A 142258-nucleotide genomic window follows, 5' to 3' on the forward strand; every position below is an offset into this window, starting at 1 on the left:
TTAGTGATAATATTTTTTAATAAGCAAATTAATTTTACAAAATGGATGTCAATAAAGGCATTCTTAAAAAATGAGTAATTTAGGTAGACTAGGGTCTACTTGGTATCGTATTAAAAAAATTTCAGAATTTTTCAAAACATTTCTTAAAAACATCTTTTAAGAACGGTTTTCTTTAAGATTTAAAAACTTATTTGGTATGAGACTCAAAATTGTTTTTAAATTTTAATAATTTAAGAGAAAAGAAAAAAAAAAACCAATAGCAGCTCCTCGTGAATTCGAATATTACTATTAAATTTAACTGGATAGACAAATAAATTCATAGAGAGAGTCGGAGTAGAGAGAGATTCAGAAGGAAGGGGGAGTAGAGGATAGAGAAAGAAATGAGAGGAGAGAAAAAAATAGGATAGAGATAAAGTGTGACAACCCGTCCTAAATTTTACATTTTTATTTATTTTAGAAGCGTGAATTTACGAAAATGCCCTAGAGATAAGGACTTTGACTTCCGTTGATCACCGGTTAGAGTAACGTATGACTTATTCTTTTAGCATATCCTCGTAGTACTTGCCACTACGAACGCATAGGCGAAAGCCGTTTGCGAGTCCGAATTATAACGGTATAATTACGGACATTTGAAGTTGGTTATTTAAAGGTAGTTAAATTATTTGAACTCCCACCTTGTGGGAAGGCTAACTAATTAGCCTTAAGTAAAGAGAAAAAAGGACCAATCACATTGGGTTTTTCCACTCGCGACCACTCATTTTCCAAGGCCGATTCCGGCCAACTCCGGTGCAGTTTTTCGATGCCACCACCACCATCTTGAAACTCTCATTCCCCTCTACAAAACCCACCCAAGAACCACCTTGATTAACCACGGTATGTGGCGGTTTGAGGCCACGAAAGTTGACGGTTCTCACGATGCTCCGCCCACCCTATTTGATTTTTCGGCAAATCGGCAAAGCGATGGCCGATGCCACCACCTGGGCTTTGTAGCCCATCCTCCCAGGAGCAAAACCCAACCAACCTTAACCCCGTTGGACCACCGTAGACGACGAATCGACACCGGGAAACTTTAGGCACCAGCCAACTTCGTGGGCAAAATTGACAATTTTTCGTCCACTTTTGGACTTTGTGGCAGGCATGAAAGTTGTTCCTCTCTTTGAGATCTTCATTCTTGTAAATTTTGGTAATTTTTGGAAATAGTTGGATTTTCCGGCGAGTCAGGGCGGTCGATCGCAACCTACGGCGGCGCGTGGCCAGTGGGCCGCCAATACTTTTTTTTAGGCTATGTTAAATGTCTTGAATTTAGTCTTGATATTTGAATGACGTAGGTTGATCGTTGGAACCTAAATTCTCTACGATACGTTAATAGGTATTTATGTGAATCGACGATCCAACCATTGGATCGTCACCAAACTTTGTTACATTGTAGTACATAATATTTGAAGAATGTAGGAACTTACAGATTGGGAATCTGACGTACAGATCTTTCTGAATTGGATTTGTAAGTTCATAAAATAAAACGTTAACCGTTAATCAGTTTTGGGAATTGGCGAGGATGCAACCGTTGGATCGTAATAAAATCTTAGTCTGTTATTCTAGAAGCATAATGTGGATCTTTGGAAGTTATGGATTGGAAATCTGATATGCAGATCTTCCGAATCGAGTTATACAGGGTTGTAGACCCTACCGTCGATCAAAGATCGACGGTTGATTTTTGGTCAATGGGTCTCAAATTATTCTTGAAGGTCCTTGAGGATATGTTTTATGTAAATTATGTATTCTATCGGTAAGAACTTTGAGATGTGATTTGATAATTGGTCACAGGCGACGATAGATCGTGATGTCTCAAAGTGCGTGCAAGATAATCATAGCGTGGACTCCAGGTGAGTGGGTTTTTTTCTTTCATAGGCATATAATTGATAGTTCCACAAACACTTCTAAAGTGATATATACTTGTTACCTACAATTAATCATTGCGAACTACAAATGACTTGATCTCTGTTTAGGGTACGTAGGCAGTCTAACAAGACGTTAGATGCAGTCATATAATAAATGAGATTAAATAATTGAGACAATAGCCTTGTTTAGTGAATTGAGCAATGTGAGGGACATTGGTGGGAAGCGTGAGATTTAGCTTTATGATTTGGTGATTAAATGTTGATCATAAATCAATGCGTGAAGAATCAAGAAATTGAAGTAAGGAAAGGTAAGTGATGATAGTTAATTTAACTAGTGTCTAATCACTGATGATTACTCTCAAAAGTAAATTGTTTGGGAGTAGGGTGTTATTGATTGTACATGTTACGTTGTATTATATATTTTGAGAATATCATGAAATGTTTGGGTTTAGATTGCATCATGGCATATTCATATGGATATTACCTGAACCTAACTATTGTGAATGCTTTGAAGTGCTAAACGACGCCGCAGAAGCCCAGGTAAGCTTCAGGTAAGTACATGTTGATGATAGTGATGGTAGTGAATATGATTGTTTTGAGATATATTATAGCTCATAAACCTGCACCCCAGTGTTAGTGCTCCCACCCATGGCCAGGGCACAGTTCTTCACGTGATGTTCACCTCCCACACCTTACGCTCACCTTGGATCCAAGGTAGATGCACAGTCCTGTCGTACAAACCATTTTAGGTGGTTCCGACTCGTAGATGATCCACGATTATTCGCACAGTCTTTATGTGATCATAGCACTTAAGCGTATTTATTTACACCCAGTCTTGTCATACAAAGCACTTTAGGTGGTTCCGACTCATGTGCAGGTATACTTATTGAGCTATTGGCTAGCATGTTATTGAGTTATTGGCTAGCATGATTGATGAGACATGTGATGAGATATGGATAAGTCGTACAGGTCACTAGAGGTGACTCCGACTTATGTGCTAGCATTGATTGATGAGATATGAGTGCAGTCATACATGTCACATTAGGTGACTCCGACTTATATGCTAACATTGATTGATGAGATATGGATAAGTCGTACAGGTCATTAGAGGTAACTCTGACTTATGTGCTAGCATTGATTGATGAGATATGGGTGTAGTCGTACAGGTCACATTAGATGACTCCGACTGATATATCATTTTGTATCGATTAAGTTCATTTGGTCTACTTATTAATGCATGGTGGAGTTAATGGACATGGCAAACCGTGGTTTTGGCCCTTTTTTAGTATGGTTTGGATATATGTATATATGTTGTATTATCTTATGGAAAACGATACGGGTTTTACATTGAGGGGCATTACTTTTAGAGAGGTAATAATTTTGGGAAGCTTGGTTTTATTGCTCACTCACAATCTCTGTTTGGTGCCCTCCAGGTTTTAGCTACTGAGTTTGTATCGACAAGGATATGTAGGCGAATCTTAGTATTGATGGATACTTCTGAGGGTATGATTCTTACCCACACTTCTGTACCTTACTTATGCTCTGACGTCGTGTGTGAAATGGGTTCGCTCCCTTTCACAATACACTCTGGTATTTAAAATTTTTTTAGTTCAAATTATTCACATTTTTCTACACTCTATCACATTTTATGGTTTCGTCACCTTTCAAGTGTCGGCCAGCACAGCTCGATTCGGGGTCCAAGTGGATTTTTTGGGTCGGGGGTGTGTCATAGAGAGCTTGCAAACAAAGTTTGAGAGTGAGAGGAGAAAATAGAGAAAGTAGTGCGTTTGGAGTTTAAAATTTTTAAAAACTCATTTTTTGTGTTTTCCATAAGTAGGCTAATTTTTAAGTTCATTTGAGTGGAGTTTATGAAAACAGTCCAACCAAAATAAGGCGTAAAAGTTAAAAAGTATTTTTGTGTTCATAAAATTGGATTCAAGTAGAATACCAAACATTCATTTAATACTTTAAACTAAATTTATAAACTATATGATATGTCACTAATAGAAAATAAACAATTTAACCAACATTTAATTAATAATTCAATCACCAGCATTTATATTATATCATTTATAAAATTTTAGTCAAGCGTGTTGTTTTACGCATACTATAAAATATGATAATAATAATTGAATCATTATACACAGTGCCATATCATACCGTCTCTTCACCTTTTGGTTGTCCTTCATGATATGTAGCTCACCACATGATCCCTACATTGGCCATTTTGCCCTAATTTACCCCTGTGCCATACATTTATCTATCGGATAATAGTTCCTTATCTATCGGATAATAGTTCTGATCCTCCATGAACATCTCAAACGATTGCACATGCACATGGAATGTATATATACACACTTGAATGTCCATTGGAGAACACTTGAATGTCTTTTAATTCTATTTGCAATATTTGACATCTCCTTTGGAGATGGTCTAAACCTTCATTGGCTCTACCCTTGCGTGAAGAGGTATTGAAAATATTAATTCAAAGTCGAGGAAAGAAATGACTTTGCATGTCCTTATACATAATTGAGCTACTCCTTATATTGCTAATCGATTTTATAATGGAACCTCAATTTTCTTCGTGGGTGTATTGAGCTCAATTCACAAAGTTTCATGGAGATGTTGAAAAACTTTAATGGCCGATGGGGATTTTGAATCACAAGTGTTATGAACTTTTTCATATGATTTGGCTTCACATTCGAAGAGAAATTTCACAAGTTGAAAGTGAAGGAAGATTTGTGAAAAACAAGTTCATTTGAGCAACATCAACAACATGCAATTAACAATTAAAAGGCGGAATCATGTTTATATGCACTCAAAAACAAAACTTAACCCATGAACTTCAAAGCCTAGTAGATAGGTGAACCAAGACTCAACTCAAAACAAAGTGAGTTGAGAAATCAATACCTTTGTAGATTCCTCTTTGCATAAGCAAAGGCTAATCTCCCAAAGAGAGGGCCTTCATTCCTTGCATCTTAGATCCATGGATTTGGATGGATGAAAAGGTTTCTCCAAGTTCCCAAAATTGAAAACCTCTAAGTCTCCACACCAAGGCATATTGTAGAATAAATGAGTGACCTTGGAGGAGTTTGATTGCTAGATGATCCCTCCAAGGTGGCTGAAATTTTAGAGAGAAAAGAGAGCTTGTGTTCTCATCCTTTCCCCCAAAAATTACCCTTAATGAATTTTGGCTATAAAGTCATACTTATTCCTTAATTCATTTGAGTGGCAAACTTGTAAATAAGTCCAAAACCACTCCTTCTTTAACATGGGATTTATTGGGCTATTTGGGCCTTTGTGAATCATTATTCATTAAGTTGTCACACAACTTAAGTCAATGGACTTGACGTTCGAAGCCCATTGGGCCTTAAGGTCCAAAACTATCCCGAGGTCTTTTAACGAACTTATTCGTTTGATTAATAATCATATTAATTAATCCTTGCCATAAATAATTAAACCATTTAATTATTCTTACTCATCTCCGTTGAATCTTCAATCTCTACCTTACACGGTGTACGATCCATTAGGTTCCTTTTAGCGAGGTAGTGGGCGATTCAAACTCTTTCAAATCGATTGTGAATTGAAACTTACTTTCAATTCTCTCGTTAGTGATAATACACTTTTAGGGCTTCCACAAACCATGGTTGACGCCTAGCAGCATGTCATGGTTACCCAAGCTAATCAGAAGAGGTGGAGAACCTATTCAGTTTTAGGATTACAAATGCAATACGGTCTTTCTCTAATACAATACTCTTGACCACATTGTTTGGTTTGATAGTTTATTCATGTCTACTATCCAATGTGAGTCTTGTGCTTATAGGATTACCTTGAATGTGATTTGGAACACATTCCTAAATCTCATTCATACTTTGGCCAAAGATTCTTAATCATATCATAGAGTATTCTCCCTCAAACAGTTTGAAGGTTAGAGATCCCTTGTTGTGCATTCACTTGCCTCCATGGCTAAGTGGCTTAACCCCAACGATGCCGTGGACACCCTCCTGATGGAGTGACTTTGACATAATCAAAGATTAAGGACCTAACCACAAGACAACTGTGATGCCTCAGGTCAAAAGACTAATTTGCATTATCCCAACCATGAGTTCTCATGTGACATGAATATGAGAACTCTTCGTTGATCGTGTTCAGTGAACTCATTCTCTATTGAGCACCTACGTACTTGTCTTGATGTCACACACACCAATGACTCGAGACTAGTCACTCTCCCTGAGAGAAGACATAGCACGTACTGATCTTAACGGACTGTCAATGCCCAATTGACAATCCTGTGATCAGGAACGTTTAGGATGTGTCAACGAAAGAATGGTCTCATGAATCTAACTTCTTTAGATCGCATTCTTCCAATCACATATTCCTTGGACTTATCGTTTAAGCATATAACATTTATATGAGACGGCTCAAACAATAATCTTTGCCCTTTACATTTAAACTACATTAGTTTAACTTTGTGAAATGTCCGTAAAGTATCATCATATGATTGGTTTTAGGGCACATTTCCAACAGAAAGCTTGGGATTTGGGTTGGGCGATGGATATTTGAATCAGTGGAGTCGTCGCTGGCGAGGAATGGTGAGCTAGAAGCTAGAGTAAATGGGTTGAGGAAAGACAGTGAGTGCGCTGGTTAAAATTATTCTTGGTTGTGTGCTCTAAAATAAGGGCAAATTAGAATCCTTAGTGATATTATTTTTTTAATAAGCAAATTAAGTTTACAAAATGAATGTCAACAAAGGCATCCTTAAAAAATGAGTAATTTAGGTAGATTAGGGTTTGCTTGGTATCGTATTAAAAAAAATTTAGAAATTTTCAAGACATTTCTTAAAAACATCTTTTAAGAACGGTTTTCTTTAAGATTTAAAAACTTATTTGGTATAAGACTCAAAGTTGTTTTTAAATTTTAATAATTTAAGAGAAAAGAAAAAAAAAACCCAACATAAGCTCCTTGTAAATTCGAATATTACTATTAAATTTAATTGGACAGACAAAGAAATTCAAAGAGAGATAAAAAAGAGAGAGGAGAAAAAAAGCAAAGAGATGAGAGAACCATAAGGTAGAGATTCAGAAGGAAGGGAGAGTGGAGGAGAGAGAGAGAAATGAGGGGAGAGAAAAATAGGATTGAGATAGAGAGCTTGCAGCCGAAGTTTGAGAGTGAGAGGAGAAAATAAAGAAAGTAGTGGGTCTGGAGTTTAAAATTTTTAAAAACTTATTTTTTGTGTTTTCTATAAGTAGGTTAATTTTTAAGTTAGTTTGAGTAGAGTTTATGAAAACAGTCCAACCAAAATAAGATGTAAAACTTAAAAAATATTTTTGAGTTTATAAAATTGGATTCAAGTAGAGTACTAAAGATACCTTTAATATTTTAGACTAAGTTTGTAAATTATATAACATGTCACTAATAAAAAGTAAACAATTTAATTAACATTTAACTAATAATCTAATTACCAACCTCTATACTATGACCTGATTTGATACTGAGGTGATTCTGAAAAAAGCTGCTATAAAAAAAAGTTGGGAGCTGTTTTTGTGTTTGGTAAACACTCAGCTTCAACCTTTTTTCACAGTTTTGGATGAAAAAAGCCAAAAACAAGAAGCCGTAAAACCCAGCTTTGAAAAACCGGTTTTTTTTCACATCTGTTTTACATAAAAGTTTACCAAACACTCTAATACTGTTTTTTTTTTTTTCAAAAGCACTTTTACAAAGAAGTTTACCAAACACTCTGCTGCTTTATTTCACAGCTGCTTATTCTCACAGCACAAAAGAAGCAGTTTTTTTTCAAAGCACAGCAATATCAAACCAGCCCTATATCATTTATAAAATTTTATCTAAAAAAAGGATCAAACTTTGAAAAATACGTCTCACCTTTCCAAGGAAGGGGGCCCGAGAGGCGATTATTAATTTTCTTTATCGCCACGCGTCAACGTCATAGCTGACTAGTATTGTAGGTAAGAAAACGCAGGATCACAACTTCTAGGTCTTCGTCCTCGCCACGCAACCCTCCCATCTGCATTTACATGTCAAAGTAGCGCCTGCCTTGTCAAACCCTTGGCCAATCCGAAACCCTAGCACCGTCGTAGTAATCACCACGACTCCGTCTCACAATTTTCAAGCGAAGCCATGGAAGCAACTGAAGCCATCAGCAAGCCGATCTGTGAGTGTTGAGGGAAAACCTGATTTTTATTTTTAATTTACAAATTATACTTTTCGTTTTAAAATTCATTTATGTTTTGGTTTGATGCTAATATCTAATCAATTGTTTTTTTTGGGTCAGCCTTGATTGCACCGGGTTTACCGGGTTGTTGATTTGAGGATTGAGGTAACTGTTGCTTTCTTTTGGTTGTTCTGTTGGCGGATCGATGCCCATACTGTTTAGATGATTAAGTATTTTTGATTAGCTGTTGTATTCTGCTTATGTGTTTGAACTGTTTAATTTTTGATTGCAAGTTATCTGAATATCTGTTTGGTAGTTATGCTGGGCTGATGTTTATGTTGATTCGATGTTGAAATTGCTTTGATCTGGTTGAAATTGATCTATATGTGTATGGGCTGATTACAATTCTGGATATTTTTCGAAATTAGATTTCGGAGTTTGTACGTTAATTTTGTGCTGGAGAGATCCTTTCTCTGATTCCAAAGAACAATCACGACAACCACTTTTGTTGATCTTGATTCTTCCCTAGCTGAAACATCGTTGGTTACAGCTCATCTAACCCCCTACTCGTAGAAAGAAAAGAGAAACAAACATATCTGAGGCGTGGGATCATTTCCCTGAAGAAGATCCCCGTATTGACCCCCACAGACCCTAGGGCCAGAGGTAATTCTTTGAGGCAACGTTGCATGCTCTTCTAAGAAGTATGACCTGACCTTAACAATCCATTTAAGAAGCCTGCTGATTGGCATTTTTATGGGTTTTTAATGCATTTCTCTCTCTTTGGTTGTTATAAAGTTTGACTTCGCCAAGTAGCTTTTAACTGTGGAATTTCACCAAGTGCTATGATCTTAAATTTTAATGCCTTTATGCTATCATATTTATAAGTCGCCATGCCATCATGTGTACAATTGGTTTTGTTTTATTTGAAATATTTAGAATTTGTTATCAAATAATTGTTTTTTTTTTTTTTTGATAAAAATTGGGTTGTCAATGAATTGATTGATGCTCCTAGGTTGTATCTCTTTCAGGAAAAGACCAATTCGCTTCAAATGCTTCTTCCTCCCATCACCATTGAATTATAGTTAATGTGATCTCCTGCATCCGGATTTTGAAAGTTCGTCAATTCAAGAATTCTTGTCTACTTAGTTAGCTGAAAATGACCGAAATTCTCTAGTTATATGAAAGTTGTGTAGTGTTGAATGAATTGGTTGCACAATAATGCAAGCTTTGGATTGCAGCCATTTAAGTTTGCTCATCTATTTGTCTGATTTTTCTCTATAACCTTGATTACGTTCGTGTTCTCATATATGATTCATATTTTTCCCCACCCAGGAAGGATTTGAAAAATATCTTCGATGGCTCATCTTCTGAGAATGATGGGAGCTAGAGTTCTATCTTAATTTTGAATTCGAACTTTTGGATTCATACTTGCTGATAGATATCGGTCTAGCAGACGGAAATGGAGACAAAGATCGCAAAGGTATTGGATAGTGGTCCAAGTGTTAAGCTCGATTCAAAGAGAAAGCGGGCAACGCGGTATGCTGCAAATTTTCCTGGAGCTACCCACAGAGTATCTCAGAGGCCGAGCTTGAATAAGCTTGCCAAGCGAAGGAAATTACATGGAAGCAAAAGCAAGCTTATGAGCCCTGGATCTCGACGATCCTTACTTGCATCTTATTCAAATTTTTCAAGAAGCGGTGTGCCACAGCGCCTAATGTTTTATCAGAGTGGTGGATGGACTGATTTTCCTCAAGATCTTGTTGACTTGGTTATGAAAGATCTACAGGTCAAGAAGGAAACTGTGAACATCAAATCACATGGTGAACATTATTTGCTAGATTTTTTGCATATGTTCCGATTGAACTTGAAAACTGGTCTAAAGCAACATATTGCTTGGATTGATGAAGCTGGTAGTTGTTTCTTTCCAGAAATTTACGATGAGGATGACGATGAACCAAATTGGTACTGCTCACCTCAAGGTGGCAAAGATTTGGAACCCTGGGCTGAAGAGCATTGCGGGTCACGTGAAATAAGACTGCACCTGGAAATTGAAATAAATGGTATGGGTCAATCTGGGTTGAATGAATGTAGTGGGGAGTCCAATGGCTTTGTAAAGAAAATTCAGGTTGATCAAATTCCTGCCAGCCATGGTGATGGTGCGGAAGTTGAGAATAGTTGCAACAGGAAACATGGTCTAAAAGTTGATGAGTATTCTGAAGACAATGAAGCAATGACAAAGAATTTAGCTAGAGCAACTGAGATTGAAAAGGAGAAGTTGGATCGGGATACTGTTCATAAGATATTCCTTAAAGGAATGAGCAGCTTTGATGTTGTAGAAGTACTTGATATATACCAGTGCTCAAGTACTCTGATGCAAGCTCGTTTGGAACTTTTTCAGAAGCAGGTAGAAATTACAAAAACGTTTCGCGGTGATGCAAATATACGATATGCTTGGCTTGCTTCTTCTAAAGGAGAGCTTTCAAGTATAATGATGTATGGGCTTGGTCATTCTGGACTAGCCATGAACAAGTCCATATATGGCACTGGTGTTCATCTCACAGAAGCGAGCTTCTCTAACACCTGGTTAGTGTTTGTTTGTTTAATATTTATGTTTTCTGTGTGAGAATTATGTTCATACTGTTCATATGAATGATCAGATGTTTGAAAAGAGTTAGTATTCCTGGGTTGGGTTGCTACTTCCGCCATTGATAAAAATGGTTTCTTGCATGGGGAAAGGATGAAGTAATGGTTTAGGGTTTCCTAAATAACATTGTCGGCACAGTTGACGGATAGTATTAAGGGCTAGACATGATTACTGTGAAGTATGGAGGTGGTATGTTATTGTCCTGCACCTAGTGTCTTGTTAGGCCTAGTTATTCCATATGGCACGTCCTCTGTGACCTGCAGCTGTTTATTACCCGCTAGCTTGGAAAGTGGCTATTTTGAGTGACAATGCTATAGCAGGCATTTATTAATTTGTTTTTGTTCACTACCTTCATTGGTAAAAATGTACTAAGGTAATTGTTGGTTGCTTCTATTTTATTATGGTTATATGTTACTGCTGGCTTCCTTTGCCATGAGAAGGTATTGGTATTGGTTATTAAGGGTATCTTTTCTGATAATTTGACTTATGCTCTTGCAGTTGTTTTACATATGGTTACTTTTTGTTAGTATGCTCATTAGAGGTGGAATAAACTTTTCATTTGTTCACAGTGCAAATTCTTGTGATGTTGACGAAAATGGGATACGACACATGTTATTCTGTCGTGTCATAATGGGAAATATGGAGTTACTTCACCCTGGAAGTACACAATTCCATCCCAGTAGCAAAGACTTTGATAGTGGAGTGGATGGTCTTGAGGATCCAAAACATTATATTGTCTGGAATATGAACATGAATACACACATATATCCAGAATTTGTTGTTAGTTTCAAGATCATATCCAATGCTGAAGGTGATGCTCTAATCCTTAAATCTTCCAGTTTGTTTCAATTATTTTCTTTTGCTAACCTGTAATAAGAACCTATGTGTCCATACTTACTGTATTTTAATAGTTCTATGGCTCTGAAATACACTGTTCAGTAGCTGTTACAATTTGGATGGAAAATGTTTGGAAGTTATTTTAAGCAAATAGGCTTCATCCATTGGCCATAGACATCAATGGTTGGGATGTTTCACCAAATCCAAGAGATGAATGATGAATTACCTCTCCAACTTCTGATTCACTGAGACAGCTGGATGTATCTTCAGAAAATGCTGTATCAGTAACGTGTTTTCATTATTTGGGACTTTTTTTTTTGAGTACTTGAGAACTGGCGCTTGACGTTTTTTACAGGGCATCTGATTGGAACTGAGAATAAACTTGGTGCATCCGGGGTTGCAACATCCTGCCAAGGACCACAGGGCTCGTCTGCAGTTGATACAGTGCGTGCCAAACTTTCATATATTTTTTATGGTTGTTCTTGGCTGTAACATGGGATGCTTGTAACTTTACCTGATTACTTGCTTTATTACTAAATCTTACATCTATTCCTCATAGTAGAATGCTTGACGTGAGTTACATGTTCATCCAATCCAAGTGGCTGCCTCCTGAAAATTTTATTTTGATGAGCTTAGTTTGACATATAAGTCCTCATCCATATTGAGGCTTAGATCTTATTTTCGAGCTGTTTGATTTATTGAACTGAAGTCCCGGAGAAGTTTGGTAGGCTTTCTATGTCTTGCACCGAGTAAAATTCCCCTTCAGTGGAGAGTACAGCTTGCATTATTTTGGGACTTAGTGTCACATTTTTACTTCGAGAATATTTTGTATTGCAACAGAAGTTTTCTTGCTATTTTTTTGCCTTTCCTTTATTGACTGTGGAGTACTAGTAGACCATGGTGATCAGCGATTAGCATTTTTTTTTTTTTTTTTTTATTCCTAATAGGGGAGCGAGACTCAGCCACTTTCTGATTCTGGGAAATCTCATGGAAACAATATTCAAATGGTTTCAAAGCCTGGGGGATTTCAGGGGGAAAGCACTACTACTGGTTCTGCTCCTCAAAGAGCCCCTAAATCGCCTTGGATGCCTTTCCCCATGTTATTTTCTGCTATTGAAAATAAAGTTCCTCCTGAAGTTATGAAACAAGTTAATGTTCATTATGACTTATTCAGGGTATGATTAATATTGTTATTTTCCCTTCTCCCTTTTTTTGTTTGAACTTTTTAGCCTCGAAATATCTAGACACTTCTGTGTCTGACTATGATAATATCTTTTCAGGTAAAAAAGATAACTCGTGATGAATTTGTGAAGAAGTTGAGGTTGGTTGTTGGAGATACTTTGTTGAGGTCTACGATTACAGAACTTCAATGTAAGGTACAATTTTACTTTTTTTGGAGTAATTGGGTCACATTGACCTTCATCAGTTTCAACATGGATTTATTTAGTACATTAAAAGGATGAAATTAACTTACTAAAGAACGATAATGCAATCGAATAATTTAGCTTGTAGTTTGTTCTTTAGCCATTCTATTCTTTATCCAAAATTGTGGGTTGGAAACAAGTCTATATACAGTTTTACAGGTGTTCCTTTTGTATTAAATTGTATTATAAAATATGATTATGAAAATACATGATATTGAATACATATCATATACAAACTTAACTTGTATGATTATTGAACTATATTTTGACTTTTTAATTTTAAATGAAGCATAGATTACCAATCGAGATTCGGTACAAACTTAGGCTCTGGACATTGTTATGCACATTTTATATTAGTTTGTTATAAGGACATGGTATTGAGCACAGAGCTCAGGTGCAAAGGGTGAATTGTCACGTCCCGGATCCGAAGTTGGTGAATGAATAACCCGCGACCGGTGCGTGAGTAAAAAAATTTTAAAAATAAAAACAAAGACAAAACTTCTCTTATTCAAAAAAAATCCGAAAAACCTTACAAGGTGTACAAAATAATAACAAAAAAACTCTTAAATTCCTTGTCTAACACAACCTCAGCATGTCTAGCACCTTGTCTTGCCAAATAACTCATCTGTAAATATAAAAGGGTGACGGGTGAGCAACAACCACCGTTGCCGAGTGAGTAGGATATGTAATATGCAGTCAAGCGTGCTGTTTTACCCACACTAAAATATATGATAATAATTATACATAGTGCCATATCATACCGTCCCTTCACATTTTGGTTATCCTTCATGATATGTAGCTCACCACATGACCCCTACATTGGCCATTTGCCCTAATTTACCCGGGTGCCATACATTTATCTATCGAATAACCAAACAATACAGTTCTCATGCTTCATGAACATCTCAAACGATTGCACATGGAATGTATATATACACACGTCGAAATCGATTACACGAAATCAAACATGCTTGACACGATTGCACATGGAATGTATATACACACACGTCAAAATCGATTACATGAAATCAAACATGCTTGACATGAAAATAGATCGAGATTTAGAAATAGAATAAATCCCATGACAACTCATGGTTTTCATGTTATTTGAAAAATAAGAATATTTGGAACACATTACTTAAACCACTCACCCTGATCGATAGCTAGACCACAAACAATCTCCACACATCGAACCCTCTAACCCACTAACCTAAACTCTTTCTTTCTTTCGTTTTCCCTCACTCTCTTTTCTGTATATATAAACATATACATTTACATACATTCATATACATAACCTGGAAGATGCATGCATTGCAGCAGCCAACCGACGTTTCTAGTGGAGTTGAATAAATGAATGAATGCAAGTCCTTTTATAGTGGAAATGGGCGGTTAAAAGACTTAAGGGCTACTAAGCAAGTATAAATGAATGGATAGATAAAAATATGGTCTGATCTTGAAGTAATGAGTCAACGAAGTAGAAGTTGACACCTACAAAAGCAAGTTGCTGCGTGTTTTAAACTAAAACGAAACTATCCCATTAACTGACACCACTAAGATTTCAATTGCAGTCTACAGCATTCAAAATGCATGCTTGAAAACCTAGTGATTATAAATTGTAAACAAACCACAACAACAAACTAATAATATACTTAAAATAGATTGAAGAAACCATGTACAATAATATCTTTTTACAGAAAGTACACATTTAAAAATACGGGATCTCACATGAATACTGCTAACCACTTGAGTTACAAGCTCTCGGCATATTTTATTATCTAAGAAGTTAAGAAAGAGGTCAGAATACCACAAATATGGACTGGAGGGTGAAGTCCTTTTTATTAGTGAAAACATGAAATAAAGAGGTCAGAATACCACAAATATGGATTGTGGAAAATGATGTAGATTATAACCGTTTCCGATTGACCAATTTAGGCGAAATGCAGTGCTTCTTCAGTTCCAGTCTATTACAGTCTACGGATTTTAATTTTTAAGTCCCAGTGGATTGAGACCAAGTTATTAAGAAATAAACCACAAAATGTTAGATAGAGGTGATTATGAATGCCCTCCATGAGCATTACAAAGACGTGAGAGGGCATTCATAATCACCTCTATCGGGTTCATTTCTTGAAAACTTGGTGTCACTCAAGTCCCAAGCTCGAAATTCCCTTGGGACTTGGAAATTCCTTACCTTTGACCAAAAAAAAGAAAAAGGAAAGTCCTTAACCCAAACCGAGCCGAAGATTAAACCAGACTCGATGGTTGATTGGTTCCAAGTGAACCCAGTCGCATTGGCTCATCCAGTTTTTAGATCATATCCTGTGCGGTATAAGTTTATTCATTATTTTGTTTTTGTTGCAGATGCCTTATAAAAGCAATGAGTAAATTCGAAGTTCCAAAGACAGGTTTACGCGGCCTCTAGTAGCGTGGTCCTGCCTCTCGGAGCCTGTCCATAAAAGTTTCAGATATCTGAAGACAAAGATCGTTTGAAGCTTGCCTGGTACTAATGTGTCGACATGAAGTAAATGTTATCATGGACCTATTTAAGGTTTGTTATTCAGGAATATGGGAATTCTTAGCTTGTTTTTTTTTGGCGAAATTTTATCTAAACATTTTACAATTACGTTGGTGTAGTGCTTAAAGTTTATGCTTTGTGTAGAACCCTAGATTTGATGGTTTTAAAGTGGATTTCTGCTGTCTACCATTCTTGTGTATATTTTGGAACTCATAGCATGGAGAACGCCTTCATCTTGTGTGAAGCCTTTGCACTTTTCATTAACTTCGGTCCAAATCTATCTTGAATGGCTTCTGACTTTCATACTCTTGACAACCTCTTTCACGATCTTTTCTTCGAAAATTGATACGTATCTATCCAGCATTGTTGCTACTTATTTGAAACACCGATAATCAGGAATCGTAGTTGTATTTTGTGTGTGTTTTTTTTCCCCTTATTTTTTTGTCATAGGTAGACCTGTAAACGGATGGGATCCATCGGATTTGGATTTTATCATCAAATTGAAAGTTTCGATCAATATTCTATTAATTACATTGTATTTGGATCAAAAAGATCCGATCCATTGACAGGTCTGGGTATGGTTATTGTTTTGAAACTCCAAATTTGCTTGCTTGAGTTTTTCCTCCCAGAACTCCCGAAGTTTTTAATGACATAGGGATCCATCAATTTGCTTCTCTATATGCTTCTTACGTGCCTCTCATTCTTTCTGAACCCTAATCTGTACTCAGAACACAAGGTTGACATGTCACACTGTAGGGAATATTCGTAATGTTCTTCCGCTTGTATTATGATACATAGTATGCCATCATGTGTTTTAGGTACATTGAAACACCTATCATTAACTAGGGCTGTGACGTACAAGGATTGTTATGTGCATGTAATTCTTCTCTACGTCAAGTTTGTACTATGGTTATGTGCATTTAAGATTTCGAGCATGGTAATGTAAGCAAAAATAACAAAAGAATGAACAAATTAAACAATGAAAATCGATTTGTTAAGACCATATTAGAGAGTAAAAATCAAGTCTCGTAGGAGTTTGGAAATATTTAGAGACCGTTTGATAACCATTTCGTCTTTAGTTTTTATTTTCACCTTTTTTTTTCCTGAACTTTTGCCCCTATAAGGAAAATGAATGAGATCCTCAAAATCAAAGATGAGAGTGAAGGATTTTGTGCAGGATTTTAAACTGCGTTTCTCTTCCTCCCATCCTTGTGCCATGCAACTATTAATAAAGTCATTAATGTAATTCAAATAGTATTACATGCATAAACCTCATTTTTGCTAAAGCGGCTGGAAGATCTATCGTTGAGGTGCTGAATGACTTTGCAAGTGCTTCTGGTCAAAAGGTAAATTTCCACACATCCTCACTTTTTTTCTCAAATAATACTTTTAATCAGACTACGAGTGACATTGTAAACATCCTACCGATACAGCATAAAACTACTAGGTAAATATTTGGGCATCCATAATATTGTGTTCTGGAAGGATCCTACAGATGGGAAAGAAATAATGCAACCTTCAAAAATGCAAAGCCTCGCCCTGCTAAAGTTCATGCTTTAGCTACTGCTATTGTGATGGATTTTTCAAGAATAACTGCAGAACAAGAAAGAAAAAAAGGAAAGGATCTGTGGCACCCGCCTGATTCGACGTTTGTAAAAATTAACTTTGATGGCTCGGTTGCGGGAAGCAGTTATGCTCTCGGTTTTGTGATTCGAAGTGAAATGGTTGCCCTATCACTGCTGGAGCCAGACCATTAGGTGTACGTACTATAACGGTGGCTGAAGCGTTGGTGCTCAAAGATGCACTTAAGATTGCAAAACAGAATGGTTTTTCTCCTTTCATTGTGTGAGTTGGAAGCATATTTATCGTGGAGGGAGACTCTAAGCTAGTTATAGACGCTGTGGAAGGAAGGTGTGTTGTCCCTTGGAGAATTCGAGAAACGGTTGATGACATTCGTTGGTTGACTTTCTCCTTTTATTGTGTGACTTGGAAGCATATTTATCGTGAAACAAACTTTGTAGCTGATGCAATGACTAATGTCTCTCTAATATGCATATTTGGGATAGGACCCTTCCTTTACGGGCTACTTCTGCTTTTATGATTGATTGTATTGGTAATGGTTGTTTGCAAGGTTTCTCGTCTTAATTAATTTAATTTTTTAGCAAATCGTGCAATGCATCATAAAATAACATAAACAAGCATAGATAAGGTCAAGAAAAACTCCCTTTAAGTAACTAGGACTATTTCGAAAGAACTGCGCACACCGTCATTGTCATAGTAACCATGGGTTGCATTCCAAGAAGTGCTAATTATCAAACAAGGGACAATTGCTTCTGTGACGTAGGAACTCTCCAAGTGGGCTCAGTTAGATTACCATTCTCATTGAGTGTAACTTCGATTTTCGAATCTTTGATCTCCACACCTCGAAGAGGAATGACTTAAACATCTCATAGAGTTCAATATGATTCTCATTCTAACCCGATAATCGTGAATAATCGTTGTTTACTATCTAATATTCCCACAAAAGCATCATTCAGCCTAAAGTACTAATCCTTGTGATTAGGTTGAACAATTTTGTCGACAGTGTGCTTGATTTACATAGTCGATATCTTATTGGCCTACTTAATTGTCTATCCGTTGGGATAGTTTATCAACCAAAGAAAAAAGTTAGTCCAATTACCACCCAGTCTTTAGGTTCTCTAGTCATGAGGCTAAATGTGCTACGTTTTAGTCTTCAAAGAATTATTTTTTAAGGATAATGATAGAGAGATCCAACTACGTTTTTTTGTTTTGTTTTGGAGTGCAGTAAAGGTAAGAATATTTCCATCTTAAGTAGGATGGATATTTTATGTTTTTATTTTTTTTGTTTCGGATTTCCACTGCATTTTTGTAATTTCACAACTTCAAGAAATAAAATACAACAAAATTAAAAACGAGTTATAACAACGCAATAAATACCCTTATTTTACATATATCTTAAGTGAAGTCATTTACCGTATACTCGACAAAAAAAGAAAATCACTTATTCACCGAACACTTGTCTAATGAACCTTAAATTCATATTGTCGTGGAAGATGGTTGTTGGATTGGATTAGATGCTTGATAGATTGGATTAGATGGTTGTCTAATAGCACCAGCTTATTAAAAACAATTATATTAAGGTATCAAACTAGGAAGGTTAAATTGCATCTTCGTCTAAGACTTCCGTTTGCACCTGGACGGCCCTACACACCACCACCATCACATCCCACCCAACCCTACACCACCGCCAGAATTCACCAAAACCGACGCCACTTCGGCCATCTCCATATCGTCCCCATACAAGAGTGCGTGTGAGAGAGATGGAGACGAAAGAGGAGAGAGAGCGAGATAATTCATTTTTAATTTATGTTTTTTTTACTAAATTTAAAAATAACCAGATGAGAAACTACAATAAATATGTTATCCATCGTGTAGTTTAGCCAAATTCTCGTTCCTCTAAATGTAAAAATATCAATGTAGTGAAAAAAAAAAAAAAAAAAAAAACCTCAGGACAAAAAAGAAAGTAAAAGAAGCAGAAAATAGGCGCGTACATTTGTCACTCGATTTTACAAAACGACATGAAACAAATAGTAAAATAAAAACCAAAATAATAGAAAAAACGTGTTGATTTAGAAGTCTGAGCTGGCAGCACCAAAATTATTATTAAAAAAATAATAAAATAAAAACCTCTCTCCGTCGGTCCGTCCTCTATAAAACCCACAAACTCTCCAAATCTCCCACCAAACCCAAATTACGCGAAATATCCAAGAAACCAAGACAAAACAGAACTCAACCCAAACCCGCAAATGTTTCAAGAAACGGCGCCGTGTTGGTCGAGCGTGGTTCAGTCGGCGGCGTCGACTCCGTGGACTCGGCTTGAGGACAAGGTGTTTGAGCAGGCGCTGGTCAGGTTCCCGGAGGACTTGCCCGATCGGTGGGAGAGGATCGCGGGAGAGTTGCCGGGCAAGACTCCCAAGGAGGTGTTGGAGCACTACGAGGACTTGGTGCACGATGTCTTGGAAATTGATTCCGGCCGGGTCAATTTGCCGAGTTATGCTGATGAGTCTATGGTCGGCTGGGAGGACACGGCCAGTCAGATCACTTTTGGGTCCAACCGCGAGACTGAGAGGAAGAAGGGAACGCCTTGGACTGAAGAAGAACACAAGTAATTTCTTTCTCTCTCCGTATCATTTTTTCGTATTTCTTTAATTTTTCAAACTTTGTTTTTAACTGGTGAGAAATTTATTGAGAGAAAAATTAAACCAAACTGAGATAATTAATTGGTTATTTGATTCTAGAAAACAACCGAAGAAAATGATGTAGGTGATTTGCGTTGTTTTTGTTTCTGATTTCATTATCCACACCCTTTTTGTTTTCGGGGAAATTGGCTGAAATGATCACTTTTTGGTATTTGGCCAAATATGTCATTCATATTTGATCAAATATTGATCAAATACTGAGCATTTCGCCAGTTGGAATTTGTAAGTTCATCGTTTCAGCCAGCCAATTTCCGTCCTTTTGCTATTTGATTGGATACATTGGGTTGTAATTTACTTTTTATAGTTACATGTGTCTATTTATTTTAAGTGCTCCCAATAATTAATGTTTTAATGTTCAAAATGTTCAAAATGTTGGTTCATCACTTTGTCCTCCATTTTGTTTTGCTACCAACTGGAGCTAGTTGGAATGTGTTAGATTCTATATTTATGTTCACCATTAAGTGTTTGATGATGTCATGAAAACTTTCTTGCCAGCTGAACCGGGAATTTCACCTTTTTTTTTTCGATTTAGGAGTTTGGATGTTGCATATGTTCTAAATTAGAATGTTATTTTGTTGCTAAATTTGGAATAAAGGGTTAAATAGATGTTCTGTATTGTGTCTAAAAACATATCATGGACATCCCATTTTCATTAAAGAGAGTTGGTGGTTTTCCGAAGGCCGTTAATTTCATAACTTGGGGCTTTTAAGCAATTGAAATTCTTATTTTTTACAAGCTATTGAATGTCTAAGCTATGTTCTACTTTTCCAGAATATATTGCATAGTTACATAATTAACGCTTGAATTGTTTTAAGACACAAATAAGTTTCAATTTAATTTTCATCTCAAAGTGACAATTGAGTAGAAATTGTTAAGCTGTTGTTCAAGTTTTCTAATATTTTTATTTAGTTCATTGATACGGCAGGCATACTGACAATCGTGGTTGTGTTATCATGAAATCTATTCATTTATTGTTTTTACGACCCTACATCAGATTTAAATACGATGTGGTTGTGTTAGGAAATATTAATACTAATACCAACCTGATAGCTCGATTCTACTGTTCAAGAGCCTGATTTTCTTTATGTACTCTGAACAGGTTATTTCTAATTGGACTAAAAAAGTTTGGTAAGGGCGACTGGAGGAGCATTTCAAGGAATGTGGTTGTGACAAGAACACCAACCCAAGTAGCAAGCCACGCCCAGAAGTATTTCCTTCGTCAAACCTCAATGAAAAAGGAAAGGAAAAGATCAAGCATTCACGACATAACCACTGTAGAGAGCAACTCAGTATCTGTGCCTGCTGATCGCAACTGGATTCCTCCACCTGCAGTTCCGGCTCATCAGTCTCCATTGCAACATTTGACCCAACAGAGTCATTTGCCTGATCAGGGGGATTTGTCGGGGTACCAAGATTTTGGCTATCCGATGTAAAGATGATTACAATCTCGTGCTGCATACTCTGTGTATAGAGAAATTGCCTTCTATGAACAGTCCAATTTGTAAAGTTCTAAATATTTTTTAGTTCTTTGTAGCCGGTAGGCGGTTAGGAGATCTGTGAAGTGAATATGACAGTTTAGGTTCTGTTTTCTTATGTGAAGGGAGAAAGAATTAGTGGAGAATAGCTGTGGATTATGTAGGATACTGTTATTAGTTGATAACCTCTTTCTTGCCCAGTAAATTTAGTGTACAAATTTCTTTGGTTTACTGGTTCTGGAGAGCCAAGTGCAATGACGTTTTAAGATTCATATAGCCGACTTCATTTAGTGGGAAAATGTTTTGTTGTTGTTGTTGTACTGGTTCTGCAGGGCACTTTGAGTTGGATTCTGCTAGTGCAGTGTTGCTGGTCCAAAAGCCTTGGTTTGGGCTAGGGGCGATTTTCGGACGGATCAAATCGGAAACAAGGTTTGCAATTTTCCTTGTTTCCAATTTTTGTTCCCAAAATTCCGGATCGGATTAGAGTTTTCAGAGGAGGAAGAGATGTTGTAAGACGGATTCAACCTTTGAATCTGCCTCCGCTGTCGACCGAGCATCGAGACCGAGTGAAGAGAGGCTGGCAGTATAATTTAAATTGAACTTTACGTTAGTACTACAATGCAATCCATCCAAGTATAACAATTTTACCTTATAATATGACGTTCACACCGTAAAGAGTAATTTGGTTATAGTAATACCAACGTCATTTATGCATCTTAACAGTGTAATATGACATTCACACTGTAAGGGGCAACCTTGTTATCGTAATACCATGGTCATCTACGTAATTATATATAACGTAGACTTAAAAACTCACCGCCTGCCAATTCCATAGCTCGTTGAAAGGCTTTGTTCTACTTTTCAGACGAGTGATCAAGATCTATCCAATCCAAAGTCAACTTGCGGACCCTTGAAGATAAGTGTGTTATTCACATATCATGGAGGCTGATCCGCATCGTGTCGATTGATCCCATTGTTGACAGCATGAATTGCCTGTTACAAGTAATTGATAATGTCAAAATTACTGTAGGACTAACAAGAATCCAAGTCAAAGAAAATCTTTAGGATCTCATACAGGGCAGCAGAAAACGTGTGAGACTCTCTCTCTCTGATTTCTCAACCTTGCAAACTCCTTTGCCGCCAGCCCCAGATTTTGGCTTGGGTGCCGGTGGCTATCCTTGTCCAAGTTCCTTGTTCTCCTCTTTCCCTCTTTCTCCTAATCCTTTTCTCTCTTTTTCAATTTTCCCTTGAGATTTTTCTCAGTTTCCTTGAGCTTTGTCTCAAATTTTCCCGTGAGTTTGTCTCACTTTTGGATTTCATGTCCCTCCTCTCCACCCCTCCTCCCTCTCCTCTGGCCGTTCTTTTCCAAACCCAAAATTCCATCTCCCCTCACTTTTCCCCTTTGCCTCCCTTCCCCATAAACCATCCCCACCCCATCCTTTGCTCTGATATGCAGACTCTGGGCCTAATATGGTTGCCAGCTTTATTTCCCTCCCTCACTGTCCTCCCCCCCAAAACGGCCTGCCGAATTTCCATCGAGGTCAAGTGTACTATGGCTTCGGGCAAAGTAAGGGTATTTTACATACCCCTTAGCCTCACCTTATATCCATGTGTTACTGTATTTGTATATATTTGCTGGGATTCGTGAATGGGATTTGGATCTGGTGACTATCTTTTGATTATATGTTGGTGAAGCAATCTGGATGCGGTGTGCTACTTGTTGCGGGTTTGGTACTTTTGTGTTGCGATGTCTTGTTCGTTTTCTCTAGTGTTGTCGCTTCGGTAGCTATTGGTGAGACTGTCGTGGCAGTGATAGCGGCGGACACTACTTTCTGCGGTCGAAAATTAGGGATTTGGGTTCTCGTTTTAGTTTATTTAATTGGGTTGAGTTTTTATGTATCTGGTTTCCCCCAATGTATTTGGGTTATTTTGCCTTCCTTTGAGTTGACATGTAACCTACTATCGGATTAATGCATTTATCTTTTCAGACCAAAAAAAGAAAAGAAAATCTTCTGAATAGTGAAGAAGATGAAAAGACCAACTTATATGACGGCGTGGGTTTGAATCCGTTAGTGGCTAATCAAACATCTAATCTAACAAAATCTATTGTTTGACAAAAAAAACAAAAAAAGCCTATGCTATTGGGCAATCCAATCCCCCCTCCCCAAAACCACTCTAGCCTGTCCCACTTAATTGGGCTCCGAGGCAGTTCGACATACAATCTAGGCTTGAATTGCCTAGCCCATTGAACGGTGGATTTGATGATAGCCTGACGTTGACCACTTTTTTTATTTTTATTATCTGCCAGGCGAGGGAAGAGTCAGTTGGCGAGGGTTTTGCGATTTCTCTGAAAACTAGACAAATCAAAACATTTGCAAGATGGGCATCCAATAATAAGCATTCACAGATGGTTTTGAGTGAAGAAGATTTGAACTACAAGGAAAAAGACTTACCACAATATTTACATGTATTAAATACAATATCATATTCACGGTAAGATTATGACTGTATTAAGTACATACATTTAGTTTCCTAACATTACTCTTAGATGAATTATATTAACCATTTGATGATGATTATATTAAATATATATAAATATTGTAGGTTTTGAGCAAAAAAAAAAAAAAATGTTGGCAATCTCAATTTAAATTTTTTAGCATTATTGTTTTATCATGACTAGGATTATGACAAAGGGAATGAAATTTTGATTTTGATGCCTATGGGGTTTAGGGTCTAAGAGTGATTTTGATGCCTATAGGGTTTACCAAATGCAGATCTCAAGGCCAGATGTAGGTTACAAATTTCAAATTACTGATGTTGATTGTAGATTTTTGGATGGCAAAGCGATGTAGATTATGAATGCAGACAGATTCAGATGTTGATGTTATGATGTATGAAAAGAAAGCATATGAACGTATACCGAATTTAGAATTACATATTTCAATGGTGCCATTGCAAGATTCACATTAAGAAAGAAAGAAAAAAAAAAATTCAATTTATCATCATGTACAATTGTCACTCAAGTGGTTACTAATCCAAGCATTCGAACGATCGTTATACAATAAAAACAAATTTTATATATTATAGGATCTGTATGCTTATTATTTTTCTCTATTTTATGATTAGTTACCTCTTCTCTATATCTAATCATTTATTATATAAAAATCACTCATGAATTAAATTTGTAAATACATTGAAACACAAAAATGAGAACCCTCAAATTCTAATTAGGGCTGGTGAAGAGGAAATTATAGGGCATGATGAGAATAAAAGAGCCGCGCGTGGGCCTTTCCATGTAGTATTGGGCTTTTCCAGAAGACGACAACACTAACACAAGAAGAGAGAGAGAGGGAGAGAGCTTATTCCTTCCTTCTTCAGGAGAGAGAGAGAGGAGGAGTGAAGGCGCTCAAGTTTGTATTTCAATTTTTTCAAACGAATTTCTTTCAATTTCTCCTCCTCTCGTTGCTGGTTGCGCATCAAAACGCAGCATTTTGCAGAGTTTCTCTCTAAGAAGTAACTCTGTAACTACATAGCGATGAACGCTGCAATTATCGGTAAACCCCTCTCCCTCTCTCCCTCACTCTCTTGATAGTTCACTTTTAATTGAAGAATTGAAGATTTTGTTATCGTTTTCATTGAGTTTGATGGTTTTTGGCAACAAAATCCAAAATTTAGATGTATGATTAGTCAATTAATTAATTAATTAATTACTTAATTGTGTGAAGACCCATTGCAAGGGGATTTCCCAGAAGTGATAGAGGAGTATTTGGAGTATGGCGTTATGAAATGCATCGCCTTCAATCGCCGCGGCACCCTTCTTGCTGGTAATTTTTCCACCCTTCTCTGCCCCATTACTTTTTTCTGAATAAATTTACAAAAAAAAAAAAAAAAAAAAAAAAAAAGGAAAAACAAAAGGAAAGTTGTAAATTTGGTGCGCATTAAGTTGTCCTTTTGATATACAATGTGTAACATTGTAGACTGGCTAGTTATCCGATTTAAAGTTCAAGCATTTGGCATGAATTACTTTCAGTGCACACCTGTTTCAACAGTGAATGTTGCCACGTAAGCTCAAGGCGCGTATTTATGCTCAACGTAGCATTTCTTAATTGCCTTGTCCGGGTTTATATTTTCTGAAAGTTGAAAATTGCCTTAAATTTATGCCCGAAAGGGCTAACAGGACAGTGTTGGCATTGCAACATTTTGGAAGGTATCGTTTTATGTTGTTTTGTCAGATTGGAGACCTTCAGTTTTATAATTGGTCGGAATTCTGTTATTGTCTTCATGCTTTGCCCTATGACAGAGGTGTTGCTGAGGATTTTACGTTTTTGCTTTTTTAGAATTGGGCTCCTTGTTCACATATATGGTAGTTTACCAATGCGCTGATTGTCGAGTTGCATCTGCAAAGAATTAAGTGAGGTTGTTTATAGCAAGCTGTAACGATAATCATGTCATATTGATTGTTTAGGTGAAATTTGATTTTTGCGTTCATTTGTACTATCATTGACATTTGATGTGTCCTTATGTTACTGGAGATATTCTGAAGAGTCTTCTTCTTACGAGCGATACTTGTTTGATATTCTTGATCAGCTGGGTGCTCTGACGGAAATTGCATCGTATGGGATTTTGAGACCAGGGGAATTGCCAAGGAGCTTCGTGACAGAGATTGTGTTGCTGCGATAACTAGTGTATGCTGGTCAAAGTATGGGCATCGCATTCTTGTGTCTGCTGCGGACAAGTCATTGACACTATGGGATGTTGTCAGTGGTGAGAAGATAATGCGAACGATACTGCAACAAACCCCTTTACAAGCTCGGCTTCATCCTGGTTCGTCTTCTCCATCTCTCTGCCTGGCATGCCCCCTCTCATCTGCTCCCATCATTGTTGACTTGAATACTGGAAGCACAGTTGTTCTTCCAGTTTCCATTCCTGACTCTAACCCAGGAACTGTCCCTCCACCACGGAACAAAATCTCTGAGGGAAGTCCACCTTTCTCTCCTACCGCTGCTTGCTTTAATAAGTATGGTGATCTGGTTTATGCGGGGAACTCCAAAGGTGAAATACTTGTAATAGATTATAAAAGTATTCAAGTGCGTGCCATGGTTCCCACTTCTGGAGTTTCTGTGATTAAGAACATAGTATTCAGCAGGAATGGACAGTATTTGCTTACAAATTCAAATGATAGAACAATCAGGATCTACGAGAACCTTCTGCCCTTGAAAGATGGACTTAAAACCCTGGATGACATAAATGAGACCCTTGATGGACTTGATGGTGTTGAGAAGTTGAAAGCTGTTGGATCAAAATGCTTAACACTTTTCCGTGAGTTTCAAGATGCCATCACAAAGATGCACTGGAAAGCACCTTGTTTCAGTGGTGATGGTGAGTGGGTGATTGGTGGTTCTGCAAGCAAAGGAGAACACAAGATTTACATATGGGATAGGGCTGGACATCTTGTGAAAATTCTTGAAGGGCCAAAGGAAGCCTTGATCGATTTGGTGTGGCATCCTGTTCACCCTATTGTTGTCTCTGTTTCACTGACTGGTTTGGTTTATATCTGGGCCAAAGATTACACTGAGAACTGGAGTGCATTTGCTCCTGATTTCAAAGAGCTTGAGGAAAACGAAGAATACGTAGAACGAGAAGATGAGTTTGATCTAATACCTGAAACTGAAAAGGTAGGAAGAGAGTGAAATCTGGGCTATTTTTTTGTCCATTTTCTGGTGTCTAAATTAAAAAGTAATTTATGCAGGTAAAAGACTCTGATATTAATGAAGATGATGAAGTTGATATTGTGACAGTGGAGAAGGACTCAGCTTTCAGTGATTCAGATATATCACAGGAGGAGCTATGTTTTTTACCTGCAATTCCTTCTCCTGATATTCCGGACCCGCAAGATAAGTGCATAGAAAGTTCATCAAAGCTGGTGGATAGTAATTCTGGCTCCCCTATTTCAGAAGAGGGCACACCAAATGGACGTGCAATTAATCATGCGTCAAGTCCACTTGAAGGTAAGATTACTACTTTGATGCGTATTTGTGTGCCCTTGAATGGGTTTTATGACTTAAATTTCAATTTCACAAGGAATAGCCCTAGAACTCTCATTCTCATTTTCTATTTTGATAGAAAAAAGAGCAAATTCGTTTTTTGAAAATTTAAAAAGAGCAGTTTATCAGGCATAAAATTAATATGCCAATGCCATAACAAACATTAAGCCTTTTCCTCTGCATAGATGGTCAATATTCTTCTGTCCTTTTGGTGCACAACACACCAATGGGGGGTAATAACAAAACATTACGCCTTTTCCTTTGCATAATATCATATTAACAGCTCCAGTAGTAAGCTTAATCTGTGAGGTTTGGTTTTCTTGCTCAATCTGTGAGGTTTGGTTTTCTTGTCCGAGTTTTGATCTTCAGTTCGAAACCCTTGATTACTAATCTTATTCTGGCACCCAACATAGACTGATATAGTGATGATTTCATAAGACATTGACCTTGTACTCAGATTGTAAATAACATTTTTCTCGCACCTGTTTTGTCGGACCAATTGGCTCATATCCAAACTTATATATGTCTATTGCAGAGGATGCTGGAGCAACACGCTTGAAAAGAAAACGGAAACCTTCCGAGAAGGGGTTGGAGTTTCAGGCTTAGAATGTTACGAAACCCTTCAAATCTATTAGTAGATCATTGTAACTTAAACATAAATGTGTAGTCAATTAGGATTTTGCTTCACATGTGATGTATCACTTTTTACATTCACAGCAGTGTTGCTCCACTTATCACTTTTTCTATCCTTTAAGAAGTATGAAATTTATTCCCTTGCTTGCTGTATGGATCTATCATCTGTGTTAATTTTCTTGTGAGTTATTTGAATGGTAATTGGTTATGTCTTTGTTTATTCTTCACGTGTACGCTTGTAACTGTAAAGCCTTTGAGGTTCTATAAGATTGTTCTGGATTGCTTTGGGGAGGTTTTCCTATTAGAGATAAATGATGGCCTTGTGGGATAAATTCCTGTACAGCTGGCACTTACTCTTTCTTTACCTCCCTAAAGAAACCTTTGATCTATTGATGTGTCACTTTTTTTAATGTTCTGCAGTTTCAAATACACCAGAGATGACAATGGTTGATGCTGCTAGGGATGACCATTCTCTTGCATCTTGACACTTGGGTGCCCATGGCAACAACAAAATATTTGCAGTGACTAACAACCGAAGAAGTATTACATGTATCAATGGCACTGCGATTAATTTACCCGAAGCTTATGATCACTGTTCTTCCAGAGATGTCATAAATGCCTATATCTTCACCTGCATAGCACCCCGTGGGCAAAATCCTGTTTGGAATTGGATTACTTGATTGAGGTTTTGAGCTACGTTGACACTTTAAGGGGAGCTTTGGATGATTTTTAGGTATGTTGTATGATTAAATCATGTGTAATGTTGGACAAAGCAGTGTATAATCTTAGTTTAGTCAAAATGACCAATTTGATCCCCATCTTTGGATGCCTTTTCAGCTGGGTCCGTGTAATTATAACCGTCTCTATCATGTCTGCGTAGATTTTTGTTTACAACTGATGACAAATCAAAGAATTCGTCGGTTAATTTGAAATTTATGAATCAAGTCTCTGTATATATGTTCTGTTTCCCATCAGGTCTGTCATTAAATTTTAACTGATCGATGAACTCTTGAAGTTTCTAGTGTAGAATTTCAAGATTTCTTTGATGGCATATTTCAAGAATTTCAAGATTTCTTTGATTTTCAGTGGTACTAATTTTGGGTTCCTATGGAGATCAACAACTTGATGGTTTGTTTGGTATGGATTGATTCCGAGATGATATACCCAGACTGAACTGGTCATTTGTAGCTTACTATAAGTTATCATCAGCGACAATGTATTGCTTTCATGTTCCAAGGATGGATATATATATATATATATATATATATATTTACACTGGGTTGTAAGGTATATTTACGTGTCGAAGGTTAATTCCTATACAAATTGATGTAAAAGCTGCAATACTTGTGCATATGTTTGTATACTTTGTAATAACAGATTTGTAATGGAATGTGAAAGGATGCTGGGCTTAGTTTTTGCCTGTTGCAGAGGACCAGATATTGTAGGATGCAGAAGCCCCTAGTGCCAGAAGAACTAGAACTGCCGCGCCCATATTGATCAACATCTGCTTCTCTTCATCGCTCATCCCGTTCCCGAGGTTTTTCATATGCTGCTTTGCACCACCCATCACATTTGCGACCACGGAGTCCTCTTTAGGCTTACTGAGACCCCTTGCTTCTTTGCTTCTCTCACCGGTTTCCTTATGTAGAGTAATTTTGTTAAGTTTCTCAGCATTCTTCGGTTCTGCATCAGGCTTCCCATCTGCTTCTCTCTGATCCCTGTTTTCAACCCGCTTTCGAGACACACTCTCGACAGAAGCCTTTCCCCTCTCTCCATCATGACCATGCTCTTGAGACTTGGGCATGCCGATGCCTGTTTCCGGACTAGTCAAAGGTAACAGCCTCTTCTCATCCCTTTGTTTGAAATTCTGGGTCGATGAAACTGGTATTGGCAGCGCCGCGTCCTTATCCTTTTGTGCTTTTGTCTCGGCTGCAGTGCCTTTCGGAGGGCCTAATGGACGACCACCATTCTTGTCATCCTTTTCTTTTTCATCTCTGGCAGTGAAAGTAGCCTTTTCTGCCTTTGACGCAGCAGCGGCTGGTGTTGTCAAACTCGGCTTTGAAGGAATTGGGTCCTCTTGAACTTTCTGTGGCATCGGCTTGGGAGCGGTTGCAGCAGTTTTCGGTGGTGGCTCTTGGACTGGTTTGGTTGCTGCTGTCTGTGTGATGACTGGCTTTGGTATTGTGATGGTAAGAATCCCATCGTTAAATTTGGCATCAATTTTACTTACGTCGCAATTTTCTTGAATCGGAAATGTTTGGTTGAAACGGCTCGATTTGTTGTTGCCCAGAGGTCTTTGTCCATGAACCCTAATCACATTAGGGTTATGCTCAATAGTAATCCTCACCTGCTCCTTCACAAAACCTGAAAACAAACCATATATTTTGTGACACGTGGGTTAGGTCAATTCAGTTGTATCCCTCGTTCTCTGTAGATTTTTGATATAATTGCAACGCAATTTAGAACATTAACTAATTTTAACGCAAGGAGTTTGAGTTTGTTTGAAAGTACTTTTAAAATAACTAAAAAGTGTTTTCAAATCACCAAAAGCTCATATGATCATGTTTGGCAGAAAAGTAGAAAAGTGTTTTTGGATCCAAAAAAGCACTTGCAGTTTTAGTAAAAGTTGTGATGTGCTTTTAATAGAAGCGCTTTTGCTTCCATTGAGAGTGCAAAATGAAGTAGAGTTGGGTAAAGAAGAAAGGTATAAAGAAGAGGAAGAGACCAGGCAGATGAACAAGTACTATGTGAGCTTCCTGCTCTTCCTTCAATTCAAAGCGGGGCTGGTAATCTTCATAAGTGGGACGATTGGTTTGTCTTGGTCGGGTATTAGTACCAGAGCTTCCACCAATTGGACCACGTCGCATAACCATCTCTCTCTCTCTCTCTCTCTCTCTCTCTCTCTCTCTCGCTTTTGGGTTTCTGTAGAAAATGTTGGTTGGCCTGCCTGACAATTTTATATATAAATGGGGGATTGAGGAGTTAGTTTTCCTATGGTGTTGTATGAGGTATAACGTCTCGTGCAAACTAAACTAAAGTTGGTTGGTTGCCCTTCCCTTCCCTTTCCCACCAATTAGGGTTTTATCATCCTTAATTTCCTTCATTTGTGTTTGTTCCAAACTTCCAATGGAGAATATTTCTAGGGTAAAGATTAGTATATTCGAGTGCTAATACTAGGCCGAAAAAAAATGAGTGTGATATTAATATATTAGACTCTTATACGAATCATACTTGTACAGTGTGTAGAAAAATTTGAATATTAAGTGTGTCGAATTTGAGTATGATACCAATATATTGAACCCGTGAGTTAAAAATATATACAATTCATGAGTATGATATCAATATACTAAACTCAAACTAGCGTAGTAATAACGTTAAATGTGTCAAACTCAGATTGACGAATTTAAGGGTGAGTAAATCTGGTTTGTTTGCATGAGTGATTTACGAAAAGGCACGTTATGGAGATTCTCTACACGTTCCCATCGCAAAGGCAAAGTGACAACTGCACGAACCAACCAAATCAAAAGCCACCTTCTTTTCTTTCCTTTATATTAATAAATAAAATAACACATTTTCAATTCCAAAAGAGTCAGGACTCTTCCTTCCTTCCTCTTTCTTTCCCAATAATTATATTCTAATTAGTAATTAATAAGCATAACTTATAACCTAATCTCCTTCTTCTTCCTCCTTTTGTTCTAGTTTCTACTTGCTACTTGCTTCCTGCCTATAAAAAAGGTACAAGAAATCATTGCATTTTCAGCTTCATTTCATTCATCTTCATTTCATTCATTCATTCATCTTCATTTCATTCATTCATTCATCCAAGCTTGGACTCAGTCGCATTAACACTACTCAACTGTAACATCTCTCTCTCTCCCTCCCTCTCTCTACATCACAATGCTGCTCTTCTTCTTCTTCTTCATTGACTATATATAATTAATTTTTGATGCTGGATTATTATTTTTCTACTTTAGCTTCTGAGAATATTATGAAACTTTAAGGATGGTGGTTATTTATTTATTATTTTGTGTTGGACATCATTGGATTTATGTGGGTGCTGTATCTTGCTGGTTCACATGATATAGATGGTGTTCCACATGATCTCCTAGAAGGGAATATATAATAAGCTATTGGAAATCTGCAACTTGGATTTTAAATTTGGAAAATAATTGTTTTTGAGGGCCATTCAGCTTATTGTTATACAAAATATATATAATTTAATGGGTTTTCAAAATATAATCTTCCTACGCAACCAGGACAATGACTTTGAACAAAAACTCTCTGTATGCTTTTTTCTGTTTCTTGCATTTTCTCAGCCACCAAACGGATGGTTAGAGCAAATGATGGACAGTGTGTAATTCGGGTCTTTCGTGTTTGGTTTACCAGAGTGAAAAAGGATCCATTTACAATGGCTTGGGTTTCGTTACCAGTGGTGGGTTTGTTTTTGGTTTGGTGGTGGATGGGTTTGGCTACGGTCAAGGCTGATTACATCATGTACAAAGATCCAACCCAACCAGCAGCTGCTCGAGTTGGGGACCTTCTTAGCAGGATGACTCTTGAAGAGAAGATTGGTCAGATGGTGCAGATTGATAGGAGTGTTGCCTCTATCGATGCTATGAAAACTTACTTCATTGGTATGTAATGTATCTATTTCAATACAACCTTCAACTTTGTTTGATGTACACCAACATAAATTGTTTGATTTCTAGTGTTTGTCTCATACTGTCCGCATTTCATTCCTGTTATATCTTCAAATCAACCCGTTAAGTGACTTTTTATGATGGCACAACACAATTCTTGTATATCTTTCTTGTGGGTTTTATCTTATTAAGAAAGGAGTTTACGCACGAGTTGGGGTGTTCTCTAGTGATTTAATTTATATATACGGATAAAATGGTTGAAGTAGCAAAACAAAGGGGTGCAGTTGGTTAAAAAACCCTGGAATTGGGGTTATTCTGCAGCGATAATGTCTGTGCATAGGGTGTTTGAGATGTCAATATTAGGATTTTATTCTTATTGTGCAATTTTCCCTAAACATATGTCTAGAATCCTGCCTTGGTGTCACCAAAAACCACACATTACTTCTTTTTGTTGCATTTCTATATTTGTACAAACTAAACAGGAAGTATCACTTTGACTCTGGAGGCAGCAAGAACATATCCTGTTATGAGATTGGTTCTTCTGTATTCGATTAACAAGGCTTCAGATTGTTCTCCTTTTCCCCCATTCTTTGTTGCCTTGGAGGGAGTAAGACTTTCGGTAAAGAGAAAAATATTGAATACACTGAGATGATACGACAATGGAGTGAGGATGTGTTCTGATTTGGGCAGGTAGTGTATTGAGCGGTGGTGGCAGTGCACCACTTCCAGAAGCTAGTGCTGAAGACTGGGTTAACATGATTAATGGATTTCAGAAGGGAGCTCTATCTAGTCGTTTGGGCATTCCGATGATCTATGGCATTGATGCTGTTCATGGACACAATAATGTCTACAATGCTACAATATTTCCGCATAATGTTGGGCTTGGAGCTACCAGGCAAGTAAAAGTTTCAGATTCTATTTGCTTCATTTGAAAACATGATAGTGCACTGTTCTATTTTTACACAAAGGATGAGATCTATCACCGTCATTTAAAAGCAGCACTCTGAAACTCTATAACTACAGCAAGGTCCCATTAGGGTCAAATCCTTCCAAGTAAATCTCTATTATACTTCAGCAAGTATTAAAATAACTAACCATGCATTTCAAAATCCTTTTAGATGTTTTTCATTTTATAGTTCATTGAATGTGTCTTCTTTCTATTAAATATTTCCAATACACAGGGACCCTGAACTGGTACGAAGAATTGGTTCTGCAACTGCTCTTGAAGCCCGAGCTACAGGGATTCCTTATGTATTTGCTCCTTGCATTGCGGTAAATAATACATTGCAAAAGGATTTATGCGTTCAGCATTTTCTTCTTTTACATGCTTAACAATGTCCTTTGAGTGCATTCATATTTTCTCCATCTGATGACTTCTGTGCATTGCCTGGAACATCCTATATAGGTATGTAGAGATCCAAGATGGGGCCGGTGTTACGAAAGCTACAGCGAAGATCACAAAATTGTGCAAGAAATGACGGAGATTATTCCAGGTTTACAGGGAGATATCCCTGCAAATTCTCAGAAAGGAGCGCCATATGTTGGTGGAAAGTACGAATTTTATGAAAATAAGCATACTTCTATCTTTCCTTTTTTATTTTTCTCTGTTCATTCCATTTTCATTTTTCCTTCTTTTGATTTAAAAGATACAATCCTTTGTATTGTAACCATTGCTCATGATCTCAATTTACTGGATTTTGTGAGTTTAGGGAAGATAATTTGGATAACACGCGTCGTGTTTTTCTAGTTATGGATTCAATTAATAAATCAAATGAATTTAGTGGTTCTTTTTATCTTTTATTTCCTTTACTAATGTTAAAATACTCAAGCTTTAAGTGATTCCTGATATATATTTTAGTAAAAAGGTTGCAGCTTGTGCAAAGCACTTCGTTGGTGATGGTGGCACGAGCAAGGGCATTAATGAGTACGACACTGTGATTGACCAACAGGAATTGCTTAGCATCCACATGCCTGCCTATTCTGACTCCATCATCAAGGGTGTCTCAACCGTGATGATTTCCTACTCCAGTTGGAATGGGGAAAAGATGCATGCAAACCGTGATCTAATTACGGACTTCCTCAAGGGCACCCTTAAATTTAAGGTACCATTTTATTCATTTTTGTTTAATATCCAAGCTTGTTGCAGTTTTCTGGAGTTATCAACAATCACATGCACAGAAAGGTATAAAGTGGAATCATGTCTCATCTATGTACTGAGATTTGATGTAAGCACGAAACCAGCATGCCTAGTGTTAAAATCTTTCCATGAATTCAAAGAAAGGTTTCTGGCACCAAAACCTTTGCATATTGCATTTATCAGTACTTTTATTTGCGTGGTTTTCTCTTCCTTGACATCTCATAGCTTAAATTACAGATTTTCAAAATATATGCTCTTAATCGTGACTAGTTGACTGCTTTATAACTGTTCTTTCCCTCAATCTCTTCTTATTCTTTAAATGCTGTCAGCCTTATCTGTTTTCATTGCCTTTCTCAACATTGTGTATTTCCCACATGTTGGGTTTTAATACCTCCAATATTATCTAATCAAATTCAAATTACTTCCACATTACACATTAATGTGGTCAGGTTTTCTTGGACATTGCTTAGTGATTAGCATGATTCTTCACTTTCCCATGTTTCCACTTTTAGTGTCTATAGATGGGTCCGCTGCATTTACTTACTTTCTCGTTTTCCCCTCTAACGTCATCTCCATTTCATACAGTCAACCCCACTTTGTGGGATAAGGCTTAGTTGTTGTGTTGTGGTTTCTTGACTGCCCATAATGTTGCCATTACAGATTATTGTCTTTGTAGCAATCATAATACATTCAAACAAACTTCTGATGCAGATTAGTGCCTAGCATACATCGGTACCGCATCAGTTATATGATTTATCCTGTTTTGCATCAGTTCCCACATTTTAGCGTCTTTAAGCTTCATCTGTGTTAATGAGTTGAAATTTCAGATTCCATATGAAATTAAGGTATTTGTGATAAGTTGATAACTCAATAATATTACTGATCTCGAGTTCTGGTTGTTATCGGTCTCACAAGAGGTGCTTCATTTTGGTGACTCTATTGTACCTTTATCTGTGTTCTGCACTGTTTCATGCTAACAGCAGATGGTGTTTTTGGTTGAACATTCAGGGTTTTGTTATATCAGACTGGGAGGGTATTGACAGGATTACCTCGCCGCCACATTCAAACTACACATACTCTGTCCAAGCTGCAGTTCTAGCTGGAATTGACATGGTTCGTGGCTTATTTTATACAAAACCTCTTACAGAAATGAAAGAAGATAATAGCGTCTGTGTTGCCCTATATAAAACTCCTTTTCTATTCTGGTTCGAAATTATATAACTCTGAAAATGGTTCTCTTTGTTTTGAAGGTCATGGTCCCTATCAACTATAAAGAATTCATTAATGATCTCATTAACCTGGTCGAGAATAACGTTGTCCCAATGGATCGTATTGATGATGCTGTGGGAAGGATTCTGCTTGTCAAGTTCACCATGGGTCTTTTTGAGAACCCATTGGCTGATTTCAGCCTAGTCAACGAGCTTGGAAGCCAGGTCAGTTTATCCGAGATAATCAAATATCAGGATTTGCAACCCTCCTATTGGTCATTTGATTGATGTATGTAGTTCGTTAAAATTAGAATGGACATTCCTTTGAAATTGGTGTTACATTCAATGGCCAAAAGACTGCTTAGTAAGCTTTGTATTTATTGATTTACTGACATGAATCAATCATTTTTGTATTTTAATTTAACATTACCAGGATCATAGAGATTTGGCAAGGGAGGCTGTCAGAAAATCCGTTGTGCTTTTGAAGAATGGGAAAAGCGGGAATATTACAGATCCAGTCATACCTCTTCCCAAGAAGGTGTCTAAAATTCTAGTCACCGGCAGTCATGCTGATAATCTGGGCTACCAATGTGGTGGATGGACAATTGCATGGCAAGGATTCAGTGGCAACAATTATACAACCGGTATAGTCTGCTTTCATCGCTGTATTAAATACATAATATTCTGTCTATGTGCACTACTTTTGTGCTCTACAATAAAATGATAGAATTGAATATCCACAAAATTGAACATTAAGCACTTAATAAGAAGATTACACAGGTGCTGGTTAGTTGCAACAAGAAAATCGTCTTCACAGTTATTAGAATGTATGGAAATATATACCCGTGCGTATAGGATGTTAGTACATAAATGTATCTAATCCTGGCTGTATTTTTCATAAAACTTCCTTTTCATGATTAGGGACTACGATCCTTGGTGCTATAAAATCAGCAGTCGACTCAAGCACAGAAGTTATCTACAGTGAGAATCCTGATGGTAATTTTGTAAAGTCCAACAACTTTGCATATGCCATCGTTGTGGTTGGCGAGCATCCTTATGCTGAGACTGCAGGAGACAGCCCAAACCTAACGATGGTGGAACCTGGCCCAAGTGTCATCAGCAATGTGTGTGATAGTGTCAAGTGCATTGTTATCTTAATAACTGGCAGACCTATTGTAATAGAACCATATATTTCCTCGATTGATGCTCTGGTGGCAGCATGGTTGCCAGGCTCTGAAGGCCAAGGCATTACTGATGTCCTTTTTGGGGATCATGGATTTAGTGGAAAGCTTCCAAGAACATGGTTCAAAACTGTCGATCAACTCCCAATGAATGTTGGTGATTCACACTATGATCCTCTTTTCCCGTTTGGGTTCGGACTGGAAACTGAGTCAGTAAAGGAGCTTGTAACAAGGTAACTCATCATACATGTATATCTCTTTATAGGACCAACTTCATAGCAGGTATCCCGTTTTACTGGACGCTTGTTCATATAATAAAACTTGATGGGAAAGAGAAAGAAATGAAATTTACAAGGGAGTTGGGACCGGTGGTGGCTTCTAGGTTTCAATCTATCATTACTACATATTGTTTTAAATCATTCATATGTTACGGTGTAATATAAATTAAAGAACTTGGTTACTTGTATCGATACTGATTACAGCTTCGTGATGCCTGCAGGTCGACCTCAGCTGGTGTTGTTGCAAGGCCATGCATACTTATCGTTGTGGTTGCTCTGATTCTTAGCCTATAGGTTAGAGGTATAGTTTTGGGTCTAGGATTTTTGGGTTCTCGGCTTTTCCTAATCGCGTAGGTTTCTGCTTACGCATTGCCTTTTTCATCAAAAAATTTCAGGAAGCTTTTACTAATGGTAGATTCCTACAGCAATTGGATTTGTTGACTGACACAGTTTACGGCAGAAGGAAGGGAAAAGCCTTGAGTTGATTAGATTATGGCTGCCACACATTCTGGTTAACAAGCAAAATATAAGCATTCATTGTCGAGCCGTTTTAACGATTACAATTTACATGTAGCAAATTTGGATAATAAATTAAGTTGATTTTTGTTTTGAAATTCTTGAGTGAAAAAAAAAAAAATGTTAGGAGGATCATCATCAATGGGCCCTTCTGTTGGTCTATTAATATTTTTTTTTTAAGCAATCTTTTGCAATTTTGCTTCAATACTTCGTAGTAAATGATATGGAAAATGTATGTATGAGATAATATGGGTTTTTTTTTTATTTTTTTATTTTTTATTTTATTACAAATGATCATTGAAAGTGACGTTGTTCGTCAATTTAGTCTTTGAAGTTGAAAATTAATCAACATCATCCCTAAAATTTATTAGAAACATCAAGGAGCTGGCTATCACAACTTTTTTTTTTGGGTCTCACACCCCTTAGTCCCCTCTAATTGCCCAGATCACCGCCCATTGCAGCCCCCTGACCTGGAACAAGAGGACGCAAGCTCTGAGTGAATACAAGAAGAAACTGTCACAAACTTCACACGCATCACATGCTTCTCATACTCGCGTGTCTTGCACGAGTATATCTAAGACAAAGTCAGCTACTATGACAGCTGGCACAATCCTAGCTTATGAGCTAGTTTAATCTCAGCCTTCCAATTCAAACAAATAAGAACAAGACTAAGTACGGAACTTGAACTCTCAAGAAATCAGCGTCAAGGCTTAATCACTAACAATGCATACTTGATCGAAGAGAAAGAAAAAACATCTTTACAATACATACAGATAAGTAAATACTGACCACGTACCACCGCAGGTGAACAAGAAATACGCGAAAAACAAAAATCTAAATAGAAGAGCTCAAACACTGATCCAAATATACCCCGAAGTGCTGAAAAAATTGTCGTTTTCGGATCCATGATTGCTGTCTTGATGTATACTAGTTCCCCCAAGCGTGCTCTCTAATAGCATCCCTAATAAGGAGCTCTATATAAGGCTGAAAAAGTGGTGGATAGAGTCCATTTTAACGCTTCGAGGAATCTTTGAGGCTTTATAAAAGAATCTCTCCCAACGAGGGGCTATATCTTTTGAGTTCTATATATTTATTTATGTAGTAATTTGATTAAGCGATGATTTTTGTTTTGTGTTAGCTTTTCTTAAATTGATTTTTGGACGTGTTATCTTAAATTAATTTTTTTTTAATGAACCCTTCAATCTAAAAAGTTCAAATTGTGACAAAGTTAAATTTTATCACTTATGAATTGTTCGTTGAATTAGATTCTCTTATCTCAAACTCATCTGTTGAAAGAAACAAACCCCCACTTCATCATTTGAAATAATTTGATTTTCACGTATAATACAACAATTTACCTAACACCAATTGGTAAATTAGTATCATACAATTTTGAAAAAAATTTATTTGAAAAATTCACCCATCAATGCCCATAAATGTTAAATTAATTTGAAATTTTAATTTTTATGGAATTTAAAACAATCATTAATTAGCCAAATTGCAAGAAACATAATTAAGAAAAATAATTAAAAATAATTAAAAGAGAGTATAAGTGTATTCGGAAGTGGAGGGAGAGTGATAGAATTTAGCTTACATGGGTTGCTACTTTGTTTGTGGGACCCATTGTTTTTTGGGGCTAGATGTAGTCCGATTTTATGCTACTCAAGAAAGGAAGTTGTTAGCCCCAGTGACAGATCTAGCCCTATTTTTCGGCTCGTTGGGGATGAAATTTTTTGTTAAGACTTGGGGATGAAATTTCTTGCTAAGGCTTGAAATGTGGTAGCCTTATGGATGATAAAGCCCCATTGGAGATGCCCTAACTCAAGGAACTAAAAATGTCGCGGCCTCATCTCTTGCAAACGTCGACGTAGCCTCATTGGTTCCAAATGTTGCTGCCTCATCTCTTCCAAACGTCGACGTCGTTGCCTCATCTCTTCCAAATGTCGCTGCCTCATCCCTTCCACATAGCTTGACTCCTCAGGAACAGTCAAAATTCTACGGGGGAGGAGGGATTCCTCATCAGCCACCGCCTCATTTTGCTCATTGTTTGGTAACATGGCATTAATCATAGGTGCAGTGCTTCGAAACTGTGCCAAATCAACTCAACTCAACAAGTTTAGAGAGTTTCTAGTCACAGCTAACATTTATAAAAATTTCATCCTCAAAATTTGCAATAATTTGCCATATAATCAAAATGCTCAAAGTATAGAAAAGAAATATAAAGAAGATATTAAGTTAGAGCAGTTACATATAGAGAATGTCATTCCGTCGCATGACGAGATTGCAATGATTTCTCTATCATGCCTCTAAACCCACTTCTAAACACCAAAGTGAAATGTAAAATGACCAAATCGTCCATCAAATCACTTTTCTCAAGGCTGTAAAATAAATAAATAAAAATCAAATACACCTAGAAATTCAAAATACTAAAAACAAATAATAAATTTGGAGTGGCATATCACAAATATAGACGGATGACTTTTAAATCAGATCAATCTTTTTAGAGAAGACTTGATTAGAAAAAAAAAAAAACAATTTATATAAACCCAGTAATTTTAACTTCAGCCATTAATTTTTGTATAAACTTTATATTCCATTTCCAGTTACACCTTAAAACAGATGTGGGTGTAGAGGTAAATTACTCAATTATATAAACTGGTAAATGGGTTGGTGTGGCGTCACTCATGGGAGCCACCATTTGTGACTGGTCACAGGTCTGATGTCCCTGTTTTTTTTTTGGTCTCTATTGTGTCTTCTTTTTGCTAATAATTTGTCAAATGTCCTATGATTTAACTAAGAGATAGCTTTGTTAACTCTTTTATTTGACATTCAAAATAAATAAAACAACTCCAAATACAATGAAATACGCGCATGCGAGCGTATTGTTAAATATGGCGTATCTTCTTCTCAGACTATCATGTCTCAAACCCTATGAAAACCCAACTATCTGAACCTCTATCCTCATAATCTGCAAGAAAAACACCATTGATCTCATATCTTTTTTCTTATGCTTTCTCACAGCCCATTTTATCTTCACTTTTTTTTTCCACCCATATACAATGATTGATAAAAAAAAACTCTCTTCTACTACCTGCCCCAAACACCAATCCACTACTTGTTCTTATGGTTTTAAATCATAATAAATAAGCAAAACACACAGTTTCTATATCTCCGTGTGAACTCCAAATTCCATATCCATAAGCAACCCCTCATTTTACAGTTTCAAGTTTCAGTCGCCACCCCTTGCTCTTACTCGGGGTAGGCAGCAGCCCGCTACTCCTTTTCTTCCTCCTTCCTTCCTCTCTTCTTTGCCCTTTCCTTCTTTTTCTCCCTTCTCATCTCCTCTGTCCATTCCCCCTCCTGCATCCACCTCCTCTTCCTTTTTCTTTCTTAGTTTCCTTGGGATTTTTATCTTAGTTTTCCTGAGCCAGATCTGAACTATCCCCTGAGTTTGTCTCAGATTTGGACTTCATGGTCCTTATCTGGCGTTTTTCGCTTGCTGCTTTATGTCTTTTATTTTTCCTTCTTCTCTCATCCCTAGCTGTGATACTTCATCCCATCCCACTATGTGCTTAGGTCAGCAGGCTCCGTTCAGAAAATTGGATATTAGATCCGCTTCCCTCCCTCACTTCCCCTACCCCAACTGGCATGCCGAATCCTCATCAAGGCCAAGTGTGGGGTATTTTACAAACCCCTTAGCCTCACTCTTTACCCATATGATACTTTGTTTGTATATATTTGTGGGGGTTCGTGAAGGGGACCTGGATCTGGTGGCTACTTTCTCAATTCAGAGTTTGGCTTCCTCTGAGGATGTGACGGCGGTGGCGGTGTGGTCTTTGCTTTTGCAACATTCAAGCCTAAGCTTGTGTAGGCTTCCCGTTATATCTTGGATTGTCGTTATCATTTTGCTTGGACTTTACTTTATTTGTTGTTGTTTACCCGGTTCATTTTGGGTCTTGTTAATGTAATGAAAGATATATTACTTGACCAAAAAAATAATCACAATAAATTACTTTCCATGTGGAACAACCTAATTAGACTTTTAGGATCCACATATGCACCACATTAGGACAATAAAACATATATAATAGAATTATATCAAAAGGAGACATTGGTTGGTTTTCACCTTTAAGACGAGAGCATTTTTGTTCATCACCATAACTTTAGTGTATGCTCACCATACACCTCATCTTCTGACACGTGTTATTTCAACTAATTTTGGTTAACTTTAATATTAAATATACATTTTCTAAACCAAAAAAAAAAAAAAAAAAACAAAGGTTAAGTGAAAGGACATATCATGATGAGGAGTATGGTGATCATACACCATAATTTATGGTGTTGAGCAAAAATGCACCACCGTTAAAACAAAAATGATGGGGGGTGCCCATTTGTGACCAAAACTAGATCCGGCAGTTTCTGACACGGCACGAAAATAAAGGGTTTCGAGTCAACACGATAACTAATCGGGTCATTATTGGGTGACCCGTTAAGAACCCGTTAATAACGGGTATACATGCAAGTAATAAGTGGGTAACCCGTTTCGACCCGTTAAGAAAAAAAATTATTTTGATAATTTTAAAGTTTAATTACTAAAAGGTTTATTATAAAATACAATAGCCATATTAAAAAAATACAATATATTCTATATTAAATATATAGTTTTGTATTATTATTCTATATAAGTTAAAAAATAAAAAGTTTTAGTCATTATTTATTTTTATTATGAGAGTTCCTTATCATCATTACTAGGATAAATTTTACTTAACATGTTGTTGTCCAAAATTAAAATAAACTAGTAAAGTATTTGTATAGGCAAAAACTAAGAAGAAATACATACAAGTATGAAAAATGTGAAAGAATATATGAACACTTGTGATTCATCATTATTCCTCCAGGAGTAGATAATGGTTACACTTACATTATTGTTTAGATTTTTAAAATCCTCCAAACCCTCATGAATAATGTTTTTTATTTGAGGGCAAAATTAATAAAATTAATAATAATTATTGTAGAAGTGTAAAAAAAATGTAAAAAAATATATACAATCTCTCATAGTGACAAGCTTTACAACTTTAACGAAGGGGCCAGCTTCAAAATCCAACACTATGATCCATAAACCTTAAATTTATATTTAACCATCGATTGTCATTTACGCTTTATTCTTCTTACTGAATTTCATTTTTAAAGTTTTCTTTTTTGAAAACATGATCATCTGGTGGATGTAAGAAGATGAATGGTTCAGATCTTTGATATCACGTTTCGATATTTACGGTTAACTGAAAGATGAGTCGATGTCATATAGTTTGTAGAAACTTTATAAACATCAAGCAATATTTTTCACTAATCGTAAAACTCTGAATATAATATCAACGATCCAAACCGTTTATCTTCCTGCATCCTCTAATAGATCATGTTTTCAAAAAAGAAAATCTGAAGAAAAAAAAAATTTGATGAGAACAATAAAGCGTAAATGTAAACAACAATCAACGGTTAAATTTTGATCTATGATTTATATGATTATAGTGGCAAATTTCGAAGTTAAGCTCTTCATGAATGTGAAATCATGTTCCCGGATTTCACTGTTATAATCTACATATTTGTATTGTTGAGATTTTTATCTTTCAGGAATTTATATTAATTTATTTGAATTTAGATTTTAATTAAACTAGTTACGAAGAGTGAAGTTTGACGCGTAGGCGTAAATCGTTCGTGAAATGGAGTTATAACGAGAGAGTTATTAACGTTTAAAGTTAGGGATATTTTTGTAATTTTGCCCTCATTTAGAAGGCTCCAGAAAATCTGAAGCAAAAGATGTGCCACGTGTGTGGCTAGAATGAAAGCAAAAGAAGAGATGGATGGCTGGGATAGAAAGGAAAGAAAAGAAAGGAGGGAAATGAGAGAAAATGAGGGGGAAGAAGGACCAATCGAAAAGAGAAGCAAGGAGGGGAAAGGAGAGGGGGGGAAGGAGGGGAACCGGACCCCTATTCGACCCGGTTCCACTTCTTGACCTGACCCGGTTTTTTCATCTTCTCCAATGGTTTTTCATCGGTTTTTCCAGCAAACCACGTTATCTAACCCCTTGAAAAATGTTCCACGACCTTCCCTCTACCCATTAAAACCCAAAATTGTAGAAATTTAGCCATGAAATTATGAAAACCGCATCGGTGGGTGCGGGAACCCCTTGCCATCTATTCTCCCATTATTGAAACGATTTTCACCAATTATCACCACCATTAGAATCTCCTTGAACCCAGGAACAAAGCCCAAACAACCTTGGAGGCGGCGGAGCACCGGAGGTGACGTATTGAAGTCACCTAAATCAAGGGTTTCTGGCAGTTCGTGGGCCATTTGAGGTGTTTACTGTAAAAATTGGCCTTGGTCACAGGTATGAAACTTACTCTACTCATTGAGATATTCATTCTGGTAAAACTTGAGAATTTTTGGAAATAGTTGAATTTTCCAGTGAGTCGGGATGGCCGACCGCCACCTGCAACGACGCGTGGCTAGTGGGCCAACGATGTCTTTTTAAGTACTATTAGATGCCCTGGGTTCATGTTTCATATCCATATGACGTAAATTGATTGTTTGAACTTAGTTTCATTACGATACATTACTTGATCAAAATATGAATTGCTAATCCGATCGTTGGATCGTCACCAAACCTTAATGTGTTATAGAACATAATATTTGAGGATAACTAAAACTGATTGATTGGGAATCCGACATACGGATCTTCCCGAATTAGATTTCTAAGTTAATAAAATTAATTGTTAACCGCCACTTAATTCTAGCAATTGGCGGAGATCCGACCGTCGGATCGCGGTGAGATTTTAGTATGTTGTTCTTTGAGCATAATGTGGACCTTAGGAAGTTACAGATCTAGATTATGATATGCGGATCTTCCGGATTAAATTACTAGGGTGTGGACCCCACCGTTGACGTTTGGTCAACAGGCCTTGAACCATTTGAATTACTAAAATTAGTATTACTAGAGACTCAGTGAAGCTTTACGGACTTGTCTTGGTGAGTAACCTTAATATATGTGATATGGTGATTACCCGATTCTTTATATTAATATCCTTTGTGGATATGACATGGTTTTATAAATGTGTTTTTCTGTTAAAATGTGATTCTTTTATAATTGGTCATCAATCTATTTTTATTAAACGTGATTTGATTCATGGATTCGTAATATTTGTGAAAAAAGTGATTTGAATTGCATATTGAAATGTTTTGTAAATTGAGGGCTAGGAGGGGACTATGACCCTACTTGGTTAGTCTGTATTAGGGGTCACTAGTGGTCCTGCTTGGTTAATCTGCATTAGGGGACCATACTCAATATGGATCGCGCTTGGTTAATCCACGTTGGGCGATCCTTATGACCATTTATACATAAGGGGTGATCATGCTTGATTAATCCGCCTTGGGTGATCACTGCTTAACAGTTATGTAGGTGTGACTCTGCTTGGTTAATTCGCGTTGGGGGGTCATTACCTACCTGATTATCTTGACCCTACTTGGTTAATCCGCATTGGGGGGTCACTAGTGGTCCTGCTTGGTTAATCCGCATTGGGGGACCATATTATATATCGATCGCGCTTGGTTAATCTGCGTTGGGCGATCCTTATGACCATGTTTGCTTAGGAGTGATCATGCTTGGTTAATCCGTATTGGGTGATCACTTCCTAACAGTTGTAGGAGTGACTCTGCTTGGTTAATCTGCATTAGGGAGTCACTGCCTACTTGGTTATTTTCTCAGGGATGGCTCTGCTTGGTTAATCCACTTTGGGGGGCCACTTCCTATTTGGTTGCTTATGTAGGCTTCGGCTAAAATGCGTCCCTCTAGCCCTAGTTTTTAATGTACATATTAAAATTGGTTTTTTAAAATCTTGTGGTTTGAATTAGAAAAACCTGTTAGATGTCTGGGTGACTCATACGGAGTTTTCAGCGACTTGATTATGATTCCATAAAACATGATTCTATACTTGATGTTTATAGATTGTGATCGATTGTCTGTTTTAATTGAATATCACATACTTGTATTCTTGTCACTCACCCGAGCTACGTAGCTTATCCAAGTTCTGTTTGGCGGGTGCACCATTTCCATGATGTAGGCACTGATTTTACATATGACAATTCTGGGTAGATTATGAGAAACCGCTTGATATTTTGGTTCCGTTGAGTGGTCCAAAACCCGTTGTTGTTGGATTCTGTTGAGTGGTCCGGAATCCTTGCTTTCGCTCGTTCCCATAAGATTAGTCTAGAACCCTAGATTCGAGTGAATGGGAATTACCCACAATAGACCTTGTGAATATAAAATAGATTTACCATGTTATTGCTCATAATCCAAGTAGGAAATTATATAGAGTTCATTGGTTAAATTTGTGAAATGATATGTTATTGCATTCATTGATTAACATAATTAAATGCTAAGATCATGTATCTTTGATTTATGAATTGATGGATTGATGGGATTGTGGAATGACCTCGGTTATGAATGTCATTATTATTGTGATATCCCGGCCCCAAAAATTATTATTTTATTTTATTCTTGACGTATTTCGATGATTTGATTGGAACTAGTTCGTTAATTCTCCAAATTTGAGAAAAAAAAAGCGAGGGGTACTTTAGTCATTTCTAATTTTTTCAACCTTTTCGATCAACTCTTGAATTGGTTAGGTAGAGTTCGATTCCATGAGCGCATAAGCGTAAACATATCTTATTTCCGAGTCAAAACGGAAAAATTAGAGTCGTTTGAAGTCGGTGGCATTTTGATAATTTTACCAAAATGCTATAAATAGGAGTGAGACCTCCAGAAAAGGGGGAGGTTTCTGAAAAATGGGCAAGGGAGCTGCTACTAACCCGTTTTAGGGGAGACTTGGACCCGAAAACCCACAAAACATGACCCGCTTGTATCTTCTTCATCCAAGCTCCGTTTTGGGTGATCTTGGTGTCCATGGAAAGCTCTTGACGAACCCTACATCTCTGTGGTGTTAGATTTCCCAATTTCTCTTCCATCTTTGCAGTTCGACGCTGCAAAGCCCACGAGTTTTCCGGCAGTTTTATCATTTTTCCGATGATTCCGGCAACCCCTTTCCTTCGAGTGAGGTATGAAACTTCATCTACTCTTCATAATCTTCAAGTTGGTATGCTTAGTTTGTGCTTTCGTATTCATTTTAGAGTTGGGTGTTTAGAACTCTAGAAATCCGGTTTTCTCCGGTGAATTTGGATGGTTTTCGGTTAGAAATTATCGTCAGCCTAGTTGTGAAAAGTGTTTCCCTTGTTGAGCTCTAGCTACCACGTAAATTTGAGCTCATCTAGTTAATGTTGAAAATTCGGGGTTTCTAAACCATCCATCTTGACTACCACTGCGTGTGGCAGTGCGTGGGATTGTTCACGAGTGTTGTCTAGGTTTCAAAAACCTTCTGGTGATCCTGTGAACCTATGTCTAGCTCGGTTTCCAAAAAATTAAATTGTTTGGTGTGGTGATCAAATTGGACCACCACTTGTTTGTGTGATTGACGACAATCTGACCGTTGGATCATAATGAAATTTTAATATGTTATTGTAGAAGCATAATGTGGACTTTGGGAAGTTATGGATCATAAATCCAATGTGCGGATCTTTAAGATCGAATTACGTAGAGTGGTGGACCCTATTGTTGACCGAGAGTTGAATTGTGGTTAACATGTCTCGATATGTTCTAAATAATAAAATTAGTACTATGGGAGACTTAAGTGAAGTCTAGTGGGCCTACATTGGTTAGAGAGTGACTTGAACATATGTGATATGGTTATTACCTTGATTTCTTATATTGGTATCATCTGTGAATATGACTTGGTTTTATAATGTGATTTCTATTGAAATGTGATTATATATATATATATATATATATATATATATATATTTAGCCATAGACCTACGTTTATCAAACATGATTTGGCTTGTGTACTGATGATGATCGTGATATGTGATTTGACGTGCATATTTGAAAGGTGGTTGATTGGCATAGATGGTATGATATGATGAAATGTGAGTGACTTTAATTTATGTGAATATGGAATGGTTTTATAATTATGTTTCCTATAAATTGTTAATTTTTATATTTGGCCATCGATCTCTATTTATTAAATGTGATTTGATTCATGGATCGGTAATATTTGGGGAAAGGTGATTCGAATTGCATATTGAAATGTTTTGTAAATTGAGGGCTAGTAGTGGACTATGACCCTGCTTGGTTAATCCGCATTGGGGGGTCACTAGTGGTCCTGCTTGGTTAATCCACATTGGGGGACCATACTATATACATGGGTCGCGCTTGGGTAATCAGCATTGGGCGATCCTTATGGCCATGTATGCTTAGGAGTGATCATGCTTGGTTAATCCGCATTGGGTGATCACTTCCTAATAGCTATAGGAGTGACTCTGATTGGTTAATCCGCTTTGGGGGGTCACTGCCTGCTCGGTTACTTTCTTAGGGGTGGCTCTGCTTGGTTAATCCGCTTTAGGGGGCCACTTCCTGTTTGGTTACTTATGTAGGCTTCTGCCGAATTGCATCCCTCTAGCCCTACTTTTCATTGTGTTGTGTGAAATTATGGTTGTGAAATATTATGATTTGTTTTAGACGAACCGTTGGATGTCTAGGTGACTCATTCAGAGTTTTTAAAAGTTTGGTATTGATTTCTTATGAATGATTTATATTCAAGGTTTATAAATTGTGATTGATGGCTGGTTTTATTATTGTATCACATGCTTATATTATTGTCGCTCACCTGAGCCTCGCAGCTTATCTGAATGCTTGATTTGGCAGGGCACCAATCCCATAATGTAGGCATTGACATTACATATGACAGGTCTGGGTAGATTACGAGATACTGCTTGATATTTTGGTTTCGTTGAGTGTCCGGAACCCGATGTTGTTGGATTCCGTTGAGTGGTCCGGAATCCTTGCTCTTATTCATTCCGTAAGGTGATCTTAGAATCCTAAATTTGAGTAGATGGGAACTACCCACAATAGATATTGTGAAAATAAATCAGAATTACCATGTTTATTACTCATAATCCAATTGGGGAATTATATAGCTATTCTTGGTTAATTCGTGAAATGTTTTGTTATCGCATTGCTTGATGAACGTAATTAAATGCTAAGATCGTACATCTTGATTCACTAATTGCTTAATTGACGGGATTGTGGAGTGACGTTGGATATGAGTGTTGTTATTATGATTATTTTAGTTGATTAATATTTCTGGAGATTAATGTTGTGCTTTGTTAATTCTTTAATATGTTACACGCTATGAAATGTGATTTTATGTGGGAACGTGATGATTTATGGGATGGATGAAGTGGAAATGTTATTCGTCTTGTGGGATTATTATGTTGGATAACATTGTTATTGTTATGATTGATTTGTTGATAAATATGGCGAGAGAATATAATTGTGCTTCGTCGTTTGTTCTTTAAAAGACTACATGATTTTCATGGTGATACTTTGTTGGGACATATCGACTTATGTGATGAATGTTCGAGTGTACTGAAGTAATGAACTACGAATGACTTGGTCCTTATTTAGGGTACATAGGCAGTCTAACGAGGATGTTAGATGCAGCCATAAAGTCTACGAAGAATATTTGTTCAGTCAGATCTTAAGTTATGTTTTACCTTTTTCCAAAGGCAGGGTATGTTAGAGATGAGTATTTGGTGACATCACGTGTCGATCCTGGACGTATATCGGGATCGGGGCGTGACAATTATAATTATTTTAGTTGATCAGTGTGGCTTGATAATAATATGTGCTTTGTTGGTTAATTGATGTGTTACATGCTGTGGATGGAAGTATCGTCCTGAAAACATGGAAGTTATACGATGGATGGAATGAGAATCTTGAACGACATGTTGGTTTGTTATGTAGCCCGAGTCTAGGAATTTCATGCTGTCAGGTTATAATAAATGATTATTGAGGAATGCTATGCTTTTCTGCTTGAACTTAGTGGGATAAACGTCTGATTTTGTGAATGTCGAACTACGAATGGTTTGATCCCTATTGAGGGTACGTAGGCAGTCTAACGAGAAGGTTAGATGCATCCATAAAGTGTACAAAAAATTACTATGTAGTTGGATTGTGAGTTGTGTTTGCACATATCCCGGAGGGGGTATATGTTAGAGATACAAATTCTTGGTGACATCACGTGTCAATCCTGGACGTATGTCGGGATTGGGGCGTGTCATGAAAGTTGTAAATCTTGTCATTACAAGTGTTTATATATTTTTCTATATTTTTTACACTTGTACATTAATTAAAAAACTATTAAAGACTTTACTTAATTATTTAAGCTATTAATTAATTTATACTCATTTTGTTTCAGAAGCAATGGATGCTAGAGATTCATATTCAGTAAACCTTAGTGATGAGGAGTTCGTGGAGATTATAATGGGAACAGAACGATATCTTAAAAGTGAAAGTATAGACAATACAAATATGAGTCTTGCAAAGAAAAAGGCTAGAACAATCAATTTAGGTAAGCGAAAATATACTTAAAAGAAAAATGCGTTTTTATGTTTTGGATGTGACAATATAGAATGTATATACTTATTAAGTATTATGTTTTTTATTTGATTATTTATTGGTTTAAAATATATTTTCCTTAACGGGTAATGGGTTGGATCATTACCTGTTAATATTATCAGGTTGATTTCGGGTCGGGTCATTTTACCTATTTATTTTAACGGGTTTTACACGATATGACCCGTTAAGATATCGGGTATGATACGAAAACGACACGAACACGAAAAACATGACACAAATACCATGTCTAACCAAAACTCTCTTTTTCGGGTGGAAGGGAGGATTTTCTTCATTCGGAATACGGGAGCAAACTACATGTTAGGAATAATACAATCAGCCCCGCATAGGGGTTTTGCCATATAAATATTGAAACCCGGTACAACAGACAAAACTCATTAGAGCTGACAACAAATTAGCAATAGGATCTGCTTCACATTAAACACTAGTGTCGCAGCAACACTCAACAAAGATGCACCTCAAAGGGGAAATTGCCATTCCGCTCAATTTTCCCCCACCGCCCCGTTGGAGGGCCAAAGTACTTGCTCGTCATCAAAGACGGCATGAATTTGCTGATCCACTAGTGAAATATCGGCCACTCCTCTTTATATATCGATGCAAACTCAAAACTTTATTTCTCCACCAGCTAAAGGAAAGATCCACACACCAGATCCGAAATAGATCTTCAGCCTTCGCCCAAAGCAAAAAAGAACGCTTGCATTGGATGTCTTGGAAGAAAGATCCAGCTATAAAACTGGAGAACAGCCCTGAACAAGCCAGGGGATGATCAAAACCTTGCAAAAACGTAAGGACTATTTCCATTGACATCATCAAGATTCAAACTAAGAAATTACATCAATACGAAGAGACATTTGATCTTGCAATAACAAAAATCACGCGTCCGCATAAACAAAAAGGGTCAGAACTAAACCTGCAAGAAAGCATGAGGTAAACCTCAGACATTCTTTAACTTGTTCATATTTGATGGAGGCCATCTGCCTTTCTTTCTCAGTTTTCGCTTGCGAACAAGTCGCTTCCTGCGAAGCCTTATTTTCTTCGCCAGTTGCATCTTCTTCTTCTGCTCTAGCTGCTCTTGCAGCTTTGACTCCAAAGGAAGCTTGTCGACAGGTACCACCGTCTTTTCCTTGCTATCTGGAAGGGGCTCACTGCCCTCATTTGCGGCAGCAGTTCCATCAATGTCAGAGGAGGCCTTAACAACTACTGAAGCTGACCTTTTCACAACGGGCAAATGAAGTCGAACTCCACTGAAAGATTTCGGATGCAGATTATTGGGTTTCATGTGCATCCTTGAAACTGGAAGCCAGAGACACAAAATAAAATTACCGAAAAATATACGAAAAAAAGCTGATATACAAACCAAATTAACTATTACTTTAGTCTAAAGAAGGAGGCGAAATTGCACTGTAGAAATGAACAGTGTTTTGGACCACATTTCAGTTTATTTACAGGATTGCCACTCAGTTGCTTTTAACACACTTTCGTTTTATTTACACAATTGCCACTCAGGCTTAAGAACTGATTTTCTACCGTTCGCTGCATTTCAGCTTTTGACTCGGGGAGAGAGGGGAGGGGGATATCACGGCTGACAGATTGGAGAGAGACGATGACTCCCATTTTTGACTCGGAGACAGCTGGGTGTCGCTGTGTCGAGCGGAGAGAGGGGGACAGAGCGACTACAGAGCAGGGAGACACAGGGCCTGCATTTCAGCTTTGACTTGGGGAGATAGAGGGGAAGGGGACATCATGGCTGACGAATTTGAGAGAGATAATGGCTCCCATTTTTGACTCGGAGACAGCTGGGTGTCGCTGTGGCGAGCGGAGAGAGGGGGACAGAGAGCCTACAGAGGAGGGAGACACAGGGCCTGACAGATTGGAGACGGATGGGAGCTACGGATTTGGACTGAGTGAGAGAAAGATTTTGCTAGCTCCTCTGCCAGGATCTTTGGGATTTTCTCCCATTTTAGAGAGAGAGATACAGAGCGGAAAGCATGGGTGTGTGTATTCTTTAGGGTTGACAGGTTACGAACAGAGTCGGTGATGAGGGGATGCCTCAGGGACGAATGGCAGTGTCTGGCCTTCATTTCTGTAGCTCGAGAGCTTCGGTGAGATGAAGGAGAGGAGCAGGGAGATGGGCTCGAGTCGGCGAACGGCCGAAAAGATCTTCAGGGATTACAGTGATCGGAGAACCGACGCCGTCCACGATTTAACTAACGGTACTCCGATCTCTCTCTCTCTCTCACTCTCCTCCGTTTCTCTCTCTTAATTTCCTTTTGGTTTTGGAAATCTCTGACCTTTTGGGTGATGTTGTTTTCTCATGTGGACAGAGAGAGAGGTCGAGCAAGGTTTCGTCCATTTCGGTCAACTTGGGCTACCCCCAACGTTTGGTAAGGTATCAATCTCTTCCTGGTTTTCACTTTGATTTTTTTTATGGAAGGTTTGAGATTTCTGAAAATTTTTCTCACTCTGTAATTTCCCTCAGATCCCTCGCCGATCTCTTCTCTCGCCTATGTCGTCTTACTCCACTGTTCACGTCAGGAAGGCCCGTGCGTGGTTTTTTGGGTGGGGATTTCAGATTTCAAGGGGGAGAGAGGCTGTGCTTCGTTTCAATTGGGCCAAGCCTCTATTTGCAAATCGAGGCCCCGGTGAAGCATAAGCATTACAGGCCTGCAGTAAATTCTAGGTCACCTCCTCCATCTCCGATAAGCTCTCCTATATACATAAGTATTAAAAGAACAATTTCCAATATTTAATTTCACCATTTTCTCACACTTCCAGTTGATTGTCCCTCGAATTTGCAGGGAAAGAAGAAGGAAGGAAATGCCGCGAGGTACGTCACCAGGTCACAAGCTGTCAAGCAGCTTCAAGTCAGTCTTCCCCTCTTCAGGTCTGTCTTTGGTATTCAAGTTGTAATTTCTGTATTTTCACATGATTTATGCAATTTATGTTAATCTAGGGTTTAGGGTTTGTGCATTATTCGGATTTATCGGTTGAATTATTGTATGATTGCTTAATATATGTGCATGTTGTTGGAAATTATAGAAAATTGTGTATTCTAAAGGGCGTGTTCCCTTGGGAGCTGAAGAAAAAGGTGAAAGGAAATCACCATACCTATTATTACTTGAAGGATGTTTCTTTCATTCAGCATGAACCGCTACTCGAGTAGTTGAGAGAGATAAAAGCATACGAAAGAAAAGTAAAGAGAGCCGATGCGAAGAAGAACAAGGAATGAGCTGCTCTCCTGAAAGAAAGAAGACCCACTTACAAATTAGATAGAATTATTTTGCAGAGGTTTGTTGGGTTTTTCTTACTGTTAAAAAATTAGTTGCATGTCTGTTATTGTATGTAGGGCCTCTGACAGTTGTTGTTTGGTATGTTTGGAATTGCAGATATCCAAAATTCGTTGATGCACTTAGAGATATAGACGACTGCCTCAGCTATTGAGGACAGAATTGATGTCAAACACATTCATAACTGTCGAAAGGTATATTTGAATTTTTCTAAAAAAAGGAGTTCTGAAGTATGAAATGATGCTTAGTTACTTCTAGGAGTTAATCGTTTCGTGGAATCTTCCCTTAATATTGGTGTTGCTTTCGTACCAGGTTGAGTCATGAATGACAAGCTTACATATCTTGGACTCATAAATTGCGTAAAGTCTTTGTATCTGTTAAAGGCATATATTATCAGGTTTGGTTATGTACTGTACACTGCTTATCAAATCTTCAACTGTGCATTTTATGTTATTGTGTTATTTGGGTATGAATTCTTCCGTTGTTTGTCCATGCAAGCAGAGGTTAAGGGGAAAAAAGTCATATGGTTGACCCCTCACCCTTTGCACCAAGTTTCGACTGATGATATTGATTATATTTTGTACTTTGTATTTCTTTTTGTCCGTTATCAACCTCTGTTCGATTCCGGAGTGGGAGTTTGATAAAGAATGTGACTTTGAGATGACAGAGTTTTTGAAATTGTGTTGTAGCCATGTGTGAAGCTAAATGATGCAACCTTTGATCTCTCCCATCTGAATAAAGCTAAATTTTTGTATTAAAATGTTATAATATTCAAATGTATACTAAGTTTCTCGGTAGCCAAAACAGACCCTTTACATGATTTTGTCTAGAATTCATTTAAAGATTTAAAATTTCTCTTCACTCTGTTAATGGGTTTGATTTTTCCCCATCTGTTTTGCAGTTTGAGTCTACTGAGTTCTGCGGATTCACTCAATTGCAATCATCTCTTCTGCAAGTAATCTCTACCTTCATTATTATTCGCATATGAATGTTAGGTTTTATTTAGATGTATTAATACTTGGAATGTGCTTGATCATATTGCCAGTGTTTGCTTATTTTTTACAGCATTTGCACCGTGAAGTCAATGAAATCGGGTTCCATTTGTCCAGTTTATAAAATTCCATATCGACGCAGAGGTATGAATCATGATAATTTTATGTGTGCAATGATCAATTGGCGATGATACATCAATCTTTTGTGTTTCAGTTTCTTTTGTGTTTGTGTAACTGATCCTAGGATGTTTGTTGCAGGCACTGGGAAGACGACTCTGTCTACGGATCATAATCGGTATCTAATTGGATTTGATGAGCACTGCTGGAGCAACAATGGTGTGTCAAACATTGAAGGTGGTTGCTATGCCAAGTGCATTGATTTGTCAAAGAACTGGGAACCAGATATTTGGAATGCTATCAAATTTGGGACTGGTACTTAACATCATGATTTAATTGAACATTCTACTTTAAAAATGACAGTTAGCACGAAATGTTTATGTTCTGTGTCATGATTGGAGTGATATTTCAAATTCTTATCAAATATGGTTGCAAGTGTTTGGCAGTTTTGGAGAATTTTGTGTTCGATGACCATAATCGAGAAGTTGATTACTCAGAGAAATCTGTTACTGGTAAGTAATTTAAATTTTGGGGTATTTAGTTGAAAGTTTTAATTTATAGTTTAGTTTAGTTTTTTATTTATTTATAATTTTGGTATTTTGTTTGTGTTTGATTATATTGAATTCGGATTTTAGTGAACTTATGTTTGGGCTTGATATTTTCCTACAGGTTGTGATTGAGGGAGCTTGAAATAGTAGTTGGATTTCATCGTCGTTGGTAAGGAAGACCTTCTCCCTCTCTCATTTCCATGCTAATCATTCCAATTTTCATTTTTGTGTCCAATTCTAAATTTTAGAATCAGGGTTTAGATTAGAACCATGTGTTACGCATTTGGGATTTTGAGTACAGTTAGTATTTCATATTTTCCCTCTTGTTTTTTTTTTAGAGATAATCAACTGTTATTAAGCTGTTTTGGTAGTGATTATAACTTCCTTTAGAAATAATGAATCAAGTGATAGAGAGATAAGCTAATCGAAACAGTTCAAATATGAAGGAAAAAATGTTTTGCTTTTTTAAGGTTTCAATTTTTTTGAAGTTTGGAGGCTTATATCAATCTATAACAATTGTTTGAATGGTTGTATCTAAGTATGCATTATACATTCAATTGAGCCGATGATGCATGTGTGCCAATGAATTTTGAAGAGTTCGGCTTGGTTTTCTCTCTTTGGTCTTTAACATGAAAGGTGAGGCACCTGTTCGTTGACTAATTGAGTCCCTTCTCCAAGTTTTTAGTATAGATTGGGTCGCTGTAATTTGCTTTTATGAGCACATCTGTGACTAAAGAAAATTTAAGCTGTCAAGTTCCCAAAATGTCTAAGGATATATCAAGTTTAACAAGTCACGAACTGTGATCAATCGAAATGCAGTGAAATTAGGGATTTTACACTAAAAAACTCAGTTAACTTTAGACCATAGGATTAGCATTTTGTTGCACATGTGAGTATCATTAACCTGCTCATTTTATTTTTCTGGATAAGAAACAAACTGTCATTGAAGGGAGAAGACACTGTACAAAAACAAAGTTTATGTAAGATTTATATACGTGAGATCTTTGCTGCCATAGATTTTACTTGCTATATATATTTTGGGTCATAGTGGATAGCTGGGATAACCTCACAATAAGTATGTATTTTTCTTCTATATAATCAATTCTATAGCTGTTGTTTTTCCTGATCCATATTTGCATTCTACATGTTATCTTTGACTGGCTTATCAAGTCACTAAGCAGCAAGCGGATGTGCTGTTTTTAATTTTAGTCAAATGGAACAAACTAATGGTCTAAGAGATTGCCTAAATGGATCCTAGAATAGTAAAAAATGCATAAAAGTTTGAAATAAATTGAGATCCAATATTATGAGTTGATTATCAGTACCATACATAAAACAAGGGAGTTCTTGATTCAAAGGTGAACCATTCCATGAAATTATGATATTCTGAACAATGAATTTGTGTTTTCCGTTAAACAAGAAGCTAAAGCGTAATCAAAGGATTTGTTGACCTATTGTGGAAGGTGAGATGCCAACTTTGTTTCCCAATGCTTATCTTTTATGGAAATTTTAATATTTTATATTTTGAAACTCTAAACTGATTGTCCTTCACGTGTTTTATGTAAATAGTGACATATCTATGCACAAATGATTACAATCAGTTCATCGAAATCTTGGTTATTTAAATTCTTAAGAGATGCCTATGTTGATTTGTGATTTTGTTGCCCTGTGTTTTACTTTGTTGGTTGGCAAGAAGCATGTTCAGTTGATTCAATTTATTCTTTTACTTTCTATGACAAAGCAATCCTTTGCAGTCCTTTGGTATCAAGGTTTTTTTTTTTTTTTTTTTCCGTATAAATCTGGTGCCCTACATGCAATTACACACGTGTGAGAGACTTTTTAAATTAGACGCACTACACACTTCTTACGAATTTTATAACATCAGATTTTCATTCAGTTGCTGTTTTAAATTTGGGCTTCCGTTTGGTTGAGCAATCTTTTCTCCAAAAGGTAACATTGTTTCTAATGCCTAATCAAATTTTGATTTCTTGGGTCATTACAATTTATGTAGTTTTGTAAAGAGAAATTTTTTTACAAGTGCAAACAACTGCCAGATTTTATTTTGAATTCTGAATATGCCAATAGAACCATATAATTATAATAGTTTGGCAGTTACCGTAAATCTTTTTGTGACGTTTTTTAATGGATATATTAGGGGATGGACAGAAGTCCCCGGCAGCAATCTCTTTGTGATCATTGCTGGGATAATATCTTGGTCATTTTGAGTTCAGATTCAGCTAGCATGTGGTAAGCGTTTCTTTTCCGATTACTTTCATTTGTTTATTTGTGAATCAATAACTTTTTTAGGAATAATGAATGTCACAATTGCTGATAAATTGATACTTTGTTCGGAGCTTGAATTGTAGATTTGTGCAAGCTATCCATATATGGATCAATGCTATGGACTCTTCTCAACTTATGGACCTCAAATTTCAGTGCGTCTTCCATCATTTATCCTACCTGACTATGTATGGAGCTATTACATTTGCAATCATATTAATTCCTTGAAAACAATATTTATATTTCTCTGTAAACTGCTAATTTTGTATTATACTATCGTTTCCTTGCTGGTACATTAAAATGAAAATATGAAAAGTAGTCTCAATCTTCTGAGGGAGAGAGGTGTTGGGTGCCTGAGACGAGGGGTTTCAGGTTAGGGAACCAAAACGTTCAGTTTCATCCTATTCATTGTACAATGTATTTTCATGTCAGCTCAGTTGAATGTATATAAAAACGAAGCTGCATATCTTACTAACTTCATTCACTCATCTATCCCTCTTTTCATTTATGATTGTGTTAAATTTATTCAGGTAAAATGTATAATATTCATGCAATTCAAGGTGATGCATTCAAGTCCCGCAGCAACGCGCGGACACATTTTCTAGTAAAAACTAAAATAGTTGCTGAACAAGTTTTCAGTTTTCAAAAAAGCAAAAACAAAACCTGGAAGACTGAAAACGAAATGGAATAACTTGAGAATTAATTTACGGCAGCCGAATGTAGTACTTATTGCATCACATTGTGTAAACTAACATATCAGATTGTGTACTTCGTAGCAGTAGGATTCTGCAATTGGCCTACACATCAATCAAACTTTAGTCACCATGTAGTTTGACCTGGTCCTGGTAACTTATATGTACAAGGATGCCTTATTGTGACCAGTAAACCTGGAATTAACCACCGGATTCTGAACACAGCATTCAAGATAGATGTGTAAACAATATGGAATCAGATCCTCTGATCCCGACCCTAAGAAAGTGTGTCAAAATGTGTCTCCCGATCTTGACCCAAGAAAATAGATGCAGACCTGGTTAGGAAGCAAAACTAACCATCTTTCTTGTTCTTTAATTTCCGAACTGTCCAGCCATGTCTGATGCATGTGCAACCAAGTGAAAGCAGCTGGCACCTCAGCCTGGTAAAGCCATAACAAATCATGAGTAATATAACTACCAGATTAAAATCTCTCCCAAGTTATTACATTCTAGGCCAACAGGGGACATGAACTTAAAAGGTTATACCTTCGACCTCATCAAAACTGTAGTCAGACAGCATTGCCGCTCGTTCTCTACACCAATAAATCCAACAATCTGTCATCAATAACAATCCATTTCTATCAGAAAACTAAATCAAGTTCGGCACGATAATTAGCACTCACAAAAACCATTCTGCATGATAACTTTTCTGGAAAGCTAAAAGCAGCTTCCTAAATTTTTCCACTTACATTTTACATGACCCTTTCAGCTTTAATGTCTATACTTGGAGAGTCTCAGATATTTAACTAACGACTAGCTACCAGTTTTGATACAAATGTTAGATATTCTACTAGATTAAGTCAACAAAGATATTCTTCAATTCTTATTCTATTCTTGTATAAATGCTAGAAAGGAAGCCTCATCTCACCTTCAACACGCAGATTGATAGGAGTGTTGCCTCTGTTGATACCATGAAAACTTACTTCATTGGTATGTAATGTATCTATTTCAATACAACCTTCAACTGTGTTTGATGCACACCAACATAAATTGTTTGATTTCTAGTGTTTGTCTCATACTGTCCGCATTTCATTCCTGTTATATCTTCAAATCAAGCTGTTAAGTGACTTTTTATGATGGCACAACACAATTCTTGTATATCTTTCTTGTGGATTTTATCTTATTAAGAAAGGAGTTTACGCACGAGTTGGGGTGTTCTCTAGTGATTTAATTTATATATACGGATAAAATGGTTGAAGTAGCAAAATGAATAGCAAAACGAAGGGGTGCAGTTGGTAAAAAAACCCTGCAATTGAGGTTATTCTGCAGAGATAATGTCTCTGCATAGGGTGTTTGAGATGTCAATATTAGGATTTTGTACTTACTGTGCAATTTTCCCTAAACATATGTCTAGAATCCTGCCTTGGTGTCACCAAAAACCACACATTACCTCTTTTTGTTGCATTTCTAACTTTGTACAAGCTAAACAGGAAGTATCACTTTGAATCTGGAGGCAGCAAGAACATATCCTGTTATGAGATTGGTTCTTCTTTATTCAATTAACAAGCCTTCAGATTGTTCTCCTTTTGCCCCATTCTTTTTTGCCTTGGAGGGAGTAAGACTTTCGGTAAAGAGAAAAATATTGAACACACAGATGTTATGACAATGGAGTGAGGATGTGTTCTGATTTGTGCAGGTAGTGTATTGAGCGGTGGTGGCAGTGCACCACTTCCAGAAGCGAGTGCTGAAGACTGGGTTAACATGATTAACGGATTTCAGAAGGGAGCTCTATCTAGTCGTTTGGGCATTCCTATGATCTATCACATTGATGCTGTTCATGGACACAATAATGTCTACAATGCTACAATATTTCCACATAATGTTGGGCTTGGAGCTACCAGGCAGGTAAAAGTTTCAGATTCTATTTGCTTCATTTCAAAACATGATAGGGCTTTGTTCTATTTTTACACAAAGGATGAGATCTGTCACCGTCGTTTAAAAGCAGCACTCTGTAACTCTATAACTACAACAAGGTCCCATTAGGGTCAAATCCTTACAAGTAAATCTCTATTATACTTCAGCAAGTATTAAAATAACTAACCATGCATTTCAAAATCCTTTTAGATGTTTTTCGTTTTATAGTTCATTGAATGTGTCTTCTTTCTATTAAATATTTCCAGTACACAGGGACCCTGAACTGGTACGAAGCATTGGTTCTGCAACTGCTCTTGAAGCCCGAGCTACAGGGATTCCTTATGTATTTGCTCCTTGCATTGTGGTAAATAATACATTGCAAAAGGATTTACGCGTTCAGCATTTTCTTCTTTTATATGCTTAACAATGTCCTTTGAGTGCATTCATATTTTCTCCATCTGATGACTTCTGTGCATTGCCTGGAACATCCTATATAGGAATGTAGAGATCCAAGATGGGGCCGGTGTTACGAAAGCTACAGAGAAGACCACAAAATTGTGCAAGAAATGACGGAGATTATTCCAGGTTTACGGGAGATATCCCTGCAAATTCTCAGAAAGGAGCGCCATACGTTGGTGGAAAGTACGAATTTTATGAAAATAAGCATACTTCTATCTTTCCTTTTTTATTTTTCTCTGTTCATTCCATTTTCATTTTTCCTTCTTTTGATTTAAAAGATACAATCCTTTGTATTGTAACTATTGTTCATGATCTCAATTTACTGGATTTTGTGAGCTTAGGGAAGATAATTTGGCTGAAATATAATTTGGAGAACACGCGTCGTGTTTTTCTAGTTATGGATTCAATTAATAAATCAAATGAATTTAGTGGTTCTTTTTATCTTTTATTTCCTTTACTAATGTTAAACTACTCAAGCTTTCAGTGATTCCTGATATATGTATTTATTTATTTATTTATTATATTTTAGTAAAAAGGATGCAGCTTGTGCAAAGCACTTCGTTGGTGATGGTGGCACAAGCAAGGGCATTAATGAGTACGACACTGTGATTGACCAACAGGAATTGCTTAGCATCCACATGCCTGCGTATTCTGACTCCATCATCAAGGGTGTCTCAACCGTGATGATTTCCTACTCCAGTTGGAATGGGAAAAAGATGCATGCAAACCGTGATCTAATTACGGACTTCCTTAAATTTAAGGTATCATTTTATTCACTTTTATTTAATATCCAAGCTTGTTGTAGTTTTTCTGGAGTTAACAATCACATGCACAGAAAGATATAAAGTGCAATCATGTCTCATCCATGTACCGAGATTTGATTTAAGCACGAAACTAGCATGCGCAGTGTTAAATCTTACCATGAATTCAAAGAAAGGTTTTTGGCACCAAAACCTTTGCATATTGCAATTATCAGTACTTTTATTTGTGTGGTTTTCTCTTCCTTGGCATCTCATAGCTTAAATTACAGATTTTCAAAATATATGCTCTTTATCGTGGCTAGTTGACTGCTTTATAACTGTTCTTTCCCTCAATCTCTTCTTATTCTTCAAATGCTGTCAGCCTTATCTGTTTTTATTGCCTTTCTCAACCTTGTGCATTTCCTACATGTTGGGTTTTAATACCTCCAATATTATCTAATCAAATTCAAATTACTTCCACATTACACATTAATGCGGTCAGGTTTTCTTGGACATTGCTTAGTGATTAGCATGATTCTTCACTTTCCCATGTTACCACTTTTGGTGTCTATAGATGGGTTCGCTGCATTTACATACTTTCTTGTATTTCCCCTCTAACGTCATCTTTATTTCATACAGCCAAAACCCACTTAGTAGGATAAGGCTTAGATGTTGTTGTTGTAGCCATTACAGATTAGTGTCTTTGTAGCCATCATAATACATTCAAACAAACTTCTGATGCAGTTTTTGCGCATTTCTCTTGATACAATTGAAGTGCCTAGCATACATCAGTACCGCATCAGTTATATGATTTATCCTGTTTTGCATCAGTTCCCACTTTTTAGCGTCTTTAAGCTTCATCTGTGTTAATGAGTTGAAATTTCAGATTCAATATGAAATTAAGGTATTTGTGATAAGTTTATAACTCAAAAATATCACTGATCTCGAGTTCTGGTTGTTATCGGTCACACAATAGGTGCTTCATTTTGGTGACTGTATTGTACCTTTATCTGTGTTATGCATTGTTTCATGCTAACAGCACATGATGTTTTTGGTTGAACATTCAGGGTTTTGTTATATCAGACTGGGAGGGTATTGACAGGATTACCTCGCCGCCACATTCAGACTACACATACTCTGTCCAAGCTTCAGTTCTAGCTGGAATTGACATGGTTCGTGGCTTATTTTATATAAAAACCTCTTACAGAAATGAAAGAAGACAATAGCATCTCTTTTACACTATATAAAACTCTTTTTCTATTCTGGTTCGAAATTATAAAACTCTGAAAATGGTTCTCTTTGTTTTGAAGGTCATGCTCCCTATCAACTATAAAGAATTCATTAATGATCTCATTAACCTGGTCAAGAATAACGTTGTCCCAATGGATCGTATTGATGATGCTGTGGGAAGGATTCTGCTTGTCAAGTTCACCATGGGTCTTTTTGAGAACCCGTTGGCTGATTTCAGCCTAGTCAATGAGCTTGGAAGCCAGGTCAGTTTATCCGAGATAATCAATTATCAGGATTTGCAACCCTCCTATTGGTCATTTGATTGATGTATATAGTTCGATAAAATTAGAATGGACATTCCTTTGAAATTGGTGTTACATTCAATGTGGCCAAAAGACTGCTTAGTAAGTTTTGTATTTATTGATTTACTGACATGAATCAATCATTTTTGTATTTTAATTTAACATTACCAGGATCATAGAGATTTGGCAAGGAGGCTGTCAGAAAATCCGTCGTGCTTTTGAAGAATGGGAAAAGCAGGAACATTACAGATCCAGTCATACCTCTTCCCAAGAAGGTGTCTAAAATTCTAGTCGCCGGCAGTCATGCTGATAATCTGGGCTGCCAATGTGGTGGATGGACAATTGCATGGTAAGGTGTCTAAAATACATAATATTCTGTATTGAAATATATTCACAAAATGATAGAATTGAATATTCACAAAATAGAACATTAAGCACTTAATAAAAAGATTTCATAGGTGCTGGTTAGTTGCAACAAGAAAATCGTCTTCACAGTTATTAGAATGTATGGAAATATATTCCCGTGCGTATAGGATGTTCGTACATAAATGTATCTAATCTTGGCTGTATTTTTCATAAAACTTCCTTTTCATGATTAGGGACTACGATCCTTGGTGCTATAAAATCAGCAGTCGACTCAAGCACAGAAGTTATCTACAGTGAGAATCCTGATTGTAATTTTGTAAAGTCCAACAACTTTGCATATGCCATCGTTGTGGTTGGCGAGCATCCTTATTCTGAGACTGCAGGAGACAGCCCAAACCTAACGATGGCGGAACCTGGCCCAAGTGTCATTAGCAATGTGTGTGAAAGTGTCAAGTGCATTGTTATCATAATAACTGGCAGACCTATTGTAATAGAACCATATGTTTCCTCGATTGGTGGTCTGGTGGCAGCATGGTTGCCGGGCTCTGAAGGCCAAGGCATTACTGATGTCCTTTTTGGGGATCATGGATTCAGTGGAAAGCTTCCAAGAACATGGTTCAAAAATGTCGATCAACTCCCAATGAATGTTGGTGATTCACACTGATCCACTTTTCCCGTTTGGGTTCGGACTGGAAACTGAGTCAGTAAAGGAGCTTGTAACAAGGTAAACCCTTCATACATGTATATCTATATAGGACCAGCTACGTAGTAGGTATCCTGTTTTCCTGCAAGCTTGTTCATATAACAAAACTTGATGAGAAAAAGAAAGAAATGAAATTTACAAGGGATTTGGGACCGGTGGTGGCTTCTAGGTTTCAATCTATCAATACTACATATTGTTTTAAAGCATTCATGTGTTCCGGTGTAATATAAACCGAAGAACTTGGTTATCTGTATCGATACTGACTTCAGCTTCGTGATTCCTGCAGGTCAACCTCAGCTGGTGTTGTTGCAAGGCCATGCATACTTATCGTCATAGTTGCTCTGGTTCTCGGCTTATAGTTTAGAGGTATAGTTTTGGGTCTAGGATTATTGAGTTCTCGGCTTTTCCGAATTGCGTAGGTTTCTGCTTACACGGTGCCTTTTTCCTCTAAAACTTTCAGGGAGCTTTTACTAATGGTAGATTCCTACAGCAATTGGATTTGTTGACTGACACAGTTTATGGCAGAAGGAAGGGAAAAGCTTTGAGTTGATTAGATTGTGGCGGCTACAAATTCTGGTTAACAAACAAATTATAAGCATTCATTGTCGAGCCATTTTAACGATTACAATTTACATGTAGCAAATTTGAATAATAAATTAAATTGATTTTTGTTTTGAAATTCTTCAGTGAAAAGAATGTTAGGAGGATCACCTTCTATTGGTCTATTATTATTTGTTTTTTTTTTAAGCAATTTTTTGCAATTTTGCCTCAATACTACGTAGTAATGAATTATGTGAAAAATGCATGTTTGAAATAGTTTGGATTTTTATCATAAATGATCCTTGAAAGTGACGTTGTTCGTCACCTTAGTCTTTGAAGTTGAAAATTAATCAACGTCGTTCCTAAAATTTACTAGAAACATCGAGGAGCTGATTATCACAACTTTTTTTTGGGTATCACACCCCTTAGTCCCTTCTAATTGCCCAGATCACCGCCCATTGCAGCTCCATGACCCGGAACAAAAGGACGCAAGCTGAGAGAGAATACAAGAAGAAACCGTCACAAATTTCACATGCATCACATGCTTCTCATACTCATGTGTCTTGCACGAGTATATCTAAAACAAAGTCAACTACTATGACAGCCGGCACAATCATAGCTTATGAGCTAGTTTAATCTCAGCCATCCATTTCCAATTCAAGGCTTAATCACTAACAATACATTACCTGATCGAAGAGAAAGAAAAAACAACTTTACAACACATACGGATAAGTAAATACTTACCACGTACCAACCGCAGGTGAAGCAAGAAATACCCCAAAAAGCCAAAAACTAAATAAAAGAGCTCTCAGAAGCAGAAACCAACTCAAAACACGAAGGAGTCGCAAACTCTTACCACACAAAATCACCATTTCTTCCCTCTCGCAGGTCCCTTAGTCTTGCTACTATATCAGTGATCATGCGCTAAATACCTCAATCCCCATCACCCCGTGACCCACAGATACAACCCCATATCCCCCCACCTCTCCTTGAGGCTGCCACCGCCTTCTCCTCCTTCTCTTCCTCATGTCTCGACTGCTTGAGATCACTCAAAATTGCCTTAAAAGCCATCGCCTCCTTTTCCCCGTAGCTTAAGTCCACCATATCACTCATACGTGCAGTGCTCTGACACTGATCCAAATACCCTTAAGTGCTGAGAAATTATCGTTTTTAAAGAGAGAGATGCTACAGTTCCCTCTACCTCAAGGAACTCTAGACATTGCTGCCTCCTCTTCCAAACATTAACGTCGCTGCATCATCTCTTCCAAATAGCTTGACTCCTCAGGATCAGTCAAAATGTGATGAAAAATTTGTTGGCAGTCCCACATCAGTGGGTGAAATGAAAACAAATGAGTTTAAATAGGATTACCCCTTAGAAACAGGTACCCAGGCATTTTAGGGTAAAACCCAGCCCTAAACGTCAACGTTTGATCTCTTCCAAAGGTCAAAGTCGCTGCCACTTCTCTTCCAAATGTCGCTGCTGCCGCTTCTCTACATAGATGCGCCGCATCTCTTCCGCATCTCATCCGCAAAGAGCCGCCGCATCTATGCCGCTTCTTCCGCACAGAGCCGTTGCATCTCTTCCGCTTCTTCCACAAAGAGCTGCTGCATCTCTTCCGCTTCTTTCGCAAAGAGCCGCCGCATCTCTTCCGCTTCTTTCGCAAAGCGCCGCCGCATCTCTTCCGCTTATTTCGCAGAGCACCGCCACATCTCTTCCACTTCTTTCGTAGAGCGCCACCGCCGCCGCATCTCTTCCGCTTCTTTCGCAGAGCGTCACCACATCTCTTCCGCTTCTTTCGTAGAGCGCCACCACATCTCTTCCGCTTCTTTCGCAGAGCGCCGCCGCATCTCTTCCGCTTCTTTCGCAAAGCGCCGCCGCATCTCTTCCGCTTCTTTCGCAAAGCGCCGCCGCATCTCTTCCGCTTCTTTCGCAGAGCACCGCCACATCTCTTCCACTTCTTTCGTAGAGCGCCACCGCCGCCGCATCTCTTCCGCTTCTTTCGCAGAGTGCCACCACATCTCTTCCGCTTCTTTCGCAGAGCGCCGCCGCATCTCTTCCGCTTCTTTCGCAAAGCGCCGCCGCATCTCTTCCGCTTCTTTCGCAAAGCGCCGCCGCATCTCTTTTGCTTCTTGCCGCATCTTTTCCGTTATCGTATAGCGCCGCCGCATCTCTTCCACTTCTTCCGCATAGCGCCGCCGCATCTCTTCCGCTTCTTTCGCATAACAGCGCCGCATCTCTTCCGCTTCTTTCGCATAGCGCCGCCGTATCTCTTCCGCTTCTTTCGCATAGCGCCGCCGTATCTCTTCCGCTGCCGCCGCTGCCGCAGAGCGCGACCGCATCTCTTCCGCTTCTTTCGCAGAGTGCCTTTCCGCTGCCGCTTCTTCCGCATAACGCCGCATTTCTTCCACATAGCTTGATTCCGCAATATCCTGCTGCCTCTCTTCCACATAGCGCCCCTTCCCTTCCACATATCTCTTCCACATAGCTTGACTTCCGCATAGATCCTGCCTCTCTTCCACATGGCGCCACATCCAGGGGAGGCGGGATTCAACATCAGCCACCGCCTCATTTTGCTCAATGTTTGGGACCATGGCATTAATCTTAGGTGCAGTGCTTCGAAACTGAGCCAAACCCCCCAAATTGATGAATTGCTGTTCTGGGCAGTAACCATGTATACCAGTTCCCTTTATGTCAAGGCGCTTCAAATACCATAAATCTTCAGGCAACTTCGAAAGTTTTGAGCACCCATTGAGAGTGAGCCATTCGAGACTTAACAAATTGCAGATACTGTTCGGAAGATAGACCAGGCTTTTGCAGTTTTTCAGATTTAACGACACTAGTCCCTGAAGCCGTTCAATTGATGCAGGAAGCTCTCTGATAGATGTGTTATCCAAATCAAGGCTGGCTAATCTTTCCATATTTTCTAATATGTCTGGAAACACCTTAAACTTTGTACAACCGGAAAGAGAGAGATAATTTAGGGACTTGAGCTGACAAATGCTGCTTGTAAGACTCTCAAAGTCTTTGCTATACCGTAGCGTCAAGGTAGCAAGTCCAGTAAGACTATAAATTATGGATGGCAATTCTTCAATTGCAATCCCTGAAAACTTAAAATTTTCTTGGCCGAGAAAAACTTCTGCAACTAAAGTCCAATCTAAATGAAGCTCTGTTAGGTTCTCCGTAACTTTTAGAAACTCTGGTAAATTCCTCAGATTTGAGCAGCCAGAAACATTCAGGGCTTGAAGAGATCTCATATGAATGCTGCCTGGAAGAATCTTTAATCTTCTGCAATCCTTCAGGCTCAAGGTAACGAGTCCCGTAAAATTTTTGATGGACGAGGGCAGTTCTAAAATTGCAGTCTCATCTAAATTAAGCTCTAATAGGTTCATAACTTCAGGAATTTCTGAAAAATTATACAGATTGAAGCAGCTGGAAAAATTAAGGGTTCGAAGAGATCTCATACGAATGTTGCTTGGAAGACTATGAAGTTTCTTGCATTGCCTTAGACTCAAAATCTCAAGGTTTTGAAGAGATGAAATTGATGGGGCAAGGCCTTCAACAGATGTCTCATCCAAGCGAAGCTCTCTTAATCTTTCCATATTTCCGACATTTTCTGGAAAGGCCTTGAGCTTTGGACAACCAGAAAGATTAAGAAGTTGCAAGGACTTGAGTTGAACAATGCTGTTTGGAAGAATCTCAAGTTCTGTGCAATATTTAAGATTCAAAGTAACAAGCCCTGTAAGGTTGTTAATTGATCGAGGCAGTTCTTTCATTGCAGTCCCTTGCAAATAAAGCTTTGAAAGCTTCTCCATAACTTTGGAAATCTCTGGAAACTTCTCAAGTTTTGAGCAAAAAGAGAGATCAAAGGTTTCAAGAGATTTCATACAAATGTTCCTTGAAAAGGACTTGAGTTCGCCGCACCAACTTAGATCCAAGAGGACAAGTTTTTCAAGGGCAGAAATGGATGGGTGAACCTCATATAAACTTGTGCATCCACCAAGAATTAGCTTCTCAAGATTCTTTGCCTTAGCGAAGTCCGGCGTTTCCTTAAGACGATAAGAGCCTTTTAAATTGATAATTTTCAACTTTCCAAGACGCTGTCAATATACATCAAGGAAAATATGTGTTACATACATAATAAGGCATTTAAAAACTAAACCATTTAAAAGCAGTATATAGGCAAATGATGAACGTACCTCAGTTCCTTTCCAGAGGTGTTCAACCCAACTACATTGCATGTCAATTTCAACAAGATTCTCTGGGTTAAACTTGGACGATAAAGACTTTAGGGGACATTTGTTCCAAAACAGATAACTTAGTTTTTCAGAGAGAAACTTTAGATTCTCGTATTGCCAGTGATCATCGGCCGACTCGCCCTCTGGTAGTAAACAGTGGGTATGGACTCTGAGTAGTCTTAGTTTTGGCTTTTGAGCAAGGGCGATATCTAATTCCACCACATTGTTTGAGTGTGGCCATTGCACAATTATGCTTTCAACTGCTTCCATAGCCTGGATTATCAAAATTGCACTTTGAATGAGTACAAACTTAAGATTAAAACGCCCAATGCACATGGTTCTCATGAATTGCATTTTGGTCAAAGTTGAAGCTTTACTTTTATTATTAAGGAAAACTAACAAAAAATCCAAAAAAAAACTTTATTTTAATGAAAAATGACAAATAAAGATGCAGTGAATAGTACTAGGAAAATGTAAAAATGTGGTTTTTTGTTAAAAGTGAACAATACCAAAAGTATTATTATTATTTTAAAATTTACTAATATTACTGGGAGAGAAAAGATTCAATGCAATTACATTAATGGAGTGGACGGGAGCGTATTTCTCACATTTTTTTTATTTAGCACATAATGAACATCTTCACAGCTCCACAATCTGCTGCGCCTTCCAGGCTCCTTTATATATTCCTGGCGTACGATTTGGTGACCCATTTCCTCTATTAAATCATGCATCTCGAGTACACCATCAGATGAGATAGTGACAAGAGCTCTACCAACTAGAACGTCTAATCCGGTATGGGGATGGAAGTCACAACCCTCCATAATCCTTGTTGCCAAGTCTTTCTTCATTTGTTTAAAGAAACATGCAATATCAAGAAATATTGCCTTCTGCAAACCATCTAGTCCATCATAGCTTGTTCTAAGGACTTTTTGGATTCCCGGGTGCGGGTTTCTCGCTATTTTCTTTAACTCATCTTTCCACACAAGTACACTTTTGTCATCGAGAAATGCTCCCAAGACTTTGAGTGCTAAAGGCAAACCTTGAGCATATTTTATGAAATGGCCTAACAGATCAATGTATTCTTCTGTGGGTTGCTTTGTACTCAAAGCATACTGCCTAAACAGCTTGAGAGCATCATCGTCATTTAACAACTCGGGCTCATATATTGTCAAGTCCTGCGATTGCTAGTTATATAACACTCATCACACTGTCATTGAAAACACAAAGTAACGACCCAACAATTCTCAGGAGTTTATTCTTCTTTCATTTACTCAATGCACTCTTCTAAGTTCAATCAACATATAAGAGAACTAGTCATCTATATCCTCTCCAGATGTTTTATAGACCTTTTAATAGCGGCTATATATTTTGATCTTGCGGTTTGAAGAATTAATTTAACTTGTTCTTTTTTTACTTATTAATGTTGGACAACGTCTTTTTTACATTATGTCTCCTCTCTGTTTCTCACACCTGCTCTTTCCTCATCATGAAAGAGGGAAGAAATTAAGAGATTTTGTACAAACGACATCGTCCCATGTGAAAAAGTAAATAAAAACAAGTGAATTCTTCACCGCAAGATCAATATCAAAGGCCCCTAATTTTTTATATTAGTTTCCTCTTCCCTTCTCATGGAAAATATCTAGGTGTGGTGGTGGAAAGTTTTGCAGAGAGTTGGTGAGTATTCAATTTTGTAGAGGGTTGGGAAGGAAGTCTTGGTTCTAGTTGTATTAACATTAATGATAACCACAGGAAATTAGCGACTATAAACGAAATAAGAATTTTCTTCAAAACTAAAACGACCAAAACAGGAAATTAGCTAAACTTCTAAACTACTAAGTGAATAAGATTATGAGGTTATGAGTTACTGGTAATTTTGTGAATCCCAGCCACATAAATCGGGGGCTCTTTGTAAAGCGGACCTCCACCGCTGCACTTCTTCCATGTCGGCGTCAGGATCATGTTCATGTTTAGAAAAAGCTTCCTCAAAACTTCCCTTGATTTTACGAACATGAGATGGGTCTACTTCGTAGAAGATGGGAATCACAATCTGCTTCTTCTGATCCATGCACTGCAGGATTTGGACGAGTTCTTTCAAGCACCATGTGGAAGAAGCGTAGTTTGGAGAAAAAACTACAACCGAAAGCCTCGAGTCGCTTATAGCCGTCAGTAGCTGCGAAAGGCCGTTGCCTTTTCTGAGCTCTTCAGCGTCAATGAAGGTGTTGATTGACCTCCGACCTAGAGCTTTGTAGAGATGGCCGATGAAGGTCCTGCGAGTGTCTTCCCCTCGAAAATTCAAGAAGACATCGTATTTGCAATCAGGAACAGATGAAGAAGAAGAAGCCATCAACAAGCACAAGATCGACAGCCTAATGTGATTCTCAAGTAGCCCCTTAACAAACTCAAGATTGCTGGTCAACGACCCCCTTCATTGGTTCTCACTAGAAAAATGAGATGCATCTCCAGGGGGTCGCTTTGGGCAAATAAAGTCCACTAATCTACGCGGTCCGATTGCATGTTGGCCGGCAACCCCATCGGGCTGGGCCCCAGTCCCTTCAGCATTCCCTTGCTTTTTGGCGCGTTGCCTTCCTTTTAGCGCGTCAAAGAGCGCAGCTTTCTCTCTTTCTCAGCGCGTCCACACGCAGAGTGGATCGGAAAGTTAGTCTAACAAATACAAATGAAAGAAAGTAACATTCATATTTTACTAAGCCTTTTAATTTTTATTTAAAATAGTCTCTAAGATTAACATAACTTCTCAGTTTGGTTCCTGAATTTTGATCGATAGAAGTGATGGTTAAAATTGTTTACCATCAATCATTTTGGTTATTCTATGAAAAATCTTGGTTAAATTAAGGGTATTTTTGTTAATCCCTTTGAATTGATCATGATGCAAATTATTGGTGATCCAAATCTCCTTTATGCCTGTAGCTTCTACTTATGTCATAATCTTTCAGCTTCTACCAATTATTGTTTCAGATGATTTTATTTTTACTATTTATTTTACTTTGTCCATGGGTGGCTTTTAGGTTCCCCTGCCGTCTTACTTGCTGTGTTATTTTCTCAACAAGTTTTGCTTTTATGTCCCCTTTGTTCGTAAATTTCCTCTTTTAATTTTAATATGATAATGGGATGATTGTTGAGCACTATTACCCCATGCTTTTCACGCATGCACACAAAAAAAAAAAATTTAGAGAGTTTCTCGTCACAAGTAATATATTTATCAAAATACTTGAAAAGTTTAGAAAGTTTCTAAGTCACAACTAACATTGCCATATAGTCAAAATGCTCAAAATATAGAAAAGAAATATAAAGAAGATATCAAGTTAGAGCATTCCGTTGCGCTATGGGATCACAATTATTTCTCTATCTTGCCTCTAAACCCACCTCCAAACACCGAAGTGAAATGTAAAATGACCAAAACACCCATCAAAACACTTTTCTCATGGCTCAAAAATAAATAAATAAATAAATAAATAAAAATCAAACACACATAGAAATTCAAAATACAAAAACTAAATAATAAATTTTGGAATGGAACAACTTTTAAATTAGATCAATCTCTTTTGAGAAGACTTGATTAAAAAAAAAATTATTTAAACCCAATAATGTTATCTCTTCACTCATTAGTTTTTGTATAAACTTTATATTCCAGTTACACCTTAAAACAAATGTGGTCCACATTCTGTGGGTGTGGATATAAATTACTCAATTATATAAACTAATCAATGGGTTGTAGTAGCGTCATGGGAGTCCCCATTGGTGAATCGGTCATAGGTCTGATGACTCCCTTTTTTGTGTCTTTTTGCTAAATATTTGTGACATGTCCTATGATTTGGTTGAAAAATAACTTTGTTAACACTTTTACTTGACATTCAAAAATAAATAAAACAACTCCTAATATGATGAAATGCGCGTGCGAGCACGTTGTTAAATTTGACGTATATTCTTAGACTATCATTAGAAATTACGCCCTCGTGTTGCTGTGGGAATCAGCTGTTTCAGGCGTAATCGGATGAATAAACACATTTAAATTGAATGAATTCAACACAAAGCTGGCATATAAACACATTGTACAATGAGTGGGAAGAAACTGAAAGTCTTTGATTAGAAAGAGATGGTTTCCAAAAAAGTTCTGTTTCCTTAAGAAACAAAAGAAACATGTAGTTCACACATATAATGTGTCCTAAAAGGCCAAGGAGAAAACAATGATTAGTCTTGCGTAAGCAAACCTGATATACAAGGTGTTGATTGAGTTCTGAACCAGAGCTTTGTGGAAATGGCCGATGAAGGTCTTGCGAGTGTCTTCGCCTCGAAAATTCAAGAAGACATCGTATTTCCAATCAGGAACAGATGAAGAAGAAAAAGCCATCAACAAGCACAAGATCGACAGCCTAATGTGAGTCTCGTGTAGCCCCATAGAGCAATTCCACCGGAGGTGGAATAGCCCATCATCCAGTCAAAAAACCAAGCTAGCACTTTGTCAATTCATTCCAGCCCGTGTGTTTGCCTGGCACCTAGCCTAAGTTGGTCTCCAGACTAGCCCCATTTTTGACAGACCTTGGGATGGGCCATTTGTGTTGTTGCGCGTGGCGCGTGGCATGTGGGCGCGAGTAGCAGACAACAAAATCAAAGGCGGGGCCCAATGGCACAGGCGCACTAACATCTCCCCTGGGTGGTCGACGTGGTCCAATTTCTGTCATTGGATTTCCAATGGTAAAAAAAATTTGAATTTCACTTTTAAACTGGACCGTCTAATCACAGATCAATGGTCCAAGTTTTTTCCCCCAAAAAAAAAAATTAAGTCAGAAATTAAAAATAAAATAATTAATTTTTATTATTTTATGATAAAAAATAATAATATTTTAATAAAATTGACCAACCTATTTTTTGTGTTTAAGGGTGGAGATACTTTGGCTATTACTATTCATTGAGGTCTATTATTGTTCACTTGAATGAATAAATACGCTGGATGCTAAAGTAAAGTCTTTAGGGTGGAACTGCTCTTAACAAACCCAAGATTGCCGGGCAACGACCCCCTTCATCGGTTCTCACTAGAAAAATGAGATGCATCTTCGGCCCCCGCCGGGGGGGGGGGGGGGGGTGGCGGCGGCGGCGGCACTTGGAAGTTCCCAGGAAATAAAGGGTCGCTTTGGCTAAATAAAGTCCACTAATCTACCAATTTACCAAGTGGAATTGCACATGGTGGCCGACAACTCCATCAGGATGGGCCCCAGTCTTCTCAGCAAATCCTCTTTTCCCTTTCTTTTTGGCGCGTTGCCTTCCTTTTAGCGCGTTTAAGTGTGCAGATTTCTCTCTTTCTAAGCACGTCCACGGGCAGAGTGGGTTAGAATTTTTAACCCAACCCGATTTCTTGTGTTAAATTTGTTGGTCAAAAATCAGTTTTACCAAGGTTCTAAAAGACGTTATACGCTGGTCAGGCGGCGAGCTGGGGCCTAGCGCCTAGGCATCTAGGCGGATTTAACTAAATCCATTATATTTTATGTAAATAAGTGTATGTTTATACTTAAAATATATATAATTTCATCATAAACTACAAAATAGAATGACACATATAATATGAAGTATTGGAACATAATGAAAATATGGGGAACAAACATTTAAATATTCGACAAGTCTCTTACAATTTATTGAAAAAAAAAATGCAAAAAGAAAGTTATTTATTTTCTGCCTAAGTGAGTCGATGCCTTGGTGGGTTTGGACGGATGCCTAGGCGGTCTAGGCAAGCACCTCAGTAGGTCTATGGGTCCTTTCTTAATTTTCAAATGCCTAGACATTAATCGGTGCGGTAACCAGCCACCTAGCGCCTAGGCGGCGCTAGGTGGACATTTTTAGAATAGTGGTTTTACCCAAGAGTCGAAGCAAATTGGAAGGAATTTAAAATTTAAATTTTAGGTTTTATTAGAAAGTTGGGGTTAGAAATTGTGTGAAAAATTATGTTTTACAGGTATAAACACATCAACTTATATCACATCTAATTGAATCAAGCAATCTCTAAGCATGAGAAATGGATCTTAGAAAGTATAAATCCTACCTCATAATATTAATACAATTAACAAATTCTCAGTGCATGATCACAAAAAGGTAAAGAAAAGTAATTCAATTTCTAAATTTCAAAAATGGGAAAGATACAAAATGGGTCTAAGTTCTCATTTCTCACCATAATGAAAATTATGATATCATTTTAACATGAACTCATGTTTTATTTTGGTCACTAGTATTATAAAGCTAGCGACTTCAACCTGTGCAAGCAAACAACTGAATTAGATGCAAGCCTAACTTTGATTTAACCAAATCAAAAAAGCAATTACGATCATACTAACCACTCCTATTCCCATATGTAGAAGCTATCCCTTGTTTTGCCTTTGTGAGCAGTGCAGTTTTCACTCTCTACACACAAAATGAACACACTCAAAATGATCAGCAACATTAAAAAACTTAATAAATTATATGTATACATTACTATATATGTATTTGGACATAAAGTACAAAAATTTACTAACAGATTAAAAAAATAAGTATTATGAATTGGAATTAAATGATATTATAGTTGTTAAAGAAATACCTAACCAATTTTTGCATATAGCATCATAAATTGTTAAAAAAATAACTGCACTGAAATATCTAATTACTCAAATCTATAATTCCATTAAAACACATCACCGAAAACCCCAAGGAGAGAGGTGCATATTCCTAACCTTGCACAGTTAAATTTGCATTTTGTTTGAGGGGAGAAAAATGATCAAAACTGATAAGTCAATAGTTAAATAGATTTACTGTGGTGTCAAATATTTTTTAATACATACATAATGCTGTATATTTAAGTCAACTAATATTCTTGCATACCTTCGGTTATAAAATGTTTGGAGTTGAATGTATATATACCCAAATGGGAATAATTCTTTATCCGAAACTTAGAACAAACCAACTCATCCGAGAACGCAATGGAACTTAGCTGCAACTCCAATTTAATCAATGTAAATTATTATACTGAAACAATGTGATCAAACTTAATCAAAACTCCAAATCCACCAAAAGTTTAAATTTCTTACCTTGAGTACAGAGGGCTTCAGAAAACGACGGAATTCTAGCTTGGAAGTAAAATCCCAAAAATCAGAAAAATGAAATTTGCACAGAATTCACAGTTGTAAACACAAAATTACCCACCCCAAATCGGCTAGAGAACTTCCCCTCTAAACTCAAACAAAATCAACTCCAATCTTAATTAAATTTGTTTTCTTTTCCAAAACTTCTCTCAATCTGCAACATCATGAGCAAATCAAAACCCCTAAATGCAATTGATCACAAACTGGATCAGTGCTCTGTCTTTCAGACACAACGAAAGCATAACCATATTGCCCAATAATATATAAAGTTCGCTAAACTAATAGGATTTCAAAATTTTGTGACAAAGAGATTAATACCTTAGTCAATACCAGAAATGTTCATAGCTGAAACACAGAAATGATGAGCCTAAAAATCATAACCTAAACAAATGATAAGATAACCATAATCTCACACAATAACATTATACAAAAATTTAACCACAAAAATGGAAAATGAACAGATTCGTAAAGGAAAGCAGCAGCAAAGCAACTAATGGATTCTCTCAAAAGATAATATTGTCAAATTTGTAAGATTAAGCAAGCAAGAGAGACTGCTGGCTTGCGGAGCGGAAGTTGTTAATCGACACATTATTTTGTCATAAGTTAAGCAACTAAAGGTTTGTTTAGGCACAATCGTAATCAAACCGAGCTTAAATATTTTTAGATATAGCAGAAGAATTTTTTTTTTTTTTTTTTTTTAAACCAAGATAAAAATCTGAAAAAAAAACTCACAAAATGCAAGGTCCTCCAAAAAATTAAAAACCCACAAACCAAAAACTTAAAATTAAAAAATTAAAAAAAAATATCAAATTTCTTTCTCTAGAGGTTCTGACAAAGAAACCTCTTTACCTGCACAAAAAATCAAAAATTAAAAACCCACAAACCAAAAACTTAAAAAATAAAAAAAATCAAATTTCTTTCTCCAGAGATTATGACAAAGAAACTTGAAGAGGTCTCCGATGGGTTTCCAAGGGAGAGGTCGAAATGGAGGAGATGTTGTCCAACGGATGGGGAGGAGGAAGGAAGGAAGAACAACGCATCATTTATCTGCACAAATTTTGACTGCTTCGTCGTTCTTAGCAAGCAAGTGAGAGGGAGACAGAGAGACAGAGAACCCAAGATCAGTGAGCCAAAAAACGTGAGGATTGAGAGGAAGAAAAGCGTTTATGAGACACGGATCGAAAAGGATGGAAGGCTCCAGAAGACCAACGCGTCAACATCGTATGGAAGCAGACGGACGCGTGACCAGCATGGGCAAAACTGAGAATTCACTATAGAGAAGCCAAAACAAAAGGCAGTCAGAGTAGCATTGCAAGGACATTTTCGCCATTTTACTGTTATAGAACAGTGCCCGATGACCAACACGTGTGAAACATGGCACAAACGAAATAAACAAAGCAAGCAGGGGCAAAATAGGTATCACACTGCTTTATGAACAGTATTTCAGTTCATTTTCTCTTTTAGTGTTTGTGTGTCTATATGTATATATATAATTTTAGGAGTTGGAGTTAGTATCTAACAAATACAAATGAAAGAAAGTAACATTCATATTTTAGTAAGCCTTTTAATTTTTATTTAAAATAGTTTCTAAGATTGACATAATTTTTCACTTTGGTTCTTAAATTTAAAATCGATAGAAGTGATCCTTGAGATTGTCCACCATCAATCATTTTGGTCATTCTGTGAAAAATCTCGGTTAAATTAAGGGTATTTTTATCAATCCCTTTGAATTGATGGTTTCCTTTATGTGTGTAGCTTTTGCTTATGTCATGATCTTTCTGTTTCTACCAATTATCGTTTCAGATGATTTTGTTTTTACTATTTGTTTTACTTTGTACATGGGGTGGCCTTTAGGTTCCTTTGTCTTACTTGTTATGTTATTTCCTCAACAAGGTTTGCTTTTATGTCCCCCTCGTTCGTAAATTTCCTGTTTTAATTTTAATATGATAATGGAATGATCGCTGAGCACTACTACCCCATGCTTTTCACACATGTACACAAAAAAAAAAATTAGAGAGTTTCTCATCACAAGTAACATATTTATCCAAATACTTGAAAAGTTTAGAAAGTTTCTAGTCACAACTAACGTTGCCATATAGCTCAAAGTATAAAAAAGAAATATAAAGAAGATATCAAGTTAGAGCAGTTACATATAGAGAATGTCATTCTGTCGCGCTATAGGATTGCAATGATTTCTCTATCTATCGTGCCTCTAAACCCACCTCCAAACATTGAAGTGAAATGTAAAATGACCAAAACACCCATCAAACCACTTTTCTCAAGACTAGAAGATAAATAAATAAAAACCAAACACACCTAGAAATTCAAAATACAAAAAATAAATAATAAATTTTGGAATGGAATATCACAAATAATAAATGTGGGCCACCTTATGTAGCCAGGGATCTGCTGTCCCGAATTTGATGTCCCATTTGTGTCTCGTTCTTAATTTTTTGACATTTGTCTATTAATTTAACATTAATGTTAACACTGATAATTTTTTATAAACTAATTGAAAAATTAAAAATTAAAGAAAATAAAAACCCATTTGATAACTATCCACTGCGACTACAGAATCCCATTGTCGATGACCACTGCAACCACACAACTTATCGCCGCCGACTGATAGGAGCATATTCATGCGACTTAAATGGCTTGTTCTCGTACATTTACGTTATGTTTCTTTAGTTATTTTAGTTCTTTATGCTTCTTTTGTGTGTTTTCAGGTTCTAAGGGCTTAGGGAGCAAGAAAGTGCATTTTGAGGCCATTTGGAGCATTTTTGGGCATGGATTGGATAGCTTATCCATGGAGCCAAAGTTTGGACGAATTTGAAGGCCTTATTTTCACTTTGGACATAAAACAAAGGGCCTAGCCCATTCTCTCTTATTCTATCCCTTATAGCCATGCAAAGAACCATCCATTCCATCAAAAACAATCCATCAATTCACATGCAAAACCACCATTAACATACATGCACCCAAACAAAGCCAACCTAGCTAACCCTACATGCATTATTTATTAGCATCTTTACAAGACATTATCATTGCATAACATTCCACTTCCACCTCTTTCCAACCTAATTCACATGCATATCAACCCTACATACATTAATTAGTCATTCTTTTCATATTACACTCAAATGCATTCACATGCATTTCAAGAAGCAAAACAACATTGTGCCGTGAGCTTCCCTTGCATTTTCAGCTTTCCTCCTTGCATTCACATGCATAACCAACCTAGTGTCACTCCCATTCATTCCCTTTAATTATTTAGCCATTATCATACATTTATTCTCCCATAAACAACCCAACAATGCCGTGAGTTCCCACTCCCATTTCCAACTTTCCATAACTTTTCCTAGTTGTTTTATTACATACATTCCCCCTTCATTATTCCAAACACATGCACCCATAATCATTCATCCCCTCCTAGCTGCAATATTCCCTCTTTTGTTCCCCCATTTCACCTATAAATAAGCATCCAACACTCCTCAAAATTCATTCACTCTTCCATACACATTTTCAGTTACAAACACTTCCATTTTCTGTGCAGTTTTTCTCCTTCATTGCAGCCACTATCCAACCACTTCCCATCCCTCCAAAACACTTCACATAATCCCCAAAGCTCATCTTAGACCTTGTGCTACAACAACGAGGAAGAAAAGAGTGCTTAAACGTTCATACAATTCAAGTTTGAGTTGTTGGAATGTTTAGGTGTTTCTTTGATTTCAAAGTTATGAGGAACTAAACCCCCTTTAGCTAGGGGGTGATTCGAAACTATGTTTATATTTGCAATATGAATTGATTACTTTTGGTTGGTATTTCATAAGTTGTGGATTCAATTCGTTTAACTGTTTGATTGATAAATTATTTATGTATGTTCATTAAGATTGCAAGCTTAATTTTCATGCATGAATATGACGCTAGAATATAAGTGAGTTTCACCTAATCGTTATGAACTTATATTCACAAGTAGTGGAGGTTGCTTATAAAACAATCGCGTTAAACGAATTCTTGGCATAAGTTTCATGCGTATTCCATAGTAACGAGTGCCTCGTCAACACTTATAATTTTCATTGAACTTAAAGATCTTTGTTGAATGTCTCTATCATGCGTATTCCATAGTTAGGGACTTTGATTAAGAATAATTTGGTTGTAATGCGTATTCCATTCAATCCAATGAATTTAGGGAAATTTGAAAGTTAATTTAAGCGAACCTAATTAACTTGGAGCATTGAGTTTCATAATTTATCGAAAGACCAACCGAAAATCAATCTTGTATTGCAAGTGTAACATGTGTGGAGAAGAACCCCTTGGCTATTCCATCATCCATATTTTCATCACATTCATATTTACGTTTATTCGTTTTACAATTTGCTTAGTTTATTAACTTGTTTTGTTATTTCAATTTTCGTCAAATCAAACTTCCCCCCCCTTATTTTGTTAAGTCTTAATCATTTGATTTGTCTTATTTTATGTTTTTAAAGTATTTGGAGTCTTTTGAACTTGTTTTGAGTCTTTTAAGTTCTGGGCTTGAAGAAGACGAAGTAGGTGAAGAAGAAAAGCCCACGGATCAAATTTTTGAAGAAGAACAAGCCATGGCAGCAGATAATAGAACCATCAAGGAGCTTTCGGCCTCGGGTTTGGCCAATGCAGACCCTCTTTGCATTCAATACCCCGCGGCTGCCCAAGGCAAGACCGATGAATTTGAACTCAAATCCAGTTTGTTACACCATATTCCGAAGTTCCATGGCTTGTCTATGGAAGACCCCAACAAACACTTGAAGGAGTTCGAGGTGGTTTGTTCGAGCATGACCCCCGTCAATGTGGATGGGAGTATATTGAAGATGAAGGCCTTTCCATTTTCACTTATGGACAAGGCCAAAGATTGGCTCTACGAACTAGCCCCGGGAACTGTGACTTCGTGGGAGAGTATGAAGTGTGCTTTCTTGGAGAAATTCTTCCCTACTTCGAGAGTGATTCTCCTACGGAAGAAAATTAGTGGTATTCAACAGAATCATGGTGAGACATTCCCGGCTTATTATGAGCGCTTCAAGGGCCTTGTAGCTTCATGTCCTCAACATCAAATGAAGGAGGAACTTCTCCTTCAATATTTCTATGAGGGCCTCCTTCCTATCGAACGTCAAATGCTTGATGCATCAGCGGGAGGAGCATTGGTGGACAAAACACCAAGGGATGCCAAGATTCTCATAGCCAACCGAGCGCTCAACGCCCAACAATATGAAGGAGTGGGCCAAAGGGAAGCCCCACGGCAACAAAGTGTAAATGAGGTGAGTGCTATTTCTGAAATTCAATCACAACTTGCTAATCTTACTTCTCTTGTTTCTCAGGTTGTAATTGGTCCAAAAGCACAAGAACACCAAGTTTGTGGCGTGTGCTCAATTCAAGGGCATCCATCGGACAAGTGCCCTCAACTAATCGAGAATGGTGGATGGGAATCTGCCAATGCCATGGGCTATGGGAATCAAAACCAACCAAGGAACGATCCATATTCTAACACATATAATCCAGGTTGGAGAGACCATCCAAACTTCAAATGGAGGGAGCCACAACAAGCTGCCCAACAAGGAGGATTTAGGCCAAACCCCCCTGGTTTTTATTCCAAGCCGTATGCACCCCAACAATCCCAACAACCTTCGGCATCATCTCATTCAGGTACGTCTTTGGAAAGTAATCAAGCTATGCAATTACTAACCTCTATTTCGCAGGGGTTGCAAAATCAAAACAACCGGATAGAAAATAACGAGAAGGAGATGATGGATATGAAGAAACAAATAGGGCAGATTTCTGAGTTCCTTGGACAGATCAGAGAGCAAGGAAAGCTTCCTAGCTCAACCACAGTCAATCCAAAGGGAGGATTCGAATCCGCCAAGGCCATCACCCTAAGGGGTGGAAAAGAAGTTGGGACCGAGCCAAACAATCCCAAATCTGCCCAGAAAGTAGATGAAGAGACGACACAACCTGAGGCAGATCACCCTAACTCGGCCAAATCAGGTAATTTAAGTTCAAATTCATGTACTTCACGTCCTAATCTGCCCAATGTACCTTTTCCTCGCAGGTTCATGCAAGAAAAAAAAGAAGAAAGCGAGAAGGACATTCTTGAAACGTTCCGGAAGGTGCAAGTGAACATACCGCTTCTCGATGCAATCAAACAGGTTCCAAAGTATGCTAAATTCCTCAAGGACCTATGCAATACAAGGAGAAGAAGGGCAAACAAAGAGGTAGTGAAGGTAAGCGAGAATGTGTCCGCTGTTTTGCAACGTAAACTGCCTACCAAGTGCAAAGACCCCGGTAGTTTCACGATTCCTTGTGTGATTGGACATAATCGTTTTGAACATGCCATGCTTGATTTAGGTGCATCCATAAATGTCATGCCTTCTTCTATTTATGCATCTATGAATTTGGGTGAATTAAAACAAGATGGTGTAATTATACAATTGGCTGATCGTTCTAACGCATATCCAAAAGGAGTTTTGGAGGATGTGCTTGTGCAGGTGAACCATTTAATTTTTCCGGCTGATTTCTACGTCCTAGACATGGAGGATTCAGCCCATTCTACATCTTTGCCGATTCTCCTTGGTAGGCCATTCATGAAGACGGCCCGAACGAAGATTGATGTATACAAAGGCACCTTGACAATGGAATTCGATGGGGAAGTGATTGATTTTAATATTTCTGAAACTATGAGATATCCCGTTGATGACCATTCTTGTTTTTCCATTGATGTTATCGATTCTTTGGCGCAGGTATACCTTGAAGAATTGAACGAGGACGCCCTGGAAACAACCATCACTAAGGCCATAGAGCGCAAAAATGAAGGATTTGGGCCAATGCAAGGCCACGGCAAGGAGGAGGAATTCTTTGCAATGGGTTCTAGTGAAGAAATAATTGAGGTTGTGGCAGCCCTTGAGTCATTGCCACAACAATATGGTAAGGTTCCACTCTCACTTTCAAATTCAGTTTCCACTAAGATGCTACCTTCTGTTGTTCAGGCACCATCGCTTGAACTTAAGCCGTTGCCGGACCATTTGAAGTATGTGTTTTTGGGAAAAGGCGAAACATTGCCCGTCATCATTTCATCAAGTCTCACGGCAATGGAGGAGGAGAAGCTTGAGAGGGTGCTGCGAGAGCACAAAACGGCCATAGGGTGGACTTTGGCCGACATTAAAGGAATAAGCCCTACCACATGCATGCACCGTATACTTCTTGAGGAGGGGACTAAGCCATCCCGAGAGGCTCAACGCCGTCTCAACCCTCCGATGATGGAAGTGGTGAAGAAGGAAATAATCAAGCTTTTGGATTGCGGAGTGATCTACCCTATCTCCGATAGCCGTTGGGTCTCTCCAGTTCAAGTCGTTCCCAAGAAGTCCGGAGTAACTGTTATCAAGAATGATGAGAATGAGCTCGTGCCTACACGCATTCAGACTGGATGGCGAGTATGTATCGATTACCGGAAGCTAAATGCCATGACTAGGAAAGATCACTTTCCTTTGCCATTCATCGACCAGATGCTCGAAAGGTTAGCCGGTCATGCCTTTTACTGTTTTCTTGATGGATACTCTGGATATAACCAAATTGTGATAGCCCCGGATGATCAAGAGAAGACCACATTCACATGTCCCTTTGGAACATTTGCTTATCGTCGCATGCCATTTGGCTTATGCAACGCACCGGCCACTTTCCAAAGGTGTATGGTAAGTATATTTTCCGATTTTGTTGAAAAGATCATTGAGGTTTTCATGGATGATTTCAGTGTATTTGGGAGTTCATTTGATAATTGCTTGGATAATCTGACCTTAATTTTGAAACGATGTGTTGAAACTAACCTTGTCTTGAATTGGGAGAAATGTCACTTTATGGTGAAACAAGGTATAGTTTTAGGACATATTGTTTCAGAAAAAGGAATTGAAGTAGATAAATCAAAAATAGACCTTGTACGTCACTTACCCTCTCCTACTTCGGTTAGAGAGGTACGTTCGTTTCTTGGCCATGCAGGGTTCTATAGGCGTTTTATCAAGGACTTCTCCAAGATGTCCAACCCTCTTTGCCGATTGCTTCAAAAAGATGTGCCATTCAAGTTTGATGGAGAGTGTAATTCGGCATTTAACCAACTCAAGGAGAAGCTAGTCTCGGCCCCCATTATTGTACCTCCAGATTGGAGCCTTCCGTTCGAGCTCATGTGCGATGCATCCGACTATGCATTAGGAGCTGTTCTAGGACAAAGAAGAGACAAGCGGCCGCATGTCATATACTATGCCTCTCGGACTCTCAATGATGCCCAATTGAACTACTCCACGACGGAAAAAGAACTTCTAGCTGTGGTTTTTGCTTTAGATAAATTCCGTTCATATTTAATTGGTACTAAAGTAATCGTTTATTCTGATCATGCAGCTTTGAGGTACTTGCTCACGAAAAAGGAAGCAAAGCCGAGGCTTATCCGTTGGATTCTTCTTCTTCAAGAATTTGATATTGAAATCCGGGATAAGAAAGGAAGCGAGAATGTAGTGGCTGACCATTTAAGCCGAATGATCCACGAGGAGCATGAACATGCCGTACCTATCCCTGAAACTTTTCCCGATGAGCAGCTGCTTTCCATTGAGGTAAGTGAACCATGGTATGCAGATTTAGTGAATTACTTGGTGGCTAAACAAATTCCAAATGAACTAAACAAGCACCAACGTGATAAGCTTAAAAATGATGCACGTTTCTATGTTTGGGATGACCCTTATTTGTGGAAGTATTGCTCAGATCAAATTGTACGTAGATGTGTGCATGATTCTGAATTTCACTCAATTCTAAGCTTTTGTCACACATATGCATGTGGTGGTCATTTTGGCACACAACGCACTGCCCTCAAGGTTTTAGAGTGTGGTTTTTATTGGCCGACTATATTTAGGGATGCTAGAACCTTTTGTATGTCTTGTGATCGTTGCCAACGAATGGGTAACATAGGTACCAAGGACCAAATGCCGCAAACCCCTGTCTTTAATGTTGAAATTTTTGATGTTTGGGGCATTGATTTCATGGGCCCTTTCCCTCCATCTTATGGTTTCACTTATATCTTGCTAGCCGTTGATTATGTTTCTAAATGGGTGGAAGCAAAAGCCACCCGTACTAACGATTCTAAGGTGGTTGCAGATTTCGTGAAAACTAACATTTTTGCTAGGTTTGGAATGCCGAGAGTAATCATAAGTGATGGAGGGTCTCACTTTTGCAATCGGACCATTGAGGCGTTGCTAAGAAAGTACCATGTCAACCATAAGGTCTCCACACCTTACCATCCTCAAACAAATGGCCAAGCCGAGGTGTCTAACCGAGAAATCAAACAAATTTTGGAGAAGACCGTTGGACCAACAAGGAGGGATTGGAGCTTACGTTTAGATGATGCACTGTGGGCATATCGTACGGCATACAAAACACCCATTGGGATGTCACCTTTTCGGCTCGTCTATGGTAAGCCATGTCATTTGCCCGTAGAGTTAGAGCACAAGGCACATTGGGCCGTGAAGATTTTCAACATGGACATAGATGCAGCGGGAGTTCATAGGAAGCTCCAATTGAATGAACTTGAGGAGATTCGGAATGAAGCCTATGAGAATGCCCGGATGTACAAAACCAAGACCAAAGCATTCCATGATAAAATGATTCGAACCAAGACCTTCACAGTTGGGCAGAAAGTGTTACTTTTCAACTCTCGCCTACGGTTGTTTCCTGGTAAGTTGCGTTCTAAATGGATTGGCCCGTTTGTTGTTACTAATGTTTTCCCTCATGGTGCAGTGCAAATCAAAAGTTCAAGGACGCAGCAAGAATTCAAAGTGAATGGGCATCGATTGAAGCCCTATTACGAGATGTTTGAGGAGCATGTCGTGGAGGAGGTACCCCTCCATGCCGTGGAACCTAGTCAAGCTTAAACGGAGGTACCGTCCGGCTGCAAGACGTAAAAGAAAGCGCTACTTGGGAGGCAACCCATGCATCCGAATAGAGAAGAACTTGGAAACCCCTTTAAGAGACTTATTTTTATTCCTTTCTTTTTCTTTACTGCCTTTACTTTGCTTTCTTTCTCGTATTTGTTTATTTGCTTGCTCTGTTGTGACTTTCTGCTTAAAACATTGAGGACAAAGTTTGATTTAAGTGTGGGGGGGTAAACAATTTGTATTTGCATGAATTTCGTGGGATTTATTCACCTTTCACTTAGAATGTTGTTTCTTGCTGTTTTAAGCATTTTTAGAGTGTTTTAGTGTGTTTTATAGTGTCTTGGTATAAAACTCCGAAAATTTAAAAAAAAAAAAAAAAAAAAAAAAAAAAAAAAAAATTCTTTTGAAAAAAAACCCAAAAATATGTGTTTTTAGAGTCATTTGAGTCATTTTGTTGCTATTTCGTTTCTGCCTTGTTAGGTTGTTTAGTTGTTATTGTTTGTTTGTTTATTAATTGTGTGAGTTTATGATTGTAACATTGAGAAAATGTTTGATTTATTGATAGGCACTGCTAAACAAAGAAAGATGGTGCTTCACAAAGGTTGTTTGCTTGAGGCCCCACTACGTGGCTTTACTCTTGAAGCGGAAGGCGTAGGAACAGAAGGCATCGGAGCGGAAGGCGTAGGAACAGAAGGCATCGGAGCGGGAGGCATCGAAGATAGAGCATTCCAGGCCTCAATACTTGGCCAAGCGCTGGATGAGCCAGGAAAAAGGTGCCTCTGGAGGAAAGACGAGAACCTTTGACGGTCACTGTGAATCCGACCTTCAGACTCTTGCAGCTCATCAAGCTTCCTCTTCATGCCCGTCGAATAGTTGTTTGCAAGCACGTGCAAACTTCTATTCTCATACTTCAGCTGCTGGATCTCCTGCTTGAGACTTTCCACCTCTGCCATCAATGATTCCACCTGACGGGAGCGGGCAAACAGGCGTTGGCCCATGTTGGACACAGAACTCGCACACTGAACACTAAGTGCGAGGGACTCTTGAACGGCCAACTCATCGGACCGTCCTGACAGCAGCCTACTATCTTTCGGAGTGAGGAGGTTCCTAGCTACTATTGTAGCTGTTGTGGCGTCCTGCATCACGGAGTCTTCACCTGTGAGAGGACCGTTAGAAGAAAAGAAAGAAGGGCGCCATACGTTACCTTGACGCGGCGCGCCCGCATCACTGCTAAGGTTTAATTCCAAGCTAAGGTTCGATGAGTTTGCCATTTTTCAAAAGTGTTCAAGGGGTGGATGGAATTGATTCTCAAAGGGCCGGAGTCGATTTTTCAAGAATGGGATTTCTTCAGAGTGTATTTGTTGGGGTGATCGATAGCTCCATAAAAAGCCATGGCGACGCGTCCACCGATTCAGAGATCCGGATTTTCCTCCGCAAATTTCGACGACGCTTTCGCGGCTTTTCAGAAAACGCGCTCAGCTTTGTCAAAAGATATCTGACAAAGCTGATAACACGTGGAGGCCATCATCTCAATTACACGTCTTTAGCCGACAAGCGCAAAGTTCGGCGACGCTTTCTCTGCTTTTCAGAAAACGCGTGCAGCTTTGTCAAAAGAGCCGCACCCGTGACTACTTTTGCCATGCAGAAATCGAAGAGCCGTTCGTTCAGAAATCGAAGAGACGTCTGTCGACAAAGGGTAAAAGAGCAGTACCACCACTTTCTATTCAGAAAATCCCTATATTTGTCGACCTTCATCTCTTATGGCAAGGCAGACTTGAAGAAAATGCCCACCAACTCTCTCTCACCTCTGAGGGCGCACTCCCAGCAACGCCTTTTGAATTACTCAAAATTTTCTTCTTCCCCAAAGATGATACCAGATACCTGGAGTATATATGACCCAGGAGGAAATACATGCGCTGATTCCTTCACCGCTTCTTCAAAAGCAAAGGTATCTCATATCATCAAGGTCAAAAGCAAAAGTATCTCATATCATGCTCTCTCCCTGTCTTTTTCTTTGTCCTTGTTCTTACTCGCATGGCAAAGTGAAATAAGCAATCAGCCGGCACTTGGAGTCAGTCTTCCGATCTGGAGCCAACTGCCTGGAACCTATTCCTGATTGCTTACCTAGCGTTGCTCTCGAGTAGTCATCTTCAACGGTTGATACACTTCCAGAGAAGGGACCACTCCTGCACAGATTGAACAAAGAAACAGACAAAAGGGATAAGCTCAGACCTTCGGGGAAGACCAAAAGAATCCTCCAGCCCAGTAGCACAAAGGAAAATCAATGATGGGCGGAAACCAGTTCGAGAGTAAGCCTGTGGATCATCAAGATCAAGCCTCATTGCAATCAACAAAGAGAAGATGGAATTTACACTCCATAACCAGATTTGCGTCCCTAAACTCTTCTCTTTGTTAATTACATTTTGCCATGTTTAGTATGTTTAAGTGCTTTTTGTGTATTTACTTATGCTTTGTGTGAATCTATGCTTAAAACATTGAGGACAATGTTTGATTTAAGTGTGGGGGGGTAACTAAGTATATTTGATGCAAATTCGTTGGATTTTATCACCTATCACTTCACATGTTGTTTCTCACTGTTTTAAAACTATTTTAGTGTGTGTTGTTTTATAACTCCGAAAAGCACATAAAAATTTGAAAAATTGTTTTGAAAAGCCTAAAAAGAGTGTTTTGAGTCGTTTTTGTGAGTTTGTGTCTTAGGATACCTTCCAACACAATGTTAAGGATTTGGTTTATAATTGCATGACGGTTAGAAAGAGTTATAAACATAGAGAAAAGTTTGATTTACTCTTGGTTTATGCTTAGTTATGGTTATAATATATGACTTCACATGCAATCATAAAAGAAAAATTCGTTTTTGTAACATGCTTGAAGGAAGGAACTCAAACAAACGCTACAACCCTGTGAGACTCGAGCCATTACCTTCTTTGGAGAGTTATTTTCTGTGATTCTTTGTTTTCTAAAGTTGTTGCATGATCTCATTATTCCTTGCTTGGTTACTACTTAGAATGCAATTGTATCATGATAGAACTAAATGCTAGAACTTATATCCGTTTCATTCAAAGCATGACATTGAATTGCATAACATATATCAAGATGAAGTTGTGTAGTTGCCACCATAACCAAATAGCCTTACTTCCCATATTTCGTATTTATTGTAAGTTTTAACCCCGTTGAGCCTCGTTTAGCCTTTATTCTTTGTTAACCCACATCACCCCTTACCTAGCCTAGAGTAGGACTTTCCTATACCCTTGTTCTTAAAGGATAGTGAGCATGACTTAATTGAATTCCTTTTTATTAATATGTTGCAGAAAATAAGTGTGGGGGAAGGGATTTTTGTGTGTATGTATGTGCCTAAGTCTTAAAGGAGGCACGGGAAAAAAAAAAAAAAAAAAAAAAAAAAAAAAAAAAAAAAAAAAAAAAAAAAAAAAAAAAAGAAAAGAAAAGAAAAGAAAAAGAGTGAAAATAAGTGAGAATGGACTCACAAGTGTGATTGTTGATGAAAGGGCCCAAAAAGTTTGAATATGGCCCTAAGTGTTGTGATTTCCCCTTGGGTGTTCAAAGTTAACTTCTGCGTTCTAAAGGGAATTCTAAGTGCCTAATTCAATACTTTGCTCACTATTGCTTTAAGAACGTTTGTGTACTCTACCTTTCTTTGTTAAACCATTACCCTTAGCCCCGTTACCTCCCTCAACTTCTATCTTGAGTGTTATGTGTTTCAATTTGCGGAGTTTGAAATTGATATGAGCTTATGGAATCACTGGTTCTCATTCTAAGTAGTAGCATTCCATTCATGAGATCATACCTAAACATGCTTATTAACTCCAGAAATTGCTCTCTTTATGATACATATATGTGAGTGTTCGTTTTCATGTTTACATCAATCTTCTCACATATGACTAGATTAGGGTGTGTAGTTAGAAATTCTGAGTGAAAATCGAGTGCATATCTTGTAAGGAATTGAGCAAATTCTCTAAGGCATGTTACTACATTCAAAACATGGTTTTAAATGCTTAATTGTGAACTAGTATATGGTGACTATGATTAAGAATGTACTTAAGTGTGAAGATGACTAAAAATCTGTGAGAATGATGATTTTTAACATGTCATGTGCATTGGAAATCCCTAAGACGGTTGTTGGAAGGTTTAGGTTGTGTTTTACGTGTTTAGTGTCGTTTTGTTTATTTGTTTTTATTCTGTTTTGCTCGAGGACTAGCAAAAGCTAAGTGTGGGGGTATTTGATAGGAGCATATTCATGCGACTTAAATGGCTTGTTCTCGTACATTTACGTTATGTTTCTTTAGTTATTTTAGTTCTTTATGCTTCTTTTGTGTGTTTTCAGGTTCTAAGGGCTTAGGGAGCAAGAAAGTGCATTTTGAGGCCATTTGGAGCATTTTTGGGCATGGATTGGATAGCTTATCCATGGAGCCAAAGTTTGGACGAATTTGAAGGCCTTATTTTCACTTTGGACATAAAACAAAGGGCCTAGCCCATTCTCTCTTATTCTATCCCTTATAGCCATGCAAAGAACCATCCATTCCATCAAAAACAATCCATCAATTCACATGCAAAACCACCATTAACATACATGCACCCAAACAAAGCCAACCTAGCTAACCCTACATGCATTATTTATTAGCATCTTTACAAGACATTATCATTGCATAACATTCCACTTCCACCTCTTTCCAACCTAATTCACATGCATATCAACCCTACATACATTAATTAGTCATTCTTTTCATATTACACTCAAATGCATTCACATGCATTTCAAGAAGCAAAACAACATTGTGCCGTGAGCTTCCCTTGCATTTTCAGCTTTCCTCCTTGCATTCACATGCATAACCAACCTAGTGTCACTCCCATTCATTCCCTTTAATTATTTAGCCATTATCATACATTTATTCTCCCATAAACAACCCAACAATGCCGTGAGTTCCCACTCCCATTTCCAACTTTCCATAACTTTTCCTAGTTGTTTTATTACATACATTCCCCCTTCATTATTCCAAACACATGCACCCATAATCATTCATCCCCTCCTAGCTGCAATATTCCCTCTTTTGTTCCCCCATTTCACCTATAAATAAGCATCCAACACTCCTCAAAATTCATTCACTCTTCCATACACATTTTCAGTTACAAACACTTCCATTTTCTGTGCAGTTTTTCTCCTTCATTGCAGCCACTATCCAACCACTTCCCATCCCTCCAAAACACTTCACATAATCCCCAAAGCTCATCTTAGACCTTGTGCTACAACAACGAGGAAGAAAAGAGTGCTTAAACGTTCATACAATTCAAGTTTGAGTTGTTGGAATGTTTAGGTGTTTCTTTGATTTCAAAGTTATGAGGAACTAAACCCCCTTTAGCTAGGGGGTGATTCGAAACTATGTTTATATTTGCAATATGAATTGATTACTTTTGGTTGGTATTTCATAAGTTGTGGATTCAATTCGTTTAACTGTTTGATTGATAAATTATTTATGTATGTTCATTAAGATTGCAAGCTTAATTTTCATGCATGAATATGACGCTAGAATATAAGTGAGTTTCACCTAATCGTTATGAACTTATATTCACAAGTAGTGGAGGTTGCTTATAAAACAATCGCGTTAAACGAATTCTTGGCATAAGTTTCATGCGTATTCCATAGTAACGAGTGCCTCGTCAACACTTATAATTTTCATTGAACTTAAAGATCTTTGTTGAATGTCTCTATCATGCGTATTCCATAGTTAGGGACTTTGATTAAGAATAATTTGGTTGTAATGCGTATTCCATTCAATCCAATGAATTTAGGGAAATTTGAAAGTTAATTTAAGCGAACCTAATTAACTTGGAGCATTGAGTTTCATAATTTATCGAAAGACCAACCGAAAATCAATCTTGTATTGCAAGTGTAACATGTGTGGAGAAGAACCCCTTGGCTATTCCATCATCCATATTTTCATCACATTCATATTTACGTTTATTCGTTTTACAATTTGCTTAGTTTATTAACTTGTTTTGTTATTTCAATTTTCGTCAAATCAAACTTCCCCCCCCTTATTTTGTTAAGTCTTAATCATTTGATTTGTCTTATTTTATGTTTTTAAAGTATTTGGAGTCTTTTGAACTTGTTTTGAGTCTTTTAAGTTTGTCTTAGTGTTTTAAAAGTTAGTTTTATTAATTTAAGTCAAGTGTTTAGCATCCCTAGTTAATCCCCGGTTAGAACGATCCCTACTTACATCATTACTACAATTGTCACAAATAGGGTTTAGTTTGTGTGCGTATAATGCTCGCATCACCGACCACTGCAACCACACCAATGACGCCACCCCATCGCCGCCGATGCTGCTCCTCACGACGACAAAGCTTTCTTTCCTTTCCTTTCCCTTCTCTCTTTTCAAATTCTTGTACTCTCGTCAATACGTGTGAAGTTTGAAATTTGAAATTTGGGATATCTAATCGGTCGGTATGTGATCGATTCGTCTCTTCACAGCCAGCAAACAGTGTGCGAAGTTTGAAATTTGAGAATATCATATCGATCGATTGGGGGAGGATGCCGAAGGGTTAGGGTTGGTGGCTGCAGTGACAAATTGAGAATATCTAATCTAATCGATCCATCTCGTGGCCGAAATGCATGGTGGAGAGGTTGGGTTTGGTGGCTGCGGTGATAGATTGGGGGAGGATGCTGAAGGGTTTCTTAGAGCAACTCCAGCATTGGAGCCCTCCCTCCAGGCTATTCACTATTTAATCCACTTGATGAACAGTAACTACCCTTAATGAACAATAATCGCCTTTTGCATCTCCATCGTTACACTTCAATAGCCCTGACAATAGGCAATAAAATATTACTATTTTTTTTATTTATAAAATAATACAAAATAATTTTAATTGTAATTTCGAATAAGATTTTTAATCGTTCTCGTTGCGTCACGTGTCATTATCCGAAGTATTATTAAATAATACAAAATAATTTTATTTGTAATTTCGGATAAGATTTTTAATCGTTCTCGTTGCGCCACTTGTCATAAAATCTGAAAAGACAATTATGGGGGATGGATTTCCGATAAGATTTTTAATCGTACTCGTTACGCCACGTGTCATTATCTGAAAATACAATTATTGGTGATGGATTTCTGATAAAATTATTAACCAATCATGTCGCACCACGTGTCATAATCTGTTTACAATCTTTGAGGATAAATTTCCATCAGATTTTTAACGAATGACAACATGCCACGTGGCATTATCTACAACCTAATCCTTTCTGATCTTCCATGTAATCCACCATCCATCCTCACAAATCTCACACCAATTTTCTCAAGATCTCTATCATTATTCATAGTTTCTGCTTCCTCTTTCACAAAAATCTGTATTATTATTCATAGTTTCTGCTTTTTTCTTACAATGTCTTCCTCTTCCTCAAGGATGATGTGGGAACTCGATCAGGAAGAGGAAGAATTGTTTAACCAATCAGAAGGAATGTTCAATCACCAAGTGGCAAAAAATGAGAGGGAAGAAGATGAGAAGCGTAGAAGGAGAGATGACGAAGTAAGAATGGGCAGAGCCTCACATTCCTGTCAAGTCATCCAAGTTGTGGCTCAAATATATAGGCCTAGCCGTTTCGGAAACCTTGATAGAAGCAGGCAACGACTAGGTATGGAACTCTTGGACGATTATTTTGTCCCTAATAGTGCATTCCCTGATACGTACTTTAGACGTCGTTTTAGAATGGAACGACATTCAATAAAATCATGATTGCTGTTTGCAACCATGATTCTTACTTTGTGCAAAAGAAGGATGCTTTTGGTGCTATGGGTCTCATTCCTCAGCAAAAAATTACTACTGCTATGCGGATGCTTGCATATGGAGTATCTACAGACCAAGTGGATGATAACGAGGATGGGGAAATCAACCATTCTTGAGTCCCTGATGAGGTTTTATGGAGCAATCGAATCTATCTACACCGCAGAGTACCTCCGAAAACCTACAAACATGGACTTGGAACGGCTTCTGAAGAAGGTTGAGATGTGTGGTTTTCCTGGGATGATTGGAAGCATTGATTGTATGCATTGGAAATGGGAAAACTGTCCAAGTGCATGACAAGGCATTTATGGGGACAGAAAAGGAGCAAAAAGTATCATTTTGCAGGCTGTGGCATCTTTTGATACATGGATTTGGCACGCCTTTTTCGGGGTTTGGGAGCTCAAAATGACATCAACGTCCTTGCCCAATCCCCAGTGTTCAACGATGTCCTGCAAGGAAAGGCACCAAAAGTCACTTATGAGGTCAACGGATGTATGTACAACGAGCCATACTACCTAGCTGACGGCATTTACCCGCGGTGGTCAACATTTGTCAAAACAATGCCACGTCCGCGAAGTGCAAAGGATGTGGAACGTTGTTTCGGTATCCTCCAAGCTCGCTGGGCGATAGTCAGGGGTGCTGCCAGATTGTTTGATGTAGAGTCGCTTCGATCCATCATGATGACGTGCATCATTCTTCACAACATGATTGTGGAAGATGAGTATGATTATGAAGCTATTGATGAATATGAGCCAAATATGATGAACAATTCAAGAACACGTATATATTGTGCTCATGACACCACCGATGAGCCCGTGCAACATGAGCCGTTACAAAGGGATGGACGTTACAATGAAAGGCTCATTCAACGATATACTGCATTTCAAATGCCAGCCATGCACAATGCCCGGCAAATTGACTTGATAGAGCACTAGTGGACATTGAAACAAGCTGAAGATAATTAAGTTCATTTAGTGTTTTTTTTTTAATTTGGTATGTTTATGTAATTTTATTTGGTGTGTTTTATTATTTGGTATGCTTATGTAATTTTATTTGGTATGTTTATGTAATTTTATTTGGTGTGTTTTATTATTTCGTATTTTATGTAATTTTATTTGGTGTGTTTTATTATTTGGTATGTTTATGTAATTTTTTTAGTGAGTTTTTTATTATTCGGTATGCTTATGTAATTTTATTTGGTGTGTTTTTGTCATTTCAATAAATATTCTCTTAGTATAAATAACTTACCAAATTCATTTGAATAAATATTCAATAAATTGGAAACAACATAAAGTACTATATTCAATAAATAATAAATTACAACCCAAAGTGATTGGAAAATTATGGGCTCCGATTACCAAAACTACTCTATTCATCATCACTTAACCAATTTGTGGTGCTAGGATGCTCTTCTCTTGTGGTGCTAGGACCATCTTGGCTTGCTATCGCTTTTCTTGCATGCCTCCTTCGCACCACGTCCGCTTTCTCTGACTTCCAAAAAAATTTAGAATTTGGAGACTTCCCTTCTAAAGGTGTGTTCATAATCTCACGATCTCGTTGAGCCCGTCTTTCTTCTCTAACATGTTCCCTTTCTTGCCTAAGTAGCTCTCTTTCTCTCTCATTAGCCTGAAATTCTCTCTCAATAGCTGCAGCTCTTGCGTCATCTCTAGCCTTATCAGCCTCATATTTTGCCATTTCCCTCGCCAAAGTCAATTCACCTTGGCGAGTAAGTTCTTCCATGAACTTTGCATAATCATTCTTGGAAGCACTCCCTTTTCTGTTTGAAGCCTTCTTACCTTGAGACCTAATTGGATAACGGGTCGAACCCGACGCTTGTTCAGGGAGGGGCGTTTCAGGCACTTCTTCTGCATCATCTTCATGAACATGCGAGACATGATTGGGTGTAGAGTGTAGAGGGGTGCTGTTCATGAAAACTTCTTGACCGACAGACACAACTCTAAATTTAGGACAATCTTTGACGATATTCCAACATTCCCACCGGTTGAATGATTTATTTTTAACTTTGGTTTTGGCAGCGTACCAAGCTTGTGCTTGAAGTTCCTACACAATGCGGGAGAAGAAATAATTATAATGAAAATAGGTAACAAATAAATAATACAAACAAATGATTATAACGTAAATTTGGGTATAGTACAAACAAATAAATAATATATTGTTACCTGATCCGAGTAATTTTCCCCACTTCGAATATTACTACTAGCTTGTGCCAATGCGTCTCTCCATGTACTAAACGATTGGCTAAGTAATTTCCAACGACAGGACATCGATTCTTTGGTTCTTTTCCCACCAATTTTCGTAAGATAATTGGTATGAATAAGACTCCACATTTCTCGCAACTGCATCTCATTACCCGTAAGCGAACTATAAGTAACTTCAACCCAGCTAGTACACAACGCAACATCATCTAGAAGTGACCAATTCGTACCTGCATCAGTAGTCATTTTGGTGAAAAAAAAATGGATTGAAACTTTGAGAGAAAGAAAGGAATGTGATTGAAAGTAGTTGAAAAAATATGAAATTGTGGTGTAAGGTAAATGATAATAAGAAGGTATTTATAGAAAAGTAAAAACAATTGTTTTTTAAAAAAAAATTTCAGATTTTTTACAATTTTTTTTAAATTTTTATTCAACTAATTAATCTCTGCCATTGGATATTAAAAAATTTGAATTCCAACACTCCAGATTGTGCCACGTGTCACAACAGTAACTTTTCTTAATTTTAAAACTATTTTTTCTTTTATTTATTTATTTATAAAGCATATTAATATCCACCATTGATCTCAGATCGAACGGTGGATATTAAATAGGACTTTTTTTATTTTTTTTACCGTTGAGATCGAACGGTCTAAGTTAAAGAGCCGTTGAAATCGAACTGACCATGGGAAGCCACATGGCTCCCAACGGTAACTGAAAAAGTTACTGATTTTTCTGATTTTGTGTCGACGACGCGTCCTCACGCGCGAGTAGGGTGCACGCGCCTGACAGAAAAAAAAAATATAAAATGGCATGACACCAGGTTGACGTCAACGCTGGCGTCACATTCACTCGGGCTCTCGGGCTGACAATTCTTCACGGGCCCGAAGCTCGGGCCTCTACCTCCACTCGGGCTCCTTCACGCTGGAGCTAGTCCACAAGGCCTCGGGCCCTTTTTCTCTGGCCTGTCCCCCGAGCACCCACCTACGGTGGAGTTGCTCTTAGGATGCTGAAAGGTTTCATCAACTATGGTGCCTTTAATTTTACAGTTTAGTAAAAGTTAATAGAGTTAGGTTAGAGTTAAGTGGTAGTACACATGTCAAATAAATAAAGGAGACATGAAGGAGACACCATTTTCGAGACAACATGCCCGGAGCCACCTTATGTGGGTGTGGAGATAAATTATTCAATTATATAAACTAAAAAATGGGTTCGTGTAGTGTCATGGGAGCCATCATTGGTGACTTGGTCGTAGGTCTGATGCCTCCCTTTTTGTCGCTGTTGTGTCTTTTTACTAACATTTTGTCACATGTTCTATGATTTAGATGAAAAATAACTTTGTTAACTCTTTTACTTGACATTCAAAAATAAATAATCCAACTCCTAATCTGATGAAATGCGCATATTCGAGCATATTGTTAAATCTTAGGTATTTTCTTCCTAAACTATCATGTCTCAACCCTAGCAAAACCCAAATCTCTATCCTCGTAATTTGCAATAAAAGCACCATTGATCTCGTATCTTTGTTCTTATGCTTTCTCAAAGCCCATTGTATCTTAAATTTTTTTTTTTTTCCTACCCATATACAATGATTGGAAAAAAAAAAAAAAAAATACTCTCTTCTGCCACCTGTCCCCAAACACAAATCCACTACTTGCTTTTATGGTTTTAAATCTGAATAAATAAGCAAAAAAACGTGGTTTCCTCTCTCTTTGAACTCCAAGTCCCAAATCCAAAGCAACGCCTTCCCTCCAGTTCAAGTTTTAGTTGCCGCCCCTTGCTCTTGCTTGAGGTAGGTTGACAAGCCCCAACCTCAATATCTCCAAATAACAGGATAGACACGTGTTGGCCGATACCTGAGAGTGACGAAACCATTTTAACATGCATGCAAGTTACAACGAAAGGAGTAACATAAATAAAATATGTAATTTAGGAATATAATGAAGTATGCAATTGCAGGAATGTGTTCAGAGCATACAATTAATCAAGAGAAGTATGAAGGAATATTTTAAAATAAATGAGATTACCAAGAAAGTGGGTCCTACACTGAAAAGACTTGAAGATACCTAAGCGGAAGTGCCCTGACGTTAGGATTATATGCCTCGATTCTAACTTTTAAAGGGGGCGCAAAACCAAAAGGATGAGTGGACCAAAGTTTATAATAATAATAATACAAACCATTTTCTTTATGAACATACTAACCCCCTATTTTGAAAACATATATATAGTACTACATAGTAGGTTTTCTGAAAACTCTAACATGCCATGAAAACATTCGTAAAACAAGTATGTAAAATCTAATGCTCATTAATGGAAATATCGCCACCCGAAGCCAAATCCATAAATCTCATCGATGATGTACTCACTAGGGGTATCATAGTGGCTTGAAGGCATAACCATCACCAAAGGTGAAGTTGTACGACATCAGGTTATGGCAATGAAGAAATCGTGGTCCATCACCTGAAGGTGAAGCTATACGACTCTGGGTTACGCCAGAGAAGAAACATATACATATAACATCACACATCGACACTAGCCTCGGGCTAGTGAAGCTGGGAGTATGTCATAAATATCCTCAATCGTGTCATATGGCCATAGACGTCTACATACTCGGTTATGTGTATGTGCTGTATGATAACCCCCTAGATAAGCACCAAAAACATATCTCAAAAATCTCATATCAATCTGGGGCTCAAGGGCTTAATTCTCATTTCATAAATCCATGATAATTCATATTCATAAACCATAAATAAATCATATCCGTAAATCCATAGCATTTCATATACGAAAATCCAATAATTCATAACCTTTCGTAAAACGTAAATTTGATAAATCATAAATAATCATGCTTTTCGTGAATGCAAGCCTAATATTTTATAAAAACATGCAAGTTAAGAAGTTGTCCACTCATAGATATTTCATTGCCCAGAATCCGCTCGGACTAGCAAGGTTGGTGTTACTTCCCACCGACGCACCTAAGCATAAATAGAAGCTATTTAATAAAACTCTACTAAAATGGTCGAATTTGGGAAAACGGACAATGAATTCAGATTCGGCACGTTGAAAAACCTAAGGTAAGACTTCGGGTTCCCCCACGCGTCGAAAAACCTAAAGATACCTTGAGGCATAAATGACATAGTCCAAGAGCCTTACTGGAGGTTTTCTTGCATGAGAAGGAATTCTTCGTACACCTTGGGTTGACTATGATGGTTGTGCATTGTTAACTTGATCTTTAGATTCATGCTCAATGTTGCCTTGTGAGATGACCTGTGAATTTGAAGAATTCGTGACTTGGCGTACTTCCTCATTACCATGAGTGTCATGCACTGCTAGAACATCATCATCATGCTTTGTGCACATAGGTAATGGAAACAAATCCTGTAGAGACTCCCCCTCACAAGAAGCATGCCTTCTTGGTTGAAAAAAAATGGTTTCTTCATCAAATAAGACATCTCTGGAGACAATACATTTGTTGGAGCGAGGATTGAAGCATTTATATCCCTTCTGTGTAGGTGAATACCCTACAAACACACATTTTTTAACCCTAGCATCCAATTCGTCACCATGTTGATGTTGTACATGAACAAAACATGAGCAACCACACTTTCAAGTGAGACAGCTTTATAGGTCTCTTTTCTAGAGTTTCATAAGGAGATTTAAACCCTAGGACCCGACTTGGGAGTCGGTTGATGAGGTATGTAGCTGTTAAAATTGCATAGGACCAAAACTTCTTTGGAACATTCATATGTAACATCAGTGCACAAGTTTTTTCAAGTAAGTCTCGGTTCTTTCGCTCAGTAATCCCATTTTGTTGTGGGGTACCCACACAGCTGGTTTGATGTACAATTCCTGTGAACTCAAATATTGAACCATGTCTTTGGATAAAAACTCAGTACCATTATCTAATCCTCAGTGTTTTAATAGTTGAATGGAATTGATTTGACACAAGTGTATGAAAATCTTGAAAAATAGTTGGAACTTCACTTTTAGCCTTCATGAGATAAAGAAAAGTGACACGAGTGTAATCATCCATAAAAATGACAAAATATTTGTAACCTTCCATTAATTCAATAGTATGACCCCATACATCGGTGTGAACAAATTCAAAAGGTATGCTAGACCTAGACATTGAGGTTCCAAATGGTAACCTAGCAAACTTTGAGAAATGACAAGTATCACACTTAATCAATGGGCAACAAAACTTTGGAAATAGTTTTGACAAAACAACTTCGGATGGGTGGGCTAGCCTTTGGTGCCAAAGTTGTTGATCCTTGGAAGAGCTTGGTTGAACTTGAAGGACTATTGATAAAGGGGGCTTCATTCAAAAATAATAAAGGCCATTTTGATGGAATCCTTCACCAATCTTCCTCTTGGTGAGAGCATCCTAAAAAATTACATTTGTGGGTGAGAATATGGTTAGGCAATTTAAAGTGTTAGTGAGTTGTCCTACTGACATCAATTGAGATGGAAAAGATGGTATTTATAAGGCAGTAGACTCTATGGTGTTTGAGACTAAACCTAGTTTTCCCTTTCCCATGACTGAGACATTTTTTCCATTTGCAACTAACACATGAGATGATTTTGACAAGGCTTGGAATCATGTTGGTTTGAATCTTTATTTATCATCTGATCAGAGGCACCCGAGTCAATTATCCAACAATCATGATTAATACTAAATTTTAGTGCAGTTGAGAATCTTTGAAGATACTTGGAGCTATATCACGTGGAACATGATCATGATCATGATCAGCTAGAAATCCTACAATCTGTCCAAGAAGTGCAGTGTGATTGTTCCCTTCACCCTTTGATGTTTGTGCAGCTTCTCCATGGTTTTTAGTTTGTAAGTAGGCTGCAAACTCGTTGATAAGAGTTACAAGGTTGACTGTGAAGTCCACCAAGCCATGAGTGAGAGAGCTGGTAACATTATTGACAACATATTGAGCTTTGAAAGGAACCATTGATGGAGATTTTGGAGCCATCATCTTGTTGTGTTTGAACTTGGGCTTAAGTTCAAGATGTAACTCCCAACACCTCTCTTCTGTGTGACCAGTAACATTGCAATACTTACACTTAAGATATGGATTCTTTCCCTTCTATACCTTGGAATCATGGATCCTGTGGTTTGTAACATATCCTCGAGTCTCTGATAGCTTGAGATTAGACTCTATATTCATCACCCTTCTTCTTGCTTCTTCACGTTGTATCGTAGCACAGTCTTGAATGGTGGTAGCTTCGCACTCATTAATATGTGACTCTTCAGATCCTTATATTCTGAGTTGAGACTTGCAACCAGTTGATAGATCTTATCTTTCTCAGCTCTTTTGAGAAGAATAGTAGAGTCTGTGGTATGAGGAAGGTATACATCTAGGTCATTCCACAATTTTTAAACTGCCAAGATGTTGAACAAATGACTTCTTTTCTTGCTAAAGACAAGCGATGTCTCTTTTAAATTGGAATAACCAAGCATAGTTGTTCTGGTTTCCATACATATCCTTCACAGATTTCCACAAATCTTGTGAAGATTCAGAATAACTAAATATCTTAACATGTTTCTCCATGATGTTAAGCAGCAAGGACATAACAGTAACTTTCATTGATGAACCATAACCTTCCCCTTCCTCTTGGAGCAAGTGAAACTGCCCTAGACCAAGGAAGGTAGTTGAGCTCATTCAACAACACCGAGCATAGGCGCTGGTTGATATTGACTTCGGAGTCTAAGAAACTCGAAGGAGCTACCTGCGAGCCTTCTCCCTCAAGATTAATTGAGCTTTCCTCAGCCATTACAGAAGCTCACAAGAATAGCAACGGAAACTAAACAGGCAGAGACAGAGGTCAAGGATGACACTGCTCTGTTACCATGTGGATTTTAGTTTCAAAGTATTTCGGTTTCATAAATAGTATTGAATGTACATGGCAGTATATGTAGGCAAGAAAAGTGAATGGTTACAAGCAACCATCTTTACATGAAACCTTAGAGACCAGGTAAACCTAGGATACAAGCTTTTCCTTAATTTAAGGTGATTTAAATCAAACCAAGACTAAGAAGTTATCAGCAAGTTAAGTGCCTTAAATCAAGGAGGAGACAAAGCTGGAAAGCTGGAAAGCAAAACTGGCAGTTGACTTTGTGCATCCATGATTACATGGAGACTTGTGATACGAGGTGACATGCTAGGGTTTAGTGACTGGTTCCAACAACCATTTATTCCGCTAAAGAGTTTGATCTTTAAGTTTCTTGGAAATTTTTGATCTTGAAGTCTGGTACACATGCTTTGTCAGGGAAGATCGATGAATGAGATTGGGTAATCTGGAATTAGCAGTTTAAAGGGCCAACTTCGCAATACATGTGGATGTTATATTTTTAATTTGTAATTTTAGTTAGCAGAATTTGATGAAACTCAGAAGAAGGATTGAAAAGAAAATAGATGAGAAGCAAAATGGTAAACGTAGCTCCAGCTTCCTCTTTGATTGAATTTCGCCCACTGAATAAAAATGAGAGACAAAATAAAAGAAGGAACCATTACAAACTCCACATGCATCACAAGTGTCTTATACTTATGTGTCTTGCGTAAGTATATCTAAGACAAAAGGTCAGCTACTATGACAGCTGGCACAATCCTAGCCTATGAGCTAGTCTAATCTCGGCCATCCGTTTCCTATTCAAACAAATAAGAACAAGACTAAGTAACTTGAACTCTTAATCACTAACAATACATACCTGATTGAAAAGAAAGAAAAAACAAGTTTACAACACATATGAATAAGTGAATACGAATCACGTACCAACCGCAAGCGAAGAAAGAAATACACGAAAAAGAAGAGCTCTCAAAACACGAAAGAGTCACAAATTCTACCACAGAGAATCACCACTTCTTCCCCCTCCCATGCCCTAAGTCTTACTACTATATTAGTGATGACGAGAAAAAATGGCCGCACGTTGCTGCGGGACTTGAATGCACTCGTCTTAACTACATAAATAAGACATATTTAACCTGAATAAATTAAGACACATGCACCATGCACTCGTCTCTCAATTATAAGAAAACTTGTTTGCAATACTGAGAAAAAGCTTATATTATTGTTGATAAAAATACACACGACACCAATGGATCATGCCATAAAAATTACACCATGAAAAATCCAGAGACCAAAATCCCCGTTGGCAGAATTTATTCACATCAAATTTAAATTCTAACACCATACGATCAAATGTTAATCAAACACACAATCTCAAAAAGCCGAAACCATGTTAAGCAAAAGAAACAGAAGGAAAAAAGTGAAGATGTAAGCATTGATAAGAATATGAAAAGTGGCAGCACTTATATCATGCACAAATAGGACAATGAAATATCGGAACCAGCAACAACATATAGAACCAAGAAGGAAAAGAATTGATAAAATAAATAAATAAGAAATAGGATAGAGGCACAAACCAACGACATGAGCTCAGTTTCTTCACCATGAATTTTGCATGGCCTGAAATCAAGAAAATGATGTGTTTACCAGGATTTTGAAATGGACGCCCACAGTCCGAATGACAGCGATCATCCCTCTTTTGATGGTCCAGAACCGACTCGGGACACTCATACGAAATCCAAAAAGGCAGCATTATCTAGAAAGAACATGCGAAGCCGTCAACAACAACGAAGTAAATATATAGTTCCATAGATGCAAACAAAATAACACTATGGCATGATATTTGATTAAGATCAATCTCTACAAATTTGATGGCAAAAACACACCTCTCCTATACGGGAATGAACCTAACCATTTAACGGAAAAAAAAAAAAAAAAGATGAAAACCCATGCGGGAATGAACCTAACCACACTGCATGCACTCACATAGACTGCATACACACACTCACACGCACTGAAGAATGAACGCATTATATTCAGTTAGCACCATTCAACTTTAAAAGCAGTGAGACCTTCCAAAGGCATAGCCTAACTGGTCTTGGTTCAAATAACCAAATTGAGAACAACAGTTCAATTTTAGAAAAGCTGTACAGAGGGAAAACAAAAAAGAAAAGAAAAAACAGACAAAACAATCCTATAACCGCAACTGAAAAACAAAATCAAACTGAACATAATAAAATATCAGCAGAGCATGAACGCTAACTAACATCCCTTGGAAACATGTGCTGGTTACGTATAATATATATGCGCATAAATTAAGAAAATGGCTTAAGTGCCCTAGCAGTGGTCTTTATGCTGAACCAAATCACTATTAGGTTAATTGTATTGATTCACGCATCTTCTTTTATGTCTAAATCTCTACTAAATTGCCCTACGAAAATGACATAAAACTAATTAAAATTCCCAATATATTTGAGAAATACAACTTTTAAAAGTGTGAGAATATATGCAGCACCAGGATGTTGCAGAACTCACTGCCCCAATTTAAGATTCGGTTTTTGTCCAATGTATGTATATGCTTAGATACATCTGAGAATTTTCTTTGCAACAGTTGCTACTCTCATCGTCTTTTGAGAGAGATAGATACAAAGGTAAGGATTACAATGGGGAATAGTTAAGTATCCCTCTAAAATACTAAAGAAAAACATACCTCGAACGGAGTAAACAACTGTTTGTCTCCATAGCAGTTTCTCAGAGCATTTATGTTGTCAGAAAGATAGTGCTCCACTCCAGAAGGATGGACAAATGTACCAGATGGAGACTGACCCAAAGAAAACATAACTAAAAGTTAGTATCTGATGAACAATTAAGGTGATGCAAAAGGACAACACGTGATGTGAAATTATTATACCAAAATATCCAGGGTCTGTTAATCTAATCACCCAATAAAATAAAACAGAAATTAAGCACAATAATATCAAAATTAAAAGGAAGGAATAACATGAAACCTTGTGCATATAACATTCGCGAGAATGAATCACACAACAATCAAGGGTGGACAAATCACAAAAGTGACAACTAAAGGGCACCTAACAGACACCCCCATCTCTCTCTGCAATCGCAAAAATCCCTCGGGTTTGAGGAAGCAAATGGAAAACGAAATGTTTTTCCATCCCCTACCCATACCCAAACCTCCCTTACCTGTTCCCTTTACCCTCGCAGAAAATCCTCCCATCTCCCTCTCTCACCATTGTCCCATCTCTCTGTTTGCAAATCGCAGAAAAGAAACCCTAAACAAATCCCTGAAATCCCTCGCCTAAATCCTCCCACATTTCTCTTTAACACCCCCTATCTCTCTCTGTGCAAAACCTAAACCAGATCTCCTAAATCCTATCTCAGACACGCCACAAACAGCAAAGAAGCCAAGGTATGAAAACAATCTCTACATAATACCATGGAACAATGAAACAAAATGGTACTTACTTGTTCTTGTCCAAAATCGTTGGTGCCGCCGCACATTGTTATCAATTGTGGGTTTATCAAATCCTTCATGGCTTAGATTGCATGAAGAATTAGAATCTAAAAGATAAATATATGCTGTAAATCATCATATAAATGTAACTGCATTTGAAAAAAAAATAAAATAAAAAGGGAATGAAAAAATTGAATTCTATTTCATCATTATGTAATTGCATGAAATGTTACATTGAATGCAGACTCAATCAATTTCCCCAAAGTCATTGTTAAGTGAAAATCAATACCAAACCCATAAATACCACCATTGAATTTGGCAAAACCCAAAAATAAAATACATAAATTTACTCATATAATCACAGAAAAACATGAAATTTGAGCACCCATTTGGCCAAGTTAAAGGATAAAAGCACTCACATCATTATAGTACTCTTTGGGACGATCTTCTAATACTGGTTCTTCCTTTTTCTTGCTCTTCCTCAGAACTGCCATTAAAAAACCCAGAGAAGCACACAAATTCAGAAAAGATAAGGTCCAAAACTGCCATAAAAAATCCAGAAAGCATACAAATTTATTAGAAAGAAAAGTTCAAATTACAAAAACCAACTGATGTGAGTGAGTAGTGAGAGGTTGTGTTAGGCACCTGAAACACGTTTTGGTTACAATTGAAAGGGCCAGAACCTTGCATGTGAGGAAGATGACGATAGGATTCCAGAGACAGAGAAAGGAGGAGTAAGACGACGGAGGTGAGAGAAGGGAGACGGCGGCGAGATGAGGATAGGACAGAGGCGAGTGCCAAAGTTTCTGCTTGTCTACAAAATTGGCAAAATTGGCACACAGGTTCACAACTCGTCGTCTTCCCTTGATTAATGGCTCCTTTAAATATCCAAATGATCAAGGACGATCGTGCTCGCAGAATACTTGATGAGCTCCTTTTGGTAATCCCCCTAAAACAAATAAGCACAATATCTATGTAAACTGGCATTTCACTCAATTATACATTAGTTATGGCATCTTTGGAACTAAATGACTTCAACCTTAATATCCTATAAGCAGTATGTTTCTATATTTTAAATCCTGTTATGATAACAGGTAAATATAGATGATACAAAAGTAATTTAGTTTCATCATGCATATTTTCGCACTATTTAGTAAAGAACTCGGCCGGACTTGATTCCGAATAACATTCACAATTTCATATAGAATTTCAAAAGCCAGAGACTTTAGTGTAAATTACAATAAAATTTCACAAAGAAAGCAAATTGTAATATAAGTCTGATCTACAATTCGAATTTACCTGGATATGGTGATTTACGTTTTCATTGGAATTTTTGCATGCATTTACATCTGATGAAAAAATAATACATCATTAGTTGGCAGGAAGGAACTTTGATAAGCAGATAAAGAAACAAGATTGAATATAAGTTTCGTGTACCCTGAAGTTGTTTGTTCTTGCTACAGAATACTCGCATCCTTTGCAGCCACTTCTATTTTCTTATGGTTTCAGTAATGGTATGCTTGGGTCCAATTCTTGTTGTCTTCTAGTTCTCATCCTAAATCAAGTTAACAGTTCAACATTATTCGTTATAAGCTAAAAAAGTAGGATTAGTTATTTTAGTAAATCTATTTCTTGTAAACTTGCCTGTTCCTCGAACATACCTGACAAATCGAGATCATTGGACATGGCTATCAATTGGAATGCATTCATAAAACTCGAGGATTTGGGAATTATTGTCTCCACCACATTTTCCTGCAATGAAAATAGCAATTGTAACAAAAATCAGATATTTGGACCGAAGGTAAGATTCTAGCATTTTCTCCGTATCACAATCATGCATAGCTTTTACCTCAATTGAATCAAATCCAACACTAACCCATCACAGCTCGATGATCACTCAGAAAACTGAACGCAAAAATCAACAAAATTTCACAATTTTAAATTATAATTCGTTTCATATTCTTTAATCCACTGAAAAAGCAAAAAATTAAAATTAAATTAAAAGGGAACTTGGTGGTCGTGGGTGCCGCCGCCGATGAGGAGGTTGAAGGGATTGATTTTAGCTTTTTTGTTGAAAAGCTGGCTTTCTTCTTTTTGTTCCTTCAAAACTTTTTTCAGCATTCGCCTGAGGAAAGGGGAAATGGTTCAGAGAGAGTTGTCTCCATTGCTGCGACCTTGTCCATTGAACTTTTTGCAGTTGCTTTTAAGCATCGCTCCTTCCCTTCCTCCCTTCCCTTGCAAGTCACATACCTTCCCCTCACCAAACCCTTCTCTCTCTCCCTCCCCCTCCATCCTTCCCTCTCTCTCCCTCCCTCCTCTCTGCAAGTCGCATGCCTTCCCCTTACCAAACCCCAATCTCTCCATCCCCATCCCTCCTTCCCTCTCTCTCCTCCTCTCTCCCTCCCTCTTCTCTGCAAGTCGCATGCATTCCCCTCACCAAACCTCTCTCTTTATCCCCTCCCTCCTCTCTCTCTCCTCCTCTCTGCAAGCAAGCATGCCTTCCCACCAAATCCCACATCGAGCCATCAATCCCACTGAATGCAACCCTAACTGACAACAATGCCCACCCAACTTTTATCCCCAACCGTGTGATGTTAACCCCAGACGGGCATTCCCGTCATTTGAACTGATGATGGCATCTTCGTAAAAAGCTAAAAGCATCTCAGTGGCAATCTTGTAAATAAACTGAAATGTGGTAAAAACACTGTTCATATGAATAGTGCGATATCCCCTCCTACTTTAGACTAAAGTAATGACTTCAATCCCCATTACCCCATGACCCACTGATGCAACCTCATATTCTCCCACCTCTCCTTGAGGCTGCCACAGCCTTCTCCTGCTTCTCTTCCTCATGTCTCGACTGCTCTAGATCACTCAAAATTGCCTCAACAGCCACTGCCTCCTTTTCCTCGTTGCTTGAGTCCACAATCTCACTCAAAGGTGCAGTGCTCTGATTCTAATCCAAATACCCCAAAGTGCTGAAAGTTTGTTGTTTTGGGTGGGAACCCGTTGATCCTTGATTGTTGTCTTCCCTCTAGCGTACTCCCTACCTCAAGAAACTCCCAATGTCGCTGCCTCATCTCTTCCACATAGCTTGATTCCTCAGGACCAGTCAAAATTTATGAATCATCGATCCAGGGGAGGAGGGATTCCTCATCAGCCACCGCCTCATTTTGCTCATTGTTTGGGACCATGGCATTAATCATAGGTGCAGTGCTTCGAAACTGAGCCAAATCACCCAAAGTGATGAATTGTTCTGGGCGGCAACCATGTATACCAGTTTCCTCTATGTCAAGGCGCTTCAGATACCATAACTTTTTAGGCAACTTCGAAAGTTTTGAGCACCCATGGAGAGTGAGCCATTCGAGACTTAGCAAATTGCATATACCGTCCGGAAGATAGACCAGGATTTTGCAATTTTTCAGATTTAACCACACTAGCCCCTGAAGCTGTTCAATTGATGCGGGAAGCTCTCTGATAGATATAAAGTGGAATCATGTCTCATCTATGTACCGAGATATGATGTAAGCACGAAACATCATGTCTCATCATGTCTCATCTATCTTACCATGAATTCAAAGAAAGGTTTCTGGCACCAAAACCTTTGCATATTGCAATTATCATTACTTTTGTTTGTGTGGTTTTCTCTTTCTTGACATACCGTAGCTTAAATTACAGATTTTCAAAATATATGCTCTTAATCGTGACTAGTTGACTGCTTATAACTATCCTTGCCCTCAATCTCTTCTTATTCTTCAAATGCTGTCAGCTTTATCTGCTTTCGTTGCCTTTCTCAGCATTGTGTATTTCCCATATGTTGGGTTTTAATACCTCCGGTATTATCTAATCAAATTCAAATTACTTCCACATTACACATTAATGTGGTCAGGTTTTCTTGGACATTGCTCAGTGATTAGCATGATTCTTCACTTTCCTATATTTCCTGTTTTAGTGTCTATGGATGGGTTTGCTGCATTTACATACTTTCTCGCATTCCCCCTCTAACGTCATCTTCATATTTCATACAGCCAACCCCACTTAGTGGGATAAGGCTTAGTTGTTATTGTTGTTTTTTAACTGCCTATGTTGGCATTACAGATTATTGTCTTTGTAGCCATCATAATACATTCAAACAACCTTCTGATGCAGTTCTTGCGCATTTCTCTTGATACAATTGAAGTGCCTAGCATACATCAGTACTGCATCAGTTATATGATTTATCCTGTTTAGCATCACTTCCGACTTTTTAGCGTCTTTAAGCTTCATCTGTGTTAATGAGTTGAAATTTCAGATTCAATATGAAATTAAGGTGTTTGTGATAAGTTGATAACTCAATAATATTACTGATCTCGTGTTCTGGTTGTTATCGGTCTCAAAGTAGGTGGTTCATTTTGGTGACTGTATTGTACCCTTACCTGTTTTCTGCACTGTTACATGCTAACAGCACAAGGTTTATTTGGTTGAACATTCAGGGGTTTGTTATATCAGACTGGGAAGGTATTGACAGGATTACCTCGCCGCCACATTCGAACTACATATACTCTGTCCAAGCTTCAGTTCTAGCTCGTTATTTTATATAAAAACCTCTTACAGAAATGAACGAAGACAATTTCTGGTTCGAAATTATAAAACTCTGAAGATGGGTCTCTGTGTTTTGAAGGTCATGGTCCCTGTCAACTATAAAGAATTCATTAATGATCCCATTAACCTGGTCAAGAATAACGTTGTCCCAATGGATCGTACTGATAATGCTATGGGAAGGATTCTGCTTGTCAAGTTCACCATGGGTCTTTTTGAGAACCCGTTGGCTGATTTCAGCCTAGTCAATGAGCTTGGAAGCCAGGTCAGTTTATCCGAGATAATCAAATATCAGGATTTGCAACCCTCCTATTGGTCATTTGATTGATGTATATAGTTCGATAAAATTAGAATGGACATTCCTTTGAAATTGGTGTTACACTTAATGGCCAAAAGACTGCTTTGTAAGTTTTGTATTTATTGATTTACTGACATGAATCAATCATTTTTGTATTTTAATTTAACATTACCAGGATCATAGAGATTTGGCAAGGGAGGCTGTCAGAAAATCCATCGTGTTTTTGAAGAATGGGAAAAACGGGAACATTACAGATCCAATCATACCGCTTCCCTAGAAGGTGTCTAAAATTCTAGTCGCCGGCAGTCATGCTGATAATCTTGGGCTACCAATGTGGTGGATGGACAATTACATGGCAAGGATTCAGTGGCAACAATTATACAACCGGTGTAGTCTGCTTTCATCGCTATATTAAATACATAATATTCTGTCTATATGCACTACTTTTGTGCTCTACAATAAAATGATAGAATTGAATATTCACAAAATAGAACATTAAGCACTTAATAAGAAGATTACACAGGTGCTGGTTAGGTGTAACAAGAAAATCGTCTTCACAGTTATTAGAAAGTATGGAAACGTGCGTATAGGATGTCCGTACATAAATGAATCTAATCTTGGCTGTATATTTCATAAAACTTCCTTTTCATGATTAGGGACTATGATCCTTGGTGCTATAAAATCAGCAGTCGACTCAAGCACGGAAGTTATCTACAGTGAGAATCCTGATGGTAATTTGTAAAGTCCAACAACTTTGCATATGCCATTGTTGTGGTTGGCGAGCACCCTTATGCTGAGACTGCAGGAGACAGCCCAAACCTAACGATGGTGGAACCTGGCCCAAGTGTCATCAGCAATGTGTGTGAAAGTGTCAAGTGCATTGTTATCTTAATAACTGGCAGACCTATCGTAATTGAACCATATATTTCCTCGATTGATGCTCTGGTGGCAGCATGGTTGCCAGGCTCTGAAGGCCAAGGCATTACTGATGTCCTTTTTGGGGATCATGGAATCAGTGGAAAGCTTCCAAGAACATGGTTCAGGACTGTCGATCGACTCCCAATGCATGTTGGTGATTCACAGTATGATGCACTTTTCCCATTTGGATTTGGACTGGAAACTGAGTCGGTAAAGGAGCTTGTAACAAGGTAACAGGTTCTATTTGCTTCATTTCAAAACATGATAGTGCATTGTTCTATTTTTACACAAAGGATGAGATCTATCACCGTCATTTAAAAGCAGCACTCTGTAACTGTATAACTACAACAAGGTCCCATTAGGGTCAAATCCTTACAAGTAAATTTGTATTATACTTCAGCAAGTATTAAAATAACTAAAATAACTAACCATGCATTAATCCTTTTAGATGTTTTCCGTTTTATAGTTCATTGAATGTGTCTTCTTTCTATTAAATATTTCCAGTACACGGGGACCCTGAACTGGTATGAAGAATTGGTTCAGCAACTGCTCTTGAAGCCCGAGCTACGGGGATTCCTTATGTATTTGCTTCTTGCATTGCGGTAAATAATACATTGCAAAAGGATTTATGCGTTCAGCATTTTCTTCTTTTACATGGTTAACAATGTCACATTCATATTTTTTCCATCTGATGACTTCTGTGCGTTGCCTGGAACATCCTGTATAGGTATGTAGAGATCCAAGATGGGGCTGGTGTTACAAAAGCTACAGTAAAGATCACAAAATTGTGCAAGAAATGACGGAGATCATTCCAGGTTTACAGGGTGATATCCCTGCAAATTCTCATATGCAGTTTTTGCGCATTTCTCTTGATACAGTTAAAGTGCCTAGCATACATCAGTTATATGATTTATCCTGTTTTGCATCAGTTCCCACTTTTTAGGTTCTTTAAGCTTCATCTGTGTTAATGAGTTGAAATTTCAGATTCAATATGAAATTAAGGTATTTGTGATAAGTTGATAACTCAATAATATTACTGATCCCGAGTTCTGGTTGTTATCGGTCTCACAATAGGTGCTTCATTTTGGTGACTGTATTGTACCTTTATCTGTGTTCTGCACTGTTTCATGCTAACAGCACATGGTGTTTTTGGTTGAACATTCAGGGTTTTGTTATATCAGACTGGGAGGGTATTGATAGGATTACCTCGTCGCCACATTCAAACTACACATACTCTGTCCAAGCTTCAGTTCTAGCTGGAACTGACATGGTTCGTGGCTTATTTTATATAAAAACCTCTTACAGAAATGAAAGAAGATAATAGCGTCTCTATTACACTATATAAAACTCCTTTTCTATTCTGGTTCGAAATTATAAAACTCTGAAATTATAAAGAATTCATTAATGATCTCATTAACCTGGTCAAGAATAACGTTGTCCCAATGGATCGTATTGACGATGCTGCGGGAAGGATTCTGCTTGTCAAGTTCACCATGGGTCTTTTTGTGAACCCGTTGTCTGATTTCAGCCTACGACATGAGCTTGGAAGCCAGGTCAGTTTATCCGAGATAATCAAATATCAGGATTTGCAACCCTCCTATTGGTCATTTGATTGATGTATATAGTTCGATAAAATTAGAATGGACATACCCTTGAAATTGGTGTTACATTCAATGGCCAAAAGACTGCTTAGTAAGTTTTGTATTTATTGATTTTCTGACATGAATCAATCATTTTTGTATTTTAATTTAACATTACCAGGATCATAGAGATTTGGCAAGGGAGGCTGTCAGAAAATCCATCGTGCTTTTGAAGAATGGGAAAAGCAGGAACATTACAGATCCAGTCATACCTCTTCCCAAGAAGGTGTCTAAAATTCTAGTCGCCGGCAGTCATGCTGATAATCTGGGCTACCAGTGTGGTGGATGGACAATTGCATGGCAAGGATTCAGTGGCAACAATTATACAACCGGTATAGTCTGCCTTCATCGCTGTATTAAATACATAATATTCTGTCTATGTGCACTACTTTTGTGCTCTACAATAAAATGATAGAATTGAATATTCAAAAAATAGAACATTATGCACTTAATAAGAAGATTACACAGGTGCTGGTTAGTTGCAACAAGAAAATCGTCTTCACAGTTATTAGAATGTATGGAAATATATACCCGTGCGTATAGGATGTTCGTACATAAATGTATCTAATCTTGGTTGTATTTTTCATAAAACTTCCTTTTCATGATTAGGGACTACGATCTTTGGTGCTATAAAATCAGCAGTCAACTCAAGCACAAAAGTTATGTACAGTGAGAATCCTGATGGTAATTTTGTGAAGTCCAACAACTTTGCATATGCCATCGTTGTGGTTGGCGAGCATCCTTATGCTGAGACCGTGGGAGACAGCCCAAACCTAACGAGGGCGGAACCTGGCCCAAGTGTCATCAGCAATGTGTGTGAAAGTGTCAAGTGCATTGTTATCGTAATAACTGGCAGACCTATTGTAATAGAACCGTATGGTTCCTCGATTGGTGCTCTGGTGGCAGCATGGTTGCCGGGCTCTGACGGCCAAGGCATTGCTGATGTCCTTTTTGGGGATCATGGATTCAGTGGAAAGCTTCCAAGAACATGGTTCAAAACTGTCGATCAACTCCCAATGAATGTTGGTGATTCACACTGATCCACTTTTCCCGTTTGGGTTCGGACTGGAAACTGAGTCAGTAAAGGAGCTTGTAACAAGGTAACCCTTCATACATGTATATCTATATAGGACCAGCTACGTAGCAGGTATCCTGTTTTCCTGCAAGCTTGTTCATATAACAAAACTTGATGGGAAAAAGAAAGAAATGAAATTTACAAGGGATTTGGGACCGGTGGTGGCTTCTAGGTTTCAATCTATCAATACTACATATTGTTTTAAAGCATTCATGTGTTTCGGTGTAATATAAACCGAAGAACTTGGTTACCTGTATCGATACTGACTTCAGCTTCGTGATTCCTGCAGGTCGACCTCAGCTGGTGTTGTTTCAAGGCCGTGCATACTTATCGTCATGGTTGCTCTGGTTCTCAGCTTATAGTTTAGAGGTATAGTTTTGGGTCTAGGATTATTGAGTTCTCGGCATTTCCGAATTGCGTAGGTTTCTGCTTACACGGTGCCTTTTTCCTCTAAAAGTTTCAGGGAGCTTTTACTATAGCAATTGGATTTGTTGGCTGACACAGTTTATGGCAGAAGGAAGGGAAAAGCTTTGAGTTGATTAGATTGTGGCAGCCACAAAAATTATAAGCATTCATTGTCGAGCCATTTTAACGATTACAATTTACATGTAGCAAATTTGAATAATAAATTAAATTGATTTTTGTTTTGAAATTCTTCAGTGAAAAGAATGTTAGGAGGATCACCTTCTATTGGTCTATTATTATTTGTTTTTTTTTAAGCAATTTTTTGCAATTTTGCTTCAATACTACGTAGTAATGAATTATGTGAAAAAAATGCATGCTTGAAATAGTTTGGATTTTTATCATAAATGATCCTTGAAAGTGACGTTGTTCGTCACCTTAGTCTTTGAAGTTGAAAATTAATCAATGTCGTTCCTAAAATTTACTAGAAGCATCAAGGAGCTGATTATCACAACTTTTTTTTGGGTATCACACCCCTTAGTCCCTTCTAATTGCCCAGATCACCGCCCATCGCAGCCCCATGACCCGGAACAAGAGGACGCAAGCTGAGAGAGAATACAAGAAGAAACCGTCACAAACTTCACATGCATCACATGCTTCTCATACTCATGTGTCTTGCACGAGTATATCTAAAACAAAGTCAGCTACTATGACAGCCGGCACAATCCTAGCTTATGAGCTAGTTTAATCTCAGCCATCCATTTCCAATTAAAGGCTTAATCACTAACAATACATTACCTGATCGAAGAGAAGGAAAAAAACAACTGTGCAAGACATACGGATAAGTAAATACTTAGCACGTACAAACCGCAGGTGGAGCAACGAGTACCCTGCCGCCTCCGCTTTTCTTCCGCATCGCGCAGCATCTCTTCAAAATAGCGCCGCCCTTCTTCCGCTTCTTCTTCCGCATTGCACCGCATCTCTTCCACATAGCTTGATTCCGCAATATCCTGCCGCCTCTCTTCCACATGGCGCCACATCCAGGGGAGGCGGGATTCAACATCAGCCACCGCCTCATTTTGCTCAATGTTTGGAAAAATGGCATTAATCTTAGGTGCAGTGCTTCGAAACTGAGCCAAACCCCCCAACTTGATGAATTGCTGTTCTGGGCAGTAACCATGTATACCAGTTCCCTTTATGTCAAGGCGCTTCAAATACCATAAATCTTCAGGCAACTTCGAAAGTTTTGAGCACCCATTGAGAGTGAGCCATTCGAGACTTAGCAAATTGCAGATACTGTTCGGAAGATAGACCAGGCTTTTGCAGTTTTTCAGATTTAACGACACTAGCCCCTGAAGCCGTTCAATTGATGCAGGAAGCTCTCTGATAGATGTGCTATCCAAATCAAGGCTGGCTAATCTTTCCATATTTTCTAATATGTCTGGAAACACCTTAAACTCTGTACAACCAGAAAGAGAGAGATAATTTAGGGACTTGAGCCGACAAATGCTGCTTGTAAGACTCTCAAAGTCTTTGCTATACCGTAGCGTCAAGGTAGCAAGCCCCGTAAGACTATAAATTATGGATGGCAATTCTTCAATTGCAATCCCTGAAAAGGCTCCCGCAGCTAGCGTCCAATCTAGCGTCCAATCTAAATGAAGCTCTGTTAGGTTCTCCGTAACTTTTAGAAACTCTGGAAAATTCCTCAGATTTGAGCAGCCAGAAACATTCAGGGCTTGAAGAGATCTCATATGAATGCTGCCTGGAAGAATCTTTAATCTTCTGCAATCCTTCAGGCTTAGGGTAACGAGTCCCGTAAAGTTTTTGATGGACGAGGGCAGTTTTGAAATTGCAGTCTCATCTAAATTAAGCTCTAATAGGTTCATAACTTCAGGAATTTGTACAAAATTATACAGATTGGAGCAGCTGGAAAGATTAAGGGTTCGAAGAGATCTCGTATGAATGCTGCTTGGAAGGCTACGAAGTTTCTTGCATTCCTTTAGACTCAAAATCTCAAGGTTTTGAAGAGATGAAATTGATGGGGCAAGGCCTCTAACAGATGTCTCATCCAAGCGAAGCTCTCTTAATCTTTCCATATTTCCAACATTTTCTGGAAAGGCCTTGAGCTTTGGACAACCAGAAAGATTAAGAAGTTGCAGGGACTTGAGTTGAACAATGCTACTTGGAAGAATCTCAAGTTCTCTGCAATATTCAAGATTCAAAGTAACAAGCCCCGTAAGATTGTTAATTGATCGAGGCAGTTCTTTTATTGCAGTCCCTTGCAAATAAAGCTTTGAAAGCTTCTCCATAACTTCGGAAATCTCTGGAAACTTCTCAAGTTTTGAGCAAAAAGAGAGATCAAAGGTTTCAAGAGATTTCATACAAATGTTCCTTGAAAAGGACTTGAGTTTGCCGCACCAACTTAGATCCAAGACGATAAGTTTTTCAAGGGCAGAAATGGATGGGTGAACCTCATATAAACTTGTGCATCCACCAAGAATTAGCTTCTCAAGATTCTTTGCCTCAGCGAAGTCCGGTGTTTCCTTAAGACGATAAGAGCCTTTTAAATTGATAATTTTCAACTTTCCAAGAGGCTGTCAATATACATCAAGGAAAATATGTGTTACATACATAATAAGGCATTTAAAAACTAAACCATTTAAAAGCAGCATATAGGCAAATGATGAACGTACCTTAGTTCCTTTCCAGAGGTGTTCAACCCAACTATATTGCATGTCAATTTCAACAAGATTCTCTGGGTTAAAATTGGACGATAAAGACTTTAGGGGACATTTGTTCCAAAACAGATAACTTAGTTTTTCAGAGAGAAACTTTAGATCCTCGTATTGCCAGTGATCATCGGCCGGCTCGCCCTCTGGTAGTAAACAGTGGGTATGGACTCTGAGTAGTCTTAGTTTTGGCATTTGAACAAGGGCGGTATCTAATTCCACAACATTGTTTGAGTGTGGCCATTGCACAATTATGCTTTCAATTGCTTCCGTAGCCTGGATTACCAAAATTGCACTTTGAATGAGTACAAACTTAAGATTAAAACGCCCAATGCACATGGTTCTCATGAATTGGATTTTGGTCAAAGTAGAAGCTTTATACTTTTATTATTAAGGAAAACTAACAAAAAGTCCAAAAAAACTTTATTTTACTGAAAAATGACAAATAAAGGTGCAGTGAATAGTACAAAAAAAATGTAAAAATGTGGGTTTTTGTTAAAAGTGAAAACAGTACCGAAAGTATTATTATTATTATTATTTTAAAATTTATTAATATTACTGGCCAGAAAAGATTCAATGCAATTACATTAATGGAGTGGACGGGAGCGTATTTCTCACATTTTTTTTATTTAGCACATAATGAACATCTTCACAGCTCCACAATCTGCTGCGCCTTCCAGGCTCCTTTATATCCTGGCGTACGATTTGGTGACCCATTTCCTCTATTAAATCATGCATCTCGAGTACACCATCAGATGAGATAGTGACAAGAGCTCTACCAACTAGAACGTCTAATCCGGTATGGGGATGGAAGTCACAACCCTCCATAATCCTTGTTGCCAAGTCTTTCTTCATTTGTTTAAAGAAACATGCAATATCAAGAAATATTTCCTTCTGCAAATCATCTAGTCCATCATAGCTTGTTCTAAGGACTTTTTGGATTCCCGGGTGCGGGTTTCTCGCTATTTTCTTTAACTCATCTTTCCACACAAGTACACTTTTGTCATCGAGAAATGCTCCCAAGACTTTGAGTGCTAAAGGCAAACCTTGAGCATATTTTATGAAATGGCCTGACAGATCAATGTATTCTTCTGTGGGTTGCTTTGTACTGAAAGCATACTGCACAAACAGCTCGAGAGCATCATCGTCATTTAACAACTCGGGCTCATATATCCGATCACCAAGTCTACTTAGTGACTGTTTATCTCTAGTTGTTATAATGATTCGACTTCCGCCACCAAATGAAGGTTGCTTTCCAATTAAGGCTTCAATTTGGGATGAACTCTCCACATTATCCAGAACAAGTAAAACTTTTTTCTTACCAACTCTTTCCATCATCTTCTGAAAACCATTTCTCAAAATCTCTGAACTCCCCACCTTCATATTTGTGATACTAGATAGAATTTCTGCCTGCATATCTAGTGGCGCTTCACCTGCATCAGTTGAGGGAAAACGTTGCTTCACATTTTCAAGAAAGCAACGACCTTCGAAGTGATGATTGATTTTATCATACACAGCTCTAGCGATGGTGGTTTTGCCTATACCGCCCATACCCCATATTCCAACAAAGCCAACGTTATCGACCTCGGGACATAATAGTGAATCCATTTTCTTTAAGCGGGAATCCATTCCAACCAAGCCATTCTTTTCACTTGATGGGATGTTGATCACTTTCTTAAAAATATCATCTGCAATCAACTCAACAAGCTTGGCATCATCCCTGCGAAATTTGAAAAACAATATTGTCAAGTCCTGCGATTGCTAGTTATATAACACTTATCACACTGTCATTGAAAACACAAAGTAACGACCCAACAATTCTCAGGAGTTTATTCTTCTTTCATTTACTCAATGCACTCTTCTAAGTTCAATCAACATATAAGAGAACTAGTCATCTATATCCTCTCCAGATGTTTTATAGACCTTTTAATAGCGGCCATATATTTTGATCTTGCGGTTTGAAGAATTAATTTAACTTGTTCTTTTTTTACTTATTAATGTTGGACGACGTCTTTTGTACATTATGTCTCCTCTCTGTTTCTCACACCTGCTCTTTCCTCATCATGAAAGAGGGAAGAAATTAAGAGATTTTGTACAAACGACATCGTCCCATGTGAAAAAGTAAATAAAAACAAGTGAATTCTTCACCGCAAGATCAATATCAAAGGCCCCCAATTTTTTATATTAGTTTCCTCTTCCCTTCTCATGGAAAATATCTAGGTGTGGTGGTGGAAAGTTTTGCAGAGAGTTGGTGAGTATTCAATTTTGTAGAGGGTTGGGAAGGAAGTCTTGGTTCTAGTTGTATTAACATTAATGATAACCACAGGAAATTAGCGACTATAAACGAAATAAGAATTTTCTTCAAAACTAAAACGACCAAAACAGGAAATTAGCTAAACTTCTAAACTACTAAGTGAATAAGATTATGAGGTTATGAGTTACTGGTAATTTTGTGAATCCCAGCCACATAAATCGGGGGCTCTTTGTAAAGCGGACCTCCACCGCTGCACTTCTTCCATGTCGGCGTCAGGATCATGTTCATGTTTAGAAAAAGCTTCCTCAAAACTTCCCTTGATTTTACGAACATGAGATGGGTCTACTTCGTAGAAGATGGGAATCACAATCTGCTTCTTCTGATCCATGCACTGCAGGATTTGGACGAGTTCTTTCAAGCACCATGTGGAAGAAGCGTAGTTTGGAGAAAAAACTACAACCGAAAGCCTCGAGTCGCTTATAGCCGTCAGTAGCTGCGAAAGGCCGTTGCCTTTTCTGAGCTCTTCAGCGTCAATGAAGGTGTTGATTGACCTCCGACCTAGAGCTTTGTAGAGATGGCCGATGAAGGTCCTGCGAGTGTCTTCCCCTCGAAAATTCAAGAAGACATCGTATTTGCAATCAGGAACAGATGAAGAAGAAGAAGCCATCAACAAGCACAAGATCGACAGCCTAATGTGATTCTCAAGTAGCCCCTTAACAAACTCAAGATTGCTGGTCAACGACCCCCTTCATTGGTTCTCACTAGAAAAATGAGATGCATCTCCAGGGGGTCGCTTTGGGCAAATAAAGTCCACTAATCTACGCGGTCCGATTGCATGTTGGCCGGCAACCCCATCGGGCTGGGCCCCAGTCCCTTCAGCATTCCCTTGCTTTTTGGCGCGTTGCCTTCCTTTTAGCGCGTCAAAGAGCGCAGCTTTCTCTCTTTCTCAGCGCGTCCACACGCAGAGTGGATCGGAAAGTTAGTCTAACAAATACAAATGAAAGAAAGTAACATTCATATTTTACTAAGCCTTTTAATTTTTATTTAAAATAGTCTCTAAGATTAACATAACTTCTCAGTTTGGTTCCTGAATTTTGATCGATAGAAGTGATGGTTAAAATTGTTTACCATCAATCATTTTGGTTATTCTATGAAAAATCTTGGTTAAATTAAGGGTATTTTTGTTAATCCCTTTGAATTGATCATGATGCAAATTATTGGTGATCCAAATCTCCTTTATGCCTGTAGCTTCTACTTATGTCATAATCTTTCAGCTTCTACCAATTATTGTTTCAGATGATTTTATTTTTACTATTTATTTTACTTTGTCCATGGGTGGCTTTTAGGTTCCCCTGCCGTCTTACTTGCTGTGTTATTTTCTCAACAAGTTTTGCTTTTATGTCCCCTTTGTTCGTAAATTTCCTCTTTTAATTTTAATATGATAATGGGATGATTGTTGAGCACTATTACCCCATGCTTTTCACGCATGCACACAAAAAAAAAAAATTTAGAGAGTTTCTCGTCACAAGTAATATATTTATCAAAATACTTGAAAAGTTTAGAAAGTTTCTAAGTCACAACTAACATTGCCATATAGTCAAAATGCTCAAAATATAGAAAAGAAATATAAAGAAGATATCAAGTTAGAGCATTCCGTTGCGCTATGGGATCACAATTATTTCTCTATCTTGCCTCTAAACCCACCTCCAAACACCGAAGTGAAATGTAAAATGACCAAAACACCCATCAAAACACTTTTCTCATGGCTCAAAAATAAATAAATAAATAAATAAATAAAAATCAAACACACATAGAAATTCAAAATACAAAAACTAAATAATAAATTTTGGAATGGAACAACTTTTAAATTAGATCAATCTCTTTTGAGAAGACTTGATTAAAAAAAAAATTATTTAAACCCAATAATGTTATCTCTTCACTCATTAGTTTTTGTATAAACTTTATATTCCAGTTACACCTTAAAACAAATGTGGTCCACATTCTGTGGGTGTGGATATAAATTACTCAATTATATAAACTAATCAATGGGTTGTAGTAGCGTCATGGGAGTCCCCATTGGTGAATCGGTCACAGGTCTGATGACTCCCTTTTTTGTGTCTTTTTGCTAAATATTTGTGACATGTCCTATGATTTGGTTGAAAAATAACTTTGTTAACACTTTTACTTGACATTCAAAAATAAATAAAACAACTCCTAATATGATGAAATGCGCGTGCGAGCACGTTGTTAAATTTGACGTATATTCTTAGACTATCATTAGAAATTACGCCCTCGTGTTGCTGTGGGAATCAGCTGTTTCAGGCGTAATCGGATGAATAAACACATTTAAATTGAATGAATTCAACACAAAGCTGGCATATAAACACATTGTACAATGAGTGGGAAGAAACTGAAAGTCTTTGATTAGAAAGAGATGGTTTCCAAAAAAGTTCTGTTTCCTTAAGAAACAAAAGAAACATGTAGTTCACACATATAATGTGTCCTAAAAGGCCAAGGAGAAAACAATGATTAGTCTTGCGTAAGCAAACCTGATATACAAGGTGTTGATTGAGTTCTGAACCAGAGCTTTGTGGAAATGGCCGATGAAGGTCTTGCGAGTGTCTTTGCCTCGAAAATTCAAGAAGACATCGTATTTCCAATCAGGAACAGATGAAGAAGAAGAAGCCATCAACAAGCACAAGATCGACAGCCTAATGTGAGTCTCGTGTAGCCCCTTAGAGCAGTTCCACCGAAGGTGGAATAGCCCATCACCCAGTCAAAAAACCAAGCTAGCACTTTGTCAATTCATTCCAGCCCGTGTGTTTGCCTGGCACCTAGCCTAAGTTGGTCTCTAGACTAGCCCCATTTTTGACAGACCTTGGGATGGGCCATTTGTGTTGTTGCGCGTGGCGCGTGGCACGTGGGCCCGAGTAGCAGACAACAAAATCAGAGGCGGGGCCCAATGGCACAGGCGCACTAACATCTCCCCTGGGTGGTCGACGTGGTCCAATTTCTGTCATTGGATTTCCAATGGTAAAAAAAATTTGAATTTCACTTTTAAACTGGACCGTCCAATCACAGATCAACGGTCCAAGTTTTTTCCCCCCCAAAAAAAAAAAAAGTCAGAAATTAAAAATAAAATAATTAATTTTTATTATTTTATGATAAAAAAATAATAATATTTTAATAAAATTGACCAACCTATTTTTTGTGTTTAAGGGTGGAGATGCTTTGGCTATTAATATTCATTGAGGTCTATTATTGTTCACTTGAGTGAATAAATACGCTGGATGCTAAAGTAAAGTCTTTAGGGTGGAACTGCTCTTAACAAACCCAAGATTGCCGGGCAACGACCCCCTTCATCGGTTCTCACTAGAAAAATGAGATGCATCTTCGGCCCCCGCCGGGGTGGGGGGGGGGGTGGTGGTGGTGGCGGCACTTGGAAGTTCCCAGGAAATAAAGGGTCGCTTTGGCTAAATAAAGTCCACTAATCTACCAATCTACCCAGTGGAATTGCACATGGTGGCCGACAACTCCATCAGGATGGGCCCCAGTCTTCTCAGCAAATCCTCTTTTCCCTTTCTTTTTGGCGCGTTGCCTTCCTTTTAGCGCGTTTAAGTGTGCAGATTTCTCTCTTTCTAAGCACGTCCACGGGCAGAGTGGGTCAGAATTTTTAACCCAACCCAGTTTCTTGTGTTAAATTTGTTGGTCAAAAATCAGTTTTACCAAGGTTCTAAAAGACGTTATACGCTGATCAGGTGGCGAGCTGGGACCTAGCGCCTAGGCGGACTAGACGGATTTAACTAAATCCATTATATTTTATGTAAATAAGTGTATGTTTATACTTAAAATATATATAATTTCATCATAAACTACAAAATAGAATGACACATATAATATGAAGTATTGGAACATAATGAAAACATGAGGAACAAACATTTAAGTACTCGACAAGTCTTTTACAATTTATTGGAAAAAAAAATAAAATGCAAAAGGAAAGTTATTTATTTTCTACCTAAGTAAGTCGATGCCTTGGTGGGTTTGGGCGGGTGCCTAGGCGGTCTAGGCGAGCGCCTCAGTAGGTCTATGGGTCCTTTCTTAATTTTCAAACGGCTAGGCATTAATCGGTGCGGTGACCAGCCACCTAGCGCCTAGGCGGCGCTAGGTGGACATTTTTAGAACAGTGGTTTTACCCAAGAGTCAGAGCAAATTGGAAGGAATTTAAAATTTAAATTTTAGGTTTTATTAGAAAGTTGGGGTTAGAAATTGTGTGAAAAATTATGTTTTACAGGTATAAACACATCAACTTATATCACATCTAATTGAATCAAGCAATCTCTAAACATGAGAAATGGATCTTAGAAAGTATAAATCCTACCTCATAATATTAATACAATTAACAAATTCTCAGTGCACGATCACAAAAAGGTAAAGAAAAGTAATTCAATTTCTAAATTTCAAAAATGGGAAAGATACAAAATGGGTCTAAGTTCTCAGTTCTCACCATAATGAAAATTATGATATCATTTTAACATGAATTCGGGTTTTATTTCGGTCACTAGCATTATAAAGCTAGCGACTTCAACCTGTGCAAGCAAACAACTGAATGAGACCCAAGCCTAACCTTGATTTAACCAAATCAAAAAAGCAATTACGATCAAACTAACCACTCTTATTCCCATATGTAGAAGCTATCCCTTGTTTTGCCTTTGTGAACAGTGCAGTTTTCACTCTCTACACACAAAATGAACACACTCAAAATGATCAGCAACATTAAAAAACTTAATAAATTATATGTATACATTACTATATATGTATTTGGACATAAAGTACAAAAATTTACTAACAGATTAAAAAAATAAGTAATTATGAATTGGAATTAAATGATATTATAGTTGTTAAGAGAAATACCTGACCAATTTTTACAAATAGCATCATAAATTGTTAAAAAAATAACTGCACTGAAATATCTAATTACTCAAATCTATAATTCTATTAAAACACGTCACCGAAAACCCCAAGGAGAGAGGTGCATATTCCTAACCTTGCACGGTTAAATTTGCATTTTGTTTGAGGGGAGAAAAATGATCAAAACTGATAAGTCAATAGTTAAATAGGTTTACTGTGGTGTCAAATATTTTTTAATACATACATAATGCTGTCTATTTAAATCAACATTGATTCTTGCATACCATCGGTTATATAATGTTTGGAGTTGAATGTATATATACCCAAATGGGAATAATTCTTTATCCGAAACTTAGAACAAACCAACTCATCCGAGAACGCAATGGAACTTCGCTGCAACTCCAATTTAATCAATGTAAATTATTATACTGAAACAATGTGATCAAACTTAATCAAAACTCCAAATCCACCAAAAGTTTAAATTTCTTACCTTGAGTACAGAGGGCTTCAGAAAACGACGGCATTCTAGCCTGGAAATAAAATCCCCAAAATCAGAAAAATGAAATTTGCACAGAATTCACAGCTGTAAACACAAAATTACCCACCCAAATCGGCTAGAGAACTTCCCCTCTAAACTCAAACAAAATCAACTCCAAACTTAATTAAATTTGTTTTCTTTTCCAAAACTTCTCTCAATCTGCAACATCATGAGCAAATCAAAACCCCTAAATGCAATTGATCACAAACTGGATCAGTGCTCTGTCTCTCAGACACAACGAAAGCATAACCATATTGCCCAATAATATATAAAGTTCGCTAAACTAATAGGATTTCAAAATTTTGTGACAAAGAGATTAATACCTTAGTCAATACCAGAAATGTTCATAGCTGAAACACAGAAATGATGAGCCTAAAAATCATAACCTAAACAAATGATAAGATAACCATAATCTCACACAATAACATTATACAAAAATTTAACCACAAAAATAGAAAATGAACAGATTCGTAAAGGAAAGCAGCAGCAAAGCAACTAATGGATTCTCTCAAAAGATAATATTGTCAAATTTGTAAGATTAAGCAAGCAAGAGAGACTGCTGGCTTGCGGAGCGGAAGTTGTTAATCGACACATTATTTTGTCATAAGTTAAGCAACTAAAGGTTTGTTTAGGCACAATCGTAATCAAACCAAGCTTAAATATTTTTAAATATAACAGAAGAATTTTTTTTTATTTTTTTAAAACCAAGATAAAAATCTGAAAAAAAAACTCACAAAATGCAAGGTTCTCCAAAAAACTAAAAACCCACAAACCAAAAACTTAAAATTAAAAAATTAAAAAAAAAAAATCAAATTTCTTTCTCTAGAGGTTCTGACAAAGAAACCTCTTTACCTGCACAAAAAATCAAAAATTGAAAACCCACAAACCAAAAACTTAAAAAATAAAAAAAATCAAATTTCTTTCTCCAGAGATTATGACAAAGAAACTTGAAGAGGTCTCCGATGGGTTTCCAAGGGAGATGTCGAAATGGAGGAGATGTTGTCCAACGGATGGGAAGGAGGAAGGAAGGAAGAACAACGCATCATTTCTATTTTTTCGGAAAAATATCTGCACAAATTTTGACTGGTTCGTCGTTCTGAGAGAGAGAGAGAGAGAGAGAGAGAGAGAGAGAGAGAGAGAGAGAGAGAGAGAGAGAGAGAGAGAGAGAGAGAGAGAGAGAGAGAGAGAGAGAGGAGAAATTTTTCCAAGTGCCGGGAACACCATGACACATGGTGTTCCCTCACCCATTAGCATTTAGTTTTATTTATTTATTGAAATATAAAATTGAAGGATATCCAAGATGTCAAATGCTAATGGGTGAGGGAACACCATGTGTCATGGTGTTCCCGACACTTGGAAAAATTTCTCGAGAGAGAGAGACAGAGAACCCAAGATCAGTGAGCCAAAAAACGTGAGGATTGAGACGAAGAAAAGCGTTTATGAGACACGGATGGAAAAGGATGGAAGGCTCCAGAAGACCAACGCGTCGACATCGTATGGAAGCAGACGGACGCGTGGCCAGCATGGGCAAAACTGAGAATTCACTATAGAGAAGCCAAAACAAAAGGCAGTCAGAGTAGCATTGCAAGGACATTTTTGCCATTTTACTGTTATAGAACAGTGCCCGATGACCAACACGTGTGAAACATGGCACAAACGAAATAAACAAAGCAAGCAGGGGCAAAATAGGTATCACATTGCTTTATGAACAGTATTTCAATTTATTTTCTCTTTTAGTGTTTGTGTGTCTATATGTATATATATAATTTTAAGAGTTGGAGTTAGTATCTAACAAATACAAATGAAAGAAAGTAACATTCATATTTTAGTAAGCCTTTTAATTTTTATTTAAAATAGTTTCTAAGATTGACATAACTTTTCACTTTGGTTCTTGAATTTAAAATCGATAGAAGTGATACTTGAGATTGTCCACCATCAATCATTTTGGTCATTCTGTGAAAAATCTCGGTTAAATTAAGGGTATTTTTATCAATCCCTTTGAATTGATGGTTTCCTTTATGTGTGTAGCTTCTACTTATGTCATGATCTTTCTGTTTCTACCAATTATCGTTTCAGATGATTTTGTTTTTACTATTTGTTTTACTTTGTACATGAGGTGGCTTTTAGGTTCCCTTGCCTTACTTGTTATGTTATTTCCTCAACAAGTTTTGCTTTTATGTCCCCCTCGTTCGTAAATTTTCTGTTTTAATTTTAATATGATAATGGAATGATCGCTGAGCACTACTACCCCATGCTTTTCACACATGTACACAAAAAAAAAATTTAGAGAGTTTCTCGTCACAAGTAACATATTTATCCAAATAGTTGAAAAGTTTAGAAAGTTTCTAGTCACAACTAACATTGCCATATAGCTCAAAGTATAAAAAAGAAATATAAAGAAGATATCAAGTTAGAGCAGTTACATATAGAGAATGTCATTCTGTTGCGCTATGGGATTGCAATGATTTCTCTGTCTTTCATGCCTCTCAACCCACCTCCAAACATCGAAGTGAAATGTAAAATGACCAAAACACCCATCAAACCACTTTTCTCAAGACTGGAAGATAAATAAATAAAAACCAAACACACCTAGAAATTCAAAATACAAAAAATAAATAATAAATTTTGGAATGAAATATCACAAATAATAAATGTGGGCCACCTTATGCGGCCAGGGATCTGCTGTCCCGAATTTGATGTTCCATTTGTGTCTCGTTCTTAATTTTTTGACATTTGTCTATTAATTTAACATTAATGTTAACACTGATAATTTTTTATAAACTAATTGAAAAATTAAAAATTAAAGAAAATAAAAACCCATTCGATAACTATCCACTGCGACTACAGAATCCCATTGCCGATGACCACTGCAACCACACAACCTATCGACGCCGACCACTGCAACCACACCAATGACGCCACCCCATCGCCGCCGATGCTGCTCCTCATGGCGACAAAGCTTTCTTTCCTTTCCCTTCTCTCTTTTCAAATTCCTGTACTCTCGTCAATACGTGTGAAGTTTGAAGTTTGAATTTTGGGATATCTAATCGGTCGGTATGTGATCGATCCGTCTCTTCACAGCTAGCAAACAGTGTGTGAAGTTTGAAATTTGAGAATATCATATCAATCGATTGGGGGAGGATGCCGAAAGGTTGGGGTTGGTGGCTGCGGTGACAGATTGAGAATATCTAATCTAATCGATCCATCTCGTGGCCGAAATGCATGGTGGAGAGGTTGGGTTTGGTGGCTGTGATGATAGATTGGGGAAGGATGCTGAAGGGTTTCTTAGAGCAACTCCAGCATTGGAGCCCTCCCCTCAGGCTATTCACTATTCAATCCACCTGATGAACAGTAACTGCCCTTAATGAACAGTAATCGTCTTTTGCATCTCCACTGTTACACTTCAATAGCCCTGGCAATAAGCAATTAAATATTACTATTTTTTTTATTTATAAAATAATACAAAATAATTTTTATTGTAATTTCAGATAAGATTTTTAATTGTTCTCGTTGCGCCACGTGTCATTATCTGAAGTATTATTAAATAATACAAAATAATTTTATTTGTAATTTCGGATAAGATTTTTAATCGTTCTCGTTGCGTCACTTGTCATAAAATCCGAAAAGACAATTATTGGGGATGGATTTCCGATAAGATTTTTAATCGTACTCGTTACGCCACGTGTCATTATCTGAAAATACAATTATTGGTGATGGATTTCTGATAAAATTATTAACAAATCATGTCGCGCCACGTGTCATAATCTGTTTACAATGTTTGAGGATAGATTTCCATCAGATTTTTAATGAATGACAACATGCCACGTGACATTATCTACAACCTAATCCTTTCTGATCCTCCATATAATCTACCATCCATCCTCACAAATCTCACACCAATTTTCTCAAGATCTCTATCATTATTCATAGTTTCTGCTTCCTTTTTCACAAAAATCTTTATAATTATTCATAGTTTCTGCTTCTGTCTTACAATGTCTTCTTCTTCCTCAAAGATGATGTGGGAACTCGATTAGGAAGAAGAAGAATTGTTTAACCAATCAGAAGGAATGTTCAATCACCAGGTGGCAAAAAATGAGAGGGAAGAGGATGAGGAGCGTAGAAGGAGAGATGACGAAGTAAGAATGGGCAGAGCCTCACATTACCGTCGAGTCATCCAAGTTGTGGCTTAGATCTGTAGGCCCAGCCGTTTCGGAAACCTTGATAGAAGCAGGCAACGACGAGGTATGGAACTCTTGGATGATTATTTTGTCCCTAATAGTGCAATCCCTGATATGTACTTTAGACGTCGTTTTAGAATGGAACGACATTTGTTCAACAAAATCATGATTGCTGTTTGCAACCATGATTCTTACTTTGTGCAAAAGAAGAATGCTTTTGGTGTTATGGGTCTCCTTCCTCAGCAAAAAATTACTGCTACCTTGCGGATGCTTGCATATGGAACATCTACTGACCAAGTGGATGAGATAATAAGGATGGGGAAATCAACCATTCTTGAGTCCCTGATGAGGTTTTACGGAGCAATCGAATCTATCTACACCGCAGAGTACCTCTGGAAACCTACAAACATGGACTTGGAACGGCTTCTAAAGAATGCCGAGATGCGTGGTTTTCCTGGGATGATTGGAAGCATTGATTGTATGCACTGGACGTGGAAAAACTGTTCAAGTGCATGGCAAGGCGCTTATAGGGATAGAAAATGAGCAAAAAGTATCATTTTGGAGGCGGTGGCATCTTTTGATATATGGATTGGGCACGCCTTTTTTGGGATTCCGGGAGCTCAAAATAACATCAACGTCCTTGCCCAATCCCCAGTGTTCAACGATGTCCTGCAAGGAAAGGCACCAAAAGTCACGTATGAGGTCAACGGACGTATGTACGACGGGCCATACTACCTAGCTTACGGCATTTACCCGTGGTGGTCAACATTTGTCAAAATAATGCCACGTCCGCGAAGTGCAAAGGAAAAACACTTTGCAAGCTATCAAGAGGGGTGCAGGAAGGATGTGGAACGTTGTTTCGGTATCCTTCAAGCTCGCTGGGCGATAGTCATGGGTGCTGCCAGATTGTTTGATGTAGAGTCGCTTCGATCCATCATGATGACGTGCATCATTCTTCACAACATGATTGTGGAAGATGAGTACGATTATGAAGCCGTTGATGAATATGAGCCAGATATGATGAACAATTCAAGAACACGTATATATTGTGCTCATGACGCCACCGATGAGCCCGTGCAACATGAGCCGTTATAAAGGGATGGACGTTACAATGAAAGGCTCATTTAACGATATACTGCATTTCAAATGCCAGACATGCACAATGCCCGACCAATTGACTTGATAGAGCACCAGTGGGCATTGAAACAAGCTGAAGATAATTAAGTTCATTTAGTGTGTTTTTTTGAATTTGGTATGTTTATGTTATTTTATTTGGTCTGTTTTATTATTTGGTATGTTTATGTAATTTTATTTGGTGTGTTTTATTATTTCGTATATTTATGTAATTTTATTTGGTGTGTTTTATTATTTGGTATGTTTATGTAATTTTTTTAGTGAGTTTTTTATTATTTGGTATGCTTATGTAATTTTATTTGGTGTGTTTTTGTCATTTCAATAAATATTCTCTTAGTATAAATAACTTACCAAATTCATTTGAATAAATATTCAATAAATTGGAAACAACATAAAGTACTATATTCAATAAATAATAAATTACAACCCAAAGTGATTGGAAAATTATGGGCTCCGATTACAAAAACTACTCTATTCATCATCACTTAACCAATTGTGGTGCTAGGATGATCTTGGCTTGCTCTCGCTTCTCTTGCACGCCTCATTCGCACCACATCCGTTTTCTCTGACTTCCAAAAAAATTTAGAATTTGGAGACTTCCCTTTTAAAGGCGTGTTCATAATCTCACGATCTCGTTGAGCCTGTCTTTCTTCTCTAACATGTTCCCTTTCTTGCCTAAGTAGCACTCTTTCTCTTTCATTAGCCTGAAATTCTCTCTCAATAGCTGCAGCTTTTGCGTCATCTCTAGCCTTATCAGCCTCATATTTTGCCATTTCCCTCGCCAAAGTCAATTCACCTTGGCGAGTAAGTTCTTCCATGAACTTTGCATAATCATTTTTGGAAGCACTCCCTTTTCTCTTTGAAGCCTTCTTACCTTGAGGCCGAATTGGATAACGGGTCGAACCCGACGCTTGTTCAGGAGGGGTGTTTCGGGCACTTCTTCTGCATCATCTTCATGAACATGCGAGACATGATCGGGTGTAGAGTGTAGAGGGGTGCTGTTCATGAAAACTTGTGGACCGACAGGCACAACTCTAAATTTAGGACAACCTTTGACAATATTCCAACATTCCCACCGGTTGAATGATTTATTTTTGCTTTTGGTTTTGGCAGCGTACCAAGCTTGTGCTTAAATTTCCTACACAATGCAGGAGAAGAAATAATTATAATGAAAATAGGTAACAAATAAATAGTACAAACAAATAATTATAATGTAAGTAGGTAACAAATAAATAATTATAATGTAAATTTGGGTATAGTACAAACAAATAAATAATATATTGTTACCTGATCCGAGTAATTTTCCCCACTTCGAATATTACTACTAGCTTGTGCCAAGGTGTCTCTCCACGTACTAAACGATTGGCTAAGTAATTTCCAATGACTGGACATCGATTCTTTAGTTCTTTTCCCACCAATTTTCTTAAGATAATTGGTATGAATAAGACTCCACATTTCTCGCAACTGCATCTCATTACCCGTAAGCAAACTATGAGTAACTTCAACCCAGCTAGTACACAACGCAACATCATCAAGAAGCGACCAATTCGTACCTGCATCAGTAGTCATTTTGGAGAAAAAAATAGATTGAAACTTTGAGAGAAAGAAAGGAATGTGATTGAAAGTAGTTGAGAAAATATGAAATTGTGGTGTAAGGTAGATGATAATGAGAAGATAATTATAGAAAAGTAAAAACAATTTTTTTTTTTTTTTAAAATTCAGATTTTTTTCGAATTTTTTACAATTTTTTACAATTTTTTTTAAATTTTTATTCAACTAATTAATCTCTACCGTTGGATATAAAAAAAATTTGAATTCCAACACTCCAGATTGTGCCATGTGTCACAACAGTAACTTTTCTTAATTTTAAAACTATTTTTTCTTTTATTTATTTATTTATTTATAAAGCATATTAATATCCACCGTTGATCTCAGATCGAACGGTGGATATTAAATAGGACTTCTTTTATTTTTTTTACTGTTGAGATCGAACAGTTCAAGTTAAAGAGCCGTTGAAATCGAACGGACCATGGGAAGCCACATGGCTCCCAACGGTAACTGAAAAAGTTGCTGATTTTTTTGATTTTGTGTCGGCGACGCGTCCTCATGCACGAGTGGGGTGCACGCGCCTGATAGGAAAAAAAATATATAAAATGGCATGACGCCAGGCTGACGTCAGCACTGGCGTCACATTCACTCGGGCTGGCAATTCTTCACGGGCCCGAAGCTCGGGCCTCTACCTCCACTCGGGCTCCTTCACGCTGGAGCCGGTCCACAGGGCCTCGGGCCCCTTTTCACTGGCCTGTCCCCCGAGTACCCACCTACGGTAGAGTTGCTCTTAGGATGTTGAAAGGTTTCATCAGCTATGGTGCCTTTAATTTTACAGTTTAGTAAAAGTTAATAGAATTAGGTTAGAGTTAAGTGGTAGTACACGTGTCAAATAAACAAAGAATGAGACATGAAGGAGACACCATTTTCGGGACAACATACCCGGAGCCACCTTATGTGGGTGTGGAGATAAATTATTCAATTATATAAACTAATAAATGGGTTGGTGTAGTGTCATGGGAGCCATCATTGGTGACTTGGTCGTAGGTCTGATGCCTACCTTTTTTGTCTCTGTTGTGTCTTTTTACTAATATTTTGTCACATGTTCTATGATTTAGCTGAAAAATAACTTTGTTAACTCTTTTACTTGACATTCAAAAATAAATAATACAACTCCTAATCTGATGAAATGCGCATATTCGAGCATATTGTTAAATCTGAGGTATCTTCTTCCTAAACTATCATGTCTCAACCCTAGCAAAACCCAACTATCTGAATCTCTATCCTCATAATTTGCAATAAAAGCACCATTGATCTCGTATCTATTTTCTTATGCTTTCTCAAAGCCCATTTTATCTTCACTTTTTTTTTCCTACCCATATACAATGATTGAAAAAAAAAAAAAAAAAAAAAAAAAACTCTCTTCTGCTACCTGTACCCAAACACAAATCCACTACTTGCTTTTATGGTTTTAAATCTGAATAAATAAGAAAAAAAAACGTGGTTTCTCTCTCTCTTTGAACTCCAAGTCCCAAATCCAAAGCAACGCCTTCCCTCCAGTTTCAAGTTTTAGTTGCTGCCCCTTGCTCTTGCTTGAGGTAGGTTGACAAGCCCCAACCTCAATATCTCCAAATAATAGGATAGGCACATGTTGGCCGACACCTGAGAGTGACGAAACCATTTTAACATGCGTGCAAGTTACAACGAAAGGGGTAACATAAATAAAATATGTAATTTAGGAATATAATGAAGTATGCAATTGCAGGAACGTGTTCAGAGCATACAACTGATCAAGAGAAGTACGAAGGAATATTTTAAAATAAATGAGATTACCAAGAAAGTGGGTCCTACACTGAAAAGACTTGAAGATACCTAAGCGGAAGTGCCCTGACGTTAGGATTGTATGCCTTGATTCTAACTTTTAAAGGGGGCGCAAAACCAAAAGGGTGAGTGGACCAATAATAATAATAAAAACCATTTTCTTTATGAACATACTAACCCCCTATTTTGAAAACATATATATAGTACTACATAGTAGGTTTTCTGAAAACTCTAACATGCATGAAAACATTCGTAAAACAAGTATGTAAAGTCTAATGCTCATTAATGGAAATATCGCCACCCGAAGCCAAATCCATAAATCTCATCGATGATGTACTCACTAGGGGTATCATAGTGGCTTGAAGGCATAACCATCACCAAAGGTGAAGTTGTACGACATCATGTTATGGCAATGAAGAAATCATGGTCCATCACCTGAAGGTGAAGCTATACGACTCTAGGTTACGCCAGAGAAGAAACGTATACATATAACATCACACATCGACACTAGCCTCGGGCTAGTGAAGCTGGGAGTATGTCATAAATATCCTCAATCGTGTCATATGGCCATAGACGTCTACATACTTGGTTATGTGTATGTGCTGTATGATAACCCCCTAGATAAGCACCGAAAACATATCTCAAAAATTTCATATCAATCTGGGGCTCAAAGGCTTAAATCTCATTTCATAAATCCATGATAATTCATATTCATAAACCATAAATAAATCATATCCGTAAATCCATAGCATTTCATATACGAAAATCCAATAATTCATAACCTTTCGTAAAACGTAAATTTGATAAATCATAAATAATCATGCTTTTCGTGAATGCAAGCCTAATATTTTATAAAAACATGCAAGTTAAGAAGGTGTCCACTCACAGATATTTCATTGCCCAGAATCTGCTCGGACTAGCAAGGATGGTGTTACTTGCCACTGACGCACCTAAGCATAAATAGAAGCTATTTAATAAAAACCCTACTAAAATGGTCAAATTTGGGAAAACGGACAATGAATTCAGATTCAGCACGTTGAAAAACCTAAGGTAAGACTTCGGGTTCCCCCACGCGTCGAAAAACCTAAAGATACCTTGAGGCATAAATGACATAGTCCAAGAGCCTTACTGGAGGTTTTCTTGCACGAGAAGGAATTCTTCGTACACCTTGGGTTGACTGTGATGGTTATGCATTGTGAACTCGATCTTTAGATTCATGCTCAATGTTGCCTTGTGAGATGACCTGTGAATTTGAAGAATTCGTGACTTGGCGTACTTCCTCATTACCATGAGTGTCATGTACTGCTAGAACATCATCATCATGCTCTGTGCACATAGGTAATGGAAACAAATCCTGTAGAGACTCCCCCTCACAAGAAGCATGCCTTCTTGGTTGAAAGAAAATGGTTTCTTCATCAAATAAGACGTCTCTGGAGACAATACATTTGTTGGAGCGAGGATTGAAGCATTTATATCCCTTCTGTGTAGGTGAATACCCTCCAAACACACATTTTTCAACCCTAGCATCCAATTCGTAACCATGTTGATGTTGTACATGAACAAAACATGAGCAACCACACTTTCAAGTGAGACAGCTTGATAGGTCTCTTTTCTAGAGTTTCATAAGGAGATTTAAACCCTAGGACCCGACTTGGGAGTCGGTTGACAAGGTATGTAGCTGTTAAAATTGCATAGGACCAAAACTTCTGTGGAACATTCATATGTAACATCAGTGCACAAGTTTTTTCAAGTAAGTCTCGGTTCTTTCGCTCAGTAATCCCATTTTGTTGTGGGGTACCCACATAGCTGGTTTGATGTACAATTCCTTGTGAACTCAAGTATTAAACCATGTCGTTGGATAAAAACTGAATACCATTATCTAATCTCAGTGTTTTAATAGTTGAATGGAATTGATTTGACACAAGTGTATGAAAGTCTTGAAAAATAGTTGGAACTTCACTTTTAGCCTTCATGAGATAAAGAAAAGTGACACGAGTGTAATCATCCATAAAAATGACAAAATATTTGTAACCTTCCATTAATTCAATAGTATGACCCCATACATCGGTGTGAACAAATTCAAAAGGTATGCTAGACCTAGACATTGAGGTTCCAAATGGTAACCTAGCAAACTCTGAGAAATGACAAGTATCACACTTAATCAATGGGCAACAAAACTTTGGAAATAGTTTTGACAAAACAACTTCGGATGGGTGGGCTAGCCTTTGGTGCCAAAGTTGTTGATCCTTGGAAGAGCTTGGTTGAACTTGAAGGACTATTGATAAATGGGGCTTCGTTCAAAAATAATAAAGGCCGTTTTGATAGAATCCTTCACCAATCTTCCTCTTGGTGAGAGCATCCTAAAAAATTACATTTGTGGGTGAGAATATGGTTAGGCAATTTATAGTGTGTGTTAGTTGTCCTACTGACATCAATTGAAATGGAAAAGATGGTATTTATAAGGCAGTAGACTCTATGGTGTTTGAGACTAAACCTAGTTTTCCATTTCCCATGACTGAGACATTTTTTCCATTTGCAACTGACACATGAGATGGTTTTGACAAGGCATGGAATCATGTTGGTTTGAATCTTTATTTATCATGTGATCAGAGGCACCTGAGTCAATTATCCAACAATCATGATTAATACTAGATTTTAGTGAAGTTGAGAATCTTTGAAGATACTTGGAGCTATATCACGTGGAACATGATCATGATTAGCTAGAAATCCTACAAACTGTCCAAGAAGTGTAGTGTGATTGTTCCCTTCACCCTTTGATGTTTGTGGAGCTTCTTCATGGTTTTTAGTTTGTAAGTAGGCTGCAAACTCGTTGATAAGAGTCACAAGGTTGACTGTGAAGTCCACCAAGCCATGAGTGAGAGAGCTGGTAGCATTGTTGACATCATGTTGAGCTTTGAAAGGAACCATTGATGGAGATTTTGGAGCCATCATCTTGTTGTCTTTGAACTTGGGCTTAAGTTCAGGATGTAACTCCCAACACCTCTCTTCTGTGTGACCAGTAGCATTGCAGTATTTACACTTAAGATGTGGATTCTTTCCCTTCTATACCTTGGAATCATGGCTCCTATGGTTTGCAACATATCCTCGAGTCTCTGATAGCTTGAGATTAGACTCTATATTCATCACCCTTCTTCTTGCTTCTTCACGTTGTATCGTAGCACAAACAGTCTTGAATGGTGGTAGCTCCGCACTCATTAGTATGTGACCCTTCAGATCCTTATATTCTGAGTTGAGACTTGCAACCAGTTGATAGATCTTATCCTTCTCAGCTCTTTTGAGAAGAACAGTAGAGTTCGTGGTATGAGGAAGGTATACATCTAGCTCATTCCACAGTTTTTAAACTGCCAAGATGTTGAACAAATGACTTCTTTTCTTGCTAAAGACAAACGATGTCTCTTTTAAACTGGAATAACCAAGCATGGTTGTTCTGGTTTCCATACATATCCTTCACAGATTTCCACAAATCTTGTGAAGATTCAGAATAACTAAATATCTTAACAACATGTTTCTCCATGGTGTTAAGCAGCAAGGACATAACAGTAACTTTCATTGATGAACCATAACCTTCCCCTTCCGCTTGGAGCACGTGAAACTGCCCTAGACTAAGGAAGGTAGTTGAGCTCATTCAGCAACACCGAGCATAGGCGCTGGTTGATATTGACTTCAGAGTCTAAGAAACTCGAAGGAGCTACCTGCGAGGTAAGGAGCTACCTGCGAGCCTTCTCCCTCAAGATTAATTGAGCTTTCCTCAGCCATTACAGAAGCTCACAAGAATAGCAGAGGAAACTAAACGGGCAAAGACAGAGGTCAAGGATGACACTGCTCTGATACCATGTGGATTTTAGTTTCAAAGTATTTCGGTTTCATAAATAGTTTTGAATGTACATGGCAGTATATGTAGTCAAGAAAAGTGAATGGTTACAAGCAACCATCTTTACATGAAACCTCAGAGACCAGGTAAACCTAGGATACAAGCTTTTCCTTAATTTAAAGTGATTTAAATCAAACCCAAGACTAAGAAGTTATCAGCAAGTTAAATGCCTTGAATCAAGGAGGAGAGAAAGCTGGAAAGCTGGAAAGCAAAACTGGCAGTTGACTTTGTGCATCCATGATTACATGGAGACTTGTGATACGAGGTGACATGCTAGGGTTTAGTGACTGGTTCCAACAACCATTTATTCCGCTAAAGAGTTTGATCTTTAAGTTTCTTGGAAATTTTTGATCTTGAAGTCTGGTACACATGCTTTGTCAGGGAAGATCGATGAATGAGATTGGGTAATCTGGAATTAGCAGTTTGAAGGGCCAACTTCGCTATACTTGTGGATGTTATATTTTAATTTGTAATTTTAGTTAGCAGAATTTGATGAAACTCAAAAGAAGGATTGAAAAGAAAAGAGATGAGAAGCAAAATGGTAAACGTAGCTCCAGCTTCCTCTTTGATTCAATTTCGCCCACTGAATGAAAATGAGAGACAAAATAAAAGAAAGAACCATTACAAACTCCACATGCATCACAAGTGTCTTATACCTATGTGTCTTGCATAAGTATATCTAAGACAAAAGGTCAGCTACTATGACAGCTGGCACAATCCTAGCCTATGAGCTAGTCTAATCTCGGCCATCCGTTTCCTATTCAAACAAATAAGAACAAGACTAAGTAACTTGAACTCTAAGAAATCAGCTTCAAGGCTTAATCACTAACAATACATACCTGATTGAAAAGAAAGAAAAAACAAGTTTACAACACATATGAATAAGTAAATACTAATCACATACCAACCGCAAGCGAAGAAAGAAATACACGAAAAAGAAGAGCTCTCAAAACACGAAAGAGTCACAAATTCTACCACAAAGAATCACCACTTCTTTCCCCTCCCATGTCCTAAGTCTTACTACTATATTAGTGATAACGAGAAAATATGGCCGCACGTTGCTGCGGGACTTGAATGCATTCGTCTTAAGTACATAAATAAGACATATTTAACCTGAATAAATTAAGACACATGCACCATGCACTCGTCTCTCAATTATAAGAAAACTTGTTTGCAATACTGAGAAAAAGCTTATTATTGTTGATAAAAATACACACGACACCAATGGATCATGCCATAAAAATTACACCATGAAATTTAAATTCTAACACCATACGATCAAATGTTTATCAAACACACAATCTCAAAAAGCCGAAACCATGTTAAGCAAAAGAAACAGAAGGAAAAGAGTGAAGATGTAAGCATTGATAAGAATCTGAAAAGTGGCAGCACTTATATCATACACAAATAGGACAATGAAATATCGGAACCAGCAGCAACATATAGAAGATAAAATAAATAAATAAGAAATAGGATAAAGGCACAAACCAACGACATGAGCTCAGTTTTTTCACCATGAATTTTGCATGGCCTGAAATCAAGAAAAGGATGTGTTTACCAGGATTTTGAAGTGGACGCCCACAGTCCGAATGACAGTGATCATCCCTCTTTTGATGGTCCAGAACCGACCCGGGACACTCATACGAAATCCAAAAAGGCAGCATTATCTGGAAAGAACATGCGAAGCCGTCAACAACAACGAAGTAAATATATAGTTCCATAGATGCAAACAAAATAACAATATGGCATGATATTTGATTAAGATCAATCTCTACCAATTTGATGGCAAAAACACACCTCTCGTATACGGGAATGAACCTAACCATTTAATGAAAAAAAAAAAAGATGAAAACCCATGCGGGAATGAACCTAACCACATTGCATGCACTCACATAGACTGCATACACACACTCACACGCACTGAAGAATGAACGCATTATATTCAGTTAGCACCATTCAACTTTAAAAGCAGTGAGACCTTCCAAAGGCATAGCCTAACTGGTCTTGGTTCAAATAACCAAATTGAGAACAACAGTTCAATTTTAGAAAAGCTGTACAGAGGGAAAAAAAAAAGAAAAAAAAAAAAAAGACAAAACAATCCTATAACCACAACTGAAAAACAAAATCAAAATGAACAGAATAAAATATCGGCAGAGCATGAACACTAACTAGCATCCCTTGGAAACATGTGCTGGTTACGTATAATATATATGCGCATAAATTAAGAAAATGGCTTAAGTGCCCTAGCAATGGTCTTTACGCTGAACCAAATCACTATTAGGTTAATTGTATTGATTCACGCATCTTCTTTTATGTCTAAATCTCTACTAAATTGCCCTACGAAAATGACATAAAACTAATTAAAATTCCCAATATATTTGAGAAATACAACTTTTAAAAGTGTGAGAATATATGCAGCACCAGGATGTTGCAGAACTCACTGCCCCAATTTAAGATTCAGTTTTTGTCCAATGTATGTATATGCTTAGATACATCTGAGAATTTTCTTTGCAACAGTTGCTACTCTCATCGTCTTTTGAGAGAGATAGATACAAAGGTAAGGATTACAATGGGGAATAGTTAAGTATCCCTCTAAAATACTAAAGAAAAACATACCTGGAACGGAGTAAACAACTGTTTGTCTCCATAGCAGTTTCTCAGAGCATTTATGCTGTCAGAAAGATAGTGCTCCACTCCAGAAGGATGGACAAATGTACCAGATGGAGACTGACCCAATGAAAACATAACTAAAAGTTAGCATCTGATGAACAATTAAGGTGATGCAAAAGGACAACACATGATGTGAAATTATTATACCAAAATATCTAAGGTCTGTTAATCTAATCACCTAATAAAATAAAACAGAAATTAAGCACAATAATATCAAAATTAAAAGGAAGGAATAACATGAAACCTTGTGCATAGAACGTTTGTGAGAATGAATCACACAACAATCAAGGGTGGACAAATCACAAAAATAACAATTAAAGGGCACCTAACGGACACCCCCATCTCTCTCTCTCTGCAATCGCAAAAATCCCTCGAGTTTGAGGAAGCAAATGGAAAACGAAATGTTTTTCCATCCCCTACCCATACCCAAACCTCCCTTACCTGTTCCCTTTACCCTCGCAGAAAATCCTCCTATCTCTCTCTCACCGTTGTCCCATCTCTCTGTCTGCAAATCGCAGAAAAGAAACCCTAAACAAATCCCCGAAATCCCTCGCCTAAATCCTCCCACATTTCTCTCTGATACCCCCTATCTCTCTGTGTGCAAAACCTAAACCAGATTTCCTAAATCCTATCTTAGACACCCCACAAACAGCAAAGAAGCCAAGATATTAAAGCAATCTCTACATAATACTGTGGAACAATGAAACAAAATGGTACTTACTTGTTCCTTGTCCAAAATCGTTGGTGCCGCCGCACATTGTTATCAATTGTGGGTTTATCAAATCCTTCATGGCTTAGATTTCATGAAGAATTAGAATCTAAAAGATAAATATATGCTGTAAATCATCAGATAAATGTAACTGCATTTAAAAAAAAAAAAAAAAGGGAATGAAAAAATTGAATTCTATTTCATCATTATGTAATTGCATGAAAAGTTACATTGAATGCAGACTCAATCAATTTCCCCAAAGTCATTGTTAAGTGAAAATCAATACCAAACCCATAAATACCACCATTGAATTTGGCAAAACCCAAAAACAAAATACATAAATTTACTCATATAATCACAGAAAAACATGAAATTTGAGCACCCATTTGGCCAAGTTAAAGGATAAAAGCACTCACATCATCATAGTACTCTTTGGGAAGATCTTCTAATACTGGTTCTTCCTTTTTCTTGCTCTTCCTCAGAACTGCCATTAAAAAACCCAGAGAAGCACACAAATTCAGAAAAGATAAGGTCCAAAACTGCCATAAAAAATCCATAAAGCATACAAATTTATTAGAAAGAAAAGTTCAAATTACAAAAACCAACTGATGTGAGTGAGTAGTGAGAGGTTGTGTTAGGCACCTGAAACACGTTTTGGTTACAATTGAAAGGGCCAGAACCTTGCATGTGAGGAAGATGACGATAGGATTCCAGAGACAGAGAAAGGAGGAGTAAGACGATGGAGGTGAGAGAAGGGAGACGGCGGCGAGATGAGGATAGGACAGAGGCGAGTGCCAAAGTTTCTGCTTGTCTACAAAATTGGCAAAATTGGCACACAGGTTCACAACTCGTCATCTTCCCTTGATTAATGGCTCCTTTAAATATCCAAATGATCAAGGTCGATCGTGCTCGTAGAATACTTGATGAGCTCCTTTTGGTAATCCCCCTAAAACAAAATAAGCACAATATCTATGTAAACTGGCATTTCACTCAATTATACATTAGTTATGGCATCTTTGGAACTAAATGACTTCAACCTTAATATCCTATAAGCAGTATGTTTCTATATTTTAAATCCTGTTATGATAACAGGTAAATATAGATGATACAAAAGTAATTTAGTTTCATCATGCATATTTTCGCACTATTTAGTAAAGAACTCGGCCGGACTTGGTTCCGAATTACATTCACAATTTCATATAGAATTTCAAAAGCCAGAGACTTTAGTGTAAATTACAATAAAATTTCACAAAGAAAGCAAATTGTAATATAAGTCTGATCTACAATTCGGATTTACCTGGATATGGTGATTTACGTTTTCATTGGAATTTTTGCATGCATTTACATCTGATGAAAAAATAATACATCATTAGTTGGCAGGAAGGAACTTTGATAAGCAGATAAAGAAACAAGATTGAATATAAGTTTCGTGTACCCTGAAGTTGTTTGTTCTTGCTACAGAATACTCGCATCCGTTGCAGCCGCTTCTATTTTCTTATGGTTTCAGTAATGGTGTGCTTCGGTCCAATTCTTGTTGTCTTCTATTTCTCATCCTAAATTAAGTTAACAGTTCAACATTATTCGTTATAAGCTAAAAAAGTAGGATTAGTTATTTTAGTAAATTTATTTCTTGTAAACTTGCCTGTTCCTCGAACATACCTGACAAATCGAGATCATTTGACATGGCTA

The 142258-nt window shown here is 37.7% G+C and overlaps 10 protein-coding genes, 4 long non-coding RNA genes and 3 pseudogenes across 29 annotated transcripts; 10 read left to right on the top strand and 7 right to left on the bottom strand.

Moving 5' to 3' along the window:
• The first annotated feature begins 7865 nt into the window (after nt 1–7865).
• On the top strand, nt 7866–15683 carry LOC137748685 (probable inactive poly [ADP-ribose] polymerase SRO1). 4 transcript variants are annotated; one of them, XM_068488860.1, is made up of 9 exons: nt 7867–8067; nt 8188–8232; nt 9400–9887; nt 9996–10650; nt 11281–11522; nt 11904–11992; nt 12496–12723; nt 12829–12924; nt 15331–15683. In XM_068488860.1, the coding sequence occupies exons 3-9, from the start codon at nt 9527–9529 to the stop codon at nt 15352–15354; spliced, it is 1695 nt and encodes a 564-aa protein (XP_068344961.1). In that variant the 5' UTR covers nt 7867–8067; nt 8188–8232; nt 9400–9526; the 3' UTR covers nt 15355–15683. The 4 variants fall into 4 exon arrangements, with proteins under 4 accessions (XP_068344962.1, XP_068344961.1, XP_068344960.1 ...); XM_068488859.1 differs by adding an exon at nt 8496–8730 and having other exon boundaries at nt 7868–8067; nt 9400–10650; XM_068488858.1 differs by having other exon boundaries at nt 7868–8067; nt 9400–10650.
• A 160-nt stretch (nt 15684–15843) lies between these two features.
• Nucleotides 15844–17563, top strand: LOC137748686 (uncharacterized). The gene is made up of 2 exons (XR_011070104.1): nt 15844–16830; nt 16918–17563. It is a non-coding gene; the product is annotated as an uncharacterized lncRNA (long non-coding RNA).
• Nucleotides 17564–19237: 1674 nt separating this feature from the next.
• LOC137748378 (transcription factor DIVARICATA-like) lies at nt 19238–21385 on the top strand. Its single transcript, XM_068488525.1, has 2 exons — nt 19238–19670; nt 20864–21385. The coding sequence occupies exons 1-2, from the start codon at nt 19312–19314 to the stop codon at nt 21195–21197; spliced, it is 693 nt and encodes a 230-aa protein (XP_068344626.1). The 5' UTR covers nt 19238–19311; the 3' UTR covers nt 21198–21385.
• A 3103-nt stretch (nt 21386–24488) lies between these two features.
• On the top strand, nt 24489–28848 carry LOC137746977 (protein RBL-like). Its single transcript, XM_068486980.1, has 6 exons — nt 24489–24793; nt 24965–25063; nt 25827–26914; nt 26989–27247; nt 27819–27892; nt 28337–28848. The coding sequence occupies exons 1-5, from the start codon at nt 24775–24777 to the stop codon at nt 27887–27889; spliced, it is 1536 nt and encodes a 511-aa protein (XP_068343081.1). The 5' UTR covers nt 24489–24774; the 3' UTR covers nt 27890–27892; nt 28337–28848.
• A 366-nt stretch (nt 28849–29214) lies between these two features.
• On the bottom strand, nt 29215–30818 carry LOC137746978 (inactive protein RESTRICTED TEV MOVEMENT 2-like). The gene is made up of 2 exons (XM_068486981.1): nt 30642–30818; nt 29215–30280 (listed from the first exon to the last, which is right to left on the bottom strand). Exons 1-2 carry the CDS (start codon nt 30787–30789, stop codon nt 29325–29327), a joined length of 1104 nt encoding a protein of 367 aa, XP_068343082.1. The 5' UTR covers nt 30790–30818; the 3' UTR covers nt 29215–29324.
• Nucleotides 29966–38018, top strand: LOC137746976 (uncharacterized). 3 transcript variants are annotated; one of them, XM_068486978.1, is made up of 12 exons: nt 29966–30105; nt 32303–32550; nt 33247–33451; nt 33738–33828; nt 33962–34107; nt 34415–34658; nt 35702–35806; nt 35944–36126; nt 36335–36545; nt 36823–37315; nt 37582–37661; nt 37756–38018. In XM_068486978.1, the coding sequence occupies exons 2-11, from the start codon at nt 32325–32327 to the stop codon at nt 37652–37654; spliced, it is 1977 nt and encodes a 658-aa protein (XP_068343079.1). In that variant the 5' UTR covers nt 29966–30105; nt 32303–32324; the 3' UTR covers nt 37655–37661; nt 37756–38018. The 3 variants fall into 3 exon arrangements, with proteins under 3 accessions (XP_068343079.1, XP_068343078.1, XP_068343077.1); XM_068486977.1 differs by lacking the exon at nt 29966–30105 and adding an exon at nt 31496–31651; XM_068486976.1 differs by lacking the exon at nt 29966–30105 and having other exon boundaries at nt 32229–32550.
• Nucleotides 38019–51987: 13969 nt separating this feature from the next.
• LOC137748619 (phosphoenolpyruvate carboxykinase (ATP)-like) lies at nt 51988–58510 on the top strand. 10 transcript variants are annotated; one of them, XR_011070094.1, is made up of 16 exons: nt 51988–52675; nt 52787–52851; nt 52942–53142; nt 53261–53346; nt 53502–53750; nt 53849–53943; nt 54062–54146; nt 54651–54704; nt 54815–54885; nt 55000–55173; nt 55305–55370; nt 55528–55574; nt 56817–56869; nt 57304–57356; nt 57562–57653; nt 57773–58444. XR_011070094.1 is itself a non-coding variant. In XM_068488787.1 (12 exons), exons 7-12 carry the CDS (start codon nt 54070–54072, stop codon nt 55536–55538), a joined length of 453 nt encoding a protein of 150 aa, XP_068344888.1. In that variant the 5' UTR covers nt 51989–52675; nt 52787–52851; nt 52942–53142; nt 53261–53346; nt 53502–53750; nt 53849–53943; nt 54062–54069; the 3' UTR covers nt 55539–57240. The 10 variants fall into 10 exon arrangements, 1 of the variants encoding a protein (XP_068344888.1); XR_011070097.1 differs by having other exon boundaries at nt 55295–55370; nt 55528–56869; nt 57773–58509; XR_011070093.1 differs by lacking the exon at nt 56817–56869 and having other exon boundaries at nt 55528–55575; nt 57292–57356; nt 57773–58442.
• Nucleotides 58511–61983: 3473 nt separating this feature from the next.
• LOC137748011 (uncharacterized) lies at nt 61984–64767 on the top strand (annotated as a pseudogene).
• Nucleotides 64768–65565: 798 nt separating this feature from the next.
• On the bottom strand, nt 65566–70475 carry LOC137748012 (disease resistance protein RPV1-like; annotated as a pseudogene).
• Nucleotides 70475–71293, bottom strand: LOC137746451 (toll/interleukin-1 receptor-like protein; the record flags this gene model as incomplete). Its single annotated transcript, XM_068486466.1, is given in 1 exon segment — nt 70475–71293. A coding segment is annotated over 1 exon segment (609 nt), but the record flags the coding sequence as incomplete, so codon positions are not given.
• Nucleotides 71294–75120: 3827 nt separating this feature from the next.
• On the bottom strand, nt 75121–77028 carry LOC137746466 (uncharacterized). Its single transcript, XR_011069855.1, has 3 exons — nt 75936–77028; nt 75730–75838; nt 75121–75273 (listed from the first exon to the last, which is right to left on the bottom strand). It is a non-coding gene; the product is annotated as an uncharacterized lncRNA (long non-coding RNA).
• A 28558-nt stretch (nt 77029–105586) lies between these two features.
• LOC137746656 (uncharacterized) lies at nt 105587–107028 on the bottom strand. The gene is made up of 4 exons (XR_011069892.1): nt 106939–107028; nt 106715–106832; nt 106577–106626; nt 105587–106226 (listed from the first exon to the last, which is right to left on the bottom strand). It is a non-coding gene; the product is annotated as an uncharacterized lncRNA (long non-coding RNA).
• Nucleotides 107029–109835: 2807 nt separating this feature from the next.
• On the top strand, nt 109836–112361 carry LOC137746450 (uncharacterized; annotated as a pseudogene).
• Nucleotides 112362–112456: 95 nt separating this feature from the next.
• Nucleotides 112457–114155, top strand: LOC137746449 (uncharacterized). Of its 2 annotated transcripts, XR_011069853.1 has the most exons (4): nt 112457–112624; nt 112833–113043; nt 113321–113811; nt 114076–114155. XR_011069853.1 is itself a non-coding variant. In XM_068486465.1 (3 exons), exons 1-3 carry the CDS (start codon nt 112514–112516, stop codon nt 113749–113751), a joined length of 753 nt encoding a protein of 250 aa, XP_068342566.1. In that variant the 5' UTR covers nt 112457–112513; the 3' UTR covers nt 113752–114042. The 2 variants fall into 2 exon arrangements, 1 of the variants encoding a protein (XP_068342566.1); XM_068486465.1 differs by lacking the exon at nt 114076–114155 and having other exon boundaries at nt 113321–114042.
• A 591-nt stretch (nt 114156–114746) lies between these two features.
• On the bottom strand, nt 114747–119961 carry LOC137746448 (disease resistance protein RPV1-like). The gene is made up of 4 exons (XM_068486463.1): nt 119360–119961; nt 117536–118637; nt 116882–117193; nt 114747–116782 (listed from the first exon to the last, which is right to left on the bottom strand). Exons 1-4 carry the CDS (start codon nt 119836–119838, stop codon nt 114983–114985), a joined length of 3693 nt encoding a protein of 1230 aa, XP_068342564.1. The 5' UTR covers nt 119839–119961; the 3' UTR covers nt 114747–114982.
• A 3670-nt stretch (nt 119962–123631) lies between these two features.
• Nucleotides 123632–124731, bottom strand: LOC137748593 (uncharacterized). The gene is made up of 4 exons (XR_011070085.1): nt 124570–124731; nt 124364–124472; nt 123839–123905; nt 123632–123757 (listed from the first exon to the last, which is right to left on the bottom strand). It is a non-coding gene; the product is annotated as an uncharacterized lncRNA (long non-coding RNA).
• Nucleotides 124732–127835: 3104 nt separating this feature from the next.
• LOC137748013 (uncharacterized) lies at nt 127836–129338 on the top strand. Its single transcript, XM_068488123.1, has 2 exons — nt 127836–127937; nt 129006–129338. The coding sequence occupies exons 1-2, from the start codon at nt 127836–127838 to the stop codon at nt 129336–129338; spliced, it is 435 nt and encodes a 144-aa protein (XP_068344224.1).
• The last annotated feature ends 12920 nt before the right edge of the window (nt 129339–142258 follow it).

This window comes from Pyrus communis, chromosome 10 (assembly GCF_963583255.1).
Source record: "Pyrus communis chromosome 10, drPyrComm1.1, whole genome shotgun sequence".
NCBI lineage: Eukaryota > Viridiplantae > Streptophyta > Magnoliopsida > Rosales > Rosaceae > Pyrus > Pyrus communis.

Excerpts from the sequence above, each read along its gene's own strand:
- LOC137748685 (XM_068488859.1), top strand. The coding sequence starts at position 9,527 with ATGGAGACAAAGATCGCAAAGGTATTGGATAGTGGTCCAAGTGTTAAG. Across the intron at positions 10,651-11,280 it reads GCGAGCTTCTCTAACACCTG|TGCAAATTCTTGTGATGTTG; the intron begins GTTAGTGTTTGT and ends ATTTGTTCACAG. Across the intron at positions 12,724-12,828 it reads TTCATTATGACTTATTCAGG|GTAAAAAAGATAACTCGTGA; the intron begins GTATGATTAATA and ends ATATCTTTTCAG.
- LOC137748378 (XM_068488525.1), top strand. The coding sequence starts at position 19,312 with ATGTTTCAAGAAACGGCGCCGTGTTGGTCGAGCGTGGTTCAGTCGGCG. Across the intron at positions 19,671-20,863 it reads TGGACTGAAGAAGAACACAA|GTTATTTCTAATTGGACTAA; the intron begins GTAATTTCTTTC and ends TACTCTGAACAG.
- LOC137746977 (XM_068486980.1), top strand. Across the intron at positions 26,915-26,988 it reads TAATACCTGAAACTGAAAAG|GTAAAAGACTCTGATATTAA; the intron begins GTAGGAAGAGAG and ends TAATTTATGCAG. Across the intron at positions 27,248-27,818 it reads TGCGTCAAGTCCACTTGAAG|AGGATGCTGGAGCAACACGC; the intron begins GTAAGATTACTA and ends TGTCTATTGCAG.
- LOC137746978 (XM_068486981.1), bottom strand. The coding sequence starts at position 30,789 with ATGGTTATGCGACGTGGTCCAATTGGTGGAAGCTCTGGTACTAATACC. Across the intron at positions 30,281-30,641 it reads AGTACTTGTTCATCTGCCTG|GTTTTGTGAAGGAGCAGGTG; the intron begins GTCTCTTCCTCT and ends GTTTGTTTTCAG.
- LOC137746976 (XM_068486976.1), top strand. The coding sequence starts at position 32,244 with ATGGTTAGAGCAAATGATGGACAGTGTGTAATTCGGGTCTTTCGTGTT. Across the intron at positions 33,452-33,737 it reads GTTGGGCTTGGAGCTACCAG|GGACCCTGAACTGGTACGAA; the intron begins GCAAGTAAAAGT and ends TCCAATACACAG. Across the intron at positions 36,127-36,334 it reads TCAACGAGCTTGGAAGCCAG|GATCATAGAGATTTGGCAAG; the intron begins GTCAGTTTATCC and ends TAACATTACCAG.
- LOC137748619 (XM_068488787.1), top strand. The coding sequence starts at position 54,070 with ATGAATGACAAGCTTACATATCTTGGACTCATAAATTGCGTAAAGTCT. Across the intron at positions 54,705-54,814 it reads TGCAATCATCTCTTCTGCAA|CATTTGCACCGTGAAGTCAA; the intron begins GTAATCTCTACC and ends TATTTTTTACAG. Across the intron at positions 55,174-55,304 it reads TGCTATCAAATTTGGGACTG|TTTTGGAGAATTTTGTGTTC; the intron begins GTACTTAACATC and ends AGTGTTTGGCAG.
- LOC137746449 (XM_068486465.1), top strand. The coding sequence starts at position 112,514 with ATGGATCGTATTGACGATGCTGCGGGAAGGATTCTGCTTGTCAAGTTC. Across the intron at positions 112,625-112,832 it reads GACATGAGCTTGGAAGCCAG|GATCATAGAGATTTGGCAAG; the intron begins GTCAGTTTATCC and ends TAACATTACCAG. Across the intron at positions 113,044-113,320 it reads TGGCAACAATTATACAACCG|GGACTACGATCTTTGGTGCT; the intron begins GTATAGTCTGCC and ends TTTCATGATTAG.
- LOC137746448 (XM_068486463.1), bottom strand. The coding sequence starts at position 119,838 with ATGGCTTCTTCTTCTTCATCTGTTCCTGATTGCAAATACGATGTCTTC. Across the intron at positions 117,194-117,535 it reads ATGTGCTAAATAAAAAAAAT|GCTACGGAAGCAATTGAAAG; the intron begins GTGAGAAATACG and ends TTGGTAATCCAG. Across the intron at positions 116,783-116,881 it reads ACCTCTGGAAAGGAACTAAG|CCTCTTGGAAAGTTGAAAAT; the intron begins GTACGTTCATCA and ends GTATATTGACAG.
- LOC137748013 (XM_068488123.1), top strand. The coding sequence starts at position 127,836 with ATGCATGGTGGAGAGGTTGGGTTTGGTGGCTGTGATGATAGATTGGGG. Across the intron at positions 127,938-129,005 it reads CATTGGAGCCCTCCCCTCAG|AATGCTTTTGGTGTTATGGG; the intron begins GCTATTCACTAT and ends GTGCAAAAGAAG.